Here is a 123,264-nt window from a genome sequence, read left to right on the forward strand (position 1 = left end):
AGGCAATTGCTAATTGTTTCAGCAAGGCAACACAGTTCTGCCAGAGAGGCAAGAACTCACGAGATAAGTGTACAGTTTTTTTCACCTAGTATATGTAATCTTTTAAACAAATGAATAAGTGATTTTATAGCACTGTGGTGATTGGGATGCAAAAAAATATGAGCAGAGGTTGCTCTTTACCCAAAAAAATACAGTAGGAGTTACCCAATGAAAGAAGTGCTATGCCACGTTGTAGCAGCATTATTGACTGCAGTCATGGTGGTTTATATCTGAGGGTACTCTACACAAAAAAATTATTGATCACATACGGGTGAAATAACTGTTTGTTACCACACTTACTCGCAGTAGGTGGCTTTTGAGTCCTGGTTTGTGTTTATTAGCAGTTGAATGTTACCAGAGACATTGATATTGTGAACTCGTTTTTTTTTAATCCACCATTTGCATTATCCACAAATTTAATCGCCTTTACATCTTTTCTACTGACTCAATACGAAGCACAGATGTAGTTTTGGAACTTTCTGGTTCTGCTTCTCGAACAGACCACTGAATCTCTTCCTTTGTTTGCTGGATGGATCAGTTGACTCATTAAACTTTAACTCGTGGCCAACGGTAGAAACAGACATGCCAGAATGAAGCTTATCCAACACACCTATTTTGTCATTAAGACACATCACATGTTTCTTTCTCTTACGATTGGTACATGTAGCTTTTAACTCACCCCCTGGATGCTTGGTGGCCATTTCCAGAAGCAAACTATACTGTATCATTCAGATGGAAACAGTTCTTTTCTTAATCTGGTCACTGACCAGATTAAGGGCCCTGTTTACTAAGGTGCGTTAGCATTTTTAACAAGCCCACAATTAGCGTGTAAGCGCACGTAGGGATATTGTAGGCACACAGACTGTTAATGAGCGTACATAGTTAACACATATTAAAAACGCTAACGCGCCTAACCTCTTGGCTGCTCTAGGAAACTTGGTGGTTTGGTATAATTATTGTATATCAGATTCAGTTACCTGTATATCTGCCAAATTCCATCCACCAATCTGCATTAAAATAAAGATGAACAATGATCAGATCTCAGATAAGAGAAATAAGTACAATGATATAAAAAGTTATATTAGGGGCGGACAATGATTACATTTTTAATTGTGATTAATCGTGTGATGAAAAATTTTAATTACAGCATTTTGGGCATTAAAGAATAAAGTTTCAAATAGCCTTCACTCAGTTTTTCTCATGCCCCAAAGACCAGCCTTCATTCAGCAGGGTTCGAGCTTGGCGTTGCCTCAGACTCCTTGTCTCCCCCTGCACAGCGATCGGGCTCTACAGATACTTGAGTCACGCGGTGAAGAAAGTTGGGGAAGTCTCGCGGTTTCAAGTCTCAAGAGACCTTCCCTAACTTTCTGCACCAGGCAGGGGGAGAGAAGGAGTTTGAGGCAGCTCAGAGGAAGGAGAAAAAATCCTGAGCCCTGCTGTAGAGGTAAGTGTGGGTGAGAGGTGGGTCAGCATTAAAAAAACAGGCAGAATCACAAAATATAGTAGGCATTAAAAGATTAATGCATGAATACTGTTATTAATTTGTTAATTGCCCTCCCGTAAAATATATATGTTTCTAACTGAATAAAACTTACCAAATCCTGCAGGATGTGATTTTATTTTGTAAAAAAAAAAGAAAGAAAGAGAAATGTTAGAGATTTTGAATTATCAAAATGTCCTTCAATGATCTTATAAGTACATTCATACATAAGAACTGCCATCCAGGGAAAGACTGAAGGTCCATCAAGCCCAGTATCCTGTTTCCAACAGTGGTGAATCCAGGTCCCAAGTACCCGGCAAGGTCCCAAAAGAGTAAGAAGATTTTCTTCTGCTTATCCCAGGAATAAGCTTATGACATAGTAAACACATGACTTCCAGGGTGCAATGCAGCAAAAAAATAAGCTTTGCCTTCTTACCCATTCCTTCTTCAGGTTACACTCAAATAGGAGTGACAATAAACAACGCAAGGTCATTGTTGCTTTCAGCAGAACTGATGGTACAACTGTTATAAAGTAAGAACGTGACATTATCCAGCCCATATTCAGCCGACAGCAGTCAACATTTTTAATGTTTAAATCATTTTGTATTAATTTTAATGCAAAATCCAAAAACATATGAATCCAGTCATATAAACAACCATATTCCCACCCCAAACCATTCCCTTTTCACTCTCTCCCTCCCCCCACACTTTAAGCAACCGTGGCTTAGTAAAAGGACCCCTATATTTACAATGTCCCTCAGTTGATCCATTTTGTTTTTAACACTGGCGGAAGTTTGAGATATTGGTGGGAAAGTAAATTTGGTCCAGTAGAGCTGCTGGGAAACCTTGTGATTTAAGTTATGCTACTCACTATATTTGTTTGGTTTGATGGTTGTTGGCAACATGTCATTAAACATATTTGATGTTTTTTTTGTCCAGCTGCCTTGGTGCCGTCCACATTTTTTATTATTATTTTATTATTTTTTATAATATAGTTCTGGTGCTTCAATGTCTGCTGTTTGTCTCTTTCACAATCTGTTTTATGTATATATTCTCAGACAAACAGAGTTAGTGTAAGTGTTGTATCGTCAATTGGGCACCATTTGATGTTTTTTTGCGTTTAATTATTGGTGGAAGAGTTTGTGTTGTTTATGAGATCTCCTAGTTAGTACTCTGATTTTTTACCATTCTTACCATTTGCAAATATTGTTTGATTTGGTTGTTCATTAGGGGCTCCTTTTATCAAGCTGCAACAAAAGGGAGCCTACGCTGGGAGAGAAAATCACGAACAAGGGTGTCATGGGATATTAGAAGGAGGAAGATTCTATGATCATGCCACCCTCTATATTCTGAAGTATCACTGACTGTCCGTATTGCCATACTTATGTACTATATGATACTGGGACAGACCAAAGGTCCTTCAAGCCCAGCATCCTGTTTCCAACAGTGGCCAATCCAGGTCACAAATACCTGCCAAGATCCCCCCAAAAAAGTACAAAACATTTTATACTGCTTATCCCAGAAATATTTTCCCCAAGTCCAATTTAATAATGGTCCATGGACTTTTCCTTTAGGAAGCCGTTCAAACCTTTTTAAAACTCTGCTAAGCTAACCACCTTTACTACATTTTCTGGCAACGAATTCCAGAGTTGAATTGCACATTGAGTGAAGAAACATTTTCTCTGATTCATTTTAAATTTACTACTTTGTAGCTTCATCGCATGCCCCCTAGTATTTTTGGTAAGCATAAACAGACGCTTCAAATCCACCCATTCCACTCCACTCATTATTTTATAGACCTCTCTCATATCTCCCCTCAGCCGTCTTTTCTCCAAGCTGAAGAGCCCTAGCCACTTTAGCCTTTCCTCATAGGGAAGTCGTCCCATCCCCTTTATCACTTTCGTCGCCCTTCTCTGCACCTTTTCTAATTCCACTATATCTTTTTTCAGATGCGGCGACCAGAATTGAACACAATATTCAAGGTGCGGTCGCATCATGAAGCGATACAAAGGCATTATAACGTCCTCATTTTTTTTTCCATTCCATTCCTTTCCTAATAATACCTAATATTCTATTTGCTTTCTTAGCTGCCGCAGCACACTGAGCAGAAAGTTTCAACATATCATCAACAACGACACCAAGATCTCTTTCTTGGTCGGTGACTCCTAATATGGAACCTTGCATGATGTAGCTATAATTCGGGTTCCTCTTTCCCACATACGGCGGTGACCGTAGCGAGAAGGTTGTTAGGCTGTATAGAGAGAGGTGTGACCAGCAGAAAAAAGGGGGTCTTGATGCCCCTGTATAAGTCGTTGGTGAGGCCCCACCTGGAGTATTGTGTTCAGTTTTGGAGGCCGTATCTTGCTAAGGATGTAAAAAGAATTGAAGCGGTGCAGAGAAAAGCTACGAGAATGGTATGGGATTTGCGTTACAAGACGTATGAGGAGAGACTTTTTGACCTGAACATGTATACCCTGGAGGAAAGGAGAAACAGGGGTGATATGATACAGACGTTCAAATATTTGAAAGGATTAATCCGCAAACGAACCTTTTCCGGAGAGGGGAAGGCGGGTAGAACGAGAGGACATGAAATGAGATTGAAGGGGGGCAGACTCAAAAAAATGTCAGGAAGTATTTTTTCATGGAGAGAGTAGTGGATGCTTGGAATGCCCTCCCGCGGGAGGTGGTGGAAATGAAAACGGTAACGGAATTCAAACATGCGTGGGATAAACATAAAGGAATCCTGTTCAGAAGGAATGGATCCTCAGGAGCTTAGTTGAGATTGGGTGGGGGCTGTGGTTGGGAGGCGGGGATAGTGCTGGGCAGAATTATACGGTCTGTGTAGTGCTGGTGGTGGGAGGCGGGGATAGAGCTGGGCAGACTTATACGGTCTGTGGCAGAGCAGGTAGGAGGCGGGGCTGGTGGTTGGGAGGCGGGGATAGTGCTGGGCAGACTTGTATGGTCTGTGCCCTGAAGAGGACAGGTACAAATCAAAGAAGGGTATACAAAAAGTGGCACACGTGAGTTTATCTTGTTGGGAAGACTGGATGGACCATGCAGGTCTTTTTCTGCCGTCATCTACTATGTTACTATCCAGCTTATAATCGAACGAAAGAAAACGCCCAAGTTCCGACCTAAATCGGGAGATGGGCGTTAATCTCACAAAAAAAGAATAAAGCGGTATAATCGAAAGCCGAACTTTGGACGCTTTCAACTGCAGTCCGTCGCTGATGCGGACAAAGTTGACGGGGGCGTATCGAGGCGTGTCAAAGGCGGAACTGGGGCGTGGTTTATCGGGCGAACAGAGATGGCGCCCTTCCGCCGATAATGGAACAGTTTTTAGCTAGAATTTAGGAGCACTTTTTCCTGGACCCTGTTTTTTAACGAATAAGGCCCCCAAAAGTGCCCTAATGACCAGATTACCCCCATGAGAGAGTCGGGGATGACCTCCCTTGACTCCCCCAGTGGTCAGTAACCCCCTCCCACCACAAAAAAATGATGTTTCACAACTTTTTATTTTCACCCAAATGGTCATACCCTCCTCCCAAGCAGCAGTATGCAGGTCCCTGGAGCATGATTGTTAGGGGGTGCAGTGGACTTCAGGCAGGTGGACCCAGGCCCATCCCCCCCCTACCTGTTACAATTGTGCTGCTTAATGCTACTAGTCGTCCAACCCCCCCAAACCCCCTGTACCCACATGTAGGTGCCCCCCCTTCACCCCTTAGGGCTATAGTACTGGTGTAGACTTGTGGGCAGTGGGTTTGAGGGGGATTTTGGGGGCTCAACACCCAAGGGAAGGGTGCTAGCACCTGGGAGCTCTTTTACCTTTTTGTTGTTTTTGTAAAAGTGCCCCTAGGGTGCCCGGTTGGTGTCCTGGCATGTGAGGGGGACCAGTGCACTATGAATCCTGGCCCCTCCCACGAACAAATGCCTTGGATGTATTCGTTTTTGAGCTGGGCGATTTCATTTTCCATTATCGGTGAAAAGCAAAACGCCCAGCTCACACCTTGACGAATAAAACATGGGCGTCCTTTTTCTTTTAAAATACGATCCGGCTCCGCCCCTTCACGGACCCGTTCTCGGAGATAAACGCCCATGGAGATAGGCGTTTCTGTTCCATTATGCCCCCTCTATGTTACTTGCTCACATTAAACGTCATCTGCCATTTAGATGCCCAGTCTCCCAGTCACGTAAGGTCCACTTGTAATTGTTCACAATCCTCCTGCGATTTAACTACTTTGAATAACTTTGTGTCCTCAGCAAATTTAATTACCTTACTAGTTACCCCCATCTCTAGGTCAATTATAAATATGTTAAAAGGCAGCAGTCCCAGCACAGACCCCTGGGGAACCCCACTAACTACCCTTCTCCATTGAGAGTACTGACCATTTAACCCTACTCTCTGTTTTCTATCTTTTAACCAGTTTTTAATCCACAATAGAACACTACCTCTTATCCCATGACTCTCCAATTTCCTCTGGAGTCTTTCATGAGGTACTTTGTCAAACGCCTTCTGAAAATCCAGATATACAATATCAACCAGCTCACCTTTATCCACGTTTGTTCACCCCTTCAAAGAAATGTAATAGATTGGTGAGGCAAGATTTCCCTTCACTAAATCCATGTTGACTTTGTCTCATTAATCCATGCTTTTGAATATGCTCTGTAATTTTGTTCTTAATAATAGTCTCTACCATTTTGCCCGGCACCGACGTCAGACTCACTGGTCTATAATTTCCAGGATCTCCTCTGGAACCTTTTTTAAAAAGCGGTGTTACATTGGCCACAGTCCAGTCTTCCGGTACCACGCTCGATTTTAAAGATAAATTACTTATTTCTAACAATAGCTCCGCAAGCTCATTTTTCAGTTCTATCAGTACTCTGGGATGAATACTATCCGGTCCAGGAGATTTGCTACTCTTCAGTTTGTAGAACTGCCCCATTACATCCTCCAGGTTTACAGAGAATTCATTAAGTTTTTCCGACTCATCAGCTTCGAATAGCATTTCCAGCACCGGTATCACTCCGGTAAGAGGGAGGGGGGCCCGGTGGAGGGGGGCCCGGTGGAGGGGGGGAATGGCGTCGATGACCCCAGGAGGGGGCGGGGCACAGGGCGGAGGATGTCAGGAGGCTGAGCTGTGGGGCGAAAGAGTAGAGAGGAAGGGGGGGGGGGGCGGCCGGGGCTGCTGATTTTTGTTTTGCTTTTTAATTTATAATGCAGGGGGAAGCGGGGCACAGCGGCGCCCTCTGGTGGGGTGGGGGGGGGGCAAGGCCGTCCATTACAGGATGCTCTTGACAAGCCCCCTCCCGATCCTTTTTTTTTTTTTTTTTTTTGTTGCTGCATTTTGGTTTTTACATTAAAGTTTTTAGCTGGACAGCCCTAACGAGAGGTACAGACCTCTCGTTAGATTTCTCGGCGTTTCGTTCGGTTTCCCTGTGTTAAACAAATTGGAAAAGGTTAGTGCATGCCATTTCAATAGGGTTTCTACAGTAATTGCTCATCTGCATTCCGTTTTCGTTAGCTGCTACCATCGTCGGAAAATGGGCTTTAGTGCATGCAACGGTTTGAAAATTCTTCCTTAAAAGCTCATTTTTGGCTCGTTTAAAGCTTAGTGCATCTGGCTCTAAATTTCTAATCTCAGGGTCAATAAAACCACTGAAATTTGGTGTGCTAAATAGTGCAACACTGTATTTTACCTGGGGCTGAACAATGTAACCACTGTGTCCTACTGTGCGGTGAACAGTATAACACTGTATTTACTGTGGTGTCTATTTCTTAAATTAATATTTTATTTGTGCACATTTTTACTGGAATCATCTAGAGCATTTGTAAGAGGAAAAAACAAATTAAAAAAGAGATCAATTCCTCACCCTCCAAATTTTGTAATCCATTTCTTCAGTTGCTGAGGATAGCGCAATTGGAAACCCGTTTTCAGATCAGTAGAAACAGCTCTGGTTCCGGAAACTTCATTTTCTCACACCTGTGGGTTAGAGAGTCCCTGTGATTATTCTGGGAGATGTTCACACCCAGGGGATAGAGATGGAAGGAATGAAATATACCATCAACACTCAGTTTTTTTGTGATTATGGAACTCATTTTTGAAACCCATTTTTTAAACAGTTTGTCAGCAATACATTCAGATCACAAGGGGTATTTAGGGGCAGGATTTGTGCATTCCTAACACTGGATGCTCTTCTACCATAATGAAACAAAACAAAAATGTCCAGGCTACAATTTAGATGTTTTGTTTTTATCACAACTAAGTCACAAAAAGGTGCCTTAAATGACCACTGGAGGGGATTAAGGCATGACCTCCCTTACTTTCCCTAGTGGTCACTGACCCCCCCCTCCCACCCCCCAAAAAATGTGAAAAAAAACAGTACATAGCAGCCTCTATGGCAGCCTCAGATGTTATGGTCAGTCCTATCAGGCCCTGGAGTAGCCTAGTGGTCAGAGATATGGACCAGGCCCATATCTCACTCTATCTGTTCCACTTGTGGTGGAAAGTGTCAGCCCTCCAAAACTTACCAAAAGCCTACTGTACCTACATATAGGTGAGACCTGCAGCCATAAGGGCTATTGTAGTTGTGTACAGTAGTTTTTTGTGGGTTTTGGGGGGCTCACCATACAAGGTAATGGAGCAACGGTAGGATATGTACCTGGGGATCTTTTATGTGAAGTCCACTGTAGCGCCCCCTAGGGTGCCCCACTGCTCTGCTGGGATGTCTGTTTGGCCAGTCTACTAAGAATACTGGCCCACATACGTCCTAATGGCTTGATTTTGTGCGTTTTCCACTTAGATGTTTTAGACTTATAGAATCTAGATCTAAATGTCATCTGCCAGTTGGATTCTCAGTCTCCCAGTCATGTAAGGTCCTCTTGCAATTTTTCACAATCCTCTTATGTTTTAAGGACTTTGAATAACGTTATGTCTTCAGCAAATTTAATCACCTCACTTATTATTCCCATTTCTAAATCATTTGTGACTAAGTTAAAAAGTAGAAATCCCAGCACAGACCCTGAGGAACCCCATTATTTACCCTTCTCCATTGAGAATACAGTGCACGCCATTTAAGTGCACGTCGGATAAGCGCATGCTCTGTTTAACTGCATGCCGTACTTTGGTCCCATTTTTGTCGCCATCAATTTCTATGGGGACAAACTTCAGTTTAGCACACCACTGATAAGTGCAAGATTTGCATATATGCATGGTTTAAGACCGCTCCTCTGCAGGAAAGACTCCATATAAGCGCGCAAATGGAATATGGAAGCCGATTGGCGCCTGACAACCAACAAGATTTCAAATTTACCACCCCTTTAACTGCCACAGGCAGAATAAGTGAAAGAATGTTGTTAGAGTGTACACTGGAGTCGTCGTCGTCGTCATCGCACAACTGTAAGACTTTAACACTGGCTGAACGAATAGAAGTTCTTAAAAAATTAGAAAACAAACAAAGTCAAGCATCTATTGCTAAAGAATATGGTGTCAATCCCAGTCAAATTTCACGTGTCTTGAAGCAGAAAGACCAGGTTCTGGAAGACTGGCAATACAATATAAATCCACAATGGAGATACAAATCCACAATGGAAACGAAAACGGGCGGGAAATACTGTGGAGGTAGAAGATGCTCTTCTTCGGTGGTTTTCTCGAGTCAGCAGCAGACAGTTTCCTGTCAGTGGTCCACTGCTTATGGAGAAAGCTAACCAGCTAGCTGAAAGTCTTGGACTAACTGAATTCAAATCCACTGTTGGATGGTTGGAAACATGGAAGGAGAGGAACAACATAAAATTCAAGAAACAGCATGGTGAGAAACAAGACATTGATGACTTTGGTGCTGAAAATTGGATTGTTTCAGTTCTTCCTACCATCTGGAACGAGTTTGCACCTCGTGACATTTTCAATGCTGATGAAAACAGTCTCTTCTGGCGAGTGATTCCTGATGGAACACTTGCATTCAAACATGCCGAAACTACTGGAGGTAAAACGTCGAAAGACCGACTGATGATCCTCCTTTGCTGCAATAAGGATGGGAGTGAGAAGTTGGAACCTCTCGTCATTGGAAAGAGCAAACAGCCCCGTTGCTTCAAGAAAGTTAAGCGACTTCCTGTGTCATACGAGGCTAATGTAAATTCATGGATGACTGGGGAAATTTGGAAGCAGTGGCTAAAGAAGTTAGACACTAGAATTACTACTACTACTACTACTTATTCTAAAGCACTACTAGATGTACACAGCGCTGTACACTTGAACATGAAGAGACAGTCCCTGCTCAACAGAACTTACAATCTGATTAGGACAGAGAAACAGGACAAATAAGGGATAAGGACAAAGGGTAGCAAGATTCCAGAGTCCCAAGGAGTAGCAAGATTCTGTGCAGAATCCCAAAGACTAGCAAGATTCCGGAATCCCAGAACTACTACTACTACTTATCATTTCTATAGCGCTACTAGACGTATGCAGCGCTGTACACTTGAATATGAAGAGACCAGTCCCTGCTCGACAGAGCTTACAATCTAATTAGGACAGACAAACAGGACAAACAATGATAAGGGAATATTAAAGTGAGGATGATAAAATAAGGGCTCTTAACAAGTGAATAAGGGTTAAGAGTTAAAAGCAGCATCAAAAAGGTGGGCTTTTAGCTTAGATTTAAAGACGGTCAGAGATGGAGCTTGACGTACCGGCTCAGGAAGTCTATTCCAAGCATATGGTGCAGCAAGATAAAAGGAACAGAGTCTGGAGTTAGCGGTGGAAGAGAGGGTGCAGATAAGAGAGATTTACCCAGTGAACGGAGTTCCCGGGGAGGAATGTAGGGAGAGATGAGAATGGAGAGATGAGAGTGGAGAGGGCACAAAAGCGTCAGATTTTGTTGCTTTGTGATAATTGTGCTGCACACAGGGATGATGTCAGGCTGTCTAACCTCAAGGTGGTCTTCCTGCCACCAAACACTACCTCTGTGATCCAACCTATGGATCAGGGCATAACAGCCAATTTCAAACAACATTATCGGGCTCTTGTGCTACGTTGTGTGAGGAGCGTTATGGATGACCAGACTGGCAAGGATAAACGTGCTGTTGAACTGGCTTGTAATCTATCACTGTTGGATTCCCTACATATGCAGAAAGAAACCTGGAATCATGTTACACAGGCAACCATTGTGAACTGCTACAAGGGGCAAGCTTGGTTAAGGATGTGGAGAGGGACGAAACAGATGCAGTTGTTGCAAACGCGTCAGATGAACAGGTTATTGACATCTCAGCCAGTGTTACTGTAGAGGAGTTTCATCACTACATAGCTGTTGATTACGATCTACAAACAGCTGACGACAGCACTGATGTTGACATATGCGCCTACACGCAAGCAACAATGGCTGATGATGAAACAGATCAAGAAATGAGCAGCGAGGCACATGCTGACGAAATTCAACAACTTCCTCCTGTCACTTTTGCAAGAGTGCTGGAGAGTCTCAACACCGTGCAGGCCTATCTGGAGGCCACTGGATATCAGTGCTATGACAGTTTTTACCATCTGGCAGACGTAGTCTATGGAACTCACAGACCCAATAGTGTACAGAGGACTATGACTGATTACTTCAAGTAAGCCTAACGTCAGTTAACGGAGACTGTATACTGTACGTATAATAAACAGTACTGTACATATGTTTATCAGATATCATGCTTCTTTGGGTCACAATGGTTAAGTGCACACTCCGGTTAACTGCATGCATTTCTTTGGTTCCAGACCCTTGCACTTACGCGGATTGCACTGTATTGACCATTTAATCCTACTCTGTTTTCTATCTTTTAAACAGTTCTTTTAACCAGTGTAGATTAGGAATTGGTTATTGGACAGAAAACAGAGGGTAGGGATAAATGGTCTTTTCTCTCAATAGAGGAGGGTGAACAGTGGAGTGCCGCTGGGGATCTGTACTGGGACCGGTACTATTTAACATATTTATAAATGATATGGAAATCGGAATGACAAGTGAGGTGATCAAATTTGCAGATGTTACAAAACTATTCAAGGTTGTTAAAACACGTGTGGACTGTGAAATATTTTAGGAAGATCTGAGGAAATTGGAAGACTGGGCGTCCAAATGGCAGATGAAATTTAATGTGGATGAATGCTAAGTGATGCACATTGGAAAGAATAATCCGAATCATTGTTACCTGATGCTAGAATCCATCTTGGGGGTCAGAGCTCAAGAAAAAGATCTGGGTGTCATTGTAGCTAATATGCTGAAATCTTCTGCTCAGTGTGCGGCGGCAGCCAAAAAAAGCAACTAGGATGCGAAGAATTATTAGGAAAGGGATGGTGAATAAGACCGAAAATACTATAATGCCTTTGTATCGCTCCATGGTGCATCCGCACCTTGAGTATTTCGTTCAGTTCTGGTCGCCGTATCTCAAAAAAGATCCAAAATCTGTATAGGAAAGAAGTCCATTTTCAAAAAAGGTTTTGTGATTTGCACATTTTGTTTATTTCGTCCATTTTCGAAACGTTCAAGAGCAGAACACACAAAATCAAGTCATTGGGGTATAGGAAGAGTCGATATTTTTAGTAGACTGATCCCCCTGACATCCTAGGAAAGCAATAGGGCACAGTAGGGGGCACTGCAGTGGACTTCATAAAATGCTCCCAGTTACACACCTCACCATTGCTCCCTTACCTTGTCTGCTGAGCCCCCCAAAACCCACCACCCCCAACTGTACACCACTACCATAGCCCTTACGGGTGAAGGGGGCACCTATATGTGGGTTTCTGGTGAGTTTTGGAGTTTCCTCCAGAAGTGTAACAGGTAGGGGGAGGTTGGAGCCTGCACCCACCACTAGACTATTCCAGGGACCTGCATGCTGTTCTAATGGACCTGAGTATAACATCTGAGGCTGGAATAGAGACTGGCAAGTATGTTTTTCATCATAATTTGGGAGGGGGTGGGAGGGGGTTAGTGACCACTGGGGGAAGAAGGGAAAGACATCTCTGATTCCCTCCAGCGGTCATCTGAGTATTTAGGGCACCTTTTTGTGCCTTGTTCATTATAAAAATAGGTCTAGCTGAAAACTTCTAAGTTTTAGACCTCAATGTTTTTCTTTTCTTCCATTATGGCTGAAAAACATCTAAGTCTTAATAACGCACAAGTCCCAGCCTGAACAAGCCCCTGACACACCCCTTGAGATTTGGACGCACTTCTGACGGACTTCATAGAAAGTACTGATCTGGACATTTTTGTGAGAAAAAGAGCCAAATGCTGCTTTATGCCACTTTTTAGATGTTTTTCTGTTTTGAAAATGAGCCCAATAGCGGAATTAGAAAAGGTTCAAAGAAGAGCGACCAAAATGATAAAAGGGATGGAACTCCTCTCGTATGAGGAAAGGCTAAAGAGGTTAGGGCTCTTCAGCTTGGAAAAGAGACGGATAAGGGGAGATATGATTGAGGTCTACAAAATCCTGAGTGGTGTAGAACGAGTAGAAGTAAATCGATTTTTTACTCATTCCAAAAATACAAAGACTAAGGGACACTCGAGGAAGTTACATGGAAATACTTTTAAAACAAATAGGAGGAAACATTTTTCACTCAACGAATAGTTAAGCTCTGGAACTCGTTGCCGGAGGAGGTGGTAACACCGACTACCGTACCTGGGTTTAAAAAAGGTTTGGACAAGATCCTGGTGGAAAGTCCATAGTCTACTATTGAGACAGACATGGGAAGCAACAGTTTGCCCTGGGATTTGTAGTATGGAGTGTTGCCAGGATTTGCTTTTCTGCCAGGCAGTGGCGTAGCTACGTGGGGCTTGGGGGATCTGGGCCCCTGTAGATTTCGGCCTGGACCCCCCCCCCCCCAACGACCCTCTCAACCCCCCTCCCGCTTCCAACAAGCTGTTGCCTACCTTTGCTGGTGGGGGACCCCAACCCCCGCCAGCCGAGGTCCTCTGCTCTGCTTCCTGCAAAAGGCTTCCTGGCTCCAGCCTTCTGTTTCTGGTGTCCTGCACGTACGTACAACATACAGGACGTCAGACTCACAGAACGAAGGGTCATCGGGGGGGGGGGGGGGGTGGCAAAGTTTGTGGTGGCGAAGTTGGTTGTGGCGGCGGCAATGGCGGGCGGGGTGGCGGCAATGACGGGGGGGTCGTGGGAGGTGCCGGGGGGGGGGGCTAAATGTGCCCCCTCACCTCAGGCTCTGGACCCCCCTCCCGCCGAAGTCTGGCTACACCCCTGCTGCCAGGTACTTCTGACCTGGCATGGCCACTGTTTGGAATCTAGAATACTGGGCTAGATGGACCATTGGTCTGACCCAGTATGGCTACTCTTATGTTCTTATAATCCACAATATGACGTATCCTATCCTATGACTTTTTAGTTTCCTCAGGAGAAATTCATGGGGCACTTTATCAAATGTCTCCTGAAAAATCCAGATAAACAGTGTTAACTGGCTCACCATTATCCAATGTTTATTTACCATCCAAAGACATATAAACCTCCTTCTGCACTAGGGTTGAGGGGCAGCACCACTGGCAGGGTAGAGGTGGAAAGGAGATTCACAAGGTGGAGTTTGGTGGGGATTGAAGACAGGATTCATGGACAGCCAAATAGGTGAGGACAGGAAGAGAGGAGATATCAGGGAGGTTGGTGGAGAGAAGTTCTGTCAGTACAGAGATGAAAAAGGGAGAGTCAAGGGGAAGAGAAGGTTGGTCTGTAATTCTCCTCCCCTCTCCTCCATCTCTTCCCCTTCATTTCTCAGTACTTCCTCCACACTTTAGTTCTCCCACTTCTCACTTAATCCCACCTCCCTTTCTCAATTCCACGTCTACTACTAATTATTTCTATAGCACTACCAGACATATAGATGAGTTAGTTACTGGAAGAAGTAACTAACTCGTTAGTCTCACTGACACCCACAAGGAGTGACTCGGTATGCAGCAGGACATGTTTATCCACTCCTACCCTTGCTGAGATAACATTTAACCATTTCTCTGACCTCATGTGCAACTTTCTTTAACTCAATCACCTTACTTTCTAACTCTTCCTACTTTCTTACCCTTCTATATGTTACATCTTTGCTTTACCGTTCGCTATCATTTATAATGTTCTATTACGTATTGTGTTGACACTATAAATAGTATTCCATGTCATGCTTTGTATTGTTTTTGATATTTTTACTGCTGTAATTGTCTACTGCTCATGTTTGATCTATTCTTACTGTACACCGCCTTGAGTGAATTCTTTCAAAAAGGCGGTAAATAAATCCTAATAAATAAATACATGTGCAGCACTGTACCTATTATATACAGGCACTTTCTCTGTCCTAAGGGGTGAATTAATCTGGGGTTAATTATCCCCTAGGTTCTGCCCAGTACTGGAATAAAACTGTCCAGTGCCAGAGAGAACCCCGAGAAGGCTGCTCAGACCTCAAAATTGACTCCATCTCTGAATAGAATAATTCACTTATTCTTTAAATGAACCAAGGAAATTATTAACAGATATTAATAAAGAGAAGGAGATATAATATAGTTCTAATGATTATAAATGTATTTACTTAGCCAAAACACCAAAGAATAGACAATTGGCATGTACAATCAATTGGTTGTAGGAATTTAATATCCCAGTTGCAAACGGGTACTATCTGGTGTCGTATGTGATATATTTTACCACTCAAAGGTATTCAGGGAAAAGCAATTGGGTAATTTGCCAATTCTATTGGAATGTATTGGTTTTCCCTGGAGAGAGAATGAGCCTCTCTCCCCCGAAGTAGGGAACACGCTAACTTTTATATGTTCATACAGGATATCAGTAATATGACAGTAAGCCCATCTGATTGGATCTAATTTATGTCATGGTTGTCACTGATTGACTTATGCTAATGAGTAGCTTCAGATCGTAAACATGTTCTCATCTTCAGCTGGCTTAACCACAGCACCTGGTTCACTTAACCACAAACCTAAATAAGACTCTACACCTGGCTGGAGGAGCCATCTGTATCCTGTTTGAGGTTTTTGCACCCTAGCTCCTTCCTCATTTTGCTGCATGGTCCTTCCCCATTTAGCTCAGAAGCTTGCTGAAACTTCAGAGTTCAAATTTCAGCTAAAGGCCTGTAAGTTTTTATATCATTTTAGATCCTGAACCAAAGTCTAAGGCCTGAGTTGCCAAATAACTATACAGGGGGCTCACAATGTAAGTTTTTTTTTGTACCAGGGCAATGGAGGGTTAAGTGACTTTGCCAAGGTCACAAAGAGCTGCTGTGAGACTTGAATCCAGGTTGCCAGGATCAAAGCCCACTACACTAACCATTAGGCTACTCCTCTCCCTTTTGCCAATCAATTAATTCCCTTCTTTCTCACTCAAAATCCATCCAGCCACATAGAAAAGGACAGAAAACTAACTTGTACCTGCTGAGAGCATCCTCCACATCCTAAAGGGAAATGAAACAGAGAATATTTCTAGTTAGAGTTCACAGTTTATGAGAACACATTATACATTAGGATACTCTACTCAAAGCTCTGCTCAATCACATAACATCTGCAAAATATTGATGACATTTCTAATGTCAGTATCCAAAAATCTATAAGAAACACCCAATCTCATGTTGTCCAGTGTATCAGCCTGTTTCAAACCTAACATTTATCTCCTAAGTTGTAACTGATACTTGGGCAACTTTTCAAGAATTTAGATAAAACACATGTCCTTCATGCTAATCAATCAGACTTTTGGATGGGGCACAGTACTGAAACCTCCTTAGTGGCTCTGATCCGTGATCTGCTTGTAGAGGCTCTCAAGGGCCTGGTTTGGGCAGAGGTGGAGTTGTGATGTCTGGGTGAAAAGGGATCAAAAGTGGGGTAAGTGACTTATTTCTACCAGAGGGATATCAACTGTATAATCCTGCAAAATTTCAGTCTCATGAATGGACTAACTACATCGTGGAGGAGTAGCCTAGTGGTTAGTGCAGTGGACTTTGACGCTGGGGAGCTGGGTTCAATTCCCACTGCAGCTCTTTGTGACTCTGGGCAAGTCACTTAACTCTCCATTACCCCAGGTACAAAATAAGTACCTGCATGTATGTAAACCACTTTGAATGTAGTTGCAAAATAGCACAGAAAGGCAGTATATCAAGTCCCCTTTCCCTTTAAAAAAATGAGAAATGTTTACTCACAGTTTTTAGGCTGTAGAACATGAAAAACATCAACGTTGTGGAAAAAGTTGTATAGTCCCTTTCCAGTGACCCTATAGTACATAAAACTTTCAAAAATGGAAGTTGCCCGATTTACCCCTCCAAACTTTTATAGCCTTTATCTCTGTTATTTGTAACCCACGTTTGGTACCTTTTCACTAACGACACAAATATAGATCATTAAAAACACATGACTTGTGTGTACATGGGTAGAACACAGACAACAATTTACACCTTCTTCAGAGCAGGAGGATTTGGCCATTTAAGCCCCATGAAATTATTTTAAAAGCTCTGATTTGGTAAGTGCAGCTGCTGGCTGAAACATCGGCCCTTATATAAGATATTTCGATCTGCTACTTGAATTCCCTGATTCCTCCTGGAAGATCTGTAACCTCCTTAGAAATATATTTGCTAATCTTACCTTCAGTAACTCATTGGCCAGCTGCTGAATCTTCTTCTCTATCTCAGAGATCAGCTGCTTGAGGGCGAAGCTTTGCTCTTCTAGCTGGGTCACATTTTCCGTGATTCTCTGGAGAATCTTCTTCTCTTCCTCCTCCAGTATCGAGAGAACGATCTGCTTCTCCTTATTCAGAAACTGGTGCAACTCTTCAAACTCGGACTCAACTATCTGTCTTTTCCTCTCTGTCTCACTCTGGATTAAACACGGAGAGATAATTCTCAGTAACACTAGAGTGATTTTGTTGCCCAGAGCTCAGGATTCAGATCCTTCATTCAACAAGAAATCTCTTTTGTTGTCAACAGAGCCAGTACAAGTGTCCTGAGCACCCTAGATTAATCGAGACTTGTACCTTCTCCCACTCAAACCCATATTCCAGACTTGCAGTGGCTCAATTACCTCCTCTCAGTGGTGGCTCAGGTACAGAACTTCCTCCTTATTTATTTATTACTTATTGCATTTGTATTCCACATTTTCCCACCTATTTGCAGGCTCAATGTGGCTTACAGAGTCCTGTTATGGCTTTGTCATTCCAGGATGTCAAATACAATTAGTGATGTAAAGATATTAAATAAGGGAAAGAAGAAAAGATTAGGGCTGATAGGTATAGAAAGTAGACTTTCATAACTGGGTGGTTTGGCGAGGTGATTTAGTAAGGTTATGGGTTCTCTTTGTAGGCCTTGTTGAAGAGATGTGTCTTCAGAGATTTACGAAAGTTGGTTATTTCATCAATAGTTTTCAAGATAGTAGGTAATACATTCCACAACTGCATGCTCATGTAAGAGAAGGTAGTTGCATGCATCAGCTTGTATTTTAGTCCTTTACAGCTGGGGAAGTGTAGATTCAGAAATTTGCAGGATGATCTTTTGGCATTTCTGGGAGGCAGGTCTACGAGTACATAAGTACATAAGTAGTGCCATACTGGGAAAGACCAAAGGTCCATCTAGCCCAGCATCCTGTCACCGACAGTGGCCAATCCAGGTCAAGGGCACCTGGCACGCTCCCCAAACGTAAAAACATTCCAGACAAGTTATACCTAAAAATGCGGAATTTTTCCAAGTCCATTTAATAGCGGTCTATGGACTTGTCCTTTAGGAATCTATCTAACCCCTTTTTAAACTCCGTCAAGCTAACCGCCCGTACCACGTTCTCCGGCAATGAATTCCAGAGTCTAATTACACGTTGGGTGAAGAAAAATTTTCTCCGATTCGTTTTAAATTTACCACACTGTAGCTTCAACTCATGCCCTCTAGTCCTAGTATTTTTGGATAGCGTGAACAGTCGCTTCACATCCACCCGATCCATTCCACTCATTATTTTATACACTTCTATCATATCTCCCCTCAGCCGTCTCTTCTCCAAGCTGAAAAGCCCTAGCCTTCTCAGCCTCTCTTCATAGGAAAGTCGTCCCATCCCCACTATCATTTTCGTCGCCCTTCGCTGTACCTTTTCCAATTCTACTATATCTTTTTTGAGATACGGAGACCAGTACTGAACACAATACTCCAGGTGCGGTCGCACCATGGAGCGATACAACGGCATTATAACATCCGCACACCTGGACTCCATACCCTTCCTAATAACACCCAACATTCTATTCGCTTTCCTAGCCGCAGCAGCACACTGAGCAGAAGGTTTCAGCGTATCATCGACGACGACACCCAGATCCCTTTCTTGATCCGTAACTCCTAACGCGGAACCTTGCAAGACGTAGCTATAATTCGGGTTCCTCTTACCCACATGCATCACTTTGCACTTGTCAACATTGAACTTCATCTGCCACTTGCACGCCCATTCTCCCAGTCTCGCAAGGTCCTCCTGTAATCGTTCACATTCCTCCTGCGACTTGACGACCCTGAATAATTTTGTGTCATCGGCGAATTTAATTACCTCACTAGTTATTCCCATCTCTAGGTCATTTACCAGTGGTGACTCCAGCACAGGCTTCTTCCTCTCACCACCCACTCTTTTCCTAGCCTTCCTCTCTCACCATACTCAGAAGCATATCCCCCTTTCACACTCTCCTCCATCCCCTGCCCAGCAACTCCCTCTGCCTCTCTTCCCATGTGAACTGTACCCATCCCGGTACCACTGTTGTCCCCATATTGTTTCTAAGTGAGCAGAAGCGGGGTCTCCCTCTTTTCCTGCTCTTACCCCTTACCACAAGCAGCCTCCATTTCTCTCTTCCCCAGCATCTACCCCCTGCATCTCCCCATTCTCTCCCTTCCTCAGTATTCATTAGCATCTCATTCTTCTCATTCTCCTTCTAGTATCTAGCCCCAGCTTCCTTCTCGTTCCTACCCCACAATCTGGCCCTGCCCCCATTTGAACATTTTGTTGAGTGGTGGTTCTCCACTGATCCACCTTCTCTTCAATGTCAGTAGTGCGACATTTCAAAATAAGTGGTCACAGTTGGGGGGAAGGGGGCAGATGGAGGGAGAGGATGAGGGGCGTTGATGGAAGGCGATGAAGGGTTGTTGATTCTTTAAGACTTAGGGTCCCTTTTACTAAGGCGCACTGAAAAATGGCCTTCGCTGGTGTAGGCGCGTGTTTTGGGCATGTGCAGATCCATTTTTCAGCAAGCCTGTAAAAAAGGCCTTTTTTATTTTTGCTGAAAACGGATGTGCGGCAAAATAAAAATTGGCGCATGTCCATTTTGGGTCTGAGAGCTTACTGCCACCCATTGACTTAATGGTAAGGTGTCACGTGTTAACCACACAGTGATCATCTATGTGTGTAGAAGGACAATTACCACCTGGTTTCCGCCGTGCGTCTAAAAATAATTATTATTTTCCAGCGCATGTAACAGACATGCGTAAAAAATGAAATTACCGCCCGGGCCACACGGTAGCCAGGCGGTAACTCCAAATTGATGTGTGTTGGGTGCACATAGGCACCAACGCAGCTTAGTAAAAGGGTCCCTTAGTTTTCTGGTTACTACTGTTAAATTTGACTCTATTTTCAATAAAGCTTTGAAAAACTGAAAAAAAAACCATACACAAAACAACAAATAACAAAGTAAGTGGTCACTGACCAGCACATCCTGTGATTTGAAAGTAGTTGCAGTGCTGCCACTAAAGAGAAGGTGGAGTGGTAGGAAGCTGTGGTTACGGGACCCTCACTTTACCCATTGGCTATGCAGAACCTCTAGATGACAGAGCTTGAAAATCTGCAGCCTGAAGTTCTACCTTTCTAGTCTCTGTCATGGCCTCAGGCACTCGGACACTGGAACAACGTGAGCCCTTGGGCTGCTGTTGAGGAGCGGCAGCAGCTGACAAAAATCTCTGAACCAGGACTGGACAAACGAGCAAGGATGGAGCTGGAATCTGGAACGGCTAGACTAGAATAACAGGACTGGAACAACTGGACTTCACCTGCGCTGACCACCGTTCCCCAGAGGTTGAGCCACTGGGTGCGGGTGGCCTGCAGGACTTACAGGACAGAGCAGTATACTAAATAAGCTTGACCAAAACAGGATTCAGGATACAGGACTCAGGATACTCACACAGGGTATAGAATACTGAAACAAGCTTGACTGAAACAGGGCTAGGGTTCAGGATTCTTACATAGGATACAAGGTACAGAAACATGTTTGACTGAAAGAGGGTTAGGACTCAGGGATCTCACACAGGATACAGGAAGCCAAAATCAGACAGGGTTGGAATCAAGACAGAAGCGCCCACAGGCTCCCAGACAAGAACAAGGCTGAAGTGCTAACTGCACAAACACTAATTTGGACTTTTGGCATTGCAAAGGCAAAGCAGCAAAGCCCACAGGCACTTAATAAAGACCATCACCAGCTGAGGCTCAGCTGCAGGAATCTCAAGGCAAGTAAGGGTGCTGCTTAGGCACAAACAAGCGAAGCAAGTTTGACAAACTGGAAAATCCGGACTGGACTGGCCTCTGGAACATGTTTAGAAAACAGCAACAGATAGTCTATAGCAGTCACTGGTACTGGCCACCAGAGGGAGAAGGGAGCACAAACCAGGAAAACAGTCATAATCGTGACAGTCTCATTTTCCTGAGGACCACTGAGTTCACCTAACACCAGCTCTGCTGAGCTTTGTGACACCAGAGGATCCAGAATCCGCAACTCTATCGTGGTGCTCCCAAAACCAATCAACAGTTATAGGTTACAAATGATTAAATTAGATGAAAATGAGCTTCCACATCACAGGAGTTATTTCAGATTGAAATCTGTATCCTGGAACTCAGTTAAAAGGCATCAGGACAGACCCAACCCTTAATGAGCAGAAACCTACATTTAACAAATCAGTGAGTGTCACCAGATTACTCCTTACTATAATGTCACAGTTCAACGAGCAGATTACCTCAGCAATGATGTGATGAAAGCACCGAGGGGCAATTGTATAATCCGGAGCCAAGAGAGAGGTACCACAATGGGGTACATTTAATGATTTTAGGGCAAGCCTAAGCCTTATAGAATAAAAGCAGAAAACTAAAAGATGTTATCAGCTGAACCCCTCTAATTCTATCAAATTCCTATGGGTGTCTTGAGCATTAGTGTGCGCTAAATGGTTTGCGCACCTACAGTATGGCTTTGTAAACAGGGCCCTTAGTTTTCAGTATTCTTTGCTTGAACTTTCACTTAAATTGTTTTGAAATCAGTCTGGTATAAACAAGATACTTTACAAGTTTTTTTTCTTTTCTTTTACATTTTCTTCCTCCAACAGGTCTCATTACACTCAGGGTGTTTCTCAATTAAGTATTAATGTATCTTAGATTCTCAGATTTAAGTAAATTCTCTTTATGTCACACTCTAGTGTCTGTGTATTTTTCTCAGTCATTTATCTCTTTTATCTTTCAGTGTCTTCTAGGAAAATCCTTCTTGCATGGGCCAGTATTGAAAGATACCCCTCCTCCTCGTCAGGTAAGTATGAAAGGGTTTTCTTCTGTTATTCTCCCCCTACTAGCCTATCTACAACAAATACAAAATCCTATCTGTTTTATATGTTCTTTTTATATTGTGATAAAGTCACCTCCAGGATAATTGGGTTAAGGCAGTTTCAGTCTGAAATACAAGTCCCAGAAGGCATTGCAGGCAAGGCGCCAGGGGGTGAGATGAGGAACCCGGACTGGACTCCTAGCTGCAATGGGAGAAGACATGGGTGTAAGCTGGCAGGATGTGTAGATTGGCTGCCACTAGGGGGAAAGAGAGATAGGAAACCCTGTGTGCAGGAGCTCATCATTAGACTAATACTCAACTTAGCTGGTAGGGGTATGAGGGAAGCCAATAAGAGGAGAATGATTGGTTGTGGTAGCAGAAGCCAGGGATTGATTAGGCAGGTGGTAAGGAGTTCCAGGGAGAGAAGCAGAAGGAAAGCCTCCCACTTAGTCATCTCTCCCCTCTCCAGTCGGTTCAAAACTCTGCTGCCCATTTCATCTTCCGCCAGGGTCGCTTTACTCATACTACCCCTCTCCTCAAGACCCTTCACTGGCTCCCTATCCGTTTTCGCATCCTGTTCAAACTTCTTCTACTAACCTATAAATGTACTCACTCTGCTGCTCCCCAGTATCTCTCCACACTCGTCCTTCCCTACACCCCTTCCCGTGCACTCCGCTCCATGGATAAATCCTTCTTATCTGTTCCCTTCTCCACTACTGCCAACTCCACTCACCTCCACCTACCCTCCTTTCTTCCTTCCCGTACACATTAATTGATTTGATTTGCTTACTTTATTTTTTGTCTATTAGATTGTAAGCTCTTTGAGCAGGGACTGTCTTTCTTCTATGTTTGTGCAGCGCTGCGTACGCCTTGTAGCGCTATAGAAATGCTAAATAGTAGTAATAGTAGTAATAGATCTGGTGCTCACAAATGGGGATAGCGTGGGCAGCAGTGACTATCAAACGGTTTGGTTTGATATAACAGCTAAAGTGGAGAGCGGCCACTCAAAACTCAAAGTTCTGGATTTCAAGCGTGCTGACTTTAGTAAAATGGGGGAATACCTGAGGAAGAAGATGATGGGCTGGGAGGAAATACGAGAAGTGGAAGGACAGTGGTCCAGGCTGAAAGAAGCTATAAGTAGAGCCACGAACCTTTATGTAAGGAAAGTAAATAAAAGCAAGAGAAAAAGGAAACCGATATGGTTCTCCAAACAAGTGGCTGAGAAAATAAAGGCTAAAGAGTTGGCGTTCCAGAAATACAGAAAAACTCAAGAAGAGGAACACGGAGAGGAACACCGGATGAAACTGAAAGAAGCCAAGAGAGAGATACGTCTGGCGAAAGCGCAAGCGGAAGAACAAATGGCTAGAAATGTAAGGAGGGGTGACAAAAATTTCTTCAGGTATATTAGTGAAAGGAGAATGTGTTTTGCTGCTCTGCATATTCACCTCTGCCTTTATTAATGTACTGTCTCCTTGCAGCAGCTCATAGGTTCGCTTGCTGTTTTTCGAGTGTATGGCAATGACGGCCGCGTGGGGGAGTGGAAACAGAGATTAACCAAATTGGCTTCCTTGCTTACAGTGGACTAGATAGGTTCACTTCCACTCTTGTCTATTAAACCTCCTTGCAGCAGCTCATAGGTTCGCTTGCTGGATTTGAGTGTATGGCAATGACGGCCGCGTGGGGGAGTGGAAACAGAGATTAACCAAATTGGCTTCCTTGCTTACAGTGGACTAGATAGGTTCACTTCCACTCTTGTCTATTAAACCTCCTTGCTGCAGCTCATAGGTTCGCTTGCTGTGATTTGAGTGTATGGCAATGACGGCCGCGTGGGGGAGTGGAAACAGAGATTAACCAGATTGGCTTCCTTGCTTACAGTGGACTAGATAGGTTCACTTCCACTCTTGTCTATTAAACCTGCTTGCAGCAGCTCATAGGTTCGCTTGCTGTTTTTCGAGTGTATGGCAATGACGGCCGCGTGGGGGAGTGGAAACAGAGATTAACCAAATTGGCTTCCTTGCTTACAGTGGACTAGATAGGTTCACTTCCACTCTTGTCTATTAAAGCTCCTTGCTGCAGCTCATATGTTCGCTTGCTGGGATTTGAGTGTATGGCAATGACTGCCGCGTGGGGGAGTGGAAACAGAGATTAACCAAATTGGCTTCCTTGCTTACAGTGGACTAGATAGGTTCACTTCCACTCTTGTCTATTAAACCTCCTTGCAGCAGCTCATAGGTTCGCTTGCTGTTTTTCGAGTGTATGGCAATGACGGCCGCGTGGGGGAGTGGAAACAGAGATTAACCAAATTGGCATCCCTTGTTTACAGTGGACTAGATAGGTTCACTTCCACTCTTGTCTATTAAACCTCCTTGCTGCAGCTCATAGTTTCGCTTGCTGGGATTTGAGTGTATGGCAATGACGGCCGCGTGGGGGAGTGGAAACAGAGATTAACCAAATTGGCTTCCTTGCTTACTGTGGACTAGATAGGTTCACTTCCACTCTTGTCTATTAAACCTCCTTGTAGCAGCTCATAGGTTCGCTTGCTGTTTTTCGAGTGTATGGCAATGGCGGCCGCATGGGAGAGTGGAAACAGAGATTAACCAAATTGGCTTCCTTGCTTACAGTGGACTAGATAGGTTCACTTCCACTCTTGTCTATTAAACCTCCTTGCAGCAGCTCATAGGTTCGCTTGCCGGGATTTGAGTGTATGGCAATGACGGCCGCGTGGGGGAGAGGAAACAGAGATTAACCAAATTGGCTTCCTTGCTTACAGTGGACTAGATAGGTTCACTTCCACTCTTGTCTATTAAAGCTCCTTGCTGCAGCTCATAGGTTCGCTTGCTGGGATTTGAGTGTATGGCAATGACAGCCGCGTGGGGGAGTGGAAACAGAGATTAACCAAATTGGCTTCCTTGCTTACAGTGGACTAGATAGGTTCACTTACACTCATGTCTATTAAACCTCCTTCTAGCAGCTCATAGGTTCGCTTGCTGTTTTTCGAGTGTATGGCAATGACGGCCACGTGGGAGAGTGGAAACAGAGATTAACCAAATTGGCTTCCTTGCTTACAGTGGACTAGATAGGTTCACTTCCACTCTTGTCTATTAAACCTCCTTTTAGCAGCTCATAGGTTCGCTTGCTGTTTTTCGAGTGTATGGCAATGACGGCCACGTGGGAGAGTGGAAACAGAGATTAACCAAATTGGCTTCCTTGCTTACACTGGACTAGATAGGTTCACTTCCACTCTTGTCTACTAAACCTCCTTGCAGCAGCTCATAGGTTCGCTTGCTGGGATTTGAGTGTATGGCAATGACGGCCGCGTGAGGGAGTGGAAACAGAGATTAACCAAATTGGCTTCCTTGCTTACAGTGGACTAGATAGGTTCACTTCCACTCTTGTCTATTAAACCTCCTTGCTGCAGCTCATAGGTTTGCTTGCTGTTTTTCTAGTGTATGGCAATGACGGCCGCGTGGGGGAGTGGAAACAGAGATTAACCAAATTGGCTTCCTTGCTTACAGTGGACTAGATAGGTTCACTTCCACTCTTGTCTACTAAACCTCCTTGCAGCAGCTCATAGGTTCGCTTGCTGGGATTTGAGTGTATGGCAATGACAGCCGCGTGGGGGAGTTGAAACAGAGATTAACCAAATTGGCTTCCTTGCTTACTGTGGACTAGATAGGTTCACTTCCACTCTTGTCTATTAAACCTCCTTGCATGCAGCTCATAGGTTCGCTTGCCTGTTTTTCGAGTGTATGGCAATGACGGCCGCGTGGGGAGAGTGGAAACAGAGATTAACCAAATTGGCTTCCTTGCTTACAGTGGACTAGATAGGTTCACTTCCACTCTTGTCTATTAACCTCCTTGTAGCAGCTCATAGGTTCGCTTGCTGTTTTTCGAGTGTATGGCAATGACGGCCGCGTGGGGGAGTGGAAACAGAGATTAACCAAATTGGCTTCCTTGCTTACAGTGGACTAGATAGGTTCACTTCCACTCTTGTCTATTAAACCTCCTTGCAGCAGCTCATAGGTTCGCTTGCTGGGATTTGAGTGTATGGCAATGACGGCCGCGTGGGGGAGTGGAAACAGAGATTAACCAAATTGGCTTCCTTGCTTACAGTGGACTAGATAGGTTCACTTCCACTCTTGTCTATTAAACCTGCTTGCAGCAGCTCATAGGTTCGCTTGCTGTTTTTCGAGTGTATGGCAATGACGGCCGCGTGGGGGAGTGGAAACAGAGATTAACCAAATTGGCTTCCTTGCTTACAGTTGACTAGATAGGTTCACTTCCACTCTTGTCTCTTAAACCTCCTTGCAGCAGCTCATAGGTTCGCTTGCCGGGATTTGAGTGTATGGCAATGACGGCCGCGTGGGGGAGAGGAAACAGAGATTAACCAAATTGGCTTCCTTGCTTACAGTGGACTAGATAGGTTCACTTCCACTCTTGTCTATTAAAGCTCCTTGCTGCAGCTCATAGGTTCGCTTGCTGAGATTTGAGTGTATGGCAATGACAGCCGCGTGGGGGAGTGGAAACAGAGATTAACCAAATTGGCTTCCTTGCTTACAGTGGACTAGATAGGTTCACTTACACTCATGTCTATTAAACCTCCTTCTAGCAGCTCATAGGTTCGCTTGCTGTTTTCGAGTGTATGGCAATGACGGCAAGTGGGAGAGTGGAAACAGAGATTAACCAAATTGGCTTCCTTGCTTACAGTGGACTAGATAGGTTCACTTCCACTCTTGTCTATTAAACCTCCTTTTAGCAGCTCATAGGTTCGCTTGCTGTTTTTCGAGTGTATGGCAATGACGGCCACGTGGGAGAGTGGAAACAGAGATTAACCAAATTGGCTTCCTTGCTTACAGTGGACTAGATAGGTTTACTTCCACTCTTGTCTACTAAACCTCCTTGCAGCAGCTCATAGGTTCGCTTGCTGGGATTTGAGTGTATGGCAATGACGGCCGCGTGAGGGGAGTGGAAACAGAGATTAACCAAATTGGCTTCCTTGCTTACAGTGGACTAGATAGGTTCACTTCCACTCTTGTCTATTAAACCTCCTTGTAGCAGCTCATAGGTTCACTTGCTGTTTTTCGAGTGTATGGCAATGACGGCCGCGTGGGAGAGTGGAAACAGAGATTAACCAAATTGGCTTCCTTGCTTACAGTGGACTAGATAGGTTCACTTCCACTCTTGTCTATTAAACCTCCTTGCAGCAGCTCATAGGTTCGCTTGCTGGGATTTGAGTGTATGGCAATGACGGCCGCGTGGGGGAGTGGAAACAGAGATTAACCAAATTGGCTTCCTTGCTTACAGTGGACTAGATAGGTTCACTTCCACTCTTGTCTATTAAACCTCCTTGCAGCAGCTCATAGGTTCGCTTGCTGTTTTTCTAGTGTATGGCAATGACGGCCGCGTGGGGGAGTGGAAACAGAGATTAACCAAATTGGCTTCCTTGCTTACAGTGGACTAGATAGGTTCACTTCCACTCTTGTCTACTAAACCTCCTTGCAGCAGCTCATAGGTTCGCTTGCTGGGATTTGAGTGTATGGCAATGACAGCCGCGTGGGGGAGTGGAAACAGAGATTAACCAAATTGGCTTCCTTGCTTACAGTGGACTAGATAGGTTCACTTCCACTCTGTCTATTAACCTCCTTGCAGCAGTTCATAGGTTCGCTTGCTGTTTTTCGAGTGTATGGCAATGAAGGCCGCGTGGGAGAGTGGAAACAGAGATTAACCAAATTGGCTTCCTTGCTTACAGTGGACTAGATAGGTTCACTTCCACTCTTGTCTATTAAACCTCCTTGCAGCAGCTCATAGGTTCGCTTGCTGTTTTTCGAGTGTATGGCAATGACGGCCGCGTGGGGGAGTGGAAACAGAGATTAACCAAATTGGCTTCCTTGCCTACAGTGGACTAGATAGGTTCACTTCCACTCTTGTCTATTAAACCTAATTGCAGCAGCTCATAGGTTCGCTTGCTGGGATTTGAGTGTATGGCAATGACGGCCGCGTGGGGGAGTTGAAACAGAGATTAACCAAATTGGCTTCCTTGCTTACTGTGGACTAGATAGGTTCACTTCCACTCTTGTCTATTAAACCTCCTTGCTGCAGCTCATAGGTTCGCTTGCTGTTTTTCGAGTGTATGGCAATGACGGCCGCGTGGGAGAGTGGAAACAGAGATTAACCAAATTGGCCACCTTGCTTACAGTGGACTAGATAGGTTCACTTCCACTCTTGTCTATTAAACCTCCTTGCAGCAGCTCATAGGTTCGCTTGCTGTTTTTCGAGTGTATGGCAATGACGGCCGTGTGGGGGAGTGGAAACAGAGATTAACCAAATTGGCTTCCTTGCTTACAGTGGACTAGATAGGTTCACTTCCACTCTTGTCTATTAAACCTCCTTGCAGCAGCTCATAGGTTCGCTTGCTGCGATTTGAGTGTATGGCAATGACAGCCGCGTGGGGGAGTGGAAACAGAGATTAACCAAATTGGCTTCCTTGCTTACAGTGGACTAGATAGGTTCACTTCCACTCTTGTCTATTAAACCTCCTTGCTGCAGCTCATAGGTTCGCTTGCTGTTTTTCGAGTGTATGGCAATGACGGCCGCGTGGGAGAGTGGAAACAGAGATTAACCAAATTGGCTTCCTTGCTTACAGTGGACTAGATAGGTTCACTTCCACTCTTGTCTATTAAACCTCCTTGCTGCAGCTCATAGGTTTGCTTGCTGTTTTTCTAGTGTATGGCAATGACGGCCGCGTGGGGGAGTGGAAACAGAGATTAACCAAATTGGCTTCCTTGCTTACAGTGGACTAGATAGGTTCACTTCCACTCTTGTCTACTAAACCTCCTTGCAGCAGCTCATAGGTTCGCTTGCTGGGATTTGAGTGTATGGCAATGACAGCCGCGTGGGGGAGTGGAAACAGAGATTAACCAAATTGGCTTCCTTGCTTACAGTGGACTAGATAGGTTCACTTCCACTCTTGTCTATTAAACCTCCTTGCAGCAGCTCATAGGTTCGCTTGCTGGGATTTGAGTGTATGGCAATGACAGCCGCGTGGGGGAGTGGAAACAGAGATTAACCAAATTGGCTTCCTTGCTTACAGTGGACTACATAGGTTCACTTCCACTCTTGTCTACTAAACCTCCTTGCAGCAGCTCATAGGTTCGCTTGCTGGGATTTGAGTGTATGGCAATGACAGCCGCGTGGGGGAGTGGAAACAGAGATTAACCAAATTGGCTTCCTTGCTTACAGTGGACTAGATAGGTTCACTTCCACTCTTGTCTATTAAACCTCCTTGCAGCAGTTCATAGGTTCGCTTGCTGTTTTCGAGTGTATGGCAATGAAGGCCGCGTGGGGGAGTGGAAACAGAGATTAACCAAATTGGCTTCCTTGCTTACAGTGGACTAGATAGGTTCACTTCCACTCGTCTATTAAACCTCCTTGCAGCAGTTCATAGGTTCGCTTGCTGTTTTTCGAGTGTATGGCAATGAAGGCCGCGTGGGAGAGTGGAAACAGAGATTAACCAAATTGGCTTCCTTGCTTACAGTGGACTAGATAGGTTCACTTCCACTCTTGTCTATTAAACCTCCTTGCAGCAGCTCATAGGTTCGCTTGCTGTTTTTCGAGTGTATGGCAATGACGGCCGCGTGGGGGAGTGGAAACAGAGATTAACCAAATTGGCTTCCTTGCTTACAGTGGACTAGATAGGTTCACTTCCACTCTTGTCTATTAAACCTCCTTGCAGCAGCTCATAGTTTCGCTTGCTGGGATTTGAGTGTATGGCAATGACGGCCGCGTGGGGGAGTGGAAACAGAGATTAACCAAATTGGCTTCCTTGCTTACTGTGGACTAGATAGGTTCACTTCCACTCTTGTCTATTAAACCTCCTTGTAGCAGCTCATAGGTTCGCTTGCTGTTTTCGAGTGTATGGCAATGTCGGCCGCGTGGGAGAGTGGAAACAGAGATTAACCAAATTGGCTTCCTTGCTTACAGTGGACTAGATAGGTTCACTTCCACTCTTGTCTATTAAACCTCCTTGCAGCAGCTCATAGGTTCGCTTGCTGTTTTTCGAGTGTATGGCAATGACGGCCGCGTGGGGGAGTGGAAACAGAGATTAACCAAATTGGCTTCCTTGCTTACAGTTGACTAGATAGGTTCACTTCCACTCTTGTCTATTAAACCTCCTTGCAGCAGCTCATAGGTTCGCTTGCCGGGATTTGAGTGTATGGCAATGACGGCCGCGTGGGGGAGAGGAAACAGAGATTTACCAAATTGGCTTCCTTGCTTACAGTGGACTAGATAGGTTCACTTCCACTCTTGTCTATTAAACCTCCTTGCTGCAGCTCATAGGTTCGCTTGCTGTTTTTCGAGTGTATGGCAATGACGGCCGCGTGGGAGAGTGGAAACAGAGATTAACCAAATTGGCTTCCTTGCTTACAGTGGACTAGATAGGTTCACTTCCACTCTTGTCTATTAAACCTCCTTGCTGCAGCTCATAGGTTTGCTTGCTGTTTTTCTAGTGTATGGCAATGACAGCCGCGTGGGGGAGTGGAAACAGAGATTAACCAAATTGGCTTCCTTGCTTACAGTGGACTAGATAGGTTCACTTCCACTCTTGTCTACTAAACCTCCTTGCAGCAGCTCATAGGTTCGCTTGCTGGGATTTGAGTGTATGGCAATGACAGCCGCGTGGGGGAGTGGAAACAGAGATTAACCAAATTGGCTTCCTTGCTTACAGTGGACTAGATAGGTTCACTTCCACTCTTGTCTACTAAACCTCCTTGCAGCAGCTCATAGGTTCGCTTGCTGGGATTTGAGTGTATGGCAATGACAGCCGCGTGGGGGAGTGGAAACAGAGATTAACCAAATTGGCTTCCTTGCTTACAGTGGACTAGATAGGTTCACTTCCACTCTTGTCTACTAAACCTCCTTGCAGCAGCTCAGAGGTTCGCTTGCTGGGATTTGAGTGTATGGCAATGACAGCCGCGTGGGGGAGTGGAAACAGAGATTAACCAAATTGGCTTCCTTGCTTACAGTGGACTAGATAGGTTCACTTCCACTCTTGTCTACTAAACCTCCTTGCAGCAGCTCATAGGTTCGCTTGCTGGGATTTGAGTGTATGGCAATGACAGCCGCGTGGGGGAGTGGAAACAGAGATTAACCAAATTGGCTTCCTTGCTTACAGTGGACTAGATAGGTTCACTTCCACTCTTGTCTACTAAACCTCCTTGCAGTAGCTCATAGGTTCGCTTGCTGGGATTTGAGTGTATGGCAATGACAGCCGCGTGGGGAGTGGAAACAGAGATTAACCAAATTGGCTTCCTTGCTTACAGTGGACTAGATAGGTTCACTTCCACTCTTGTCTATTAAACCTCCTTGCAGCAGCTCATAGGTTCGCTTGCTGTTTTTCGAGTGTATGGCAATGACGGCCGCGTGGGGGAGTGGAAACAGAGATTAACCAAATTGGCTTCCTTGCTTACAGTGGACTAGATAGGTTCACTTCCACTCTGTCTATTAAACCTCCTTGCAGCAGCTCATAGGTTCGCTTGCTGGGATTTGAGTGTATGGCAATGATGGCCGCGTGGGGGAGAGGAAACAGAGATTAACCAAATTGGCTTCCTTGCTTACAGTGGACTAGATAGGTTCACTTCCACTCTTGTCTATTAAACCTCCTTGCAGCAGTTCATAGGTTCGCTTGCTGTTTTTCGAGTGTATGGCAATGACAGCCGCGTGGGGGAGTGGAAACAGAGATTAACCAAATTGGCTTCCTTGCTTACAGTGGACTAGATAGGTTCACTTCCACTCTTGTCTATTAAACCTCCTTGTAGCAGCTCATAGGTTCGCTTGCCGGGATTTGAGTGTATGGCAATGACGGCCGCGTGGGGGAGAGGAAACAGAGATTAACCAAATTGGCTTCCTGCTTACAGTGGACTAGATAGGTTCACTTCCACTCTTGTCTATTAAAGCTCCTTGCTGCAGCTCATAGGTTCGCTTGCTGGGATTTGAGTGTATGGCAATGACGGCCGCGTGGGGGAGTGGAAACAGAGATTAACCAAATTGGCTTCCTTGCTTACAGTGGACTAGATAGGTTCACTTACCACTCATTGTCTATTAAACCTCCTTCTAGCAGCTCATAGGTTCGCTTGCTGTTTTTCAAGTGTATGGCAATGACGGCCACGTGGGAGAGTGGAAACAGAGATTAACCAAATTGGCTTCCTTGCTTACAGTGGACTAGATAGGTTCACTTCCACTCTTGTCTACTAAACCTCCTTGCAGCAGCTCATAGGTTCGCTTGCTGGGATTTGAGTGTATGGCAATGACGGCCGCGTGAGGGAGTGGAAACAGAGATTAACCAAATTGGCTTCCTTGCTTACAGTGGACTAGATAGGTTCACTTCCACTCGTCTATTAAACCTCCTTGCAGCAGCTCATAGGTTCGCTTGCTGGGATTTGAGTGTATGGCAATGATGGCCGCGTGGGGGAGAGGAAACAGAGATTAACCAAATTGGCTTCCTTGCTTACAGTGGACTAGATAGGTTCACTTCCACTCTTGTCTATTAAACCTCCTTGCAGCAGTTCATAGGTTCGCTTGCTGTTTTTCGAGTGTATGGCAATGACAGCCGCGTGGGGGAGTGGAAACAGAGATTAACCAAATTGGCTTCCTTGCTTACAGTTGACTAGATAGGTTCACTTCCACTCTTGTCTATTAAACCTCCTTGTAGCAGCTCATAGGTTCGCTTGCCGGGATTTGAGTGTATGGCAATGACGGCCGCGTGGGGGAGAGGAAACAGAGATTAACCAAATTGGCTTCCTTGCTTACAGTGGACTAGATAGGTTCACTTCCACTCTTGTCTATTAAAGCTCCTTGCTGCAGCTCATAGGTTCGCTTGCTGGGATTTGAGTGTATGGCAATGACGGCCGCGTGGGGGAGTGGAAACAGAGATTAACCAAATTGGCTTCCTTGCTTACAGTGGACTAGATAGGTTCACTTACACTCATGTCTATTAAACCTCCTTCTAGCAGCTCATAGGTTCGCTTGCTGTTTTTCAAGTGTATGGCAATGACGGCCACGTGGGAGAGTGGAAACAGAGATTAACCAAATTGGCTTCCTTGCTTACAGTGGACTAGATAGGTTCACTTCCACTCTTGTCTACTAAACCTCCTTGCAGCAGCTCATAGGTTCGCTTGCTGGGATTTGAGTGTATGGCAATGACGGCCGCGTGAGGGAGTGGAAACAGAGATTAACCAAATTGGCTTCCTTGCTTACAGTGGACTAGATAGGTTCACTTCCACTCTTGTCTATTAAACCTCCTTGTAGCAGCTCATAGGTTCGCTTGCTGTTTTCGAGTGTATGGCAATGACGGCCGCGTGGGGGAGTGGAAACAGAGATTAACCAAATTGGCTTCCTTGCTTACAGTGGACTAGATAGGTTCACTTCCACTCTTGTCTATTAAACCTCCTTGCAGCAGCTCATAGGTTCGCTTGCTGTGATTTGAGTGTATGGCAATGACGGCCGCGTGGGGGAGTGGAAACAGAGATTAACCAGATTGGCTTCCTTGCTTACAGTGGACTAGATAGGTTCACTTCCACTCTTGTCTATTAAACCTGCTTGCAGCAGCTCATAGGTTCGCTTGCTGTTTTTCGAGTGTATGGCAATGACGGCCGCGTGGGGGAGTGGAAACAGAGATTAACCAAATTGGCTTCCTTGCTTACAGTGGACTAGATAGGTTCACTTCCACTCTTGTCTATTAAACCTCCTTGCAGCAGGTCATAGGTTCGCTTGCCGGGATTTGAGTGTATGGCAATGACGGCCGCGTGGGGGAGAGGAAACAGAGATTAACCAAATTGGCTTCCTTGCTTACAGTGGACTAGATAGGTTCACTTCCACTCTTGTCTATTAAAGCTGCTTGCTGCAGCTCATAGGTTCGCTTGCTGGGATTTGAGTGTATGGCAATGACGGCCGCGTGGGGGAGTGGAAACAGAGATTAACCAAATTGGCTTCCTTGCTTACAGTGGACTAGATAGGTTCACTTCCACTCTTGTCTATTAAAGCTCCTTGCTGCAGCTCATATGTTCGCTTGCTGGGATTTGAGTGTATGGCAATGACGGCCGTGTGGGAGAGTGGAAACAGAGATTAACCAAATTGGCTTCCTTGCTTACAGTGGACTAGATAGGTTCACTTCCACTCTTGTCTATTAAACCTCCTTGCAGCAGCTCAGAGGTTCGCTTGCTGTTTTTCGAGTGTATGGCAATGACGGCCGCGTGGGGGAGTGGAAACAGAGATTAACCAAATTGGCTTCCTTGCTTACAGTGGACTAGATAGGTTCACTTCCACTCTTGTCTATTAAAGCTCCTTGCTGCAGCTCATATGTTCGCTTGCTGGGATTTGAGTGTATGGCAATGACGGCCGCGTGGGGGAGTGGAAACAGAGATTAACCAAATTGGCTTCCTTGCTTACAGTGGACTAGATAGGTTCACTTCCACTCTTGTCTATTAAACCTCCTTGCAGCAGCTCATAGGTTCGCTTGCTGTTTTTCGAGTGTATGGCAATGACGGCCGCGTGGGGGAGTGGAAACAGAGATTAACCAAATTGGCTTCCTTGCTTACAGTGGACTAGATAGGTTCACTTCCACTCTTGTCTATTAAACCTCCTTGCAGCAGCTCATAGGTTCGTTTGCTGTTTTTCGAGTGTATGGCAATGACAGCCGCGTGGGGGAGTGGAAACAGAGATTAACCAAATTGGCTTCCTTGCTTACAGTGGACTAGATAGGTTCACTTCCACTCTTGTCTATTAAACCTCCTTGCTGCAGCTCATAGTTTCGCTTGCTGTGATTTGAGTGTATGGCAATGACGGCCGCGTGGGGGAGTGGAAACAGAGATTAACCAAATTGGCTTCCTTGCTTGCTGTGGACTAGATAGGTTCACTTCCACTCTTGTCTATTAAACCTCCTTGTAGCAGCTCATAGGTTCGCTTGCTGTTTTTCGAGTGTATGGCAATGGCGGCCGCGTGGGAGAGTGGAAACAGAGATTAACCAAATTGGCTTCCTTGCTTACAGTGGACTAGATAGGTTCACTTCCACTCTTGTCTATTAAAGCTCCTTGCTGCAGCTCATAGGTTCGCTTGCTGGGATTTGAGTGTATGGCAATGATGGCCGCGTGGGGGAGAGGAAACAGAGATTAACCAAATTGGCTTCCTTGCTTACAGTGGACCTAGATAGGTTCACTTCCACTCTTGTCTATTAAACCTCCTTGCAGCAGCTCATAGGTTCGCTTGCTGTTTTTCGAGTGTATGGCAATGACGGCCGCGTGGGGGAGTGGAAACAGAGATTAACCAAATTGGCTTCCTTGCTTACAGTGGACTAGATAGGTTCACTTCCACTCTTGTCTATTAAACCTCCTTGCAGCAGCTCATAGGTTCGTTTGCTGTTTTTCGAGTGTATGGCAATGACAGCCGCGTGGGGGAGTGGAAACAGAGATTAACCAAATTGGCTTCCTTGCTTACAGTGGACTAGATAGGTTCACTTCCACTCTTGTCTATTAAACCTCCTTGCTTCAGCTCATAGTTTCGCTTGCTGTGATTTGAGTGTATGGCAATGACGGCCGCGTGGGGGAGTGGAAACAGAGATTAACCAAATTGGCTTCCTTGCTTACTGTGGACTAGATAGGTTCACTTCCACTCTTGTCTATTAAACCTCCTTGTAGCAGCTCATAGGTTCGCTTGCTGTTTTTCGAGTGTATGGCAATGGCGGCCGCGTGGGAGAGTGGAAACAGAGATTAACCAAATTGGCTTCCTTGCTTACAGTGGACTAGATAGGTTCACTTCCACTCTTGTCTATTAAAGCTCCTTGCTGCAGCTCATAGGTTCGCTTGCTGGGATTTGAGTGTATGGCAATGATGGCCGCGTGGGGGAGAGGAAACAGAGATTAACCAAATTGGCTTCCTTGCTTACAGTGGACTAGATAGGTTCACTTCCACTCTTGTCTATTAAACCTCCTTGTAGCAGCTCATAGGTTCACTTGCTGTTTTTCGAGTGTATTGCAATGACGGCCGCGTGGGAGAGTGGAAACAGAGATTAACCAAATTGGCTTCCTTGCTTACAGTGGACTAGATAGGTTCACTTCCACTCTTGTCTATTAAACCTCCTTGCAGCAGCTCATAGGTTCGCTTGCTGTTTTTCGAGTGTATGGCAATGACGGCCGCGTGGGGGAGTGGAAACAGAGATTAACCAAATTGGCTTCCTTGCTTACAGTGGACTAGATAGGTTCACTTCCACTCTTGTCTATTAAAGCTCCTTGCTGCAGCTCATAGGTTCGCTTGCTGGGATTTGAGTGTATGGCAATGATGGCCGCGTGGGAGAGTGGAAACAGAGATTAACCAAATTGGCTTCCTTGCTTACAGTGGACTAGATAGGTTCACTTCCACTCTTGTCTATTAAACCTCCTTGCAGCAGCTCATAGGTTCGCTTGCTGTTTTTCGAGTGTATGGCAATGACGGCCGCGTGGGAGAGTGGAAACAGAGATAAGTAAATTTATTTATTTATTTGTTTAATTGCACTTGTATCCCACATTTTCCCACCTATTTTGGAAACAGAGATTAGACTCACTTCCACTCCAGTCTATTGCACCTCTTTGTTTAACCTTCAAAAAGATTTGTGCAGCGCTGGGTTATGGCTGGTGATCGCTGCATACATACTGTAAGCAGTTTTCACAGTTTAACAACGTCCTTCATTGTTAAACTGTACAGCGCTGCGTAACCCTAGTAGCGCTCTAGAAATGTTAAGTAGTAGTAGCGGTCCTTCTGTCATTAAACCTTATTTTAAGCTTGAGAAGAACGCCAGAGCCGCTAAGTTATGTCCCCTGTGACATAATCCAGGGGCGAAGCCAGACAGCAGATTTTGGGTGGGCCTAGGCAAGGAGTGGGTGGGCACCAAGTGTTCTCCCTCCCCCGCACACACCAAAAAAATATCTCAGCTAGCGGGAAAATGCTTCCCTCCACCTTAGCAGTCTGCAGCAGGCATGCACTGAAAACGGAGCATGTGCAGGTGCCAGTATTGTAGAGAGCAGCATTTTTGTTATCATCGGGGAAGTCTTCAGCTTGTGGAGCTTGGGATCCCCAACAGCTACCGCTAAACATGTGCTACTGTTGGGTGGGCCTCAGCCCTAACTAGGTGGGCCTCAGCCCACCTAGGCCCACCTGTGGCTACGCCACTGACATAATCATAAGGAAATAGGAGGATCCCGGGACAATAATCCTCAGTGTTAAGTACATCAGCTGTCTTCTTCTAAAAACATTTATTTTGGAGGATAATATGTCAAATGTCCACATGTAAAGGACTGGGCAAAGAAAAAAATGAATCCCGCTGTATCCCTTTGTTACCTTTAGCCTCATGAGTCCCAGACCCCCCTGGGTCTCTGTAACTGGGGAAAAAAAGGGAGGAACTAGGAGACAGGAAGGAGGGCAGACAGCCCTGGTGTCTTCAAATTACACAGTCTTTGACAAACATCCTATTTTAAGATGTGAAACAGAAACTGAATTACTGCTCATAATCATTTCCTGTAAGAAGCATGGCTGCTGCAAACCCTGCTGAGAGTCTGCGAGATGAAGCTTCTTGTTCTATCTGTCTGGATTATTTCACAGATCCAGTGACCATAGACTGTGGACACAACTTCTGCCGCTCCTGTATCACTCAGAGCTGGGAGGGGAGAGACACAGACTTCCCCTGTCCCCAGTGTAGGGAAACCACTCAGCAGAGAAACCTCAGACCTAACAGGCAGCTGGTAAATATTACAGAAATGGTGAAAAAGCTCAGTCAGTGTTCAGTGGGACCCAAAGAGGCGAATCTGTGTGAGAAGCATGAAGAGAAACTGAAGCTGTTTTGTGAAGAGGATCAGAACCTGATTTGTAGAGAGTCCAGAGATCACAGATCTCACACCGTGAGCCCCATAGAGGAGGCTGTGCAGGAATACAAGGTGAGTGTCAGTAGCTTTAGTATAACAGTGTGTCCTGGGGTCACTGATATCGCACGGTGATTCCCATAGTGGAGGAGTTGCCTAGTGGTTAGTGCAGCAGACTTTGTTTCTGGTGAACTGGGTTCAATTCCCACTGCAGCTCCTGGCAAGTTACTTAACCCTCTATTGCCCCAGGTACAAATAAGTATCTGTATATACTATGTAAACTGCTTTGAATGTAGTTGCAAAAACCATAGAAAAGTGCTTTATCAAGTCCCATTTTCTTTTGAAGGCTGTGCTGGAATACAAGGTGTGTGTCAGTTTCTTTATTATCACAAATTAGAGGAGTGTGGTAGCCGTGTTAGTCCACTCTTAAGGTTATCAATAGAAATCAAACAAAATAAAACATGGAAAAGAAAATAAGATGATACCTTTTTTATTGGACATAACTTAATACATTTCTTGATTAGCTTTCGAAGGTTGCCCTTCTTCCTCAGATCGGAAATAAGCAAATGTGCTAGCTGACAGTGTATATAAGTGAAAACATTCAAGCATTACTATGACAGTCTGACAGGGTGGGAGGAGGGGGTGGGTAGGAGGTATGCATGGGGGCATCAAAGCATATCATTAATATTCTAACAGGATGGGTGTGGGTAGGTGAGGGGTGGGGTGATCAACAGAGACATACAGCTTTATGGTTTATAATGGGCTAGGAACCCCAGATCCTTGTTAAGTCCTTTCTGTTGGGTGTTAAAATATTCAATCATTGTGACTTCAAATTCTGACAAACTTTTGGAAAAAGAAACAAAAGTGAAAAACAAACTTAAGTTAAAGAGCAGGGGAGCTGGAGGAGGACAGTAGCTCTGAGTCAGGGTCTTTCTTTGATCTATCTCCCAGGCCAGCAGTTAATGCTTCACACCTTCTTAGCCCAGAGAATCCCGCTTCTAGGGTTTGTCTGGAGGCAGGGAGGGGGGACTGCAAGGCGCTTTCAGGTAATTGTTGGGGGGGGAGGGGGGATGTCACATGTGTGGCTGACTGTCTTTGCTTGCTGGCCAGTTGGCGCACAGGGAGAGGTTGGGAGACAATGCTAGGGTATTTAGCTTAATTGCTCTTTGGAATGTGTTAGGCAGGGATTCTGGTGCTTGAATATTGGTTTTAGACTTCACTGGAGTTTTCACAGAGTCATGTGCAATCAGGTCAGCAGTATTGCTTCTCTAGCTAAATGCTCACTTGTGTGCAGACCACTCAATGTCAGACTGATTCACTCAAAGCCATAAGATCAATTTACCTTTTCAGTTTGGCCAATCCACACAAGTCCTCTCTCATCACAAACCCAACATCCCCGGCCTAATCATATGCAGTGCAGAAGGCTCCTTCAGGCACCCTGAAAGGGTCCTCTGCCCCACAGTAATCATTCAGGGCAAGATGCACTAAACTAAACTTTAACGAACAGTTTTCCTAACCTGGCATGCATTAAAGCCCAATTTTCGACGACGACGACGACGGTAGCAGCAAACGAAAACGGAATGCAGATGAGCAAATTGTGTAGAAACCCTATTGAAATGAGATACACTAAAGTTTTCCGCTTGCCCTAACGATGGAAAACTACGGGAAACCTAACGATCGGGAGGGAGCAAAGGCGCTCGTCAGGAGCGTCCTTTATGGATGGCCTTGCCCCCCTCTTAGGTCGCCACTGCTCCCCGCTTCCTCCTGCATTAATAAAAAATCCTGCACTAATAAAAAATCCAACTTTAAGCTGCCCCGGCCCCCTTCTCTTCCTCTCTTCCTCCCCAGCTCCGCCTCCTACCATCTTCTGCCCCTGTGCCCCACCCCCGCCGCCCCCCTGAGGTCGTTGCTGGCGCTCCCCCCATCCACCGGCCCCCCCCCCTCCGTCTTACCGGGCCCCCGCAGCGCCTCTCACCTCTGTGTGAAGGTGCTGCACGGGCAAGAAGAACAGCTGATCGCCTCTTCACCGAGTCTTCGGACGTCCTTCCTGGGCCCACCCTCGTCTGACGTAAGTAACCTGATGTTTAAAGCGCTGCCCGGGGCTGTGTTTGTGATTGGAAGTAGGAGTTAGAGGAGAGGTAGTAGTCTCGATTACTGGTGTGGGTCTGCTCTGAGGTCCTCGGAGCCTGTCTCCGGGTTGCTTTCGGTGTGTTGTTCCAGCACCTTACACCGCCACAGCCGCCCTGATCGCTCTATTTGCGGTGTTATCAGGACAGTCTGGTGCTCCGAAGCATTTGCCCGGGGTGCAGAGACTCCGCAACCCTGGGGGCTGTGCCAGTGGATGGAGGTAGGAATCGGAGGAGGGCTGCAGGCTCAGTCTTCGGCTGCTGACCTGTTCTGTATCCTTTGGCGCCTTACACCGGGGCGCCATCGCGTTGCTCCTGCTCCCCTTGCCGCCGCTGCCGCTTCGGTAATGGAATTCAAACATGCGTGGGATAAACACAAAGGAATCCTGTTTAGAAGGAATGGTTTCCTGGAATCTTAGCGGAGTTTGGGTGGCGACGCCGGTAATTGGGAAACAAAACGGGAGCTGGGCAGACTTCTACGGTCTAGGCCCTGATGGTGACTGAATAGATAGGGATGAGCTGGAGTGTAAATTTTAAGGGGCTTTGAGGTTAGCTTCAGAACTTAGTACAAGACAAATGCTGGGTAGACTTTTACGGTCTGTGCCCTGAGAAAGGCAAGGAGAAATCAAACTCAGTATCACATACCATGTAAAATGAGTTTATCTTGTTGGGCAGACTGGATGGACTGTACAGGTCTTTATCTGCCGTCATTTACTATGTTACTATATGTTACCACTTCTTCTGTGCTCCAGCCCCTCATCCTCTCTTCCCACCCTCCCATGGGTGTAGGGAATGGAAGATGCAACAAGTCCTGGTGGAAGTAAATGCTTCTATGACTGCAGACCTTTGGCAGCATCAGCAGTGGCTGAAGACGGTAGATGACGGAATTTGGCAGAAAATCAACACTGGCACTGGCTGGTTGACAACCCTACGGATATTATGTTTTCTCTGATAGAGGGTTAACACTCTTGCTAAAATGTTATCACATCACTTGCTTTTTTTGACAGTGTTTGGTATTATAATCCCTCCGAAGGGACGTTAATGCTTTACCTGAGTCAACTGGTGCCTCTGTTCACACTGAAAGGGGTAGGGATTAAATGGGTCTCAGCTCCTTGTGACTCTCGGCAAGTCACTTAACCTACAAATAAGTACCTGAGTGAATATACTATGTAAACTGCTTTGAATGTAGTTGCAAAAACCATAGAAAAGTGGTTTATCAAGTCCCATTTCCCTTTCCCCCATAGTGGAGGCTGTGTAGGAATCCAAGGTGTGTGTCGGTATCTTTAGTATCACAGTGTGTGTCCTGGGGTCACAAATCTCATACCATGAACTCTATAGAGGAAGCAGAGAGAGGAAGGTGTGTGTATTTAATGATATTACAGAAATTTACCTTTTCATTCCCATAAAATTAAACAGTGTTGAATTAGCAGCATTTTGAAGCATATGAGTAGTGAGATCAATCATCAAAACTTGAACCCTGGCTGCTGTCTATTCAGGCATCTTCCATCTACTTTCAGGGGTCAATATTCAGCCTGTGAGTTGTGGCTCCCCGAAGGAATACAGGTATTGCCAATACTCCATGCTGTACCCAAGAACCTAAACAGATGATAATAATGAATAATCTTATTGAATTACCCCCTCGTAATGCTGTCTCATCATCTATCTTGTCTTACATTTCCCTATCTGTAGGAATGTGATATATAAAACAATTCACTCTGCTAATTTCTCCTATCAAGGCACCAAAATTCTCTTCCTAAATCAATCAAGTTTACAGCTGATTACCTAACTTTTACAAGTCTTCTAAAAATACATTTCTTCAGTTTGGCATTTCTGAATACAAAGAACTCTATTTGAATTTTACTCACACCCATTTCTTAATCTCGTTTCCCACCTAGTCCTGCCTAATTATGCTCTCACCTATCCACCCTTGAGATAGTCCAAATCCCTGGTTAGGACACCTTGTTCATGGTTCAGTTTACCTGGTTAGATATGGGGCACTGGAACTGAATATTACTGGTGCTTGCATATCGCTCAGTTCCACCCTGACTCTGCCCCTGTTTCACCCCTCCACTGCTTGGACAGAACTTTTGCCAATATTCAGTGGCACTGTTGGGTTAAGTGCTGTTTAATATTGGCTCATGGCCAGTTTAGCACGATTTAATCAGGCAGAAGCCTATCCTGCCTGGTTATATCACTTTGAATATTGACCCCTCAGAATTCAGTTATTTCAAAGAAATGATCTAAATTGGAAGGGACATCTCACATTTACAGTCAAGTCTGAAATTGTGGTTATAAAAATAATCACATGCTAATCAATGATGTTTAATGTCCACAGGAAAAACTTAAAATGCACCTGGAGCCTCTGAGAAAGGATCTGGAAGATCTTCTGAAGTTTAAATCTACTGAAGAGAAGAAAGCTGAAGAGCTGAAGGTGGGTGTCTGTGTCTCCTTCTGAGCCAGTTTCTGCAGGGTTTTGGTTATTCTCACTACATCAATCCCCTGAATCGCCTGAATAAGAGAATAATATCAACATTATTATTATTATTATTAGCATTTGTATAGCGCTACCAGACGCACGCAGCGCTGAACACCTGACACAAAGAGACAGTCCCTGCCCAAAAGAGCTTACAATCTAAATAATACAGACAGACAAGACAGTTACGGGTGAGGGAAGTGATGGGTGAGAAGGAAGGAAGGGACAAGGGGAGGGCAATTGAATAATAATAAATTGAATAATGGGATTCAATCTGCCTTGTTACTGCATGGAAACTATTTCTTGGTTCCTTATTGGCTGAGAACAGGCGGATTCTGAATCTGTTTGTGGAACAAAGGAAAATTGTAACATTGTATTTCTTGCAGAGAGGTAGTGTGGTGTGGGCTGCAAAATGGGAAAGGAGCACCGGGCTCAGGCTTGAGGCAGTCCAGCAGTTAGGGTGGGGGTCTCTGGGGCTGTTGTGGTGCCAGGAAGGATGGCTGCAGGGCTGAGTGCACCAGGGCCTGTTAGGGGGCAGGAATTGGAGAAGTAGCACGTGCCTGAAAGGGTCTCTGGTGTGGGGAAGCAGAGTAAGAAGTAAGTTCTAGGCCCACTGGGGAAAACATTGGCTCGATCTGGGGCCGTGCTGGGCTCAAAAGTGTGGCAGCTGACTGGCCATGTTGGAGTGAGTCTGGGAAACCAACTTGAGCACCAGTGGGCCCAAATTCCCTAATTGCAAGGGCGTGAAATACAAGACGCTACACGCGTCAACCTTTTCTCACATGAGCACACAGCTTTGGAATACACTGCCGCGCAACCTAAGAACGATTCACAAACAAGCTTCCTTCCGCAAATCATTGAAGACCCACCTGTTTGAAACAATCTACGGAAAGAGCCAAAACACATAGAGTCCACACTCACTATTCATCAATGCATCACCCCCCCTTAATTCCACATCACCCAAACATATACTCACAGAAATATGTACACCATATGTCTTTGTGCTTTACTACTGCCCTTAAGCTTCCCATTGTCTCCTTCCAATGTTTCAATGTTGATGTCCCATTGTAATATTCCTAACGATACTTCGATGGTCTCGCATAACCTGTACAATGTAACCCATAACCAAGCTGTACAATTGTATTTCCACTATTCATATCTTATTGTAAGCCACACTGAACCCGCAAAGAGGTGGGAAAATGTGGGATACAAATGCAATAAATAAATAAATAAATAAATAAATAAAACAGGAGCCCTGACAAACCCAGAAATGTGTGCATGGGTGCATGACGTTCAGGATCACAGGTCCACGCAGGGCCCATAAAGAAAGTGGAGCTTGGTGTGGAACAGAACCAGGACTCAGTAGGGAGGTCAGAAGTGGGAGTCAGGGCCGCCGAGAGACTGGGCCGGGCCCGGGACAAGCTCCCCCCCCCCTCCCCCGAAGTCATTGCCACTCCTCCTCAACCCGACCCCCTACACGGAAGTTACGTCAGACGAGGGCGGGACACAGGGAGGGAAGGAGGCCCGAAGGGAGATGATCTGCTGCCTGCAGCGCTTTCACACGGAGGTGAGAGGCACTGTGATTTCAATGCAGGGGGCCCGGCCCGGTGGCGGACGGTCGACGACAGAGGGCGGGTGGGACCAGTGGCGTACGTAGCGTATTTGACACCCGGGGCCTATCATTTTTTAACACCCCCCTCCTCCATATGAAAGAATTATTTTTAATAATAATCCACGAGTCACACAACAAGGGTGTACCTAGGAAAAGGCAGCATCTTAAACATTGCAGTGAGCATTAGAACATCAATACACCCATCGTAAAACTAAACAAGACATTAGTGAAAATGATCCTGCCAACACAAAAGCATTTCTTTCACATAAAACACAGATACATCCTCACCAAGGATAGAATAAGTAAACACAAACTAAAAATAGAAATATGTAGACAAAAATTAAACAACCCCCAATAAGTCAGATTCTGCATACAATGCAACGCCACAGAAACAGTGATGCAGTACTGTGCAATATTAAGACAAATACCAATCACCACTTTACAAATTAACAAACAGAAATAAAACAAAAAAATGAAAAATAAGATGATACCATTTTATTGGACTAATACATATTTCAATTAGCTTTCAGAGGCCAAAACCTCCTTCCACAGGTCAGTATGTTACGGTAGCCTGTCCTGACCTGAGGATGGGGTTTTGCTCTCTGAAAGTTAGTCAAAAATGTATTAAAATTAGTCTAATAGAAAGATCACCTTATTTTCATTTTGTATTTATCAACACAACTACAATACTACTTTATCCTAAAGGGAAAAAAAATAATAAAATTATTTATTTATTTGTTATATTTGTATCCACATTTTCCCACATATTTGCAGGCTCAATGTGGCTTACAATACATCATGAATAGTGGAAATAAGACGAGATTAGACATTTGGTATTACAGAAGGATTCTGGGTTACATGATAACGATAAAGCATAGTAGCGATATAACAAGATAAACATTATAAGATAGTTCTGGATACATGTGGGGAATTTCACATGTCTTGATCTTTGTGATATGTCTTGTTGAAGAGATGGGTCTTCAGTAGTTTGCGGAAGCTGGTTAGTTCATAGATCGTTTTTCGGTTGTGTGGCAGCGCGTTCCAGAATTGCGTGCTCATATAGGAAAAGGTTGAAGCGTGCGTTAGTTTGTATTTTAAACCTTTGCAGTTGGGGAAATGAAGATTAAGGAATGTGCGAGATGATTTTTTAGCATTTCTGGGTGGTAAGTCTATCAGGTCTGGCATGTAGACTGGGGCATCGCCATGGATGATTTTGTGAACTAGGGTGCACACCTTGAACGTGATGCGTTCTTTGAGTGGGAGCCAGTGTAGCTTCTCATGTAGGGGTTTAGCACTTTCATATTTTGGTTTTCCGAATATGAGTCTAGCTGCAGTGTTCTGGGCTGTCTGGAGTTTTTTGAGTATTTGCTCTTTACAGCCGGCGTAAAGTGCATTACAGTAGTCTAGATGACTAAGTACCAATGATTGTACCAGATAGGGAAGATAATAATAATAATACATCTTTTTTCTACCTTTGTCGTCTCTGGTTTCTGCTTTCCTCATCTTCTCTTCACTCTCTCCCTTCCATCCAGCATCTGCTCCCTCTCTCTCCCCACTCCCTTCCATCCAGCATTTGCCCACTTTCTCTGCCCCTTCCATCCAGCATCTGCCCTTTCTCTGCCCCTTCCATCCACTGTTGCACTCTCTTCCATTCTGCATCTGCCCTCCTCTCCCCCTTTCCATTGGTGTCTGCCCGCTTTCTCTGCCCCTTCCATCCAGCATGTGCCCCCTCTGTACTTTTTACATGATGCATTCCAACATCTCCCCCTCTCTCCATCTTTATCTCTCCTCTCCCCATCCATCTTCTGCTTTCCAGTATCTCCTATATATTTTACTTTTCTCCGTCCCCTGTGGCCTGGTATCACTTTCCCTCCTTCTTCCCCCTTCCTCTGAGGTCTAGCATCACTCTCTGCCTCTCCACCCCCTCTTCCCCTTCGGTCTAGCATTGCTTTTCCTCCTCTGTCCACCCTCCTTTTCCCTTTCCTTGAGGTCTGGGCCGGCTTTGCTCTCCCTCCTCTCCCCACCCCTTCTTCCCCTTCGGACTGGCATCGCCGTGTGATCTTCCTCCTCTCTCCACCCCCTTTTCCCTTTCCCTGCGGTCTGCCTGACATCGCTTTTCCACCTCAGCTCTCTTCACCCCCTACCCCGCTCTGCAGGCCTCCAAGCTTTCCAGACCCACTGGCAGGCAGCATCAGCGATGTAAGAGCTGCCTTTAGCCTGCCCCGGAAGCTTTCTCTGTACAGCTTCCCGCATAGGTAGGACTTTGTACAGAGGGGACTTCCAGGGCTGGCCAAAGGCAGCGCTCATATCGCTGACGCACGCTGCCGGAGGTTTGGAAGTTTAAAGGCCTGGAGAGTGGGGTGGGGGTGGAGAGAGAAAGGAGAGCGATACATCGCACTAATTGGAGGGGGCGCTGGGACGGAACCCCTATTGCAGCAGCAGCACCACGACCTCCCCGCCCTTGGTACACCACTGGGTGGGACTGCGGCGCCGGGCCCCCTTGGTGGCCCAGGCCTGGGGAATTTTGTCCCCCCCCTGCCCCCTCCTCTCGGCGGCCCTGGTGAGAGTGGAGGAAGAGGAGAGCAACAGCGGAGGTCTTTTCATGATTCTGAGTTGGTCAGTGAAGGAAGGTTGTGAGAGCGGAGTGTGGAGAGGAACTGCGATTTTAATTAAGCTCTCGAGTGAATCTAATTAATAACAGGTATGAGAAAAACAAATAATTTGAAACAATTGGAGAGAGGAAGGGTTGTATTTATTATCTAGCTTGTTCTAAGACGTTGTGCTCTGATGAGAGAGAGAGAGAGTGAACGTCGAAGGAAAGTGGGCCTAAAATTGTGCTAATTTGATTTCCGAGAGACATGAAAGTCAGAAAAATTATTTAAAGGGAAATAATACGGGGGAAACGTATGAGAATGCTAAACAATGTAGATTCAAGTATCAGTGAATTTAATATTTACACAGTAAATATTCTGTCTATTCTGCTCAACAAGACAGCCAGAGACTCCAACAGTGTTGCAAACTGACAACATTTAAACCTTGGAGCAGGGACCCGTTCTACCAGGCATGTCCCCACTTCCCCCCTGTACTCTTTCACTCAATAACTCTTTTGCACACAATTGTGGGATAACCATAGGCCGCAGCTTGATTTATTAACATTTAAACTTCTAATTAACATCCGTATAGGATAACCCCCACACCCGAGCTACAGTTGTCATAACACAAACAGTTGCCCCCTCCGCCGCTCGCCATGATAGCAAAGCAGCAACTTCCACTTCCGGCTGTCACCGCAACTCTTCGCCTTTGCGACTCCGCCTTCACAGCAAGAGCCCTGGCCCGTGTGGACCTCCACACTTTCTTCCGGGTCACCCGACCCATCTTAATGAGCAGGCTCAGCCCCCCCCCATGAGCCATTGCTCCTGTAGCTCGGGCTTTTTGCCACAGGGGGGGAGGGGCCCGGGCACCTGCAAAGGCCCCCCCACCCCCCCCCCCACCCCCAAAAAGAAAGCTGCGGCCTACTGAGACCCTGTAATGCAATGCTGCTCCAAGAATGCATGTACATTATTTTAGAATAGATCTAGACCCCCATCAACCAGGTGTACCCTGTCCCGTGCAAAAGCCCCTCACACTGAGTCCACCCAGTTGTGTTGAATTTGGAAACCTCCCATCGTTCTTATCCATACTCCGACCTGCCGATCGACCTTGCTCAACTCCTCTGCTACTTGGGCGCCGGTAGGCGGGCAGGTCTGGGGATAATATCCGACCACACCAATTTTGTACCAGGAAACCAGGCCATTACCAATTGCGAGTCCCCCTTTATAGTGTCAATGAGTCTCTTACCCGTCCAACCGTCCACATCGTTCCCCCCCAACGAACAAGTAACCTCTGAGGATGTCACGGTCTGTCGTGCAGCCGATACAGAAGGGGCAAAGGAGTCAAGAGTTGACTCCTTTGCATGCCCCTCTCCCTAGCCAGGCTATCCGGGTCCCGCGCCGTGACAATCCCAGGATGTCTCGCCGCTCTGCTACCAGCCCCATGGATGCGGGAGTGTCCGACAATCCAGGCTGCGTAGATCGGACCAGCAGCATCTAAAAGGGGGGGCAACCACAAGCGAGAAGAGCGAGTACCCACACAGACAGCCCCTTCAAGAGACCAAACCGCCGGAATGCCAGGCAAAAGGCAACAGCATAGAATTAACCAGGACAGAGCACCCCACCCTTCAGTACTGGCCCTGTACTAGGCTCCCTCAGGAGGTCCTAATATACCCGCGGTACGCCCTGGAAGACCACCTGAGTGCCATCCGCATGTACTAATAAGGAATGAGGGCCATACGGGCGGACCACCAGGTAGGCCTCCAACCAGACATGGGGCAGGAGATCATGCCCGGGACTTTCCTACCAACTATTGCGCCCCTCGCACCCCTCTGATCGGTTTTTGTGCGCAACAGCTTAATGCGCAATCCTCCATTCTGGCTACCAACATTCTCCCGTAACAACCCAGATGACACTGCAATCGACCTGCGGCTCTCTACAAGCTCGCCTACCCGAAAGGTCCCATAAGATGCCAACGCGAAGGCCACGTGGAAGAGGCGCATCTCGCATGCTGAATAAGTCGCACACTCAACAGCCTGCAAAAGGCAAACCTAAGGTCATGAGTAATCGGCAGATGCATCTCCTGCCCGAATGAAGATGAGCGGCTCCGACCCTTCAAGGCCCTGCTCACCCGAAAACTACAGCTCGGCAGACCTCACCCAAACGCTTCGCTGAAAAGGAGAACCCAGCCAGATGATGCGCGACTGCACTTCGAGAAATACCTTGTGCCTTGGCATGAACAATGTAGGCTGATAACAGCTCGTCTGATGCCCCACCCGCTGTCCAGCCTTCGTCCCGAAAATAACTAGTCACTCTGTCATATCCACGGTTATACGCCGACCGTGTGGCAGGTGCAATCGAGGCTCTCAGCAGCTCCCACACCTCCGGTCTCCTAGCCGCCAAACCTGCCCAGGCATTGGCTGCCCTGCCGCATCTGCCTCCTGTGCCAAAGCCAGGAAAGCCTGAAATTGAAAACGAGAAAGTGCATCGTCCCTACGATTAGCCATTCCCTGCAAGTGCCTAGCCCGGCTGTGTGCATTTAATCGCACACAGCGTAGAACCAATTCCCTGATCAAGAAGTTCACCAGCAAGCATGCGCAACCTGCCTATTCACCACCTCTACCACCCCCTGATTGTCTGATTGACGCACCACACCAGGATACTTTTACTTTGCAACTTCCCTGGCCGCAATTCGCAGGCCACTACAAACGGACACAGCTCCAAGAAGGTAATGTTCTTTGTAACACCCGCCACTATTCAGCTGTCCGGCCACGGTGCAGCGCACCACCCGCCCTCACAGTACACCCCGAACCCAATCCTCCTGCTGCATCCGTAAACATGTCGAGACCCGCATTAGACACCACCTCGCTCTGCAACGCTAATGTACCTGTACACGCAGACAAACTCCACCCACATTGCAAATTGCGACGCACTCCCGCGGACCAGCACCCATGATGATGAGGCTCCATGACCCCTGACGTCGCGAATGCCAGTCACCGAGACACGGCCCGACCTATTGGGATGACCCGACATGCAAAATTAAGGCTCCACACCCGGGACTGAATGGTACGCAATGTGGCCTTAGGGGCCTGTAACCCTGCCAGAATCTGCTCCTCCAACTGAGTCACCTTTTCCCGTGGCAAACGGGTAACCATCCGTATTCTGTCAGTTTCAATGCCGAGGTCTGTGAGGACCGCGGCTGGGCCCTCAGTTTTGTCAGTAGCCCAGGGGATGCCAAAGTCTTCCGCAACCGCCCGAAAGACTGTCAGCAAATGCCCACAGTCCCCGCCCACAACCTCCCCCATAACAAGAAAATCGTCTAAATAGCGCACTATACTTTCAAGCTTGGTCCTCTGCGCAGTCACCCAGAGTATGTATGAGCTGAACTGTTCCAAGTAAGTGCAGGAAACTGAACAACCCATTGGCCTTCCGATCCCCGTAAAATGACTCTTCAAAGTGGAAGCCCAGCAACGGAAACGCAGAAGGGTGAATGGGTGACAGCCTGAATGCCGCCTCGATATCGACCTCAGCTATCCGCGCCCCTACCCCACCTTGGCATATCAACCGTACTGCCCCAAGCAGCAGTCTCTGGGTATGTCCTCCTTTACGTAACCACCTACTGGGTACGAGAGTTTGTGCATGAGCCGGAATTTTCCTGGCGCTTTCTTTTTGGTAGAACCGCACCAGGAGATATCACAAAGGACAGGAAGGACAACAATCAAACGGACCGGCGATCCTGCCCAATGCAATCTCCTCCGCCAACTCATTCCTCACCACCTCCTGCAGCCACGCGGTGGACCCAAGTTCCGCCCCCTGTTATTGCCCAGCTGACCTTGAAAAGGAATGCCAAAACCCCTCCGCGAAACCCCTCCCTAATGCCTCCGCAGCCTCCCTGACTGGATATCGATGGAGCCCTGGCAGCATCGCCTCGACCCTCACCGGCGCAGGGGCACGGCTAACCCATTCTGGCTTCACTGTGGACAGTCCCCCCCGGTCCCTTCTCTGTAAATGGACCAGGAGCTCTGTTGAACCGCCAGTAGACCTCTAAGGATGACCCTGATCCGGCTCCAGAGACAGCCCCTCCCGCGCTCACGGCCCGAAAGGACCAACCCAGAGCCGCCTGGGCCAACCCCTTTTTGCCCGTCCCCGCACCTCTAACGGTGCTGCCCTAGGAGCCATGTGACCCAACCATAAATTGATCTCTTGTGATGTCGTAGCTCAACCAGGATCCCCCGAAACACTGAAAGGCGTCCAACACCGAGTCTGCGTACGCTAACAGAAGACTATCCTGGCCGGGGTCATGACACCCCCATTCACTGTCATGCACAGAAAGGACTGAACCCAATTAACCACCATTTTGGCGCCCTTGTGCTCCCTCGGACCCTCTGCCTGTGTCCTCTCCTTCTTCTCAGCCATAACGAGTGCAGCACCTGCTCCCAAAGCTCCGACAAAGCCGCTAAGGCCGGCGGTCCTCGGGCCCCTTCCTTGGCACCCGACGCCTTGCCCTCCTGCCGAGTCCTGCCCCCTGCCTGAGAAGTGGAGGAGGCTGATGTAGAGGAAGAAGAGGAGGAAACAGAAGAGGAGGAAGAGCCCCTACTCCACTTCTCCCACCCTCTCTGCGTGCAGCACGCCCCCTGCCCTGCCCCACACTAGGGCCCCCCTACCACTAAGGCCCCCCCTTATTACCATCTCCAGACGCTTCAGCTCCGGGCACCGCCAGGCCATATGCTCTCGCTCCATCCTGCCGCGTGGCATCCTCTGCGCTTAGCAAGGTCTGCTCCTGACTTGCCATCCGGTTGCCAGATCCTCACCGCCGTGTACGTTGAAGGGCGCTCTGTCTCTCACTCCTCCTGACTTGCCGCACCCCTTCCAGCGGCGTCCATGTCGTTCAGTTCCTGTGAGTATAAAACAGAGAAAGCAGCAAGACCAGCCCCGTCACCCCAGCCCGCCTCCCGGGTGAGAGCCCCTCCACCTGCCATACCCCCCATCTCGGGTTTACCGCAGCCTGCCCGCCCATCCAGGGAACAGCCCAGGGACGAGCCACCGGCGCTGCCCACTAAGGCAGCATAAAAGGGGGCCAGGCCCCCCACTGCTGCGGACCCCACCCAAATGTGGCACCGCCTGCTCCCCATGGGACTCCCTCCCCAGCACCCCCTTGGAAAAACGCTGCTGATGCCCTTGGAGCGTCACGCGCCACCCTACACCCCCCAACAGCCTGCCCGCTTACTGGATATCCCCCAACCCTCTCCTCAAGCCGGCCGCCGGGCCTCCTATCGCTCTCCCCCGCCAGCCCCACCCGGCCCTCCTGCCGTCTGCACCCCCCCTCCCCCCCCGTGAGCCTACACCCACGTGATGCATTTTCTTTTGCCGCTTCTTTCCCGTTCCTAAGGGTACGTCCGCAGCAATGGCCGTCCGGGCAGCCTCCTTAGATCTGCGCACCCCTGTGTGCACCCCCGTCCCCCCCCCCCCCCCCCCGTACTCACACTGCCGCTGTCTATGGAGTCACTGTTGCAAAATGAGAGCTCCAGCCATGATCTTCTCCGCTTCCAACCAAGCTGATTTTGCAAATGAGAGCTCCAGGCCCTGATCCTCCTCTGCAGACCTCAAGCAGTTCCTGCCTTTTTTTTTTTTGATATCCGGAAGTTGGCCTGGATCTCCCCAAGTTGCTGACAAAACTCTATGAAAGCAGGAATCTTTCCTTTGAGCCACAGCAGCTGTGTTTGTAAGTGCTCTTCACTCTCACAGTCTCTAGCACTCTTGAGAAGCTGCACAGCTCGCCTCTGCAAAACTGCCTCTGAGGATCAGACAACGCCCTGAGCCTCAGAGGAAGCAGAGTCCTTATTCCCTTTCCACTGCCCCCGCCCCCCCGGCAACCTATTCTCCAATCAGCTGCCAGTATTGCGTCAGGGCTGTCAGCTTCTATTGAGCTGACCAATCCCAGCTGCCCTCGTGCTCTCCATCCAAACACAACCTCCCCCCCCCATAACCACACACTCTTCTCCCCCCTCCCTCCCGCCCTCAGAGCCTTCCCGAACGGGCCCAGCCCTCGTTTAACTGGGCCTAGGGTTACCATTTTGTGTCCTCTGAAAAAGAGGACACATGTCACGCCCCCTACCCCGCCCCGCCACGCCTCATGCCCCGCCCCCACCACGCCCCCTTCGGGTCCTCGTTCCACCCCTATCCCCCCCCCCCCCCCGTTACATAGTCCCCTCCCCCCCTCTCACATACCCCCCCCCCTCACTTACTATCTAGCCCTGGTGGTCTAGTAGCGTCTTCTCTTCGGGGCAGGAAAGAGCCCCCTCTTTCCTGCCCGGAGTGCTGCCTGCCCTTGCTTGCTGCATCCTCCTCAGTCTGGCTGGGGATTCAAAATGGCCACCGAGAGTTGAAGCGGCCTCGCGAGAGTTCAACTCTCGGCGGCCATTTTGAATTCCCAGCCAGACCGAGGAGGATGATAGACAGGGGAGGCAGCGCTCCGGGCAGGAAAGAGGGGGCTCTTTCCTGCCCCGAAGACGTCACTAGACCACCAGGGAAGGGGAGGGGACGGGAGACCAGACCCACGGCGCCGATCGCCCGCCCACACGCACGTGCCTGCCCGCGCCCACGTTTGTCCAGAAATCCGGACAAACGTGGGTGCAGCCAAAATCCGCCGGACATGCCCTCAAAAAGAGGACATGTCCGGGGAAATCCGGACGAATGGTAACCCTAAGTGGGCCCGTCCAGACAAGCTCTCGGGCTTTTTATTCCTCCCTATTAACCTTAAGGTATCTCCCCTCCTCTCTGACTTACTCTCATAGCATGTGATATGAATGTAATATAATATAATGTCTTATCATAATCATGTCACCCAAGATCTATCTTATCATGTATTTCCACTATTCATGACGTGTTCTATCACCTTCTCCCACTACTCCAACCAGAGTTACACCTGATCACACTGACCACCCTTCAACATCTTCGGCCCTTCTGTGACGGTTATCGCCTAAGATGAGTATTTTATATACATTTATGGAAAAAAAATTAAAAGACAACTTGCATTGTCTATTGTCACTCCTATTTGAATATAACCTGAAGAAGGAATGGGTGATAAGGCAAAGCTTATTTTATTTTGTTTCATTGCACCCTGGAAGTCTTGTGTTTGCTTTGTCATAAGCTTATTCCTGGGATAATGAGAGGACATGAAATGAGATTGAAGGGGGGCAGACTCAAAAAGGATGTCAGGAAGTATTTTTTCACGGAGAGCGTGGTGGATGCTTGTAATGCCCTCCCGCGGGAGGTGGTGGAGATGAAAACGGTAACGGAATTCAAACATGCGTGGGGTGTGCATAAAGGAATCCTGTGCAGTAGGAATGGATCCTCAGAAGCTTAGCCGAAATTGGGTGGTGGAGCAGGTGGGGGAAGAGAGGTTGGTGGTTGGGAGGCGAGGATAGTGGAGGGCAGACTTATACGGTCTGTGCCAGAGCCGGAGCTGGGAGGCGGGACTGGTGGTTGGGAGGCGGGAAATACTGCTGGGCAGACTTGTACGGTCTGTGCCCTGAAAAAGGCAGGTACAAATCAAGGTAAGGTATACACATATGAGTTTGTCTTGTTGGGCAGACTGGATGGACCGTGCAGGTCTTTTTCTGCCGTCATCTACTATGTTACTATGTTACTATGTAGTTAAAGGTGTTATATTAGTTGAAAAGCAACTTTTACTGCCTGATCAATGAGGAGGTGGGTATGGTAAATCTTGTTGTTTGAGCTTTATTATTATTATTACTAGTAAAAAAGGCTCGTTTCTGACAGAAATGAAATGGGCACTAGCAAGGTTGTAGTGGGAGTGTGTATGTTTGAGAGTGTGTGTGTGAGAGTGACTGTGCGAGAAAGAGAGTGAATGTGCGATTGTGTGTGAGAGAGAGTGAAACTGGGTGCAAGCATGTGTGAGAGAGTGTGTGTCAGGGGCCCCCCGTCCTCCCCTCCCTCTAGGGTCCCTTCCCCCCCCCCCGTCCCTCCCTCCGAGGTTCAAGGTCCCCGTCCCTCCCTCCCTGGGAGGTTCAAGGTCCCCTCCCTCCCTCGCCCCCAGGTTCGGCCCCCTCCTTCCCCCCCCCAGGTTCGGCCCCCTCCCTCCCTCCCAAGGTGGAGGTTCCTCCCTCTCAAGGTTGAGGGTCCTCCCTTCCTCGGTCCCTCTTCCCCAGTTTCAGGGTCTCTGCTCCGAGTTTGAGGGTCTCCCTCTCTCCCTCCCTGGACACGCACCTTCCGATTTGAAACTGAGGTGGTTCTTGGGGGCGAGGTTTTCCAGCAGTTTGAGGGTCTCCGTCTCTCCCAGCCTCCCTGGACACGCACCTTCTGGTTTGACGCTGAGGTGGTTTTTGGGGGGCGAGGTTTTCCACCTCGTGGCTGCAGAACAAGGCCCCCAAGATCCAGGCTATCATCGGTAATATTATGATCTACTACATCGAATGCGCTAGACATCAAACTGCATTATTAAGATCTTAGACCCTATGCTCATTAATATTCTGAGATTTGATAGTAGGGTAGTAAGGACAGTCTCGGTGCTATAGCAAGGTCTGAAACTTGATTGCGATTTGTGTAGTAGGGAGAAATGTGAAAGGTAGTCCATAGTTTGTGCTGCTACTGTTCCTTCCATCACCTTTATCATCAAAGGAATGGAGGCTACTGGTCTGTAGTTTGTTACATCAGTTATGGTGATTGAATTGTTTTCTGGTATTAGGATAATAGAACCTTTATTATCAGGCAAAGTGCTGTGGAATAGTAGGAAGGAGATATGATGCTGAAGCAGATTGATGAATATATTAGGAGCTTCCTTCATAAGGTAACTGGGACAAGGGTTTAGTATGCATTGTGAGTTTGAACATTTTAAGAGGTAATGTTTTACTGTGTCATGGATTGGTAGTTAGAAGGAAGACCAGATTCTGTTGGTGGCTATTCCTGTATGTGTGTCTGACTGTTTTTTGTAAATATCTTGATGGTTGATTTTTAATTTGAGGACTCCTTTGATTTTAACTATTTTTTATTCAAAAAAAGTAGCCAGTTGCTCTCCTGTTGGTGGAGACTCTGTGGTTGGGGTTATTTGTTTTGTGGAAATTAGGCTTTTGATCAGATTGAAAAGTTTACTGGCATTAAGGAAATTAGTACCGATTATTTTGTTATAGTGTTGAGTTTTTGCAATTTTGATCTCATTTTTATTTGTTTTGATGGCAATTTTCCAAGTTAATTTGCTTTCGTTTGGCTTTTCTCTAGCCCATTTTCTTTCCAGTTTTCTACATTTTCTTTTCAAAAGAAGGATAGATTGATTAAACCAAGGTGAAATTTTCTGGGTTGGTTTGGATGTAAGTTTGAGGGGAGCTATGTTATTTAAGACATTTTCGCATAGGTCATCCCATTTAATCATGAAGTTGTTGTTGTCTGCTGGAGGAAGAGCAGGATTATTCAAGACGTTAGACCAGAAGGTTGTGGGATTTATATTTCCTCTATTTTTTGAGGAGTTGTAGTACTTTTATTTTTCATTGATTTTGTATTTTCCTTCCAATAAAGGGAGAACTCGAGTTTACTGTGATCGAACCAGGGAGTTTGAGTCCAAGTATGGTCACTTAGATGAAAGTTGTTGTTGTTTGCAAATTTATAGGCTAAAAGGTCAAACCCCAACAGTTCCTGTAAAGCAGTTCCCCAAAAAAGGGTTCAAAATCCCAACAGTTCATGTAAAGCAGTTTCCACAGGGTTCAAAATCACCACCCACTGGGCCAGCACTATCTTCCAGGCACCTCTTCCCCATTGGACCCTCCATGAAAAACAGTTTCTCAGCTTCCCTTTGGAGAAAACCACCTTCTTCCTTTTTTCACCCAGCTCCCAACTGCTGCTTTATCTCACCTTTTAGTTTAGCTAGAGCTGAGGTATCCATCGGCTCCTCCTCTTTCCTCTCCCTTTTCTGCCCCTTGCCAGTCCATGGGTTCCTAACCACACCCCTCTCCCAGCTGCCCCTCCTTTCCTTGATTGGACAGATTCAGGACCTCCTCCCCTAGCCTAGTTCTCTGTGTGAGGGTTGTCCAATTCCCCGCTCTTGTCCTTCTCTCAACCTCCTCTGGGGGCTGATGGGAATGTATGCCTCCCTCCGGAGCTGCTGGGAAACGTAGTTCCACATTCTAGATTGCGCTCGTCTTGGGGACTGGTGGGAGTTGTAATCTTTCTCCTTTCTCCACTTCTCTGGGGAATAGGATCTGCTCCTTTCTCTAGCCCTGTCTTCCCTCCTTCCCCCCTCATATTCCTTACACTGTTGATGTTGGCGTTACTACCTAGCAATTTTTGCACGTTAAAAATGTTTGAGATAAAACACAGTAAACAATACAAATACATTGAAACAATACAATTAATGATCTGTCAGAATTTTGCAGTCACTGCACCAGTGATTTCACAGTAAGAATACTGAAAGGTAATTTTAAAACAATACAGGAACGTAAGACCTTTGAAATAAGAATGATTGAATATTTTGACACCCAACAAACAGGACTTAATAAGGATCTGGGTTTTCTAACCCATTATAAACCATAAAGCTGTATTCCTCTGTTTATTTCTCTGTTTATCACCTTTCCACACCATCCTGTTAGAATATCAATGAAGTGCTTTGATGTCCCCATGCATACCCCCACCCTCCCACTCTGTCAGACTGTCAAAGTAAAGCTTTGATGTTTCTCTTATACAGTGGGGGAAATAAGTATTTGATCCCTTGCTGATTTTGTAAGTGTGCCCACTGACAAAGACATGAGCAGCCCATAATTGAAGGGTAGGTTATTGGTAACAGTGAGAGATAGCACATCACAAATTAAATCCGGAAAATCACATTGTGGAAAGTATATGAATTTATTTGCATTCTGCAGAGGGAAATAAGTATTTGATCCCTCTGGCAAACAAGACCTAATACTTGGTGGCAAAACCCTTGTTGGCAAGCACAGCGGTCAGACATCTTCTGTAGTTGATGATGAGGTTTGCACACATGTCAGGAGGAATTTTGGTCCACTCCTCTTTGCAGATCATCTCTAAATCATTAAGAGTTCTGGGCTGTCGCTTGGCAACTCGCAGCTTCAGCTCCCTCCATAAGTTTTCAATGGGATTAAGGTCTGGTGACTGGCTAGGCCACTCCATGACCCTAATGTGCTTCTTCCTGAGCCACTCCTTTGTTGCCTTGGCTGTATGTTTTGGGTCATTGTCGTGCTGGAAGACCCAGCCACGACCCATTTTTAAGGCCCTGGCGGAGGGAAGGAGGTTGTCACTCAGAATTGTACGGTACATGGCCCCATCCATTCTCCCATTGATGCGGTGAAGTAGTCCTGTGCCCTTAGCAGAGAAACACCCCCAAAACATAACATTTCCACCTCCATGCTTGACAGTGGGGACGGTGTTCTTTGGGTCATAGGCAGCATTTCTCTTCCTCCAAACACGGCGAGTTGAGTTCATGCCAAAGAGCTCAATTTTGTCTCATCTGACCACAGCACCTTCTCCCAATCACTCTCGGCATCATCCAGGTGTTCACTGGCAAACTTCAGACGGGCCGTCAAATGTGCCTTCCGGAGCAGGGGGACCTTGCGGGCACTGCAGGATTGCAATCCGTTATGTCGTAATGTGTTACCAATGGTTTTCATGGTGACAGTGGTCCCAGCTGCCTTGAGATCATTGACAAGTTCCCCCCTTGTAGTTGTAGGCTGATTTCTAACCTTCCTCATGATCAAGGATACCCCACGAGGTGAGATTTTGCATGGAGCCCCAGATCTTTGTCGATTGACAGTCATTTTGTACTTCTTCCATTTTCTTACTATGGCACCAACAGTTGTCTCCTTCTCGCCCAGCGTCTTACTGATGGTTTTGTAGCCCATTCCAGCCTTGTGCAGGTGTATGATCTTGTCCCTGACATCCTTAGACAGCTCCTTGCTCTTGGCCATTTTGTAGAGGTTAGAGTCTGACTGATTCACTGAGTCTGTGGACAGGTGTCTTTCATACAGGTGACCATTGCCGACAGCTGTCTGTCATGCAGGTAACGAGTTGATTTGGAGCATCTACCTGGTCTGTAGGGGCCAGATCTCTTACTGGTTGGTGGGGGATCAAATACTTATTTCCCTCTGCAGAATGCAAATAAATTCATATACTTTCCACAATGTGATTTTCCGGATTTAATTTGTGATGTGCTATCTCTCACTGTTACCAATAACCTACCCTTCAATTATGGGCTGCTCATGTCTTTGTCAGTGGGCACACTTACAAAATCAGCAAGGGATCAAATACTTATTTCCCCCACTGTATATACTATCTGCTACCACATTTGCTTATTTCCGATCTGACGAAGAAGGGCAACCTTCGAAAGCTAATCAAGAAATTTATTAAGTTATGTCCAATAAAAAAGGTATCATCTTATTTTCTTCTCCATGTTTTATTTTGTTTGATTTCTATTGATAGCAGTCACATTGAGAAATGTTCTTCACAATGCTGAGCTTCTGGTTCTTGAGATGATTCTCAGCCATTATCGCCTTTGCTCTGAAGCTTAGTTCACAGAGAGGGGCATAATCGAAAGGGACACCCAAGTTTTCCTGGGGACGTCCTCACAGGACGGCCCCATGAAGGGGCGGGGAAACCCATATTATTGAAACAAGATGGGCATCCATCTTTCATTTTGATAATACGGTCAGGGACGCCCAAATCTTGAAATTTAGGTCGACCTTAGACTTGGTCGTTTCTGATTTTCAGCGATAATGGAAACCGAGGACGCCCATCTCAGAAACGACCAAATCCAAGCCATTTGGTCGTGAGAGGAGCCAGAATTTGTAGTGCACTGGTCCTCCTGACATGCCAGGACACCAACCTGGCACCCTAGGGGGCACTGCAGTGGACTTCATAAATTGCTCCAAAGTGTATAGCTCCCTTATCTTGTGTGCTGAGCCCCCCAAAACCCACTCCCCACAACTGTACACCATTACCATAGCCCTTATGGGTGAAGAGGGGCACCTAGATGTGGGTACAGTGGGTTTCTGGTGGGTTTTGGAGGGCTCACATTTACCACCACAAGTGTAACAGGTAGGGGGGATGGGCCTGGGTCCACCTGCCTGAAGTGCACTGCACCCACTAAAACTGCTCCAGGGACCTGCATACTGCTGCGATGGACCTGAGTATGACATTTGAGGCTGGCACAAAATATTTTAAAGTTATTTTTGAGGGTGGGAGGGGGTTCGTGACCACTGGGGGAGTAAGGGGAGGTCATCCCTGATTCCCTCTGGTGGTCATCTGGTCAGTTGGGGCAGCGTTTGAGGCTTGGTCGTAAGAAAAAAGGGACCAAGTAAAGTCAGCCAGAACCGGTGGCTGCTGTGGACCGTCACCCGTTCCAGCTTTCAGCGCAGTCCGGTCCGGATCTTCCAAGCTGCCAGGTTTGCTTGTGCTGTTTGAGCCTGCACAGCACCCGTAGCTGCCTGGTGATTGCAGCAGCTGAGTTCCAACTGCTTCTGGGCTTATCAGCCATCTTGGAACATTTCTGCTTGGCCTTTGCATTGCGTCTAAGGTCCCTGGTTTTGTTGGTGCTGTGCTGCACTTCTGCCTAGTCTGATTCCCTGATTCTGGCTTTGACTCTGCTTGTCTACTGGACTATTCTTCTGCCTGCCGCCTGCCTAGACCCGGATTGTTATTGGACTTTTCTTCTGCCTGCTGCCTGCCTAGACCCGGATTGTTACTGGACTATTCTTGCTGCCCACCTAAGAGACCTTGCCTGGATTTGCCGGTACGTTTGTTCTGCCTTGCTTCTGGTGTGGGGTGGTTTTGCCTGCCGCTGCTACCCCTCAGCAGTGGCCCAAGGGCTCACAAACCCAGTTTCCAGCTTTGAAAAAATGTGACAGAATGCAAAGGCCATGAGCTTGGCAAGATCACACGACCTGCTGGGCTTCCAGCCTAGAACTTCTGCTCCTGTTTCCCTTGTGGAGTTCGGTTCTGGCATTATGGTTGTTTTTGACCTCTTTGTGACACTGGAGGAATATCGTAGAGAACTTTTGTCTGATCCTCGGGTGAGGATGCTGCATGAAGCTTCAGCGGAGAGGAAGCGTGTCCGGCGGCTTGGGCGCGTGGTGAACCCAGTTTCTGCCATTGATCCTAGAACCCCGCTCTGGGAATACCGTCGCCTACTTGTCTCCGACCCAGCCCTGTGGGATACTCTGGAAGCTGCCATTGAGAGAGAGCGTGTTGCAAAGCCCGAGGTCCAAGCGTACCATCAGTCCATCCAGAGGGACGCTCTCAGCCGAATTGTTCCAGAGTCCAAGCTGAGCTCCAGCTCCAGTCAAGTTGCTGAGTCCATGTTAAGTTCCAGTTCCAGCCAAGCTCTGAGTCCTGTCCGAGTGACGCTTCTAACTGAGGCTCCAATTCCAGTTCAAGTAACGCTTCCAGTTAAGCCTCCGAGTCCTGTCCGAGGGAAGCTTTCGATTGAGCCTCTGATTCCTGCTCGAGTGGCACATCTGGCCGAGCCTCCAGTCCTCATTCAAGTGGCACGGCCAGTGAAACCCCTGAGGCCAGCTCGGGGGGGTGCTTCTGATGGAGCCTCCGAGACCTATTCAAGTGGCGCTCCAGGTCGAGCCTCCGGTCCTAGTCCAAGGGACCCATCCAATCAAGCCTCTGAGTCCAGTTCGAGGGGTGCTTCTAACTGAACCTCTGATTCCTGCCCGAGGGGTACTTCAATCCAGGCCGCCACTTCCAGTCCAGGTGGCGCTTCCAGTGAAGTCCCGGAGTCCTGTTCAAGTGGCGTTTCTGGCCGAGCCTCCGGTCCCAGTTAAAGTGGCACGTCCAGTTAAGCCCCTGAGTCCAGTCCAAGGGACGCTTCTGACCGAGCCTCTGATGCCAGTTCGAGTGGCCCTGCTAGCCAAGCCGCTGCCAAGTTCCAGTTCCAGCCAAGATGATGCTGAGTCTGTTCCGAGTTTGAGTTTCAGCCCAGATGAGCCTGAGTCTGCTCTGAGATCCTGCCAAGTGCTGGAGTCTGCTCTGAGTTCCGGTCAAGCTTCTGAGCCAGCCAGGAGTTCCAGCCCAGATGTTGAATCCAAGCTGAGTTGCCGCTCCAGCCGAGATGCGGAGTCCGAGCCGAGTTCCAGCTCCAGCCGAGATGCGGAGTCCGAGCCGAGTTCCAGCTCCAGCCAAGAGGCGAAGTCCAGTCCTGATGCCTATCAGGGTTCCAGCCTTGAGCCTTGTTCAAGCTCCAGCCAAGCTACCCCTGGTCATGTTTTGCGACTCCTCTGTAGATTTCACCATTGCTACCCGTGGAGTCCTGAATTCCCCGTGGAAGTCGGGGGGGGGGGGGCCTTGAGGGGGAGATACTGTCACGTCTGTGCTCACCTCGCCCTCTGGTGGCCAGAACCGGTGGCTGCTATGGACCGTCACCCGTTCCAGATTTCAGCGTAGTCTGGTCCGGATCTTCCAAGCTGCCAGGTTTGCTTGTGCTGTTTGAGCCTGCACAGCACCCGTAGCTGCCTGGTGATTGCAGCAGCTGAGTTCCAACTGCTTCTGGGCTTATCAGCCATCTTGGAACATTTCTGCTTGGCCTTTGCATTGCGTCTAAGGTCCCTGGTTTTGTTGGTGCTGTGCTGCACTTCTGCCTAGTCTGATTCCCTGATTCTGGCTTTGACTCTGCTTGTCTACTGGACTATTCTTCTGCCTGCCGCCTGCCTAGACCCGGATTGTTATTGGACTTTTCTTCTGCCTGCTGCCTGCCTAGACCCAGATTGTTATTTGACTTTTCTTCTGCCTGCTGCCTGCCAGGACCCGGATTGTTACTGGACTATTCTTGCTGCCCGCCTAAGAGACCTTGCCTGGATTTGCTGGTACGTTTGTTCTGCCTTGCTTCTGGTGTGGGGTGGTTTTGCCTGCCGCTGCTGCCCCTCAGCAGTGGCCCAAGGGCTCCCAAACCCAGTTTCCAGCTTTGAAAACGTGACACATATGATGTAACCTAACTGGTGTAAGGTACCATCTGTAGAAGACTTTTATCGCATTCTCCTGCAAGGCCACTGATCTTGCAGACTTCAGTATGCTTTTCTCAAGCTGCTGCCAACTGGCTTCTGTGAGTGTAAAATTCAACTCTCGCTCCCACTGCGTCCTATGCATCGGAGAGGGTCTATGGCGGACAGTTAAATGGGCATACAGAAGGGATATCATACCACGCGCTGTCGTAGAATCTACACATATGTGCTGCAAGGGATGTACATCCCTCTTCATACATTCACCGTAGTCCGGCCCCCTCATGTAATGCAGGGCCTGCACATAGGCATAATGATTGTCCTGCCTGAGACTATAGTCTTCCCGCAGGGTCTCGAAAGGTATCACTTTTGTACCCACATGCAACTGCCCCCACATGTCCAAGCCATTTTTCGCTCATCTACTAAATATAGTGTCTCTCACCCCCGGCGGGAACCTCGGGTTGTCCGCTATCGGTGCTAAGGCAGAAAGGTGGCTGACGCTCTCCAAACATAAGGTCCCAATAATGGAATGTGGCCTGTACGGTGGGTGGGAACTTATCTATCTGGCCTCTATGCTGTGCGCTCACCCACATTAAGTGCCCCAGTCTGCGGGAACCCAACATGTTTTGCTCCATTTGGACCCATAGCTTGTGGTCTTCTCTACAAAACCAATCCACAGCAGCTCGTGACTGTGCTGCACAATAATACCAAAAGAGGTTGGGAACTCCCAGCCCTCCCTCCCTTCTACTCCTATACAAGAACGCTCTCGAGAGCCTTGGTCTCTTCTGATTCCAAATGAATCTAATGATTTTGTCCTGCAACCCCGACAAGAAAGACCGAGACATTCGCACTGGGATTATCTGAAACAGGTAGAGAAGGCGTGGCAACACGTTCATCTTGATGGTGGCAATCCATCCCATCCAGGATAGCCCAAAAGACACCCAGCTATCTAAGTCTCTTATTATCTCTCTCTTAAGGGCCGGGTAATTAACATCAAACAGTTCGGACAATTTTTTGGGGATCTGCACCCCCAGGTATCTCATGTCCCGCTCAGCCCATTTAAAAGCAAAAGATGTCTTCAACGTGTCCATCAAACCCGCCGGAACGCCCACCGCCATGCCAACCGATTTGCTAGCGTTCAACTTGTAACCAGATATCCTAGCATATCCCTCTATCTCCCTCATCAAGTTGGGGAGGGAGACCATTGTCTTCGTCATATACAAGAGAACATTGTCTGCAAATAGTGCAATTTTGTGCTCCCAGTCCCCTATCCTGACTCCAGTAATGTCCACATTTTCACGAATAGCCTCCACTAAGGGCTCCATCGCCAGTGCAAATAACCATGGAGACAGAGGGCATCCCTGTCTAGTTCCTCTTCCCAACATAAAGTTCCCCGAGTTCCCACCGTTAATTCTCACACATGCTTGGGGAGATGAATATAAGGCTTGGATCCAGGACCTATAATACAGACCAGTCCCAACTCAATTTAGAACCATGTCCAGGTAACCCCAGTGGACCCTGTCGAAAGCCTTTTCTGCATCTAATCCTAACAGCACTACAGGATTGGCCTTCACCTTTGCACTGTACAGCACATTCAACGTTCTACGTACACTATCTGCTGCTTGCCTTTTGGCTACGAATGCTACCTGGTCCGGGTGGATCAGGTCTGGAAGCACCCATCCCAGACGATTGGCAAGCACCTTCGCCAGTATCTTGACATCGGCATTGAGTATCGAGTTAGGGCGATAGGATGCACAGTCAACCGTGCCCTTACCCGGTTTTGGAATGACAGCCACCCACGATTCCATCATAGTTTGGGGAAGCTTGGCCCCGCCCCTCACAGCATTTATTACCCTCGCCAGGTACGGCGCCAACTCCCCCCCAAAAATCTTGAAAAACTCGTTTGTGTATCCATCCAAACCCGGGGACTTACCATTTGGCAGAGTTTTAATAACCTGAAGCACTTCATCCACTCCCACCGGTGCCTCCAAGTCCTTCTTCTGCTGCTCGGTTAGCACCGACAGGCCTCTGTCTTTCAGATATTTGTCTATCTCCCCGGTCTGTACAGCCGCATCCTCCCTGTATAGCGATTCGTAGTATTTAGCAAATTGCTCCCGTATCTGCTTTGAGGTGTTCAACATGTTCCCTGTGTCATCTTTTATTCTCAGGATTTGCCTATCCGCCCTCATCTTTCGCAACTTGTTAGCCAACAACCTTCCCGGCTTGTTAATGCTTTCATAGTATACCTGCTTCAGACGTGCATGCACAAACTTCAGACTCTCCTCATGCATCTCAGACATCTCCAGCCTCACGTCCTGGAGCCTACAGTAATCGGCCACAGCGCCGGTGGCCCTATACCTAGACTCCAACACCCCCAGTCTCTCCAAACAATTAGCCAGACGTTCCTTTCGTACCCTAGCCCTTTGACTTGCCCACTTGATGAAATAGCCCCTCGCTACTGCCTTGAAGGCATCCCATACTGTGGCTAAGGTGGGACCTGAATCTATGATAATGTCAAAATATTTCTTCAAAATTGGTACAAATTTATTCACTATATCTGGGTCTTGTAACAAACAGTTGTTAAGGACCCATCTTCTTTCTCTCGCCTCTTCCCTTAGGGATGGGATGATTGCCCAAGCCGGTGCATGATCTGATATTGTGATATGCCCTATAGTTACCCCCCCCCCCCTCCTAACAAAGATTTGTCAACAAACACATAGTCCAATCTTGAGTAGGAGGAATGCACATGAGAGTAATATGTGTAGTCCCTACCTCTCGGGTGCCCCTGTCTCCACACATCGCATAACCCCAATCCTTCCACCAAGTGGTTCAGTGCCTGGGAGACTCTATTATCGCTTGTGGTAGGAGGGGAGGACCTATCGCGACGGGGCTGCATAGTCGCGTTGAAATCTCCCGCCAGCAGCACCTTGCCCTTTGCAAATGCCTGCAACTCCTTCTGGAGGCACCGGTAGAAGCGTTCTTGCCTCTTATTTGGGGCATAAACACATGCCAATGTGCATTCCTCCTGTTCCAACATTACATGGAGAAAAAGATAACGCCCTTCTGCTTCCCGCTTCTCATGCAATACCTGTACCTTAACATCTTTATGAAACATGATTGCTACACCTCTTTTTTTTTGCCCCCTTCGTATCTGATGCACAGCATACCCTCGGGTATTGCCTAGAGGTCAGGAGTCTTTCATGCTGTCTACGTAGGTGCATTTCTTGCAGGAACACCACCTGTGGGTGCATCAGGCTTAATTCTCGCCCCAGGGCATGTCTTTTGTAGGGCGAGTTCAATCCTTTTATGTTATAGGTTAGGAATTTAAGATCTGTCATCCTGACTATTCTTTGCACGGTACAGTATAGCTAAGCTGCGTGGTCGAGTCCCTAAAACTTCACACCCCCCTTGTGCCCCCTCCCCACTGCCTACCACTCCCTACTGCTATCCCGTACCTCCCCATCATTCCCCTCCCAAGACCCTTCCCCCTTCCCTCTCTGAACCACCCACCAAACAGTGTACTACCACACTACTTGGGGCTATAGGAGAAGAAACCCCACCAGACAAACAGGCAAATGTTATGCAATCTTATCAATATACTAACAAGTGATGTACCCCCAACTCCCCCCGCCCCGCACCCAACCTCCCACCTTCTTTTACCTTCACACCCAAAAATAAGAATTATTAAAATGTAAATGATTGTTTACAAAATTGTACAGCACTATGATATCATTAACAGTAAGCTGGTACCCTTGGGGGAGGGGGGTTCCAAATAATGGTAGTTTTACAGTGCAGGACGGGAGGTGGGGAGAAAGAGAGAGGAGGACATGAAATAATGATGAGTTCTGCGAGGAAAGGAGGAAGAGAAAGATATAGTGAACCTACGAGATGTGAGCTCAGGGGCAGGAGAGAGAGGGACCTTTGCTGAATTTCTGTGGAGGAAGGCATGAGGAAAAGGCAAAAGAAGGAGAGATGCTGAACATGGGATAGAGGGATAGAGACACAGAGGGATGATGTGGGCAGGTGGAGGAGGGGGATAGGGATACAAAGGGATGATGACATGATTGGGATGGGGACACAGAAGGGTGATACTGGGTAGGGCAAGAATACAGACACAAAGAGGAATATTTAACATGGTGGGGGGATAGGAGCAGGGACACAGGGGAAATAGTAGACAGGGCGATAGCAACACAGAGGGAAGATGGATGGAGACAAGGAGAGAGAAGAAATGGCAAATGGACCAAGAGACCTTGACAAGAGAGTTCAGAGGAAAGCAGAAACCAGAGACTGGGATCAACATGATGAGGATAATGAAATGACCAGACAACAAAGGTAGAAAAAAGAATTTTATTTTCTATTTATTGTTTATATTTAATCTTGGGTTGTTGATTCTTTCCTATCATCAATAGAATTCTTTTCAATGCTTTAGTTTTTATGTTATGTAGTTTTCAATGTAAACCACCCTGACCTGCTTGTCCAGCAAGGGCGGTATAATAAGTTTGAAGAAACATGCACATTCCAAAAACTGACATATGTTTATCTGGCAAAACTAGTTTTAGACATGGCTGTGGCCCACAAGAAAAATCTGCCTCATTGGCCTTCAATCTCCAGCACTGCGGTGGTAAATCTCCAACATTGGGATGCGGGGACTGGACAGGCCAATATGGTCTTTATCTGCCTTCATTTTTCTATGTAACATCTTACCTTATGCCCCGCCTCTGCCCTGCCCCTAAAGATAACTGGAGTGACAGTGGCAGTGCAGGCTTTAGCCCTCATTTACAGTCCCTATCTTAATTTCCCAACAAATATACTCCCCCAAGCTGTTAAATCCAGAAATATATTATGTATCCCCCCCTACAATATTTGCAGAGAAGAGTTAGGACATTACCCCAAAGAGCCAGTTCCAGAAAGCTGCAATACTGAAGGCCGGACAGATTTTGGGTAGGCCTAGGCAAGAAGTGGGTGGGCACCAAGTATTCTTCCCCCCCCCCCCCCCCCCCCCAGCAAAAATAAATCTCAGCTGTCAGGAAAACGCTTCTTTCCACCTTGGCAGTCTGCAGCACGCATGTGCTGAAAACTAAGTGTGTGCAAGTGCTGGTATCATGGAGAGTAGCATTTTCATTTCCATCAGGTGGAAGTCTTCAGCTGGTGGAGCTTGGGATCCCCACCAGCTACCGCTAAATGTGTGCTACTGTCTGAGCCCTAATTAGGTGGGCCCTGGCCCATCCAGGCCCACCTGTGGCTACGCCACTGGCATTGACTGGTTGGCAACCCTACGGATATTATGTTTTCTCTGATAGAGGGTTAACAGTCTCGCTACATTTTTAACACATCACTTGCTTTTTTAACAGTGTTTTTGGTATTATAATCCCTCCGAAGGGACTTTAATGCTTTACCTAAGTCAATTGTTGCCTCTGTTCACACAGAAAGAGATAGGGATTAAATGGGTCTCAGGGTAATTGCCCTTCCTCTGACCCACTTTTGCAAAAGCTGCCCCCAGGCTCCAGGTTACACACAGGAAACGTCATGGGAAGAGGTCACTGCTGTTCTCCCTGCAGCTCCCAGACCCCTGGGTCTCTGTAGCTGGCAAAAAAAGGGAGGAACAAGGAAACAGGAAGGAAGGCAGACCAGTGGCGTAGCTAGGGTAGTTGACATCCGGGGCCGGTCATTTTTTATCACCCCCCCCCCCCCCCAAATCCAGTACTAGGCATACCGAGAATACAAAACACTCAGGACCTATAGAGCAATTCTACCATACCATAAGCAGTCATTTCTACAAGTCACACAAGGAAAAGGAAAGCATCTTAAACGCTACAGTGAGCACTAGAACATCAATTCACCAATTGTAAAACGAAAACAGACAGATTAGTACAGATCGTAGATCCTGCACAGTCAATGCCAACCGAAAGACATGTCTTTTTCACAAACACAGATACACCCTAATCCACTATAGAATAAGTAATCATAAACTTTCTATTTAGACAAAAACTGAACCCCCGATGCCAGACTCTGCAGACAATGCAACACCACAGAAACAGAAAATGTCCCCTAGTACTGTGCAAAATATCAAGACAGCAGATGTAAATTTGAAAAAACTAACAAATACCAATCACCACTTTACAAATTAACAAATAGAAATAAAACAAATACAGAAAATAAAATAATACCATTTTATTGGACTAATACCCTGATGGCGAACCTATGACACGCGTGTCAGTACTGACACGCGTAGCCATTTTCGGTGACACGCGGCCGCGTGTGGCCGCATACAGAGAAGCAGCGGAGTTCCTTGCTGACACCCGGGGCGGATCGCCGATGCGCCCCCCCCCAGGTGCAGCGCGACCTCCCCCCCCCCGGCGAAATCACCCCCCCCCCCCCGGTGCATGTTTACCCGCTGGAGGGGTGCCGTGTGCGCTTCTATTGTCTCCCTCCAAGTCCTCCGCTCGTTCCCTCCCTGCTGCTCCCTCTGCCCCGGCTCCTGCACGGCCATTAGGGGATCTTTGACCTCACTTCCGGCCGGCGGAGCAGAGAGCGGCGGAATGCCGTGGGGGACGCATCTCTGAGGGCCCTGTGATCGCCATTACCAGCAACCACATAACCACAGCAACCATCATCCAATCTACTGTTCTGGGGTGTCGTGGATTTCTAATTGACCATCATTACTGAGATAGGTGAGGGGGAGGCTGGGAGAGGCGAGAGCATGTGCTATGGGTGCCGTTTCCGCCATTAGAAATAGCGGCAGCCATCTTAATTTACATAAGGTGGTCAGTTAGGCTAGTTAACCCCTAATTGCCTGCAGGGCTAACAGGCTATCTATAATTCTATCTTCTGTCACTGCCCCCCTGATGGAGAACCCAAAAAATAAAAAACCAAGGTTAAGTAAAGAAAGTGGTAGTAGCAGTAGCCGACCCTTTCAAGAGACATGGACCGAGATGTATGGCATTATAGAAAAAAATGGCAGATCATTTTGCGTTCTATGTACTGAAACGGTAGTAAGCAGAACGTGGAATATAAATAGACATTTTGAAACTAATCATTCCCAGCTCTTGAAAAAAAGTGAGGATGAAAGGAAGGAATACATTTCCAGGCAGCTACACTTTTATAAGAGCCAATCTAATTCCATCCTTACATTTGTAAAAGGTTCTACAAATTTAACATCTGCAAGTTTGAGCATTGCTCACTCCATAGCTCAGCATGGAAAAGCACTCAGTGAGGGAGGATTTATTAAAGAAACTCTCCTAAGATGTGCACCAGTTCTATTTCACGATATGCAGAATAAAGATGCAATTATTAAGAGAATATCTGAGTTACCAGGAAATTTGGAGTGCCTGGATCCGATTACCAGACACTTTTAGCACCCTGAAAAATATAGCAATGGCTTTACTCACAATTTTTCCCTCTACGTACTTTTGTGAAACCTTATTCTCAGCGTTAAATAATATCAAAACCAACAAAAGAAACAGATTGAAAGATGAAGTTAGTAGCGCTTGCTTGGGCTTGAAGTGTACAAAATACCAACCTTCAATTGAAGATTTAGCCAATGAAATTCAGCAACAAAAAAGTCACTAATAGGCAGATTAGTTAAAGAATTCCCCCTCCCCCTCACTTATCTTAGTTCACGGCACCCCACACAAGTTAAATAATCTCAAGACCAACAAAAGAAACCGACTGACAGATGAACAAAGAAGTCACTAAGCAGGTAAGTTATATAATTAGTTTTTGGTTTATTAAATACAGTTATATATTACAATTATACATTTTTGTTATTTAAACTATAAATATCGCGAAATTATGGTTTTTTTCTCGAAGTGACACACCACCCGAGTTATGCTCGGTTTTTTGGCGAATTTTGACACACCAAGCTCAAAAGGTTGCCCATCACTGGACTAATACATTTAGCTTTCAGAGGCCAAAACCTCCTTCCTCAGGTCAGTACAGTATAGTGCTGTTATAGTATCCTATCCTGACCTGAGGAAGGGGGTTTTGTTCTCCAAAAGTTAGTCAAAATGTATTAAAAATTAGTCCAATAAAATGATTACCTTATTTATATGTTCTATTTATAAACATTTATTAACACATAAACACAGATACAATACTATACCCTAAAGCAAAAAAATAAAAAATATATATTTTATTTACAGTTTGTTGTCTCTGGTTTCTGCTTTCCTCATCTTCTTTTCACTGTCTTCCTTCCATCCAGCATCTGTCTTTGCTCTTTCTCTGAAATCCAGTGTCTGCCCTCTCTAATGTCCCTTCCATCCAGTCTGCCCTCTCTCTTTGCCCCTTCGATCCGTCTGCCCTCCCTCTCCCATCCATCCAGGGTCTGCCCTCCCTCACGCTCCCCCCTTCCATCCAGGGTCTGTCCCCTCTCTCTGCCCCCTCTTTCCACCTGCACCTAGTTCCAGTTCCAGCCCACATCTCCCACCTGCCCCCCTTTTCAGCCCCACTATCCCACCAGTCCCCAGCCTTTTTCTCCCATCAGTCCTGGGCTTCAGCCCCCAGCCACTTCTCCCTGTCCCCTTTTCAGCCCCTAGTTTCAACCCCAGCCCTTTTCTCTCACCAGTCCCAAGCTTCAGCCCCAGCCAGTTCTCCCTGTCCCCTTTAAAGCCCCCAGTCCCAACAGTTTCAGCCCCTGCCCCTTTTCAGCCCCCAGTTCCAGTTTCAGACCCCTTCTCCCATGAGCACTTCCCTCCCCAGTCCCCTCTGAGCACCCCTACCCCTCCCCAATCCCCTTCTCACCTCTGAGCACCCTTCCTCTGAACTCCCCCACCCCTCCCCAATCCCCTTCTCCCCTCTGAGCACCCCTCCTCTGAACTCCCCCATCCCTCCCCAATCCCCTTCTCACCTCTGAGTACCCTTCTGAGCTCCCCCACCCTCCCCAATCCCCTCTGAGCACCCCCACCCTCCCCAATCCCCTTCTCATCTCTGAGCACCCCTCCCCAATCCCCTTCTCCCCTCTGAGTACCCTTCTGAGCTTCCCCACCCTCCCCAATCCCCATTCTCCCCTCTGAGCACCCCACCCTCCCCAATCCCCTTCTCACCTCTGAGTACCCCACCCTCTCCAATCCTCTTCTCCCCTCTGAGCACCCCTCCTCTGAACTCCCCCACCCCCTCTCCAATCCCCTTCTCCCCTCTGAGCACCCCTTCTCTGAACTCCCCCATCCCTTCCCAATCCCCTTCTCACCTCTGAGTACCCTTCTGAGCTCCCCCACCCTCCCCAATCCCCTCTGAGCACCCCCACCCCTCCCCAATCCCCATTCTCCCCTCTGAGCAACCCCACCCTCTCCAATCCCCATTCTCCCCTCTGAGCAACCCCACCCTCTCCAATCCCCTTCTTCCCTCTGAGCTCCCCCCGACCCAGTCCCGTCCCCCCTCCATTGAGAGCCACAGAGCCCTCTTCTCCTGCCACCGCCTGCCTTTTTCTTTTTTTTTAAATCCGTGCAGCCACGCAGGCAGCGCTTCGCGTCTGCCCTGTGGGTGCTGTGAAAGAAGTAAATCGCCAGCGCTGGCATCGGGCCTTCCCTCGATGTCCCGCCCTCGAGGAAATAGGAAGTTACCTCACAAGAGGGCAGGACATCGAGGGAAGGCCCGATGCCAGCGCTGGCGATTTACTTCTTTCACAGCACACGCAGGGCAGACGCGATGCGCTGCCTGCGTGGCTGCACGGATTTTAAAAAAATAAAAAAGAAAAAGGCAGGCAGTGGCAGGAGAAGAGACGCGACGGAGCACCCCCCACCCGCGGACACCCGGGGCGGACCGCCCCCACCGCCCCGCCACTGGGGCAGACAGCCCTGGTGTCTTCAAATTACACAAAGTCCCTGACAAAGTTCCTGTTCCACACAGACACTCCTTATTTTCAAACTGAATTCAAGTTATAATGTTATCAATAGAAATCAAACAAAATAAAACATGGAAAAGAAAATAAGATGATACCTTTTTTATTGGACATAACTTAATACATTTCTTGATTAGCTTTCGAAGGTTGCCCTTCTTCCTCAGATCGGAAATAAGCAAATGTGCTAGCTGACAGTGTATATAAGTGACAACATTCAAGCATTACTATGACAGTCTGACAGGGTGGGAGGATGGGGGTGGGTCGGAAGTATGCATGGGGACATCAAAGCATATCATTGATATTCTAACAGGATGGGTGTGGATCGGTGAGGGGAGGGTGATCAACAGAGACATACAGCTTTATGGTTTACTAGTAAAAAAGCCCCGTTTCTGATGCAAATGAAACGGGGGGGGGGGGGGGGGGGGCTAGCAAGGTTTTCTTCAGAGTGTGCATGTGGGAGTGTGTGTGTCCCTGCCCTCTGCCCTCTCTCCCTCCCCCTCCCCCCTTGGAGTCCAGTCCTTCAGTGTTAAGTTTCCTGCTGTTCTGTGTTACAGAGAGAGTGAGGGCATCTCTCTCCCCTCCCCCTCTGAGTCCTTCACTGTTACAGAGAGAGGGATTTCGTGCTGTGCTGTTTTCCTTCACTCATGGGGAAACCGGATATCTCTGGCGCTTCACACTTCCGGCTGGAGGCTTCATAGAACGTTGGTCTAGATAATGGGCTAGGAACCCCAGATCCTTGTTAAGTCCTTTCTGTTGGGTGTTAAAATATTCAATCATTCTGACTTCAAAGGTCTTACGTTCTTGTATGGTTTTAAAGTTATAATGTGAAATGGAAACTGAATTCCTGCCTCACTTTTGCAAAAGCTGCCCCCTTCCTGAGATCTTTGCTATGTCCCTGTCCCAGGATCCATCTTACACACAGGAAAGTTCATGGGAAGAGGTCACTGCTGTTCTCCCTGCAGCTCCCAGACCCCTGGGTCTCTGTAGCTGGGAAAAAAAGGGAGGAACTAGGAGACAGGAAGGAGGGCAGACCAGTGGGTCTGCTTTCAGTGATTACTACTACTACTACTATTTAGCATTTCTATAGCGCTACAAGGCATACGCAGCGCTGTACAAACATAGAAGAAAGACAGTCCCTGCTCAAAGAGCTTACAATCTAATAGACAAAAAATAAATAAAGTAGGCAAATCAAATCAATGAATGTGAACGGGAAGGAAGAGAGGAGGGTAGGTGGAGGCGAGTGGTTACAAGTGGTTACGAGTGAAAAGCAATGTTAAAGAGGTGGGTTTTCAGTCTAGATTTAAAGGTGGCCAAGGATGGGGCAAGACGTAGGGGCTCAGGAAGTTTATTCCAGGCGTAGGGTGCAGCGAGACAGAAGGCGCGAAGTCTGGAGTTGGCAGTAGTGGAGAAGGGAACAGATAAGAAGGATTTATCCATGGAGCGGAGTGCACGGGAAGGGGTATAGGGAAGGACGAGTGTGGAGAGATACTGGGGAGCAGCAGAGTGAATACATTTATAGGTTAGTAGAAGAAGTTTGAACAGGATGCGAAAACGGATAGGGAGCCAGTGAAGGGTCTTGAGGAGAGGGGTAGTATGAGTAAAGCGACCCTGGCGGAAGATGAGACGGGCAGCAGAGTTTTGAACCGACTGGAGAGGGGAGAGGTGACTAAGTGGGAGGCCAGCAAGAAGCAGATTGCAGTAGTCTAAACGAGAGGTGACAAGGGTGTGGATGAGGGTTTTGGTAGAGTGCTCGGAAAGAAAGGGGCGGATTTTACAGATGTTGTAAAGAAAGAAACGACAGGTCTTGGCGGTCTGCTGGATATGAGCAGAGAAGGAGAGAGAAGAGTCAAAGATGACCCCAAGGTTTCGAGCTGAGGAGACAGGGAGAATGAGAGAGCCATCAACAGAAATAGAAAACGGGGGGAGCGGGGAGGTGGGTTTGGGGGGGAAAATGAGAAGCTCGGTTTTGGTCATATTTAATTTCAGGTGGCGTTGAGACATCCAGGCAGCAATGTCAGACAAGCACGCTGAAACTTTGGTTTGGATGCAAGGTGAGATATCAGGGGTAGAAAGGTAGATTTGGGAGTCATCAGCATAGAGATGGTAGGAAAAGCCATGGGATGAGATTAATGAACCAAGGGAAGAAGTGTAGATAGAAAAGAGGAGGGGACCAAGAACAGAACCCTGAGGTACGCCGACAGGCAGAGGGATAGAAGTAGAAGAGGATCCACCAGAGTGAACACTAAAGGTGCGGAGGGAGAGGTAGGAAGAGAACCAGGAAAGGACAGAGCCCTGGAATCCAAGTGAGGACAGGGTATCGAGAAGTATGTTGTGATCGACAGTGTCAAAAGCAGCGGAAAGATCAAGAAGAATGAGGATGGAATATTGACCTCTGGATTTAGCCAGTAATAGGTCATTGGAGACTTTAGTAAGCGCAGTTTCGGTTGAGTGGAGAGGGCGAAAACCAGATTGTAATGGGTCAAGAATAGCATGTGAGGAGAGAAAATCAAGGCAGCGGCGGTGAACAGCACGCTCAAGTAATTTGGAGAGAAAAGGAAGGAGGGAGATGGGTCGGTAATTAGAGGGACAAGTAGGGTCAAGTGAAGGCTTCTTAAGGAGAGGTGTGACCACAGCATGTTTAAAGGCAGCAGGGACAGTTGCAGTGGAAAGTGAGAGGTTGAGAATGTGACAGATAAAAGGAATAAGAGTAGGAGAGATGGCATTAAGAAGGTGGGTGGGAATGGGATCAGAGGAACAGGTTAAAGAGCAGGGGAGCTGGAGGAGGACAGTAGCTCTGAGTCAGGGTCTTTCTTTGATCTATCTCCCAGGCCAGCAGTTAATGCTTCACACCTTCTTAGCCCAGAGAATCCCGCTTCTAGGGTTTGTCTGGAGGCAGGGAGGGGGGACTGCAAGGCGCTTTCAGGTAATTGTTGGGGGGGGGGGGGTGGTTGTCACATGTGTGGCTGACTGTCTTTGCTTGCTGGCCAGTTGGCGCACAGGGAGAGGTTGGGAGACAATGCTAGGGTATTTAGCTTAATTGCTCTTTGGAATGTGTTAGGCAGGGATTCTGGTGCTTGAATATTGGTTTTAGACTTCACTGGAGTTTTCACAGAGTCATGTGCAATCAGGTCAGCAGTATTGCTTCTCTAGCTAAATGCTCACTTGTGTGCAGACCACTCAATGTCAGACTGATTCACTCAAAGCCATAAGATCAATTTATCTTTTCAGTTTGGCCAATCCACACAAGTCCTCTCTCCTCACAAACCCAACATCCCCGGCCTAATCATATGCAGTGCAGAAGGCTCCTTCAGGCACCCTGAAAGGGTCCTCTGCCCCACAGTAATCATTCAGGGCAAGATGCACTAACCTACCCTGGCATGCATTAAAGCCCAATTTCCGACGACGACGACGACGGTAGCAGCAAACGAAAACGGAATGCAGATGAGCAAATTGTGTAGAAACCCTATTGAAATGAGATACACTAAAGTTTTCCGCTTGCCCTAACGATGGAAAACTACGGGAAAGCTAACGATCGGGAGGGAGCAAAGGCGCTCGTCAGGAGCGTCCTTTATGGATGGCCTTGCCCCCCTCTTAGGTCGCCACTGCTCCCCGCTTCCTTCTGCATTAATAAAAAATCCTGCACTAATAAAAAATCCAACTTTAAGCTGCCCCGGCCCCCTTCTCTTCCTCTCTGGGGGCTGTGCCAGTGGATGGAGGTAGGAATCGGAGGAGGGCTGCAGGCTCAGTCTTCTGCTGCTGACCTGTTCTGTATCCTTTGGCGCCTTACACCGGGGCGCCATCACGTTGCTCCTGCTCCCCTTGCCGCTGTTGCCGCTTCGGTAATGGAATTCAAACATAATGGTAATGGTTTCCTGGAATCTTAGCGGAGTTTGGGTGGCGACGCCGGTAATTGGAAACAAAATGGGAGCTAGGCAGACTTCTACGGTCTAGGCCCTGATCGTGACTGAATAGATAGGGATGAGTTGGAGTGTAAATTTTAAGGGGCTTTGAGGTTAGCTTCAGAACTTAGTACAAGACAAATGCTGGGTAGACTTTTACGGTCTATGCCCTGAGAAAGGCAAGGAGAAATCAAACTCAGTATCACATACCATGTAAAATGAGTTTATCTTGTTGGGCAGACTGGATGGACTGTACAGGTCTTTATCTGCCGTCATTTACTATGTTACTATATGTTACCACTTCTTCTGTGCTCCAGCCCCTCATCCTCTCTTCCCACCCTCCCATGGGTGTAGGGAATGGAAGATGCAACAAGTCCTGGTGGAAGTAAATGCTTCTATGACTGCAGACCTTTGGCAGCATCAGCAGTGGCTGAAGACGGTAGATGACGGAATTTGGCAGAAAATCAACACTGGCACTGGCTGGTTGACAACCCTACGGATATTATGTTTTCTCTGATAGAGGGTTAACACTCTCGCTACATTTTTAACACATCACTTGCTTTTTTGACAGTGTTTGGTATTATAATCCCTCCGAAGGGACGTTAATGCTTTACCTGAGTCAACTGGTGCCTCTGTTCACACTGAAAGGGGTAGGGATTAAATGGGTCTCAGCTCCTTGTGACTCTCGGCAAGTCACTTAACCTACAAATAAGTACCTGAGTGAATATACTATGTAAACTGCTTTGAATGTAGTTGCAAAAACCATAGAAAAGTGGTCTGTCAAGTCCCATTTCCCTTTCCCCCATAGTGGAGGCTGTGTAGGAATCCAAGCTGTGTGTCGGTATCTTTAGTATCACAGTGTGTGTCCTGGGGTCACAAATCTCACACCATGAACTCTATAGAGGAAGCTGAGAGATGAAGGTGTGAGTATTTAATGAAATTACTGAAAATTTACCTTTTCATTCCCATAAAACTAAACAGTGTTGAATTAGCAGCATTTTGAAGCATATGAGTAGTAAGATCAATCATCAAAACTTGAACCCTGGCTGCTGTCTATTCAGGCATCTTCCATATACATTCAGGGGTCAATATTCAGCCTGTGAGTTGTGGCTCCCAGAAGGAATACAGGTATTGCCAATACTCCATGCTGTGCCCAAGAACCTAAACAGATGAAAATAATAATAATGAATAATCTTATTGAATTACCCCCTCGTAATGCTGTTTCATCTTGTCTTACATTTCCCTATCTGTAAGAATGTGATATATAAAACAATTCACTCTGCTAATTTCTCCTATCAAGGCACCAAAATTCTCTTCCTAAATCAATCAAGTTTACAGCTGATTACCTAACTTTTACAAGTCTTCTAAAAACACATTTCTTCAGTTTGGCCTTTCTGAATACAAAGAACTCTTTTCTTAATCTCGTTTCCCACCTAGTCCTGCCTAATTATGCTCTCACCTATCCACCCTTGAGATAGTCCAAATCCCTGGTTAGGACACCTTGTTCATGGTTCAGTTTACCTGGTTAGATATGGGGCACTGGAACTGAGGGGTAGATGCATCAAGCAAACGTAAAAAAATCAGAAACGTTAAAACCTTTACCGAATTTCAAATAACGAAGCATGCTCCAAAAACACAGCCCCAAAAAGTTTGGTGCGGTATTGGAAAGAACGATGCACCAATCCCCGTCGGTAATCGGCTCGTAAAGCATGCGCAAAGCAGCCAAGCGTTATGCTGGCTGCTCTGCGCATGCCAGAAACGTTCAAAACACAGTCAAATCGCAAGCACATGGCTCCCAAATCAAAATCAAAATAAAAAAAGGATCGGGAGGGGGCAAGGGCGCTCATCAGGAGCGTCCTGTACGGACGGCCTTGCCCCCCCCCCCCCCGCTGCTCCCCACTTTCCGCCGCTCCCCCACCCCGAAAAAGCAAACTTCTAGAAGCCCCTGCCCCCCTCCCTTCCTCACTACTCTCTCACCTCAGCTCCGCCTTCCGACATCCTCCGTCTGTGCCCCGCCCCCTTTTGGGGTCGTCGCCGCCATTCCCCTCCTCCATCGGGCCCCCCTTCCTCTTACCGGGCCCGTGCAGCGCCTCTCTCCTCTGTCCGAGGGCGCTGCACGGGCAAGAAGAAAGCTGAATCAGCTGATGCCTGCCTTCGCGATGGAGCGTCTTTCTCCTCCTGGCCCCGCCCCTGTCTGGATGTCGGGAGGCGGAGCTGAGGTGAGAGAGTAGTGAGGAAGGGAGGGGGGCAGGGGCTTCTAGAAGTTTGCTTTTTCGGGGTGGGGGGAGCGGCGGAAAGTGGGGAGCAGCGGGGGGGGGGGGGGGCAAGGCCGTCCGTACAGGACGCTCCTGATGAGCGCCCTTGCCCCCTCCCGATCCTTTTTTTATTTTTATTTTTTTATGTGTTTTCTGAGGTCCTTTGGACCAATCACAGCGCTTTTAGCTCTGCTAATGCGCTGGGATTGGCTCAAAGTTTGTTTATTTTTTCACTTAACACTTTTTCCTGGCACAGAGCTGTCCTAACGAGAGGTCCAGACCTCTCGTTAGTTTTCCTGCCTTTTTCCTGCGTAAAGGCAATCGGAAAAGGTTAGTGCATGTCGTTTCAATGGGGTTTTCACACTAATTGCTCATCTCCATTCCGTTTTCGTTAGCTGCTACTACCGTCGAAAAATAGGCTTTAGTGCATGGAAAGGATCGGAAATTCTTCCTTAAGGGCTCATTTAACAATGAAAAACGTTTAGTGCATCTGGGCCTGAATATTACTGGTGCCTGCATATCGCTCAGTTCCACCCTGACTCTGCCCCCGTTTCACCCCTCCACTGCTTGGACAGAACTTTTGCCAATATTCAGTGGCACTGTTGGGTTAAGTGCTGTTTAATATTGGCTCATGGCCAGTTTAGTTTAACCAGGCAGAAGCCTATCCTGCCTGGTTATATCACTTTGAATATTGACCCATCAGAATTCAGTTATCTTAAAGACGGGGGCAGGCCCAGGAGGAGAGAGACGCGCGACCGAAGCTGGGCGAAGACAGGCATCAGTTTTTGTTCTTGCCCATGCAGCGCCTTCGGACAGAGGAGAGAGGGGCTGCACGGGCCCGGTAAGAGGGAGGGGGCCCAGTGGATGGGGGGGAATGGCGGCGACGACCCCAAGAGGGGGCGGGGCACAGGGCGGAGGATGTCAGGAGGCGGAGCTGAGGGGAGACAGAGTAGTGAGGAAGGGAGGGGGGCCAGGGCTGCTAAAGGTATGTTTTGCTTTTTAATTTATAATGCAGAGGGAAGCGGGGGGGGGGGGGGAATGGCGACCTCGGGCGGGGGGGGGGGGCAAGGACGGCCATACAGGACACTCCTGACGAGCGCCTTTGCCCCCTCCCGACCCTTTTTATTTTTGTTTTGATTTGGGAGCCATGTGCTTGTGTTTTGACTGTTTGTGGCATGCGCAGAGCAGCTAACATAAGGCTTGGCTCCTCTGCACATGCTTTAGGGGCCAATTACCGACGTGGATTACGATTCTTTGATACATTGTACTTTTCAATACTGATCCGAGCATGTGTGACTTGTTTTTTGGGTGCATTCTTCGTTTTTTAAAAATCGTTAGGGACTTTAACGATTTAGATTTTTTAACGTTTGCTTGATGCATCTGCCTCTGGAACTGAATATCACTGGTGCCCGCTTATCTCTCAGCTCCACCCTGACTCTACCCCCGTTTCACCCCTCCTCTGCCTGGACAGAACTTTTGCCAATATTCAGTGGCACTGTTGGGTTAAGTGCTGTTTAATATTGGCTCATGGCCAGTTCAGCACGATTTAACCAGGCAGGAGCCTATCCTGCCTGGTTATATCACTTTGAATATTGGCCCATCAGAATTCTGTTATTTCAAAGAAACGATCTAAATTGGAAGGGACATCTCACATTTACAGTCAAGTCTGAAATTGTGGTTATAAAAATAATCACATGCTAATCAATGATGTTTAATGTTCACAGGAAAAACTTAAAATGCACCTGGAGCCTCGGAGAAAGGATCTGGAAGATCTTCTGAAGTTTAAATCTACTGAAGAGAAGAAAGCTGCGGATCTGAGGGTGGGTGTCTGTGTCTCCTTCTGAGTCAGTTTCTGCAGGGTTTTTGTTCCTCTCACTACATCAATCCCCTGAATCACCTGAATACGAGAATAATAGAATTCAATCTGCCTCGTTCCTTATTGGCTGAAAACAGGCAGGTTCTGAATCTGTAAGTGGAACAAAGGAAAATTGTAACATTGTATTTCTTGCAGAGACGTAGTGTGGTGTGGGCTGCAAAATGGGAAAGGAGCATCGGGCTCAGGCTTGAGGCAGTCCAGCAGTTAGGGTGGGGGTCTCTGGGGCTGTTGTGGTGCCAGGAAGGATGGCTGCAGGGCTAAGTGCACCAGGGCCTGTTAGGGGGCAGGAATTGGAGAAGTAGCACGTGCCTGAAAGGGTCTCTGGTGTGGGGAAGCAGAGTAAGAAGTAAGTTCTAGGCCCACTGGGGAAAACATTGGCTCGATTTGGGGCCGTGCTGGGCTCAAAAGTGTGGCAGCTGACTGGCCATGTTGGAGTGAGTCTGGGAAACCAACTTGAGCACCAGTGGGCCCAAAACAGGAGCCCTGACAAACCCAGAAATGTGTGCATGGGTGCATGATGTTCAGGATCACAGGTCCACGCAGAGCCCATAAAGAAAGTGGAGCTTGGTGTGGAACAGAACCAGGACTCAGTGGGGAGGTCAGAAGTGGGAGTCAGGGCCGCCGAGAGACTGGGCCGGGCCCGGGACAAGCTCCCCCCCTCCCCCGAAGTCATTGCCACTCCTTCTCAACCCGACCCCCTACACAGAAGTTACGTCAGACGAGGGAGGGAAGGAGGCCCGAAGGGAGATGATCTGCTGCCTGCAGCGCTTTCAGACGGAGGTGAGAGGCACTGTGATTTCAATGCAGGGGGCCCGGCCCGGTGGTGGACGGTTGACGACAGAGGGCGGGTGGGACCAGGGGCGTACCTAGCGTATTTGACACCCAGGGCCTATCATTTTTTAACACCCCCCTCCTCCATATGAAAGAATTATTTTTAATAATAATCCACGAGTCACACAACAAGGGTGTACCTAGGAAAAGGCAGCATCTTAAACATTGCAGTGAGCGTTAGAACATCAATACACCCATTGTAAAACTAAACAAGACATTAGTGAAAATGATCCTGCCAACACAAAACCATTTCTTTCACATAAAACACAGATACATCCTCACCAAGGATAGAATAAGTAAACACAAACTAAAAAGAGAAATATGTAGACAAAAATTAAACTGAACCCCCAATAAGTCAGATTCTGCATACAATGCAACGCCACAGAAACAGTGATGCAGTACTGTGCAATATTAAGACAAATACCAATCACCACTTTACAAATTAACAAACAGAAATAAAACAAAAAAATGGAAAATAAGATGATACCATTTTATTGGACTAATACATATTTCAATTAGCTTTCAGAGGCCAAAACCTCCTTCCACAGGTCAGTATGTTACGGTAGCCTGTCCTGACCTGAGGATGGGGTTTTGGTCTCTGAAAGTTAGTCAAAAATGTATTAAAATTAGTCTAATAGAAATATCACCTTATTTTCATTTTGTATTTATCACCACAACTGCAATACTACTTTATCATAAAGGGAAAAAAATAATAAAATTATTTATTTATTTGTTACATTTGTATCCACATTTTCCCACCTCTTTGCAGGCTCAATGTGGCTTACAATACATCATGGATAGTGGAAATAAGACGAGATTAGACATTTGGTATTACAGAAGGATTCTGGGTTACATGATAACGATAAAGCATAGTAGCGATATAACAAGATAAACATTATAAGATAGTTCTGGATACATGTGGGGAATTTCACATGTCTTGATCTTTGTGATATGTCTTGTTGAAGAGATGGGTCTTCAGTAGTTTGCGGAAGCTGGTTAGTTCATAGATCGTTTTTCGGTTGTGTGGCAGCGCGTTCCAGAATTGCGTGCTCATATAGGAAAAGGTTGATGCGTGCGTTAGTTTGTATTTTAGGCCTTTGCAGTTGGGGAAATGAAGATTAAGGAATGTGCGAGATGATTTTTTTAGCATTTCTGGGTGGTAAGTCTATCAGGTCTGGCATGTAGACTGGGGCATCGCCATGGATGATTTTGTGAACTAGGGTGCACACCTTGAACGTGATGCGTTCTTTGAGTGGGAGCCAGTGTAGCTTCTCTTGTAGGGGTTTAGCACTTTCATATTTTGGTTTTCCGAATACGAGTCTAGCTGCAGTGTTCTGGGCTGTCTGGAGTTTGAGTATTTGCTCTTTACAGCCGGCGTAAAGTGCATTACAGTAGTCTAGATGACTGAGTACCAATGATTGTACCAGATAGGGAAGATAATAATAATAAATCTTTTTTCTACCTTTGTCGTCTCTAGTTTCTGCTTTCCTCATCTTCTCTTCACTCTCTCCCTTCCATCCAGCATCTGCTCCCGCTCTCTCTCCCCCCTCCCTTCCATCCAGCATTTGCCCACTTTCTCTGCCCCTTCCATCCACTGTTGCACTCTCTTCCATTCTGCGTCTGCCCTCCTCTCCCCCTTTCCATTGGTGTCTGCCCGCTTTCTCTGCCCCTTCCATCCACTGTTGCACTCTCTTCCATTCTGCATCTGCCCTCCTCTCCCCCTTTCCATTGGTATCTGCCCGCTTTCTCTGCCCCTTCCATCCAGCATGTGCCCCCTCTGTACTTTTTACATGATGCATTCCAACATCTCCCTCTCTCTCCATCTTTATCTCTCCTCTCCCCATCCATCTTCTGCTTTCCAGTATCTCCTATATATTTTACTTTTCTCCGTCCCCTGTGGCCTGGTATTACTTTCCCTCCTTCTTCCCCCTTCCTCTGAGGTCTGGCATCACTCTCTGCCTCTCCACCCCCTCTTCCCCTTCGGTCTAGCATTGCTTTTCCCCCTGTGTCCACCCGCCTTTTCCCTTGCCTTGAGGTCTGGGCCGGCTTTGCTCTCCCTCCTCTCCCCACCCCTTCTTCCCCTTCGGACTGGCATCGCCGTGCGATCTTCCTCCTCTCTCCACCCCCTTTTCCCTTTCCCTTCGGTCTGCCTGACATCGCTTTTCCACCTCAGCTCTCTTCACCCCCTACCCCGCTCTGCAGGCCTCCAAGCTTTTCAGACCCACTGGCACGCAGTATCAGCGATGTAAGAGCTGCCTTTAGCCTGCCTCGGAAGCTTCTCTGTACAGCTTCCCGCATAGGTAGGACGTTGTACAGAGGGGACTTCCGGGGCTGGCCAAAGGCAGCGCTCATATCGCTGACGCACGCTGCCGGAGGTTTGGAAGTTTAAAGGCCTGGAGAGTGGGGTGGGGGTGGAGAGAGAAAGGAGAGCGATACATCGCACTAATTGGAGGGGGCGCTGGGACGGAACCCCTATTGCAGCAGCAGCACCACGACCGCCCCGCCCTTGGTACACCACTGGGTGGGACTGCGGCGCCGGGCCCCCTTGGTGGCCCAGGCCTGGGGAATTTTGTCCCCCCTGCCCCCTCCTCTCAGCGGCCTTGGTGAGATTGTAGGAAGAGGAGAGCAACAGCGGAGGTCTTTTCATGATTCTGAGTTGGTCAGTGAAGGAAGGTTGTGAGAGCAGAGTGTGGAGAGGAACTGCGATTTTAATTAAGCTCTCGAGTGAATCTAATTAATAACAGGTATGAGAAAAACAAATAATTTGAAACAATTGGAGAAAGGAAGGGTTGTATTTATCTAGCTTGTTCTAAGACGTGCTCAGATGAGAGAGAGAGAGAGTGAACGTCGAAGGAAAGTGGGCCTAAAATTGTGCTAATTTGATTTCCGAGAGACATGAAAGTCAGAAAAAGTATTTAAAGGGAAATAATACGGGGGAAACGTATGAGAATGCTAAACAATGTAGATTCAAGTATCAGTGAATTTAATATTTACACAGTAAATATTCCGTCTATTCTGCTCAACGAGACAGCCAGAGACTCGCAACAATGTTGCAAACTGACAACATTTAAACCTTGGAGCAGGGACCCGTTCTACCAGGCATGTCCCCACTTCCCCCCTGTACTCTTTCACTCAATAACTCTTTTGCACACAATTGTGGGATAACCATTGGCTGCAGCTTGATTTATTAACATTTAAACTTCTAATTAACATCCGTATAGGATAACCCCCACCCCTGAGCTACAGTTGTCATAACACAAACAGTTGCCCCCTCCGCCGCTCGCCATGATAGCAAAGCAGCAACTTCCACTTCCGGCGGTCACCGCAACTCTTCGCCTTTGCGACTCTGCCTTCACAGCAAGAGCCCTGGCCCGTGTGGACCTCCACACTTTCTTCCGGGTCACCCGACCCATCTTAATGAGCTGGCTCAGCCCCCCCCCCCCCCCATGAGCCATTGCTCCTGTAGCTCGGGCTTTTTGTCACAGGGGGGAGGGGCCCGTGCACCTGCAAAGGCCCCCTCCCACCCCCCACCCCAAAAAAGAAAGCTGCGGCCTACTGAGACCCTGTAATGCAATGCTGCTCCAAGAATGCATGTACATTATTTTAGAATAGATCTAGACCCCCATCAACCAGGTGTACCCTGTCCCGTGCAAAAGCCCCTCACACTGAGTCCACCCAGTTGTGTTGAATTTGGAAACCTCCCATCGTTCTTATCCATACTCCGACCTGCCGATCGACCTTGCTCAACTCCTCTGCTACTTGTGCGCCGGTAGGCGGGCAGGTCTGGGGATAATATCCGACCACACCAATTTTGTACCAGGAAACCAGGCCATTACCAATTGCGAGTCCCCCTTTATAGTGTCAATGAGTCTCTTACCCGTCCAACCGTCCACATCGTTCCCCCCCAACGAACAAGTAACCTCTGAGGATGTCACGGTCTGTCGTGCAGCCGATACAGAAGGGGCAAAGGAGTCAAGAGTTGACTCCTTTGCATGCCCCTCTCCCTAGCCAGGCTATCCGGGTCCCGCGCCGTGACAATCCCAGGATGTCTCGCCGCTCTGCTACCAGCCCCATGGATGCGGGAGTGTCCGACAATCCAGGCTGCGTAGATCGGACCAGCAGCATCTAAAAGGGGGGGCAACCACAAGCGAGAAGAGCGAGTACCCACACAGACAGCCCCTTCAAGAGACCAAACCGCCGGAATGCCAGGCAAAAGGCAACAGCATAGAATTAACCAGGACAGAGCACCCCACCCTTCAGTACTGGCCCTGTACTAGGCTCCCTCAGGAGGTCCTAATATACCCGCGGTACGCCCTGGAAGACCACCTGAGTGCCATCCGCATGTACTAATAAGGAATGAGGGCCATACGGGCGGACCACCAGGTAGGCCTCCAACCAGACATGGGGCAGGAGATCATGCCCGGGACTTTCCTACCAACTATTGCGCCCCTCGCACCCCTCTGATCGGTTTTTGTGCGCAACAGCTTAATGCGCAATCCTCCATTCTGGCTACCAACATTCTCCCGTAACAACCCAGATGACACTGCAATCGACCTGCGGCTCTGTACAAGCTCGCCTACCCGAAAGGTCCCATAAGATGCCAACGCGAAGGCCACGTGGAAGAGGCGCATCTCGCATGCTGAATAAGTCGCACACTCAACAGCCTGCAAAAGGCAAACCTAAGGTCATGAGTAATCGGCAGATGCATCTCCTGCCCGAATGAAGATGAGCGGCTCCGACCCTTCAAGGCCCTGCTCACCCGAAAACTACAGCTCGGCAGACCTCACCCAAACGCTTCGCTGAAAAGGAGAACCCAGCCAGATGATGCGCGACTGCACTTCGAGAAATACCTTGTGCCTTGGCATGAACAATGTAGGCTGATAACAGCTCGTCTGATGCCCCACCCGCTGTCCAGCCTTCGTCCCGAAAATAACTAGTCACTCTGTCATATCCACGGTTATACGCCGACCGTGTGGCAGGTGCAATCGAGGCTCTCAGCAGCTCCCACACCTCCGGTCTCCTAGCCGCCAAACCTGCCCAGGCATTGGCTGCCCTGCCGCATCTGCCTCCTGTGCCAAAGCCAGGAAAGCCTGAAATTGAAAACGAGAAAGTGCATCGTCCCTACGATTAGCCATTCCCTGCAAGTGCCTAGCCCGGCTGTGTGCATTTAATCGCACACAGCGTAGAACCAATTCCCTGATCAAGAAGTTCACCAGCAAGCATGCGCAACCTGCCTATTCACCACCTCTACCACCCCCTGATTGTCTGATTGACGCACCACACCAGGATACTTTTACTTTGCAACTTCCCTGGCCGCAATTCGCAGGCCACTACAAACGGACACAGCTCCAAGAAGGTAATGTTCTTTGTAACACCCGCCACTATTCAGCTGTCCGGCCACGGTGCAGCGCACCACCCGCCCTCACAGTACACCCCGAACCCAATCCTCCTGCTGCATCCGTAAACATGTCGAGACCCGCATTAGACACCACCTCGCTCTGCAACGCTAATGTACCTGTACACGCAGACAAACTCCACCCACATTGCAAATTGCGATGCACTCCCGCGGACCAGCACCCATGATGATGAGGCTCCATGACCCCTGACGTCGCGAATGCCAGTCACCGAGACACGGCCCGACCTATCGGGATGACCCGACATGCAAAATTAAGGCTCCACACCCGGGACTGAATGGTACGCAATGTGGCCTTAGGGGCCTGTAACCCTGCCAGAATCTGCTCCTCCAACTGAGTCACCTTTTCCCGTGGCAAACGGGTAACCATCCGTATTCTGTCAGTTTCAATGCCGAGGTCTGTGAGGACCGCGGCTGGGCCCTCAGTTTTGTCAGTAGCCCAGGGGATGCCAAAGTCTTCCGCAACCGCCCGAAAGACTGTCAGCAAATGCCCACAGTCCCCGCCCACAACCTCCCCCATAACAAGAAAATCGTCTAAATAGCGCACTATACTTTCAAGCTTGGTCCTCTGCGCAGTCACCCAGAGTATGTATGAGCTGAACTGTTCCAAGTAAGTGCAGGAAACTGAACAACCCATTGGCCTTCCGATCCCCGTAAAATGACTCTTCAAAGTGGAAGCCCAGCAACGGAAACGCAGAAGGGTGAATGGGTGACAGCCTGAATGCCGCCTCGATATCGACCTCAGCTATCCGCGCCCCTACCCCACCTTGGCATATCAACCGTACTGCCCCAAGCAGCAGTCTCTGGGTATGTCCTCCTTTACGTAACCACCTACTGGGTACGAGAGTTTGTGCATGAGCCGGAATTTTCCTGGCGCTTTCTTTTTGGTCGAACCGCACTAGGAGATATCACAAAGGACAGGAAGGACAACAATCAAACGGACCGGCGATCCTGCCCAATGCAATCTCCTCCGCCAACTCATTCCTCACCACCTCCTGCAGCCACGCGGTGAACCCAAGTTCCGCCCCCTGTTATTGCCCAGCTGACCTTGAAAAGGAATGCCAAAACCCCTCCGCGAAACCCCTCCCTAATGCCTCCGCAGCCTCCCTGACTGGATATCGATGGAGCCCTGGCAGCATCGCCTCGACCCTCACCGGCGCAGGGGCACGGCTAACCCATTCTGGCTTCACTGCGGACAGTCCCCCCCGGTCCCTTCTCTGTAAATGGACCAGGAGCTCTGTTGAACCGCCAGTAGACCTCTAAGGATGACCCTGATCCGGCTCCAGAGACAGCCCCTCCCGCGCTCACGGCCCGAAAGGACCAACCCAGAGCCGCCTGGGCCAACCCCTTTTTGCCCGTCCCCGCACCTCTAACGGTGCTGCCCTAGGAGCCATGTGACCCAACCATAAATTGATCTCTTGTGATGTCGTAGCTCAACCAGGATCCCCCGAAACACTGAAAGGCGTCCAACACCGAGTCTGCGTACGCTAACAGAAGACTATCCTGGCCGGGGTCATGACACCCCCATTCACTGTCATGCACAGAAAGGACTGAACCCAATTAACCACCATTTTGGCGCCCTTGTGCTCCCTCGGACCCTCTGCCTGTGTCCTCTCCTTCTTCTCAGCCATAACGAGTGCAGCACCTGCTCCCAAAGCTCCGACAAAGCCGCTAAGGCCGGCGGTCCTCGGGCCCCTTCCTTGGCACCCGACGCCTTGCCCTCCTGCCGAGTCCTGCCCCCTGCCTGAGAAGTGGAGGAGGCTGATGTAGAGGAAGAAGAGGAGGAAACAGAAGAGGAGGAAGAGCCCCTACTCCACTTCTCCCACCCTCTCTGCGTGCAGCACGCCCCCTGCCCTGCCCCACACTAGGGCCCCCCTACCACTAAGGCCCCCCCTTATTACCATCTCCAGACGCTTCAGCTCCGGGCACCGCCAGGCCATATGCTCTCGCTCCATCCTGCCGCGTGGCATCCTCTGCGCTTAGCAAGGTCTGCTCCTGACTTGCCATCCGGTTGCCAGATCCTCACCGCCGTGTACGTTGAAGGGCGCTCTGTCTCTCACTCCTCCTGACTTGCCGCACCCCTTCCAGCGGCGTCCATGTCGTTCAGTTCCTGTGAGTATAAAACAGAGAAAGCAGCAAGACCAGCCCCGTCACCCCAGCCCGCCTCCCGGGTGAGAGCCCCTCCACCTGCCATACCCCCCATCTCGGGTTTACCGCAGCCTGCCCGCCCATCCAGGGAACAGCCCAGGGACGAGCCACCGGCGCTGCCCACTAAGGCAGCATAAAAGGGGGCCAGGCCCCCCACTGCTGCGGACCCCACCCAAATGTGACACCGCCTGCTCCCCATGGGACTCCCTCCCCAGCACCCCCTTGGAAAAACGCTGCTGATGCCCTTGGACCTGAGTATGACATTTGAGGGTGGGAGGGGGTTCGTGACCACTGGGGGAGTAAGGGGAGGTCATCCCTGATTCCCTCTGGTGGTCATCTAGTCAGTTGGGGCACCTTTTGAGGCTTGGTCGTAAGAAAAAAGGGACCAAGTAAAGTCGGCCAGAACCGGTGGCTGCTGTGGACCGTCACCCGTTCCAGCTTTCAGCGCAGTCTGGTCCGGATCTTCCAAGCTGCCAGGTTTGCTTGCGCTGTTTGAGCCTGCACAGCACCCGTAGCTGCCTGGTGATTGCAGCAGCTGAGTTCCAACTGCTTCTAGGCTTATCAGCCATCTTGGAACATTTCTGCTTGGCCTTTGCATTGCGTCTAAGGTCCCTGGTTTTGTTGGTGCTGTGCTGCACTTCTGCCTAGTCTGATTCCCTGATTCTGGCTTTGACTCTGCTTGTCTACTGGACTATTCTTCTGCCTGCCGCCTGCCTAGACTCGGATTGTTATTTGACTTCTTCTGCCTGCTGCCTGCCTAGACCCGGATTGTTATTGGACTTTTCTTCTGCCTGCTGCCTGCCTAGACTCGGATTGTTATTTGACTTCTTCTGCCTGCCGCCTGCCTAGACCCGGATTGTTATTTGACTTTTCTTCTGCCTGCTGCCTGCCTAGACCCGGATTGTTACTGGACTATTCTTGCTGCCCGCCTAAAAGACCTTGCCTGGATTTGCCGGTACGTTTGTTCTGCCTTGCTTCTGGTGTGGGGTGGTTTTGCCTGCCGCTGCTGCCCCTCAGCAGTGGCCCAAGGGCTCACAAACCCAGTTTCCAGCTTTGAAAAAATGTGATAGAATGCAAAGGCCATGAGCTTGGCAAGATCACACGACCTGCTGGGCTTCCAGCCTAGAACTTCTGCTCCTGTTTCCCTTGTGGAGTTCGGTTCTGGCATTATGGTTGTTTTTGACCTCTTTGTGACACTGGAGGAATATCGTAGAGAACTTTTGTCTGATCCTCGGGTGAGGATGCTGCATGAAGCTTCAGCGGAGAGGAAGCGTGTCCGGCGGCTTGGGCGCGTGGTGAACCCAGTTTCTGCCATTGATCCTAGAACCCCGCTCTGGGAATACCGTCGCCTACTTGTCTCCGACCCAGCCCTGCGGGATACTCTGGAAGCTGCCATTGAGAGAGAGCGTGTTGCAAAGCCCGAGGTCCAAGCGTACCATCAGTCCATCCAGAGGGACGCTCTCAGCCGAATTGTTCCAGAGTCCAAGCTGAGCTCCAGCTCCAGTCAAGTTGCTGAGTCCATGTTAAGTTCCAGTTTCAGCCAAGCTCTGAGTCCTGTCCGAGTGACGCTTCTAACTGAGGCTCCAATTCCAGTTCAAGTAACGCTTCCAGTTAAGCCTCCGAGTCCTGTCCGAGGGAAGCTTTCGATTGAGCCTCTGATTCCTGCTCGAGTGGCACATCTGGCCGAGCCTCCAGTCCTCATTCAAGTGGCACGGCCAGTGAAACCCCTGAGGCCAGCTCGGGGGGTGCTTCTGATGGAGCCTCCGAGACCTATTCAAGTGGCGCTCCAGGTCGAGCCTCCGGTCCTAGTCCAAGGGACCCATCCAATCAAGCCTCTGAGTCCAGTTCGAGGGGTGCTTCTAACTGAACCTCTGATTCCTGCCCGAGGGGTACTTCAATCCAGGCCGCCACTTCCAGTCCAGGTGGCGCTTCCAGTGAAGTCCCGGAGTCCTGTTCAAGTGGCGTTTCTGGCCGAGCCTCCGGTCCCAGTTAAAGTGGCACGTCCAGTTAAGCCCCTGAGTCCAGTCCAAGGGACGCTTCTGACCGAGCCTCTGATGCCAGTTCGAGTGGCCCTGCTAGCCAAGCCGCTGCCAAGTTCCAGTTCCAGCCAAGATGATGCTGAGTCTGTTCCGAGTTTGAGTTTCAGCCCAGATGAGCCTGAGTCTGCTCTGAGATCCTGCCAAGTGCTGGAGTCTGCTCTGAGTTCCGGTCAAGCTTCTGAGCCAGCCAGGAGTTCCAGCCCAGATGTTGAATCCAAGCTGAGTTGCCGCTCCAGCCGAGATGCGGAGTCCGAGCCGAGTTCCAGCTCCAGCCGAGATGCGGAGTCCGAGCTGAGTTCCAGCTCCAGCCAAGAGGCGAAGTCCAGTCCTGATGCCTATCAGGGTTCCAGCCTTGAGCCTTGTTCAAGCTCCAGCCAAGCTACCCCTGGTCATGTTTTGCGACTCCTCCGTAGATTTCACCATTGCTACCCGTGGAGTCCTGAATTCCCCGTGGAAGTCGGGGGGGGGGGCCTTGAGGGGGAGATACTGTCACGTCTGTGCTCACCTCGCCCTCTGGTGGCCAGAACCGGTGGCTGCTGTGGACCGTCACCCGTTCCAGATTTCAGCGTAGTCTGGTCCGGATCTTCCAAGCTGCCAGGTTTGCTTGTGCTGTTTGAGCCTGCACAGCACCCGTAGCTGCCTGGTGATTGCAGCAGCTGAGTTCCAACTGCTTTTGGGCTTATCAGCCATCTTGGAACATTTCTGCTTGGCCTTTGCATTGCGTCTAAGGTCCCTGGTTTTGTTGGTGCTGTGCTGCACTTCTGCCTAGTCTGATTCCCTGATTCTGGCTTTGACTCTGCTTGTCTACTGGACTATTCTTCTGCCTGCCGCCTGCCTAGACCCAGATTGTTATTGGACTTTTCTTCTGCCTGCTGCCTGCCTAGACCCAGATTGTTATTTGACTTTTCTTCTGCCTGCTGCCTGCCAGGACCCGGATTGTTACTGGACTATTCTTGCTGCCCGCCTAAGAGACCTTGCCTGGATTTGCTGGTACGTTTGTTCTGCCTTGCTTCTGGTGTGGGGTGGTTTTGCCTGCCGCTGCTGCCCCTCAGCAGTGGCCCAAGGGCTCCCAAACCCAGTTTCCAGCTTTGAAAACGTGACACATATGATGTAACCTAACTGGTGTAAGGTACCATCTGTAGAAGACTTTTATCGCATTCTCCTGCAAGGCCACTGATCTTGCAGACTTCAGTATGCTTTTCTCAAGCTGCTGCCAACTGGCTTCTGTGAGTGTAAAATTCAACTCTCGCTCCCACTGCGTCCTATGCATCGGAGAGGGTCTATGGCGGACAGTTAAATGGGCATACAGAAGGGATATCATACCACGCGCTGTCGTAGAGTCTACACATATGTGCTGCAAGGGATGTACATCCCTCTTCATACATTCACCGTAGTCCGGCCCCCTCATGTAATGCAGGGCCTGCACATAGGCATAATGATTGTCCTGCCTGAGACTATAGTCTTCCCGCAGGGTCTCGAAAGGTATCACTTTTGTACCCACATGCAACTGCCCCCACATGTCCAAGCCATTTTTCGCTCATCTACTAAATATAGTGTCTCTCACCCCCGGCGGGAACCTCGGGTTGTCCGCTATCGGTGCTAAGGCAGAAAGGTGGCTGACGCTCTCCAAACATAAGGTCCCAATAATGGAATGTGGCCTGTACGGTGGGTGGGAACTTATCTATCTGGCCTCTATGCTGTGCGCTCACCCACATTAAGTGCCCCAGTCTGCGGGAACCCAACATGTTTTGCTCCATTTGGACCCATAGCTTGTGGTCTTCTCTACAAAACCAATCCACAGCAGCTCGTGACTGTGCTGCACAATAATACCAAAAGAGGTTGGGAACTCCCAGCCCTCCCTCCCTTCTACTCCTATACAAGAACGCTCTCGAGAGCCTTGGTCTCTTCTGATTCCAAATGAATCTAATGATTTTGTCCTGCAACCCCGACAAGAAAGACCGAGACATTCGCACTGGGATTATCTGAAACAGGTAGAGAAGGCGTGGCAACACGTTCATCTTGATGGTGGCAATCCATCCCATCCAGGATAGCCCAAAAGACATCCAGCTATCTAAGTCTCTTATTATCTCTCTCTTAAGGGCCGGGTAATTAACATCAAACAGTTCGGACAATTTTTTGGGGATCTGCACCCCCAGGTATCTCATGTCCCGCTCAGCCCATTTAAAAGCAAAAGATGTCTTCAACGTGTCCATCAAACCCGCCGGAACGCCCACCGCCATGCCAACCGATTTGCTAGCGTTCAACTTGTAACCAGATATCCTAGCATATCCCTCTATCTCCCTCATCAAGTTGGGGAGGGAGACCATTGTCTTCGTCATATACAAGAGAACATTGTCTGCAAATAGTGCAATTTTGTGCTCCCAGTCCCCTATCCTGACTCCAGTAATGTCCACATTTTCACGAATAGCCTCCACTAAGGGCTCCATCGCCAGTGCAAATAACCATGGAGACAGAGGGCATCCCTGTCTAGTTCCTCTTCCCAACATAAAGTTCCCCGAGTTCCCACCGTTAATTCTCACACATGCTTGGGGAGATGAATATAAGGCTTGGATCCAGGACCTATAATACAGACCAGTCCCAACTCAATTTAGAACCATGTCCAGGTAACCCCAGTGGACCCTGTCGAAAGCCTTTTCTGCATCTAATCCTAACAGCACTACAGGATTGGCCTTCACCTTTGCACTGTACAGCACATTCAACGTTCTACGTACACTATCTGCTGCTTGCCTTTTGGCTACGAATGCTACCTGGTCCGGGTGGATCAGGTCTGGAAGCACCCATCCCAGACGATTGGCAAGCACCTTCGCCAGTATCTTGACATCGGCATTGAGTATCGAGTTAGGGCGATAGGATGCACAGTCAACCGTGCCCTTACCCGGTTTTGGAATGACAGCCACCCACGATTCCATCATAGTTTGGGGAAGCTTGGCCCCGCCCCTCACAGCATTTATTACCCTCGCCAGGTACGGCGCCAACTCCCCCCCAAAAATCTTGAAAAACTCGTTTGTGTATCCATCCAAACCCGGGGACTTACCATTTGGCAGAGTTTTAATAACCTGAAGCACTTCATCCACTCCCACCGGTGCCTCCAAGTCCTTCTTCTGCTGCTCGGTTAGCACCGACAGGCCTCTGTCTTTCAGATATTTGTCTATCTCCCCGGTCTGTATAGCCGCATCCTCCCTGTATAGCGATTCGTAGTATTTAGCAAATTGCTCCCGTATCTGCTTTGAGGTGTTCAACATGTTCCCTGTGTCATCTTTTATTCTCAGGATTTGCCTATCCGCCCTCATCTTTCGCAACTTGTTAGCCAACAACCTTCCCGGCTTGTTAATGCTTTCATAGTATACCTGCTTCAGACGTGCATGCACAAACTTCAGACTCTCCTCATGCATCTCAGACATCTCCAGCCTCATGTCCTGGAGCCTACAGTAATCGGCCACAGCGCCGGTGGCCCTATACCTAGACTCCAACACCCCCAGTCTCTCCAAACAATTAGCCAGACGTTCCTTTCGTACCCTAGCCCTTTGACTTGCCCACTTGATGAAATAGCCCCTCGCTACTGCCTTGAAGGCATCCCATACTGTGGCTAAGGTGGGACCTGAATCTATGATAATGTCAAAATATTTCTTCAAAATTGGTACAAATTTATTCACTATATCTGGGTCTTGTAACAAACAGTTGTTAAGGACCCATCTTCTTTCTCTCGCCTCTTCCCTTAGGGATGGGATGATTGCCCAAGCCGGTGCATGATCTGATATTGTGATATGCCCTATAGTTACCCCCCCCCTCCTAACAAAGATTTGTCAACAAACACATAGTCCAATCTTGAGTAGGAGGAATGCACATGAGAGTAATATGTGTAGTCCCTACCTCTCGGGTGCCCCTGTCTCCACACATCGCATAACCCCAATCCTTCCACCAAGTGGTTCAGTGCCTGGGAGACTCTATTATCGCTTGTGGTAGGAGGGGAGGACCTATCGCGACGGGGCTGCATAGTCGCGTTGAAATCTCCCGCCAGCAGCACCTTGCCCTTTGCAAATGCCTGCAACTCCTTCTGGAGGCACCGGTAGAAGCGTTCTTGCCTCTTATTTGGGGCATAAACACATGCCAATGTGCATTCCTCCTGTTCCAACATTACATGGAGAAAAAGATAACGCCCTTCTGCTTCCCGCTTCTCATGCAATACCTGTACCTTAACATCTTTATGAAACATGATTGCTACACCTCTTTTTTTTGCCCCCTTCGTATCTGATGCACAGCATACCCTCGGGTATTGCCTAGAGGTCAGGAGTCTTTCATGCTGTCTACGTAGGTGCATTTCTTGCAGGAACACCACCTGTGGGTGCATCAGGCTTAATTCTCGCCCCAGGGCATGTCTTTTGTAGGGCGAGTTCAATCCTTTTATGTTATAGGTTAGGAATTTAAGATCTGTCATCCTGACTATTCTTTGCACGGTACAGTATAGCTAAGCTGCGTGGTCGAGTCCCTAAAACTTCACCCCCCCCCTTGTGCCCCCTCCCCACTGCCTACCACTCCCTACTGCTATCCCGTACCTCCCCATCATTCCCCTCCCAAGACCCTTCCCCCTTCCCTCTCTGAACCACCCACCAAACAGTGTACTGCCACACTACTTGGGGCTATAGGAGAAGAAACCCCACCAGACAAACAGGCAAATGTTATGCAATCTTATCAATATACTAACAAGTGATGTACCCCCAACTCCCCCCGCCCCGCACCCAACCTCCCACCTTCTTTTACCTTCACACCCAAAAATATGAATTATTAAAATGTAAATGATTGTTTACAAAATTGTACAGCACTATGATATCATTAACAGTAAGCTGGTACCCTTGGGGGAGGGGGGTTCCAAATAATGGTAGTTTTACAGTGCAGGACGGGAGGTGGGGAGAAAGAGAGAGGAGGACATGAAATAATGATGAGTTCTGCGAGGAAAGGAGGAAGAGAAAGATATAGTGAACCTACGAGATGTGAGCTCAGGGGCAGGAGAGAGAGGGACCTTTGCTGAATTTCTGTGGAGGAAGGCATGAGGAAAAGGCAAAAGAAGGAGAGATGCTGAACATGGGATAGAGGGATAGAGACACAGAGGGATGATGTGGGCAGGTGGAGGAGGGGGATAGGGATACAAAGGGATGATGACATGATTGGGATGGGGACACAGAAGGGTGATACTGGGTAGGGCAAGAATACAGACACAGAGAAGAGGAATATTTAACATGGTGGGGGGATAGGAGCAGGGACACGGGGGAAATAGTAGACAGGGCGATAGCAACACAGAGGGAAGATGGATGGAGACAAGGAGAGAGAAGAAATGGCAAATGGACCAAGAGACCTTGACAAGAGAGTTCAGAGGAAAGCAGAAACCAGAGACTGGGATCAACATGATGAGGATAATGAAATGACCAGACAACAAAGGTAGAAAAAAGAATTTTATTTTCTATTTATTGTTTATATTTAATCTTGGGTTGTTGATTCTTTCCTATCATCAATGGAATTCTTTTCAATGCTTTAGTTTTTATGTTATGTAGTTTTCAATGTAAACCACCCTGACCTGCTTGTCCAGCAAGGGCGGTATAATAAGTTTGAAGAAACATGCACATTCCAAAAACTGACATATGTTTATCTGGCAAAACTAGTTTTAGACATGGCTGTGGCCCACAAGAAAAATCTGCCTCATTGGCCTTCAATCTCCAGCACTGCGGTGGTAAATCTCCAACATTGGGATGCGGGGACTGGACAGGCCAATATGGTCTTTATCTGCCTTCATTTTTCTATGTAACATCTTACCTTATGCCCCGCCTCTGCCCTGCCCCTAAAGATAACTGGAGTGACAGTGGCAGTGCAGGCTTTAGCCCTCATTTACAGTCCCTATCTTAATTTCCCAACAAATATACTCCCCCAAGCTGTTAAATCCAGAAATATATTATGTATCCCCCCTACAATATTTGCAGAGAAGAGTTAGGACATTACCCCAAAGAGCCAGTTCCAGAAAGCCGCAATACTGAAGGCCGGACAGATTTTGGGTAGGCCTAGGCAAGAAGTGGGTGGGCACCAAGTATTCTCTCCCCTCCCCCCCCCCCCCCCCCCCCCCCCCAGCAAAAATAAATCTCAGCTGTCAGGAAAACGCTTCTTTCCACCTTGGCAGTCTGCAGCACGCATGTGCTGAAAACTAAGCGTGTGCAAGTGCTGGTATCATGGAGAGTAGCATTTTCATTTCCATCAGGTGGAAGTCTTCAGCTGGTGGAGCTTGGGATCCCCACCAGCTACCGCTAAATGTGTGCTACTGTCTGAGCCCTAATTAGGTGGGCCCTGGCCCATCCAGGCCCACCTGTGGCTACGCCACTGGCATTGACTGGTTGGCAACCCTACGGATATTATGTTTTCTCTGATAGAGGGTTAACAGTCTCGCTACATTTTTAACACATCACTTGCTTTTTTAACAGTGTTTTTGGTATTATAATCCCTCCGAAGGGACTTTAATGCTTTACCTAAGTCAATTGTTGCCTCTGTTCACACAGAAAGAGATAGGGATTAAATGGGTCTCAGGGTAATTGCCCTTCCTCTGCCCCACTTTTGCAAAAGCTGCCCCCAGGCTCCAGGTTACACACAGGAAACGTCATGGGAAGAGGTTGCTGTTCTCCCTGCAGCTCCCAGACCCCTGGATCTCTGTAGCTGGGAAAAAAGGGAGGAACTAGGAGACAGGAAGGAGGGCAGACCAGTGGCGTAGCTAGGGTAGTTGACACCCGGGGCCGGTCATTTTTTAACACCCCCCCCCCCAAATCCAGTACTAGGCATACCGAGAATACAAAACACTCAGGACCTATACAGCAATTCTTGCATACCATAAGCAGTCATTTCTACAAGTCACACAAGGAAAAGGAAAGCATCTTAAACACTACAGTGAGCACTAGAACATCAATTCACCAATTGTAAAACGAAAACAGACAGATTAGTACAGATCGTAGATCCTGCACAGTCAATGCCAACCGAAAGACATGTCTTTTTCACAAACACAGATACACCCTAATCCACTATAGAATAAGTAATCATAAACTTTCTATTTACACAAAAACTGAACCCCCGATGCCAGACTCTGCAGACAATGCAACACCACAGAAACAGAAAATGTCCCCTAGTACTGTGCAAAATATCAAGACAGCAGATGTAAATTTGAAAAAACTAACAAATACCAATCACCACTTTACAAATTAACAAATAGAAATAAAACAAATACAGAAAATAAAATAATACCATTTTATTGGACTAATACCCTGATGGCGAACCTATGACACGCGTGTCAGTACTGACACGCGTAGCCATTTTCGGTGACACGCGGCCGCGTGTGGCCGCATACAGAGAAGCAGCGGAGTTCCTTGCTGACACCCGGGGCGGATCGCCGATGCGCCCCCCCCAGGTGCAGCGCGACCCCCCCCCCCCCCCCCCGGCGAAATCACCCCCCCCCCCCGGTGCATGTTTACCCGCTGGAGGGGTGCCGTGTGCGCTCCTATTGTCTCCCTCCAAGTCCTCCGCTCGTTCCCTCCCTGCTGCTCCCTCTGCCCCGGCTCCTGCACGGCCATTAGGGGATCTTTGACCTCACTTCCGGCCGGCGGAGCAGAGAGCGGCGGAATGCCGTGGGGGACGCATCTCTGAGGGCCCTGTGATCGCCATTACCAGCAACCACATAACCACAGCAACCATCATCCAATCTACTGTTCTGGGGTGTCGTGGATTTCTAATTGACCATCATTACTGAGATAGGTGAGAGGGGAGGCTGGGAGAGGCAAGAGCATGTGCTATGGGTGTCGTTTCCGCCATTAGAAATAGCGGCAGCCATCTTAATTTACATAAGGTGGTCAGTTAGGCTAGTTAACCCCTAATTGCCTGCATGGCTAACAGGCTATCTATAATTCTATCTTCTGTCACTGCCCCCCTGATGGAGAACCCAAAAAATAAAAAACCAAGGTTAAGTAAAGGAAGTGGTAGTAGCAGTAGCCGACCCTTTCAAGAGACATGGACCGAGATGTATGGCATTATAGAAAAAAATGGCAGATCATTTTGCGTTCTATGTACTGAAACGGTAGTAAGCAGAACGTGGAATATAAATAGACATTTTGAAACTAATCATTCCCAGCTCTTGAAAAAAAGTGAGGATGAAAGGAAGGAATACATTTCCAGGCAGCTACACTTTTATAAGAGCCAATCTAATTCCATCCTTACATTTGTAAAAGGTTCTACAAATTTAACATCTGCAAGTTTGAGCATTGCTCACTCCATAGCTCAGCATGGAAAAGCACTCAGTGAGGGAGGATTTATTAAAGAAACTCTCCTAAGATGTGCACCAGTTCTATTTCACGATATGCAGAATAAAGATGCAATTATTAAGAGAATATCTGAGTTACCAGGAAATTTGGAGTGCCTGGATCCGATTACCAGACACTTTAGCACCCTGAAAAATATAGCAATGGCTTTACTCACAATTTTTCCCTCTACGTACTTTTGTGAAACCTTATTCTCAGCGTTAAATAATATCAAAACCAACAAAAGAAACAGATTGACAGATGAAGTTAGTAGCGCTTGCTTGGGCTTGAAGTGTACAAAATACCAACCTTCAATTGAAGATTTAGCCAATGAAATTCAGCAACAAAAAAGTCACTAATAGGCAGATTAGTTAAAGAATTCCCCCTCCCCCTCACTTATCTTAGTTCACGGCACCCCACACAAGTTAAATAATCTCAAGACCAACAAAAGAAACCGACTGACAGATGAACAAAGAAGTCACTAAGCAGGTAAGTTATATAATTAGTTTTTGGTTTATTAAATACAGTTATATATTACAATTATACATTTTTGTTATTTAAACTATAAATATCGCGAAATTATGGTTTTTTTTTTCGAAGTGACACACCACCCGAGTTATGCTCGGTTTTTTGGCGAATTTTGACACACCAAGCTCAAAAGTTTGCCCATCACTGGACTAATACATTTAGCTTTCAGAGGCCAAAACCTCCTTCCTCAGGTCAGTACAGTATAGTGCTGTTATAGTATCCTATCCTGACCTGAGGAAGGGGGTTTTGTTCTCCAAAAGTTAGTCAAAATGTATTAAAAATTAGTCCAATAAAATGATTACCTTATTTATATGTTCTATTTATAAACATTTATTAACACATAAACACAGATACAATACTATACCCTAAAGCAAAAAAATAAAAAATATATATTTTATTTACAGTTTGTTGTCTCTGGTTTCTGCTTTCCTCATCTTCTTTTCACTGTCTTCCTTCCATCCAGCATCTGTCTTTGCTCTTTCTCTGAAATCCAGTGTCTGCCCTCTCTAATGTCCCTTCCATCCAGTCTGCCCTCTCTCTTTGCCCCTTCGATCCGTCTGCCCTCCCTCTCCCATCCATCCAGGGTCTGCCCTCCCTCACGCTCCCCCCTTCCATCCAGGGTCTGTCCCCTCTCTCTGCCCCCTCTTTCCACCTGCACCTAGTTCCAGTTCCAGCCCACATCTCCCACCTGCCCCCCTTTTCAGCCCCACTATCCCACCAGTCCCCAGCCTTTTTCTCCCATCAGTCCTGGGCTTCAGCCCCCAGCCACTTCTCCCTGTCCCCTTTTCAGCCCCTAGTTTCAACCCCAGCCCTTTTCTCTCACCCAGTCCCAAGCTTCAGCCCCAGCCAGTTCTCCCTGTCCCCTTTAAAGCCCCCAGTCCCAACAGTTTCAGCCCCTGCCCCTTTTCAGCCCCCAGTTCCAGTTTCAGACCCCTTCTCCCATGAGCACTTCCCTCCCCAGTCCCCTTATTCCCTCTGAGCACCCCTACCCCTCCCCAATCCCCTTCTCACCTCTGAGCACCCTTCCTCTGAACTCCCCCACCCCTCCTCAATCCCCTTCTCCCCTCTGAGCACCCCTCCTCTGAACTCCCCCATCCCTCCCCAATCCCCTTCTCACCTCTGAGTACCCTTCTGAGCTCCCCCACCCTCCCCAATCCCCTCTGAGCACCCCCACCCTCCCCAATCCCCTTCTCATCTCTGAGCACCCCTCCCCAATCCCCTTCTCCCCTCTGAGTACCCTTCTGAGCTTCCCCACCCTCCCCAATCCCCATTCTCCCCTCTGAGCACCCCACCCTCCCCAATCCCCTTCTCACCTCTGAGTACCCCACCCTCTCCAATCCTCTTCTCCCCTCTGAGCACCCCTCCTCTGAACTCCCCCACCCCCTCTCCAATCCCCTTCTCCCCTCTGAGCACCCCTCCTCTGAACTCCCCCATCCCTTCCCAATCCCCTTCTCACCTCTGAGTACCCTTCTGAGCTCCCCCACCCTCCCCAATCCCCTCTGAGCACCCCCACCCCTCCCCAATCCCCATTCTCCCCTCTGAGCAACCCCACCTCCAATCCCCTTCTCCCCTCTGAGCTCCCCCCGACCCAGTCCCGTCCCCCCTCCATTGAGAGCCACAGAGCCCTCTTCTCCTGCCACCGCCTACCTTTTTCTTTTTTTTTAAATCCGTGCAGCCACTTCTTCTGTGCTCCAGCCCCTCATTCTCTCTTCCCACCCTTCCATGGGTGTAGGGAATGGAAGATGCAACAAGTCCTGGTGGAAGTAAATGCTTCTATGACTGCAGAAGTTTGGCAGCATCAGCAGCGGCTGAAGAAGGTGGATGACGGAATTTGGTAGAAAATCAACACTGGCACTGGCTGGTTGACAACCCTACGGATATTATGTTTTCTCTGATAGAGGGTTAACACTCTCGCTACATTTTTAACACATCACTTGCTTTTTTGACAGTGTTTGGTATTATAATCCCTCCGAAGGGACGTTAATGCTTTACCTGAGTCAACTGGTGCCTCTGTTCACACTGAAAGGGGTAGGGATTAAATGGGTCTCAGCTCCTTGTGACTCTCGGCAAGTCACTTAACCTACAAATAAGTACCTGAGTGAATATACTATGTAAACTGCTTTGAATGTAGTTGCAAAAACCATAGAAAAGTGGTTTATCAAGTCCCATTTCCCTTTCCTCCATAGTGGAGGCTGTGTAGGAATCCAAGGTGTGTGTCGGTATCTTTAGTATCACAGTGTGTGTCCTGGGGTCACAAATCTCATACCATGAACTCTATAGAGGAAGCAGAGAGAGGAAGGTGTGAGTATTTAATGAAATTACAGGAAAATTTACCTTTTCATTCCCATAAAACTAAACAGTGTTGAATTAGCAGCATTTTGAAGCATATGAGTAGTAAGATCAATCATCAAAACTTGAACCCTGGCTGCTGTCTATTCAGGCATCTTCCATATACATTCAGGGGTCAATATTCAGCCTGTGAGTTGTGGCTCCCAGAAGGAATACAGGTATTGCCAATACTCCATGCTGTACCCAAGAACCTAAACAGATGATAATAATATTTGAATTTTGCCCACACCCATTTCTTAATCTCGTTTCCCATCTAGTCCTGCCTAATTATGCTCTCACCTATCCACCCTTGAGATAGTCTAAATCCCTGGTTAGGACACCTTGTTCATGGTTCAGTTTACCTGGTTAGATATGGGGCACTGGAACTGAGGGGTAGATGCATCAAGCAAACGTAAAAAAATCAGAAACGTTAAAACCTTTACCGAATTTCAAATAACGAAGCATGCTCCAAAAACACAGCCCCAAAAAGTTTGGTGCGGTATTGGAAAGAACGATGCACCAATCCCCGTCGGTAATCGGCTCGTAAAGCATGCGCAAAGCAGCCAAGCGTTATGCTGGCTGCTCTGCGCATGCCAGAAACGTTCAAAACACAGTCAAATCGCAAGCACATGGCTCCCAATCAAAATAAAATAAAAAAAGGATCGGGAGGGGGCAAGGGCGCTCATCAGGAGCGTCCTGTACGGACGGCCTTGCCCCCCCCCCCCCCGCTGCTCCCCACTTTCCGCCGCTCCCCCACCCCGAAAAAGCAAACTTCTAGAAGCCCCTGCCCCCCTCCCTTCCTCACTACTCTCTCACCTCAGCTCCGCCTTCCGACATCCTCCGTCTGTGCCCCGCCCCCTTTTGGGGTCGTCGCCGCCATTCCCCTCCTCCATCGGGCCCCCCTTCCTCTTACCCGTGCAGCGCCTCTCTCCTCTGTCCGAGGGCGCTGCACGGGCAAGAAGAAAGCTGAATCAGCTGATGCCTGCCTTCGCCTAGCTTCGATAGAGCGTCTTTCTCCTCCTGGGCCCGCCCCTGTCTGACGTCAGTAACCTACGTAGGTTACTGACGTCAGACAGGGGCGGGGCCAGGAGGAGAAAGACGCTCCATCGCGAAGGCAGGCATCAGCTGATTCAGCTTTCTTCTTGCCCGTGCAGCGCCTTCGGACAGAGGAGAGAGGCGCTGCACGGGCCCGGTAAGAGGGAGGGGGGCCCGATGGAGGAGGGGAATGGCGGCGACGACCCCAAAAGGGGGCGGGGCACAGACGGAGGATGTCGGGAGGCGGAGCTGAGGTGAGAGAGTAGTGAGGAAGGGAGGGGGCAGGGGCTTCTAGAAGTTTGCTTTTTCGGGGTGGGGGGAGCGGCGGAAAGTGGGGAGCAGCGGGGGGGGGGGGCAAGGCCGTCCGTACAGGACGCTCCTGATGAGCGCCCTTGCCTCCTCCCGATCCTTTTTTTATTTTTATTTTTTTATGTGTTTTCTGAGGTCCTTTGGACCAATCACAGCGCTTTTAGCTCTGCTATTGCGCTGGGATTGGCTCAAAGTTTGTTTATTTTTTCACTTAACACTTTTTCCTGGCACAGAGCTGTCCTAACGAGAGGTCCAGACCTCTCGTTAGTTTTCCTGCCTTTTTCCTGCGTAAAGGCAATCGGAAAAGGTTAGTGCATGTCGTTTCAATGGGGTTTTCACACTAATTGCTCATCTCCATTCCGTTTTCGTTAGCTGCTACTACCGTCGAAAAATAGGCTTTAGTGCATGGAAAGGATCGGAAATTCTTCCTTAAGGGCTCATTTAACGATGAAAAACGTTTAGTGCATCTGGGCCTGAATATTACTGGTGCCTGCATATCGCTCAGTTCCACCCTGACTCTGCCCCCGTTTCACCCCTCCACTGCTTGGACAGAACTTTTGCCAATATTCAGTGGCACTGTTGGGTTAAGTGCTGTTTAATATTGGCTCATGGCCAGTTTAGTTTAACCAGGCAGAAGCCTATCCTGCCTGGTTATATCACTTTGAATATTGACCCATCAGAATTCAGTTATCTTAAAGACGGGGGCAGGCCCAGGAGGAGAGAGACGCGCGACCGAAGCTGGGCGAAGACAGGCATCAGTTTTTGTTCTTGCCCATGCAGCGCCTTCGGACAGAGGAGAGAGGGGCTGCACGGGCCCGGTAAGAGGGAGGGGGCCCAGTGGATGGGGGGGAATGGCGGGCGACGACCCCAAGAGGGGGCGGGGCACAGGGCGGAGGATGTCAGGAGGCGGAGCTGAGGGGAGACAGAGTAGTGAGGAAGGGAGGGGGGCCGGGGCTGCTAAAGGTATGTTTTGCTTTTTAATTTATAATGCAGAGGGAAGCGGGGGGGGGGGGGGGAATGGCGACCTCGGGCGGGGGGGGGGGGGGCAAGGACGGCCATACAGGACACTCCTGACGAGCGCCTTTGCCCCCTCCCGACCCTTTTTATTTTTGTTTTGATTTGGGAGCCATGTGCTTGTGTTTTGACTGTTTGTGGCATGCGCAGAGCAGCTAACATAAGGCTTGGCTCCTCTGCACATGCTTTAGGGGCCGATTACCGACGTGGATTACGATTATTTGATACATTGTACTTTTCAATACCGATCCGAGCATGTGTGACTTGTTTTTTGGGTGCATTCTTCGTTTTTTAAAAATCGTTAGGGACTTTAACGATTTAGATTTTTTAACGTTTGCTTGATGCATCTGCCTCTGGAACTGAATATCACTGGTGCCCGCTTATCTCTCAGCTCCACCCTGACTCTACCCCCGTTTCACCCCTCCTCTGCCTGGACAGAACTTTTGCCAATATTCAGTGGCACTGTTGGGTTAAGTGCTGTTTAATATTGGCTCATGGCCAGTTCAGCACGATTTAACCAGGCAGGAGCCTATCCTGCCTGGTTATATCACTTTGAATATTGACCCCTCAGAATTCAGTTATTTCAAAGAAACGATCTAAATTGGAAGGGACGTCTCACATTTACAGTCAAGTCTGAAATTGTGGTTATAAAAATAATCACATGCTAATCAATGATGTTTAATGTTCACAGGAAAAACTTGAAATGCACCTGGAGCCTCTGAGAAAGGATCTGGAAGATCTTCTGAAGTTTAAATCTACTGAAGGGAGGAAAGCTGAAGAGCTGAAGGTGGGTGTCTGTGTCTCCTTCTGAGTCAGTTTCTGCAGGGTTTTTGTTATTCTCACTACATCAATCCCCTGAATCACCTGAATAAGAGAATAATATCATCATTATTATTATTATTAGCGTTTGTATAGCGCTACCAGACGCACGCAGCGCTGAACACCTGACACAAAGAGACAGTCCCTGCCCAAAAGAGCTTACAATCTAAATAATACAGACAGACAAGACAGTTACGGGTGAGGGAAGTGATGGGTGAGAAGGAAGGAAGGGACAAGGGGAGGGCAATTGAATAATAATAAATTGAATAATGGGATTCAATCTGCCTTGTTACTGCATGGAAACTATTTCTTGGTTCCTTATTGGCTGAGAACAGGCGGATTCTGAATCTGTAAGTGGAACAAAGGAAAATTGTAACATTGTATTTCTTGTAGAGAGGTAGTGTGTTGTGGGCTGCAAAATGGGAAAGGAGCACTGGGCTCAGGCTTGAGGGAGTCCAGCAGTGTAGAGTGGGGGTCTCTGGGGCTGTTGTGGTGCCAGGAAGGATGGCTGCAGGGCTGTGTTGCACTGGGGCCTGTTAGGGGGCAGGAATTGGAGCAGTAGCCTGGTCCTGAGAACTGAAAGGGTCTCTGGTGTGGGGAAGCAGAGTAAGAAGTAAGTTCTAGGCCCACTGGGGAAAACATTGGCTCGATCTGGGGCCGTGCTGGGCTCAAAAGTGTGGCAGCTGACTGGCCATGTTGGAGTGAGTCTGGGAAACCAACTTGAGCACCAGTGGGCCCAAATTCCCTAATTGCAATTCCCTAATTGCAAGGGCGTGAAATACAAGACGCTACACGCGTCAACCTTTTCTCACATGAGCACACAGCTTTGGAATACACTGCCGCGCAACCTAAGAACGATTCACAAACAAGCTTCCTTCCGCAAATCATTGAAGACCCACCTGTTTGAAACAATCTACGGAAAGAGCCAAAACACATAGAGTCCACACTCACTATTCATCAATGCATCACACAACCACTTCTGACCCTCACCCCCCTTAATTCCACATCACCCATACATGTACTCACAAGCTTCCCATTGTCTCCTTCCAATGTTTCAATGTTGATGTCCCATTTTAATATTCCTAACGATACTTCGATGGTCTCGCATAACCTGTACAATGTAACCCATAACCAAGCTGTACAATTGTATTTCCACTATTTCCACACTGAACCCGCAAAGAGGTGGGAAAATGTGGGATACAAATGCAATAAATAAATAAATAAAACAGGAGCTCTGACAAGCCCAGAAATGTGTGCATGGGTGCATGATGTTCAGGATCACAGGTCCACGCAGGGCCTATAAAGAAAGTGGAGCTTGGTGTGGAACAGAACCAGGACTCAGTGGGGAGGTCAGAAGTGGGAGTCAGGGCCGCCGAGAGACTGGGCCGGGCCCGGGACAAGCTCCCCCCCCCCCCCCGAAGTCATTGCCACTCCTCCTCAACCCGACCCCCTACACGGAAGTTACGTCAGACGAGGGCGGGACACAGGGAGGGAAGGAGGCCCGAAGGGAGATGATCTGCTGCTGCCTGCAGCGCTTTCACACAGAGGTGAGAGGCACTGTGATTTCAATGCAGGGGGCCCGGCCTGGTGGCGGACGGTCGACGACAGAGGGCGGGTGGGACCAGTGGTGTACGTAGCGTATTTGACACCCGGGGCCTATCATTTTTTAACACCCCCCTCCTCTATATGAAAGAATTATTTTTAATAATAATCCACGAGTCACACAACAAGGGTGTACCTGGGAAAAGGCAGCATCTTAAACATTGCAGTGAGCGTTAGAACATCAATACACCCGATTTGGGCGACCCTATGAGAAGGATGCCCATCTTGCAATTTGTGTCGAAAGATGGACGTCCTTCTCTTTCGAAAATAAGCCTGCTAGGGTCTCAAGATTATAAACTCAAATAAACACTCAAAATGTAAATAGAGGCATATTTTCAAAGCACTTTGGGAGGCTAAGTTCCATAGGTTTCTATGGAACTTTGGGAGGCTAAGTGCTTTGAAAATGAGCCTCATAGTCTTCCAACCTGATACAATCAATGGTACTAAGCCATGCAGACTACTGCAACGGAATTTACGCAGGATGCAAAGAACAAATCCTAAAGAAACTCCAGACTGCTCAAAACACGGCAGCGAGACTTATCTTCGGGAAAACGCGATACGACAATGCAAAACCCCTTCGCAAAAAACTACACTGGCTCCCAATCAAAGAACGTATCACCTTCAAAATCTGCACTATGGTCCACAAAATTATCCACGGCGCAGCCCCCGGATACATGGCTGACCTGATTGACCTGCCAACTAGAAATACATCTGAATCAACACGATCATACCTAAATCTCCACCACCCTAGCTTCAAAGGACTCAAATACAAATCTACCTATGCGTCCAGCTTTTCTTATATAAGCACCCAACTGTGGAATGCACTACCAAAAGCCTTGAAAGAGACAAATGACCTCCTAAACTTCAGGAAAAAACTGAAAACAAACCTCTTCAAAAAGACATACCCCAATGATCTATGAACTGACAAATTTCCGCAAGCTATTGAAAACCTATCTCTTCGACAAGATATACAACAAAGATCAACACATGTAACTGTATAATCTTTGACTTATCCAGAAAAGTTTTATACTATCTTTTGCTTTAATACTTTAATCACTTAACCCGAAACTCTCTGTAATAACAAATGTATGTTCCCTTCTACTTCCCATATCCACAATGAATTGTAAGCCACATTGAGCCCGCAAAAAAGTTGGGATAATGTGGGATACAAATGCAATAAATAAATAAATAAAATCCAACATAAATGCCAGCTCACTGCAACACAACACAACTAATAACAGTATGGACACAACTCAACTCTTCAGTCGCACTGTTCCCTAATGTGGCTGTACCACATGAACTTTACCATTACATCACTTTGTATTTGTTTACACCGGAGTTTGCAATCGCACCTCCGGAACTATGTAAACCACATTGAGTCTACAAATATGTACCAAAATAAACAGTGAGGTCCCTGTTTACTAAGCAGTGTTATAGGCGCGTTAATATTTTTAATGCAAGTTAACCATGTACGTGCATTAACCATGTACGTGCCTGCAATATCCCTATAGGCGCCTACATGGTTAGCGCATGCTTTAAGTGTAGGCGCGCTAAAAACACAAACGCACTTTAGTAAACATGACCCTGAGTCATAATGAAGTATGTTTCACTGGAAATACATTCAGATCTCTGTGAAGGCATGAAAAGCCGGAAAATGCCTGTTAGACAGCAATTTACCAGCTGAGATATCAAAGAAAAAATAAGGCAGGACAAGAAAGAATTATATAGTCAATATTCAGCATCTTAATTAATTCCTGAACAATTTAATCATCGCATCTTCTGAGACAAGAATTAAAAAAAAAAAAGACTGAACAGAGAGATTAAAAGGTTGAGTGATAACTTGAAAATATTAAGATTCATTTCTTCGGTGGGAAAGTTAGGAATTATTGATTATATTTTTAAATAAAAGGAGTTAGATATCAGATTATTGAAGAAAAAAGATGCACAATAGAACATATAAATAATAGAAAGATAGGATTTTTTATTTGTTGTAGATAGTCTAGTAGGGGGAGAATAACAGAAGACGACCCTTTCATACTTACCTAAGGAGGAGGAGGGGTATCTTTCAATACTGGCCCATGCAAGAAGGATTTTCCTGGAAGACACTGAAAGATAAAAAGAGATAAATGATTGAGAAAAATATACAGACACTAGAGTTTGACATAAAGAGAATTTACTTAAATCTGAGAACCTAACATACATTAATATTTAATTGGGAAACACCCTGAGTGTAATGAGATCTGTTGGTGGAAGAAAATGTAAAAGAAAAAAACTTGTAAAGTATCTTGTTTATACCAGACTGATTTCAAAACAATTTAAGTGAAAGTTCAAGCAAAGAATAATGAAAAAACTAAGACACCCATAGGAATATGATAAAATTAGAGGGATTTTGTCGCGTGCTCGAGGACCTTGGCATACTGTCAGGCTTCTTCCCCGGGAGCACTGGGTTCGTGAGCCCATGGGCCACTACCGTGGAGCGGCAGTGGCAGGCAAGATCACCTCCAAGGTAGAGATGAGACAAAACTGGACCAGAACCCCGGACTGGAGTTCTACACCGGAATACACGGAACTGGAACGCACCGGACGGGTGCGCACTGGAGTGGAGCCTGCTGGACTGGAACACACTGGAGGGCCCCACAGGACTGGAACATACAGGAGTGAAACCCGCTGGACTGGAACACACTGGACCTAGGCTTCACCTACGCTTGACCACCTTTCCCCGAGGGTTGAGCCCTCAGGTTCTGGCAGCCGGTAGGACTTACAGGAAAACCCGGAACTGGAACTTGCAAGCAGGAACAGCAGGAATGAAGATCCAGGAGTGCCCCCTGGCACCTAGGCGCAGGCAAGGCCGACAGGCAGGGACTGTCCGGGTTCTGGCAGTCGGCAGGTTTAAACACAATGACTAGTAAACTGTACCTAGGCTAATAGAAACGCTATACCCAGGCAAACCAGTCATACACAAGAAACATACACAGAGCACACTCAGGAGACTTGAAAGCTATACACCAGCTAACAACAAAGCTGTGCCCAAGCTAACAAGTCATGCACTGGAAACAAACACAGAGCACTAGCAAAGCTATACACCAGCTAACAACAAAGCTGTGCCCAAGCTAACAAGTCATGCACTGGAAACAAACACAGAGCACTAGCAAAGCTATACACAGGCTAACAAGCCACACGGTGCCTAAGCTGGCTAGTCTAAACAAACACAGAGCACTAGCAAAGCTATACACAGGCTAACAAGCCACACGGAGCCTAAGCTGGCTAGTCTAAACAAACACAGAGCACTAGCAAAGCTATACACAGGCTAACAAGCCACACGGTGCCTAAGCTGGTAAGTCTAAACCAGGGGCGTAGCCAGCCTTCCGTGGGAGAGGGGTCCAGAGCCCGGGGGGAGGGGGCACATTTTAGCCCTCCCCCCGGCGCCGCCCCCCCACCGCCGACATTGCCGCCCCCCCCTCCCGCCGCGAACCCGCCGCCGCTGCAGCCTACCTTTACTTTTGCTGGCGGGGGATCCCACTCCCCGCCAGCCGACGTCTTCTTCTTAGTCGCTTCCCGCTCTTCAATTTGTTTGAAGTCTGAGTCTGAGTCTGACGTCCTGCACGTACAATTACGTGCAGGACGTCATCAGCAAACAAATTGAAGAGCAGGAAGGACTGAAAAGACGTCGGCTGGCGGGGAGTGGGATCCCCCGCCAGCAAAAGTAAAGGTAGGCGGCGGCGGGGGCGGGTTCGCCGGGAGGGGGGTCCTGGGGTGAATCTGCGGGGGCCCCGGCCCCCTCAGGCCCCACGTAGCTACGCCACTGGTCTAAACATAGAAACTCACACAGAGCAAACACTGAAACAGTGTACAGAGCACTCTATACACCAGGGCCCTAGATGAACAATGCAAAGGCCAGGGCTGTAGTCTCTAAGTGATTAATAAAGCCCTTCCACACCAGAGGCACAGCTGCAGCAATCACCTTGCATCCAAACAGAGGCTTGACACACAGAGAAGTCAGCCCAGCGGGAGCCATCTTGGATCCTGGCATACAGGAGTCGGCGGCAGCCATCTTGGAAAAGGCATAGCCCACACAGGTGAGGTTCAGTAGGGCAATCAGCACACAGAGCCAGAGAGAAACTAAGACAGAGACAGACACAGAGACAAGCAGAAGCCAGCACAGCCACCGACTCCCAGAAACAGGGTAAGTCTGAGGGTTGTCACGGCCACAGACGTAACAGATTTGGCTGATAACATCTTATTAGTTTTCTGCTCTTATTCTATAAGGCTTAGGCATGTCCTGAAATCGTTAAATAAATGACATTAAGTGCACCCCATAGTTGTACCTCTCTCTTGGTGCCAGTTCATAGAATTGCCCCTCGGTGCTTTCATCACATCATAGCTGAGGTAATCCGCTCGGTGAACTGTGACATTATAGTAAGGACTGATCTGGTGACATTCACTGACTGTTACATGTACATTTCTGCTCATTCAGGGATGGGTCTGTCCTGATGCCTTTTAACTGAGTTCCAGGATACAGATTTCAATCTGAAATAACTCCTGTGATGTGGAAGCTCATTTTCATCTAATTTAACCATTTATAACCTGTAACTGTTGATTGGTTTTGAGAGCTCCAGGATATAGTTGCGGATTCTGGATCCTCTGGTGTCACAAAGCTCAGCAGAGCTGGTGTTAGGTGAACTCAGTGGTCCTCAGGAAAACGAGATTTTCAAGCTCTTTCAGCTGGAGGTTCTGCACAGCCAGTGGGTGAAGTGAGGGTACCCTAACCCTAGCTTCCTACCATTCCACCTTCTTTTTAGAGACAGCACTGTAACTACATTTAAATCACAGGATCTGCTGGTCTGTGACCACTTACTTTGTTGTTGTTGTTTTTGGGGTTTTTTGCTTGTTTGTTTTCTTGAATTTTTCAAAGCTTTATTGAAAATATAGCCAAATTGAACAGCAGTAGCCAGAAAACTAATTCTTAAAGAATCAACACCCCTTCATCCCCTCCCTCCTCCCCCTTATCCACAACCGTGGAGAACCACTACTCAACAAAATGTACAATGAATACTGAGGAAGGGAGAGAATGGGGAGATGCAGGGGGTAGATGCTTGGGAAGAATGAAGTGGAGGCTGCTTGTGGTAAGGGGTAAGAGCAGGAGAGGAGGGAGACCCCTCTTCTGCTCACTTAGAGACAATATGGGGACAACAGTGGTACAGGACCCAACTTTACAAAATTATTGGGGGTGCTAAACCCAGTGGAAATAACCCCTCCCTGGACACATACAAGGAATTTTCTCAAAATTTGGGGTGCTCAAGCACCCACAGCACCAACAGAGTTGGCTCCTATGGGTACCGGAATGGGTACAGTGCAGAGAGGCAGAGGGAGTTGCTGAGCAGGGGATGGAGGAGATTGTGAAAGGGGGATAAGCTTCTGAGTATGGTAGGAGAGGAAGGTTGGGAAAAGAGTGGGTGGTGAGAGGAGGAAGGCTGTGCTGGAGTCACGACTGTTAAAGGAGGAAGTGCTGTACCAGAGCCACCACTGAGAGGTGGGTAATGGAGCCATTTCAAGTCTGGAATATGGGTTTGGGTGGGAGAAGGTACGTCTCGATTAATCTAGGGTGCTCAGTACACTTGTACTTGTCCTGCTGACAACAACAGAGATTTCTTGTTCATGGAAAGACCTCAATCCAGAATCACTGTACTGTTACTGAGAATTATCTTTCCGTGTTTAATCCAGAGTGAGACACAGATCAAACGACAGAAAGTGGAGTCTGAGTTTGAAGAGTTACACCAGTTTCTGAATAAGGAGAAGCAGATCCTTCTCTCGAGACTGGAGGAGGAAGAGAAGAAGATTCTCCAGAGAATCACGGAAAATGAGACCCAGCTAGAAGAGCAAAGTTCCTCCCTCATGCAGCTGATCACCGAGATAGAGGAGAAGAGTCAACAGCCGACCAACGAGTTACTGAAGGTGAGATTAGCAAATATATTTCTAAGGAGGTTACAGATCTTCCAGGAGGAATCAGGGAATTCAAGTAGCAGATCGAAATATCTTACATAATGGCTGATTTTTCAGCCAGCAGCTGCACTTACCAAATCAGAGGGGTAAATTGGGCAACTTTCATTTTCGAAAGTTTTGTATACTGTAGGGTCAGTAGAGAGGGACTATACAACTTTTTCACAACGTTGATGTTTTTCATGTTCTACAGCCTAAAAACTGTGGGTAAACATTTCATATTTTTTAAAGACGTAGTTAGTCCATTCCTGAGGCTGAAATTTTGCAAGATTATACAGTTGATATCCCTCTGCTAGAAATAAGTCACTTACCCCACTTTTGATACCTTTTCACCCAGACATCACAACTCCACCTCTGCCCAAACCAGGCCCTTGAGAGCCTCTACATGCAGATCACGGATCAGAGCCACTAAGGAGGTTTCAGTACTGTGCCCCATCCAAAAGCCTGATTGATGGGCATGAAGGACGTGTGTTTTATCTAAATACTTAAAATGTTGCCCAAATATCAATTTTTCTACAACACAGGAGATAAATGTTAGGTTTGAAACAGGCTGATACACTTGTTTCCATAATGAGTTTGGGTGTTTCTTATAGATTTTTGGATGCTGATCATAGAAATGGCATCAAAATTTTGTAGCTGTTTTGTGATTGAGCAGAGCTTTGAGTAGAGTATCCTAGTGTATAATGTGTTCTCATAAACTGTGAAATCTAACTAGAAATATTCTCTGTTTCATTTCCCTTTAGGACGTGAAGGATGCTCTGAGCAGGTACAAGTTAGTTTTCTGTCATTTTCTATGTGGCTGGATGGATTTTGAGTGAGAAAGAAGGGAATTAATTGATTGGAGAAAGGGAGAGGAGTAGCCTAATGGTTAGTGCAGTGGGCTTTGATCCTGGCAACCTGGGTTCAAGTCCCACAACAGCTCTTTGTGACCTTGGGCAAATCACTTAACCCTCCATTGCCCCAGGAACAAAAAAAACTGATTATGAGCCCCCTAGGGACAGAGAAAGTACCTGTATATAATGTGTACAGTGCTGCATATGTCTAGTAGTGCTATAGAATGATTAGTAGTGCATGTGGAATTAAGAATGGGAGAGAAGGAGGTGGGATTGATTGCAGAAGGAGTTGCTGGGGATGGTCCCTGCTCTGACACTGTCCATAACAAAGTAATTCTATAAAAATGTGTTTATATTTCTTTGAAGGGTGAATAAACATGTGGATAATGGTGAGCCAGTTGATACTGTATATCTGGATTTTCAGAAGACATTTGATAAAGTTCCCCATGAATTTCTCCTGAGGAAATAAAAAGTCATAGGATGGGATACAGTGTCGTATTGTGGATTATTAGAACATATAAGAACATAAGAGTAACCATAGTAGGTCAGACCAATGGTCCATCTAGCCCAGTATCCTATTTTCCAAACAGTGGCCAAGTCAGGTCACAGGTTCCTGGCAGAAACCCAAATCCTGGCAACACTCTATGCTACAAATCCCAGGGCAAGTAGTTGCTTCCCTTGTCTCTCTCAATAGCAGTCTATGGACTTTTCCTCCAGGAATTTGTCCAAACCTTTTTTAAACACAGATACGCTAACCACTGTTATGACATCCTCTGGCAAAGAGTTTCAGAGCATAACTATTTGTTGAGTAAAATAATATTTCCTCCTATTTGTTTTAAAAGTATTTCCATGTAACTTCCTCGAGTGTCCCTTAGTCTTTGTAATTTTGGAATGAGTAAAAAACTGATTTACTTCTACTCATTCTACACCACCTGAATCATATCTCCCCTTATCCGTCTCTTTTCCAAGCTGAAGAGCCCTAACCTCTTTAGCCTTTCCTCATATGAGAAGAGTTTCATCCCCTTTATCATTTTGGTCGCTCTTCTTTGAACCTTTTCTAATTCCGCTATTGGGCTCATTTTCAAAACAGAAAAACATCTAAAAAGTGGCATAAAGCAGCATTTGGATCTTTTTCTCACAAAAATGTCCAAATCAGTACTTTCAAAACCTATTTTTAGACGTTTTTCTATGAAGTCCGTCAGAAGTGCGTCCAAATCTCAAAGGGGTGTGTAAGGGGCGTGTTTAGGCTGGGACTTGTGCATTCTTAAGACGTAGACGTTTTTCAGCCATAACGGAACAAAACAAAATCTTCCAGGACTAAAACGTAGACGTTTTTGAGCTAGACCTGTTTTTATAACGAATAAGGCACAAAAAGGTGCCCTAAATACCCAGATGACCACTGGAGGAAATCAGGGATGACCTTCCCTAATTCCCCCAGTGGTCACTAACCCCCTCCCACCCCCCACCCCCAGTCTCATTATGTCAGTCTCTGTGCCAGCCTCAGATGTTATACTCAGGTCCATTAGAACAGCATGCAGGTCCCTGGAGTTGTCTAGTGGTGGGTGCAGTGCACTGCCGACAGGTGGACCCAGGCTCCTACCTCCCCCTACCTGTTACACTTCAGGATGAAACTGTAAGCCCTCCAAAACTCACCAGAAACCCACTGTACCCACATATAGGTGCCCCCTTCACCCGTAAAAGATGTGGTAGCGGTGTACAGTTGAGGGTGGTGGGTTTTGGGGGGGCTCAGCAGACAAGGTAAGGGACCAATGGTGAGATGTGTACCTGACAGCCAGTGGCATACCGAGGGCAGGGCGGTGGGGGTGGTCTGCCCCAAGTGCACGCTGCTGGAGGGGTGCAGAGAGCAGCCACACGCATGTCGTCTCCGCTGGTTCCCTGATCCCTCTGTCCCGGAACAGGTTACTTATCTACAATGACACTCAGATCTTTTTCTTGAGCGCTGACTCCCAAGATGGACCCTAGCATCAAGTAACTATGATTCGAACTATTCTTTCCAATGTGCATCACTTAGCATTTGTCCACATTAGATTTCATCTGCCATTTGGACGCCCAGTCTTCCAATTTCCTCAGATCTTCCAATTTTCTCAGATTTACTTTTACTCGTTCTACACCACTCAGGATTTTGTAGACCTCAATCGTATCCCCCCTCATCCGTCTCTTTTCCAAGCTGAAGAGCCCTAACCTCTTTAGCCTTTCCTCATCCGAGAGGAGTTCCATCCCCTTCATCATTTTGGTCGCTCTTCTTTGAACCTTTTCTAATTCCGCTATTGGGCTCATTTTCAAAACAGAAAAACATCTAAAAAGTGGCATAAAGCAGCATTTGGATCTTTTTCTCACAAAAACACCCAAATCAGTACTTTCTATGAAGTCCGTCAGAAGTGCGTCCAAATCTCAAGGGGCGTTTCAGGGGCTTGTTCGGGCTGGGACTTGTGCGTTCCTAAGACTTAGATGTTTTTCAGCCATAACGGAACAAAACAAAATCTTCCTGGACTAAAATTTAGACGTTTTTGAGCTAGACCTGTTTTCATAACGAATAAGGCACAAAAAGGTGCCCTAAATACCCAGATGACCACTGGAGGGAATCAGGGATGACCTCCCCTTATTCCCCTAGTGCTCACTAACCCCCTCCCAGCCCCCAAAATGTGATGAAAAACATGACTTGCCAGCCTCTAGTCCAGCCTCAGATGTTATACTCAGGTCCATTAGAACAGCATGCAGGTCCCTGGAGTTGTCTAGTGGTGGGTGCAGTGCAATGCCGACAGGTGGACCCAGGCTTCTACCTCCCCCTACCTGTTACACTTCTGGACGAAACTGTAAGCCCTCCAAAACTCACCAGAAACCCACATATAGGTGCCCCCTTCACCCGTAAGGGCTGTGGTAGTGGTGTACAGTTGGGGGTGGTGGGTTTTGGGGGGCTCAGCAGACAAGGTAAAGAAGCATTTTATGAAGTCCACTGCAGTGCCCCCTAGTAAGCCCTATTGTTTTCCTGGGATGTCAGGGGGACCAGTCTACTAAAAATATCGGCTCCTCCTACATCCCAATGGCTTGATTTTGTGTGGTTTTTTTTCTTGGGTGTTTTTGTTTTCTGAAAATGGACCAAAAAACAAAACGTTGAAATCACAAAACCTTGTTCAAAACGGTATTAAAAAAAAAAAAGATAGACATTTTTCTTTTTTGAAAATGGCCTTTTTTCCTATTCAGACTTTGACATCATTTAGAAAATGCCCTTCTATACCTTTTTTGAGATACAGTGGAGGAGTGGCCTAGTGGTTAGGGTGGTGGACTTTGGTCCTGGGGAACTGAGTTCGATTCCCACTTCAGGCACAGGCAGCTCCTTCTGACTCTGGGTAAGTCATTTAACCCTCCATTGCCCCATGTAAGCCGCATTGAGCCTGCCATGAGTGGGAAAGCGCAGGGTACAAATGTAACAAAAATAAAATAGATACTATTGGAGATTCTACATGGAATGTTGCTATTCCACTAGCAACATTCCATGTAGAAGGCTGCGCAGGCTTCTGTTTCTGTGAGTCTGACGTCAGACTCACAGAAGCAGAAGCCTGCGCGGCCACATTGGTGATCTGCAAGGGCCGACTTCTACATGGAATGTTGGAATAGCAACATTCCATGTAGAATCTCCAATAGTAGCAACAGTGGAGGAGTGGCCTAGTGGTTAGGGTGGTGGACTTTGGTCCTGGGGAACTAAGGAACTGAGTTCGATTCCCACTTCAGGCACAGGCAGCTCCTTCTGACTCTGGGTAAGTCATTTAACCCTCCATTGCCCCATGTAAGCCGCATTGAGCCTGCCATGAGTGGGAAAGCGCAGGGTACCAATGTAATAAAATAAATAAATAAATACAGTGACCAGAACTGAATGAAATTCTCACCATGGAGTGATAGAAAAGCATTATAGTATTTTCCTTCTTATTCACCATCCCTTTCCTAATAATTCTTAGCATCCTGTTTGCTTTTTTTGGCTGCCACCGCACACTGAGCAGAAGATTTCAGCGTATTATCTACAATGACACCCAGAACTTTTTGTGGAGCGCTGACTCCCAAGGTGGATCCTAGCCTCAGGTGACTATAATTCGGATTATTCTTTCTAATGTGCAAAGCTTTGCATTCATTCAAATTAAATTTTATCTGCTATTTGGACGCCCAGTCTTCCAATTTCCTAAGATCTTTCTAAAATATTTCACAGTCCACACGTGTTTTAACAACCTTGAATAGTTTTGTATTATCTGCAAATTTGATCACCTCACTTGTCATTCCGATTTCCATATCATTTATAAATATGTTAAATAGTACCGGTCCCAGTACAGGTCCACAGTTGCAATCCGCTGTTCACCTTCCTCCGTTGAGAGAAATGACCATTTATCCTTACCATCTGTTTTCTGTCCAGTAACCAATTCCTAATCTATACTGGTTAAAAGATAAAAAAAACAGAGTAGGGTTAAATGGTCAATATTCTCAATGGAGTAAATAATGGGGTTCCTCAGGGTCTGTGCTGTGACCTCTACTTTTTAACTTAATCACAAATGATTTAGAAATGGGAATAATGAGTGGGGTGATTAAATTTGCTGAGGACAAAGTTATTCAAAGTTCTTAAAATACAAGAGGATTTACAGAATTTCATATTGACCAATTGGATGATTTCGCATATTACCAACTGAGACATTACGTGGCCTCTCTGCCCAAACAATCTTTGACTGCGGAGATAGGGGATAAACTTACTGAACTGTTGGGTCTGGAGGCCCAACAAAGAGTACCATTGAGATACTTTCACTCTTTTATAAGAGACTCGTTACAGAACTTTGACTTTTCCAAAATAATTGAACAATGGAATGCTGAACTGGGACTTAATCTCCAGGAGGAGCACTTACACAGACAGTTGGTATCGGTGACTAAGTTTACAGAGAACGTAGCCTGGCAAGAATTGCAGCTAAAATTTTTACTGAGGCTGTATATCTCACCGTATAGGGCCTGGAGAGCAACCATAGCAGACGTGGATTCCTGTCCAAAGTGTGGGGCTTCCGGAGCACACCTGGGGCACATGTTTTGGACGTGTCCCGGGGTGCAACAATTCTGGAGGGACGTGGGACTGCAGGTATCTAACTGTTGGCGCACAAGATGGAAGATAGCTCCAGGACAATTATTTGAGTCTTTTGCCAGTGCAGGGTGTATGCCAGCGAAAATGAAAGCTTTTTTTAAAGCGCACTGTGCTGATGGGTAAGAGAGCAATACTACAACTGTGGAGAAATGCAGAAAGCCCCTCCCTGGCACAGTGGCTTATAGCAATGATTCAAATGTGCTCATTGGAGAAACGGAAAATAAAAGACTTGGCGTCCAACAAAGGGGACATTTTTTGTGCCACTTGGGCACCCTTTTGGGACACGCTTACCCCTACTGCTCGAAGCCGTATCCTGAACTTATGAGGGGGGGAGGGTAGGGGGTGATAGGTTGAGTTGGGGGGGGGGGTGGGTGGGTGGGCACGTTCTAATTCTGTTTTAATAAAAATGAACGGGAAAAAAAAATACAAGAGGATTGTGAAAAATTGCAAGAGGACTTTACATGACTGGGAGACAGAATCCACCAACTGGCAGATGACATTTAGATCTAGATTCTATAAACCTAAAACATCTAAGTGAAAAACGCACAAAATCAAGCCATTAGGACGTATGTGGGCCAGTATTCTTAGTAGACTGGCCACACAGACATCCCAGCAGAGCAGTGGGGCACCCTAGGGGGCGCTGCAGTGGACTTCACCTAAAAGGTCCCAGGTACGCGTCTCACCGCTGCCCCGTTATCTTGTATGGTGAGTCCTCCAAAACCCACCAAAATACTACTGTACACAACTACAATAGCCCTGGACCATAACATCTGAGGTTCTCATAGAAACTGGTATGTAATATTTCTTTCACATCTTTGGAGGGTGGGAGGGGGTCAGTGACCACTAGGGGAGTAAGGGGGGGGGGTCACGCCTTTATCCCTCTTGTAGTCGATTGGTCATTTAAGGCACCTTGTTGTGACTTAGTTGTGATAAAAACAAAACATCTAAATTGTAGCCCTGGATATTTTTGTTCCGTTCCATTGTGGCAGAAAAACATCCGAGTGTTAGGAATGCCCAAAATCCCACCCCTTACACACTCCCTTGCATAGCAAAAATTTTTAAAAATGGGTTTCAAAACTAGCAATTTGGGCATTTTGTGCCACTTTTTAAATGCTTTCCTTTTTCAAAAATTAGTCCCATAATCACAGAAAACTGATTGTTGATGGTATATTTCATTCCTTCCACTGTTCATATCTCTGTCCCCTGGGTGTGACCATCTCCCAGAATAATCCCAGTGACTCTCTAACCCACAGGTGTGAGAAAATGAAGTTTCTGGAACCGGAGGTTGTTTCTACTGATCTGAAAATGGGTTTCCAACTGAGCTACCCTCAACAGCTGAAGAAATGGATTACAAAATTTGGAGGTGAGGAATTGGTCTATTTTTAATTTGTTTTTTCATCTTTAAAAAATGCTCTAGATGATTCCAGTAAAAATGTGCAGAAATAACTGTTCACCCCACAGTAGGACACAGTCCACCTTATTTTCGAACGAGAAGAGCGGCTATCTTCCGACACAAATCGGGAGATGGTCGACCATCTCCTAAATCCGGCGAAATCGGTATAATTGAAAGCCGATTTTCTGCGCTGTGATTGGCTGAGAGAGACCTGAAGGGGCATAATCAAAAGGGAGGGGCATCCAAGTAAGTGGAGCTGTGGCCAAGTGGTTAGAGCACCAGTCTTGTAATCTAGAGGTGGCCAGCCATATAAAAAAAAAAACAACTAGCATATTATCCAGTCAATATCACACTAATTATGCATTTTGTTTCTCATTATTATGGTTGCTTAAGGGGGGGGGGGGAGTGAAAAAGGGAATGGTTTGGGGTGGGAATATGATTGTTGTTTATGTGGAGGGGCGTAATTGAACAAAAACGTCTATCTCCATGGGCGTTTATCTCCGAGAACGGGTCCGTGAAGAGGCGGACCGAACCGTATTTTCGAAAAAAATGGACGTCCATGTTTTATTCGACAATTTGTGAGCTGGGCGTTTTTGTTTTTCAGTGATAATGGAAAATGAAAGCGCCCAGCTCAAAAACGAATAAATCCAAGGCATTTGTTTGTGGGAGGGGCCAGGATTTGTAGTGCACTGGTCCCCCTCACATGCCAGGACACCGACCGGGCACCCTAGGGGGCACTTTTACAAAAACACAAAAAAAATGTAAAACAGCTCCCAGGTGCATAGCACCCTTCCCTTGGGTGTTGAGCCCCCCAAATCCCCCTCAAGACCCACCGCCCACAAGTCTACACCATTACTATAGCCCTAAGGGGTGAAGGGGGGCACCTACATGTGGGTACAGTGGGTTTGGGGGGGTTGGACGACTAAGCTTTAAGCAGCACAATTGTAACAGGTAGGGGGGGAATGGGCCTGGGTCCACCTGCCTGAAGTCCACTGCACCCCCTAATAACTGCTCCAGTGACCTGCATACTGCTGCCAGGGAGGTGGGTATGACATTTGAGGGTGAAAATAAAAAGTTGTGAAACGGCATATTTTGTGGTGGGAGGGGGTTTGTGACCACTGGGGGAGTCAGGGGAGGTCATCCCCAATTCCCTCTGGTGGTAATCTGGTCATTTAGGGCACTTTTTGGGGCCTTATTCGTGGAAAAACAGGGTCCAGGAAAAGTGCCCTAAATTCTCGCTAAAAACGCATATTTTTCTTCCATTATCGGCGAAAGGCGCCCATCTCTGATCGCCCGATAACCACGTCCCAGTTCCGCCTTCACCACGCCTTCGGCACGCCCCCATCAACTTTGTCCGCATCTGCGACGGAGTGCAGTTGAAAACGTCCAAATTCGGCTTTCGATTATACCGCTTTATTCGTTTTTGTGAGATAAACGTCTATCTCCCGATTTGGGTCACAATATAGGCGTCTTTCTTTTTCTTTTTTTTTAACCATTTATTTTATTATTTTCATGTACAAACATGGCAGCAAGGAAAACATTTCTAATACAACCAAATCGCTAACCAAGAAAAAATTGTTTTCCATAACTGTTTCTCCTTCACCACGTCCGAACGTATTCTTTTAATCTCACCCTCTCCCTCTCCCTCTCCCCGTCCCTCCCTCCCTACTTCAGTGTCTCATAATTCTATCACAGCATTGTCTTTTCTCCGCTAATGTCCAGAGATGCGTTGTGAGGATTGCCATTGTTCATAAGATTTCCAGATTTTTTGATGCTGCATCAATCTACCTGTCCGCAGTGCAGTGAGTTTAGCCATCAGACCAATGTAGTCCAGTTTCTGCAGGACTCTCGAAAGACCCGGTAGCACGGGCTGTTTCCAAGCTGCTGCCAGGACCAGCTTGCTGGCCACAAACACCTGGCCGGCAAATTGATGTGTTGAATTTCGAACTCCTGCAGGTTTGAAATGCAGCAAGCAGTGGTCCATTTTCATTGGGTAGCTCACCCCAGTGACCTCATGTAGGAATCTCAGTATCTCTCCCCAGTAGGCCTGGGCATGTCTACAGGTCCACCAGATGTGAGTCATATCACCTGTAGCGTCGCACTGTCGCCAGCATTTAGCTGAGCCAGTGCGAAACATTTTTACAATGCGATGTGGAGTGTAATACCAACTATATAATAATTTATGGCCATTTTCGACCATAGCGCTAGACACTGAAACTCTGAGCAGAGATCTAATTGCTAATTTCCATTGGGGAAACGTATATGCTACCCCCATGGCATCACCCCATTTATTTAGATAGTGTTCTATTGGGTTGGTGTACAGAAGTAACGCTGCATAAAGTCGTGATATGCTACCCCTGCCTCCCCCCTTCATTAATCCATTTTCTACCTTTGTTTCTGCTAGGCTAAGTTCTCCTTTTGCCCGCCGGGTTAGAAAGTCTCGTACTTGGTAGTACTGGAAAGCCTGTAGGGGGGATAGCCCATGCTCTCTTCGAAGCAATTCAAAAGATAACGTCCCACCTTCCTCCCACATTTGGCCTAGTGTACGCAAGCCCATGTTCTCCCAACTGCAATATCTGCCTCGTTTATCCCTGACCACTTTTGAAATATTCCATGATTTATCTCCCGCGAATGCTATGAGCACTCCCTTACTCTTCGTATTATCCCCATTGGACGCAAAATATATAATTGGAAACTTTTTATGGCGACACAGGTATTCAGATTTGGGCAATAGATGGGTTTCCTGCACCAGGACCACGTCCGCCCGAAGGCGAAGCATTTCTCTAAACAGGAGTTGCCGCTTCCTTGGGATATTCAGCCCTCTCACATTGAGCAGCAATAAATTAAGTTTAGACATATTTCCTCTTAATATATCTTTCCATAGCATTCTGGACTTTTAGCTGGCTCCTCATTTTCTGCCATCCCTGTTGGGCCTGTCCCCTAATTTCTCTGAAGTAGGTCTTCA

At 47.6% G+C, this 123,264-nt stretch overlaps 1 protein-coding gene across 1 annotated transcript; it reads left to right on the forward strand.

Moving 5' to 3' along the window:
• Nucleotides 1-37,571: 37,571 nt before the first annotated feature.
• Nucleotides 37,572-120,269, forward strand: LOC115459148 (E3 ubiquitin-protein ligase TRIM39-like; the record flags this gene model as incomplete). Its single annotated transcript, XM_030189021.1, has 6 exons — nucleotides 37,572-38,001; nucleotides 42,388-42,483; nucleotides 105,219-105,314; nucleotides 112,670-112,900; nucleotides 113,689-113,711; nucleotides 120,160-120,269. Coding segments are annotated over exons 1-6 (961 nt in total), but the record flags the coding sequence as incomplete, so codon positions are not given.
• Nucleotides 120,270-123,264: the final 2,995 nt, after the last annotated feature.

The sequence above is a fragment of the Microcaecilia unicolor genome, unplaced genomic scaffold, assembly GCF_901765095.1.
Source record: "Microcaecilia unicolor unplaced genomic scaffold, aMicUni1.1, whole genome shotgun sequence".
Classification (NCBI taxonomy): domain Eukaryota; kingdom Metazoa; phylum Chordata; class Amphibia; order Gymnophiona; family Siphonopidae; genus Microcaecilia; species Microcaecilia unicolor.